The sequence below is a fragment of the Muntiacus reevesi genome, chromosome 2, assembly GCF_963930625.1.
Source record: "Muntiacus reevesi chromosome 2, mMunRee1.1, whole genome shotgun sequence".
Taxonomy (NCBI): Eukaryota; Metazoa; Chordata; class Mammalia; order Artiodactyla; family Cervidae; genus Muntiacus; species Muntiacus reevesi.
Window position 1 is genome coordinate 162,874,534 of NC_089250.1, and position 144,179 is coordinate 163,018,712.

The 144,179-nt window shown below is 47.1% G+C and overlaps 1 protein-coding gene across 4 annotated transcripts; it reads right to left on the reverse strand.

The window, feature by feature from the left end:
• Window positions 1-14,294: 14,294 nt before the first annotated feature.
• FGFR2 (fibroblast growth factor receptor 2) lies at window positions 14,295-119,828 on the reverse strand. Of its 4 annotated transcripts, none has more exons than XM_065923451.1 (18): window positions 119,367-119,826; window positions 115,283-115,569; window positions 91,272-91,538; window positions 90,307-90,384; window positions 80,361-80,530; window positions 68,494-68,617; window positions 50,986-51,176; window positions 48,151-48,295; window positions 45,919-46,115; window positions 36,252-36,403; window positions 33,289-33,410; window positions 31,132-31,242; window positions 29,645-29,835; window positions 22,956-23,078; window positions 22,324-22,394; window positions 20,902-21,039; window positions 19,135-19,240; window positions 14,295-15,979 (listed from the first exon to the last, which is right to left on the reverse strand). In XM_065923451.1, exons 2-18 carry the CDS (start codon window positions 115,446-115,448, stop codon window positions 15,815-15,817), a joined length of 2,517 nt encoding a protein of 838 aa, XP_065779523.1. In that variant the 5' UTR covers window positions 115,449-115,569; window positions 119,367-119,826; the 3' UTR covers window positions 14,295-15,814. The 4 variants fall into 4 exon arrangements, with proteins under 4 accessions (XP_065779523.1, XP_065779522.1, XP_065779525.1 ...); XM_065923450.1 differs by lacking the exon at window positions 48,151-48,295 and adding an exon at window positions 49,725-49,872; XM_065923452.1 differs by having other exon boundaries at window positions 15,939-16,071; window positions 119,367-119,828.
• Between the last annotated feature and the right edge of the window lie 24,351 nt (window positions 119,829-144,179).

Here is a 144,179-nt window from a genome sequence, read left to right on the forward strand (position 1 = left end):
GGGCTCATTTGTTAGGCACTATCTTGATGCTGGAGGCCAAGAGACTTGGATTCCTGTCCCAACTCTTTGACCAACTCCTCTGTATGTCGTTGGGCCAGCTTCCAGCACCCCTTCTCCAGGCCTCTGAGAGGAGGGACTGGGACAAGGTGAATTCCAAGCACTCAGCCACCTATAGCTTGGCATGCTGTGCCCTCAGCTGATGGAAACCATTTGGTGCCTAAGAGGTGTTTTCTGGGAATCAGAGGTGACCCTGAGTTAATGGTTCAGGAATTTAGGGGAGGGCAGTCCCTCTCAAATTGCAGGTGATTTCTCATGAGGAATCTCCCTAACCTCCAAAAGGAAACAGAACTGATAAACGGAAGGCTCAGTGAAACCCCTGTGATATGGTCACCTGTGTTCCCACTGCCTGTGTGTCCCGTAGGGGTTTGCCTCCTCACTGAGACCCTCAGCAAATCATCCTCCGCAGCCTCACAGTGAGCCTACAAGGCAGGTGCCTTTGTCCATCTCTTCATTTGCATTTTGAAGATGAGGCACCGGAGCCTCATAAGCGTTAAGCATCTTACCCAAGGTCACACAGCAAGGAAAAGGTCAAGAGAAGGTCACAGTAAACTGAGGCTGATCTATGTCAGGAATAGCTGGGCCATCTATTTCTAGGCAATAAAAATCCAAATACTGCAGGAATAGAAGGTGTCTCAAAAATGGGCCATTTTCAGCATCATTGCACACTCTGCTCTTTCTACAACTTCCTTGGCCACATAAAGACAGCTGTGAGCAACTCTGCCTTAGGCTTGATTTAACAAGGTCAACCCCATCCTGGACCATATTTCTGTCATTTTGAAAGACTTTCCTCAACCAAGTAGCCCACCCTCTTTCTACATAACTCAGTTGTTGCTGTGGTTTTGTGTGTGGTTTTTTTTTTTTTATCAAATTCATTCAGTTCAGTTCAGTCGCTCAGTCATGTCCAACTCTTTGCAACCCCATGAAGTGCAGCACACCAGGCCTCCCTGTCCATCACCAACTCCCAGAGTCCACCCAAACCCATGTCCATTGAGTCGGTGATGCCATCCAACCATCTCATCCTCTGTCACCCCCTTCTCCTCCTGCCCTCAATCTTTCCCAGCATCAGGGTCTTTTCAAATGAGTCAGCTCTTCATATCAGGTGGCCAAAGTATTGGAGTTTCAGCTTCAGCATCAGTCCTTCCAATGAACACCCAGGATTGATCTCCCCTAGGATGGACTGGTTGGACCTCCTCGCAGTTCAAGGGACTCTCAAGAGTCTCCTCCAACACCCCAGTTCAAAACCATCAATTCTTCAGTGCTTAGCTTTCTTTATAGTCCAACTCTCACATCCATACATGACCACTAGAAAAATGATAGCCTTGACTAGATGGACCTTTTTTGGCAAAGTAATGTCTCTGCTTCATTACCTGGGAAGAAAAATAGCTTTTTCTCTTTTCTTCTTAGTGGTATTTTCTTTCAGAACCCCAGATGTGGGAAAAGACAGGATACTGACTGTTTATCTGGCAAGTGCAGGGGCCAGGCATGCTGGGTCACCCTCATCCTGGAAGACATCCTGACATCAGAGGACGCGTAGCAAGTATGCCTTTCTCCCCAGAGAGAAACATTCCCCTATGCCCTGAGTGAGTGAACAAATCTCTCTTTCTCCAGAACCGCATGCCTCACGCAGCCAGAAAGAACTGGAGAATCTCAAACTTCTTTGTCCACAGCAGAGTCACCGTCCATAGGACCCGAACTCACTCCTTCGTGTGCAAAGCTCACCTGTGAACTTGGGAGTGGGCACAGACATCTTCTTCATGGCCCAGACCTCAAGCTTTCTTATTTATAGTCACATTCACCTGCTTTAAATGACCTTTAGACCTGTTCCTGTTTTGCCTCTTTCCAGGGTTTTCCCAAAGTTATTTGACAACAGTTGTATTGGGGCTGGGATGGGGGGCAGGGTTCACAACTGCCCCTATGATGTAGATGAGAAACCTGACCCTCCAGGAACCAAGGGCTTGCCCGGCGGGGCTATCCAGCTGGTGAGGACAGAGCTGGGTTTGAAGTCCAGCTTCTGGACTCCCCTGGGTTGGGCCACCTGCCTTGCTGTGCCCCCTGCTCACCCCCACTTGAAGGCTGTGGGGGCTCCCTGTGGTCTGAAACCAAGGGGGTCCCAGTAAGTGTGGGCAGGACATGCCAGTCCTGGCTTTGAAGCCCACGGCTACGCAAAAGCTACCCCCCTGGCTCAGAGAGACAAGGTGTCGTGCCTGCATCTCCTGGCTGTGGTCTGAGGAGCAACACAGCCTGTATCCCTGTGGGACAGTATCTGAGGGCTGGACATGAGGCCAGGAAGAAAAGGAGAGAGGAAAGAGAGGGAAAAGGACAACTGTGGATGGAGCTGTGTCCCTCCCAACTCACATGGAAGTGGTTCTGACTGCTTCCCTCACGTGACTGCATTTGGAGACAGAGACTTTAGGGAAGTCATTAAAGGGGAGTGATGTCATAGACAGCATATTAAAAAGCAGAGACGTCACTTTGCCAACAAAGGTCCATCTGGTCAAGGCTATGGTTTTTCCAGTGGTCATGTATGGATGTGAGAGTTAGACTGTAGAGAAAGCTGAGAGCTGAAAAATTGGTGCTTTTGAACTGTGGTGTTGGAGAAGACTCTTGAGAGTCCCTTGGACTGCAAGGAGATCCAACCAGTGCATCCTAAAGGAGATCAGTCCTGGGTGTTCATTGGAAGGACTGATGCTGAAGCTGAAACTCCAGTACTTTGGTCACCTCATGAGAAGAGTTGACTCATTGGAAAAGACCCTGATGCTGGGAGGGGTTGGGGGCAGGAGGAGAAGGGGACGACAGAGGATGAGATGGCTGGATGGCATCACTGGCTCGATGGGCATGAGTTTGCGTAAACTCCGGGAGTTTGTGTAAACTCCGGGAGTTTGTGATGGACAGGGAGGCCTGGTGTGCTGCGATTCATGGGGTCGCAAAGAGTCGGACACGACTGAGCGACTGAACTGAACTGAACTGATGTCATAAGGGTGAGACCCTAATCCAACAGGATTGGTGGCCTTAAACCAAGAGGAAGAATGCCCTTTCTGCCTCCCTGTCCTCTCTCCCCACAGGCATTGAGGAGAGGCTCTGTGAGGACTCAGTAGGAAGGTGGCTACCTGCAAGCCAAGGAGAAAAGTAAGTGTTGGTCGCTCCGTAGTGTCCGATTCTTTGTTACCCGTGGTCTGTAGCCTGCTGGGCTTCTCTGTTCTTGGGATTCTCCAGGCAAGAATACTGGAGTGGGTAGCTATTCCCTTCTCCAGGGGTTCTTCCTGACCCAGGGATCAAACCCGGGTCTCCCGCATTGCAGACAGATTCTTTACCATCTGAGCAAGCCACAGAGACCTCTTCCCAAAATCAAATCACTTGAAACCATATACCAGATGTCAAGTCTCCAGAGTTGTGAGAAGTGAATGTCTGCTGTTCACTTAACAGCTTGTAGTAATTTTTTATGGCCTCCCAAGCTAAGACCAGCAGGAACTGAAAGAAGAGGGAGAAAGCACAGCCTCACTATGGCCAGCCACCACCAGGGTGCATCATACCACCCTCACCTCTCTGTTTCCACACCTGACACCTCTCCCCACCCCAGAATCTCTTCCATCTTCAGGAGGCCTACTCCATAGAGACCTGGACTGAGACCCACCCCAGTCAGCCCAGGCAACCATTTTACCTTAAACACGTCCCTTGACGTGGGCAGATTTCTCCCTCTTTGCTCCGTTGTCCACCAGAGAATGACCCTCGTGCCTTCTTTGACCTGGGTCATGTGCCTTCCTCTTCAGTTTGGTCTATCCTCCAAGAAGGTTGAGTATAGGTCACCCTCTCACTGGAAGCTGACCCATCGGGTAAGGACTAACTGCTGGGCGGTTGCCAGGAGTATGGGTATTGCAGACAGACTCTCATATCTGGGAACAAGCCAGCTCAGGTTTAGACCCCAGGCTCCCAAGTGGCAACTGGGGAACTCTGACTACACGGCCTCATCTCTTCCTCATCTGTCTCGGGAGAGTGGTGCGGACCTGAAAGGAGGTGCTGGGAAGACGTACCCCCGTTCAGGCCCCTTCTCACCAGGGCAGGAAGGGTCTGGGGCTTAATGTCTCTGTCCGGACACCAGAAGGCCCTCAGATAGAATGGGAGCCCCAAGCTCCACCAACCTGACTGTAAAATTATTTGAGAAACTGCCAAGTCTCAAATATGCCACCCTCCTCCTCTCACGGGTTGAATAATAAACCACCCACCCACAAATGGCTTCCTTGGTGGCTTAGATGGTAAAGAACCCATCTGCAATGCAGAAGACCTAGGTCCAATCCCTGGGTTGAAAAGATCCTCTGGAGAAGGGAATTTCAACCCACTCCAGTATTCTTGTCTGGAGAATCACATCGACAGAGGTGCCTGGCAGGCTTACAGTCCATGGGGTCACAAAGAATCAGACCTGACTGAGCGACTAACACTTTCACCTTCACCCCCAAATAGTTTCATATTCTAATGCCTGGAACCTCTGAATGGGAGTTTCCTTTTAGGGAAACAAGGCCTTTGCAGATATCTTTAAACTCAAGAATTTCAAGATGCAATCAGTCTGGATTGTGGAGGTGGTCTCTAGATTCATTGATACACAGAGGAGAAGAGGTAAAGACACATGAAGACAAAAACAGAGGTGGCAGTGATGCAGCCACAAGTCAAGGGATGCCTGGAGTTACCAGAAGCTGGAAGGAGCAGACAGATTCTCCCCTGAAGCCTTCAGAAAGAGCTCAGCTCTGCTGAAATCTGATTTGGGTCTCAAATGGTGACGGAATAAATTCTGCTTGTGGTAAGCCAGCAAGTTTGTGGTAATTTCTTACAGCAGCAAAGGAAACTCTGGGACTCTATCAATGATCAATAATATATGGAGGCTAATACACCCTCCATCCCTGGGCCCACAGTGCTGGGCCCACAGTACGTGGCTCACGACTGGCTGGCTTGGTGAAAAGTGCTAAAAATGAGCCTCAATGTCATCCCAGAGGTTGTCCGTTGAAAAAGCAATGTCACAAACATGCTTTGGGGCAGTCTTGAAGGGCCACATCTGTCTGCATGTCCCATCCTCTTTTCTCCTCACCCATTGTCAACTCTACCCAAATATCTGTTCGTCCCAGGGAAATGGCGCATGGCCTCACTTTTCTAGAATGCACTGTAACCCTTGGTTCTGGCTCGTGGGAGCTAAGTTAAACACTCCAGGGGAGCCTCCCTTTGCACAAACTCTGTTAGCGTATCAGTTGTGCAGGACAGACGCTGCCCACAGCCATCGCATGGAGTGAGACCCTGCACCAGCTTGACTAGGACATCCTTTGTTGTCCCATGTCCCTCGCTACCTGCAAGGGTGGGAAGTAGGAGGTCAGGAGTGTTTAGAAACTTGGTCTGGTGGACTTCTGGGGAGAAAGACTTAGAAGTGAAACTGCTCAGGCTAATTAGACCTCTTGGAAGTGGTGGGTGTTGGGGAGAGGAGGGGTGGGGACCTTTCGATAGTTTTTGTCCCATCTCCAACCCCTGCAATGTAACAACATCAATGACCAAACCATTTGATTTCTTTCTAGCAAGGTGCTTGTAATGTAAACCCAGTTCTAGATCAACCCCTGGATTCCCCCCCAACCCCTTCCATGCCAATTTCAGACCCTCCCCACACTTTGTGAAGAAATTCTGGAGCCATCCATGCCCTCTCACCTCTTTCTTTCTTAACAGACTGTGTGCTCCTCTGTGGGTTTGAGACTGATCTGAACTCTCCTTCTAAGATGCGCTTGGATCACGTGTGATCTTAAATAACCAGGAGGCCCTAGTCCTGGGACCACCAGAGGAATTCAGAATGTTTTTATTTTTCTGAAAAGCTGTGAAAAGCTCATCGACAATGGTGCATATGCACACACACAGGCAACCACAAATCCCGCGCCCCCCTCCCCGGGGGGGCTTCTGTCCAGGGGCCCCTTCTCGGGTTCTCTTTGGGTCCACAGGTGCCAGGTAAGTCAGGTCAGGCCCATACTGTGTACCTTTCAAGGGATCCCACTTACATCCCGGCCTTGTCCCTCGCAGCTGCCCCGGTCTAGCTTTTCACCCTGGGAAGCTGCCAAGGTTCAGCTTCCCTAGAGCAGGTCCACATGCCCAGGCTTCCTTGCCCAGGGGTCCCCTTCATGTCACATCTCCTGCACTTGACTAAACTCACCTGCTTTCAGGTCAGAAACCATAAGGGCTTAGTGTTTGATTGGCTTTAAACCTCATTTAGAAGACAAGGGGAAAGCTGAAACCAGATCCAAGCATTTTTATTACCAGTCTCCATTACCTATAGACATTTATTGCATATGTAGTTTTCGCTTCTTTTTTTTTTTTTTCCTGGATCTGTGAGAGAATTGCTTGCCGCTTTACAGAGCAAGTGGCTCTGTCATTTCAAGCCTTCAACAATCTGACTTTGAGAGATAAACTCCAGCTTTAGGGAAGCAAATAGAAGTCACACTCTGTTATGGGTCCCGGGAAACTCAGGCAGCTCCAGCTGTCCTGAGATGGCCCTCGTGTTCAGGGAGGAGTTTGGACCAGAATGTGTGCCTACCATTTCATCCATGAAAATCTTAATGCATGCAAGAACACCAAGGGTGATGGAAAAATAAAGTCCGGCCAACAAGACTGTAAAGAAGGTCCGAAGGTGCACCTTCACAGGGAGAGATCAGATTAACTTCCTGCTAAACAAGCATCACTCAAATCCGAACGTCAACCTCTCACCCTCCCTCCTTCTGGAAGAACCACATTATTTATTTAGCCTTTGGTTTGAGGATCTCTGTGGCAACCTTGTTTGGAAGAGTCCTGGGCAGGCTGGTACACGGGGCTCCAGGGGAGAAACGGCGCCAGGAAGGCTTGTCTCGACACATCACATTGGCCGCTAACTGTCTCCAAAGGATCTGAAAGCATCCCGTTTGGCCTAAGGGTATTTTTCATGACTTTCATCCCCGTCTGCCAGGCCTTTCAAACGGGACCCCAGTCCTGAAAATGTGTTAGTCGCTCAGTCGTGCCTGACTCTTGTGACCCCATGGATGATAGCCCACCAGGTTCCTCTGTCCATGGAATTCTCCAGGCAAGTATATGGAGTGGGTAGCCATTTCCTTCTCCAGGGGATCTTCCCAACCCAGTGATTGAACCTGGGTCTCCAGCACTGCAGTCGAATTCTTTCCCGTCTGAGCCACCAGGGAAGCCCCCTCCAATCCTGAAAGCACCCCCCAATTTCAGAACCTTGTCATTTGCTGCTATCCTTCACCATAAGCCACCTGCCTGAGCCTGGCATCCACCTAGTACCTTACCATCTAAACCAGGGGTGGGCCAACTTTTTAGTAAAGTGTGTGTGTGTTCTCAGTCGATCAGCTGTGTTTTACTCTTTGCAACCCCATGATCTGTAGACCACAAGGCTCCTCTGTCCATGGGAATTTTCAGGCAAGAACACTGGAGTGGGTTGCCATTTCCTACTCCAGGGGATCTTCCCAACCCAGGGATCAAACCCACGTCTCTCGCATCTCCTGCATTAGCAGACTGATTCTTTACCACTGAGCCACCTGGGAAGCCCCTTTGTAAAGGGTAACAGACAGTAAATATTCTTACTTGCAAGCCATTTGGTCTCTGTCGAAAATACTCAACTCTCCCATGTAGCACTGAAGTGGCCATACACAATAGAGAAATGAATAAACATGGCTGTGTTCCAATAAAGCTTTTTTTTATGGGCACTGAAATTTGAGAGTTATGTAATTTTCATGTCACAAGATAGATCTGTGTTTTCTTCCAACCATTCAAAATGGGTAGCTTGCAAACGGTACAAAATAGCAGGGGGTGCCAGATTCAGTCTAGGGACCATAGTTTGTCCATGTCTGTTCTGCTCGTGAGCAGGACAAGCCCCTCCACTGACCACGCCCCCAGCAACATCATTTCCATGTTGTGGTTTAGCGTTTCACCTTTGCCTTATTCGTTCCTAACTCTGGCTGCTACTGGGTGATGGCCAACAGTGAACCAGAAACTTAGGTATTTTGGTTAAATCTAAATCCACAATGCAGCAACCCAAGGGGTAGTCTCATGGGGGATCAAGACCAGGCCAGGAAGGAACCTAGGTTTCTGATTTCCTCTCCTGCTGTGTTAGTGTATGCAAAGATACAGTTAGACTTTTTCCAGAAGAGGCAGCAGGTCAAATCACAAAGCAATGTTAAAAAGGCATTTTTTACATAATACCTTTTGTAATGTCCATTCTGCATAAAGGCTCCAGGCATTTTCTCCCATTTAAAACTTGAATTGGCAGCAAGGAAAGACGCCTGGAGTCAACTGAAATCTCTAATAAACTTCCCCCACAGAATGGATAGAGCTTATTCCAACCCCTTCCCCTGTCTGGGAACTTACACTAATTTCACAACTCCCGAAGATTCACTTGGACCGCCTCTGAACAATTCACAGTTGAAATCCTTGGAGGGCACCGTTTCAGGCCTCCTCTAGTTTTTCCATGTGATATTTCCTTTTGTCACAAAACCCATTTTGATTTGCTTGTAACAACATCACATGCAGAGTCAGAAAAGAGTGTCTCTCACAAAAATCCTCCTGAGATTTACAGTTTTGGTTTGATCTGCTGTTTTTTTTCTTAACTGTGGTACTTAAACCCTTCCTCAGCATGACTGGTACAGCTCTGAAAGCATTGACTTGTCCCTTAAAGTTCATCCAGGGAATTGCCTGGCAGCATTTATAGAGCAAAGCTTGTTTTAAAACGGAACACAATTAACACTACCATGTAAATCAGCTACACTTCAATTATTTAAAAAATAAAAGGGGAACATAACAGATTGAATATTGTAAGCAATTTCATGATTTTAGAAAGTTTTGATCATTATTTTCAGTGATTTAAAACATAATTTTTTTTCATTTACAAAATTAGGGGAAACATGGTCCTAGTGAAATTCACAGCTAACTAGCAATTTCATAAATAAGTTTCTTCAGTAAAAATGACAATTATAAACACATACATATACTTTTTTTATATCTGCCTCTATATCTATGTCTATCTACATTTTGATCAATTGATAGATAAATAAAATAGCAGCTAATATTTGAATGCTAAGTAGCAGGCACTGTGTTTAGTAAAATCTCATTGAATTCAACTCTTATTTGAGAAGGGCGTCATTTGCCCCTCTGAAACTAGTCAGTTCTAAAGGCAACTCATCAATGTTCATTGATGCTGAAGCTGAAGCCCCAATACTTTGGCCACCTGATGCAAAGAGCCGACTCATTCAAAAAGACCCTGGTGCTGGGAAAGATTGAAGGCAGGAGGAGAAGGGGACAACAGAGGATGAGATGGTGGGATGGCATCACTGATTCAATGGACATGAGTTTGAGCAAACTCTGGGAGATAGTGAAGGGCAGGGAAGTCTGGCGTGCTGCAGTCCATGGGGTTGCAAACAGCCAGACATGACTGAGGAACTGAACAATTACAGACCAAGAAAACACTTCCTCCATTATTCTTAATTTATAAATCCATGAATCTGTCCCTTTCCAAGTACATTATGCTGAGGATTTTGACTTCTAATGTATGCAGGCAAGATTCAGTTAAGTGTCGTCAACCAAAGAATGAGAGGGGAGAGAAACGTGGACATAGAGAATGGACATGTGGACTCGGGGCAGGGTAGGGTGAGATGAATTGGGAGAGTAACACTGATACATATGCACTCAGCTCAGTTCAGTTGAGTCGCTCAGTCGTGTCCGAATATATATACGCTACCATGAGTAAAATAAATGGTTAGCGGGAACCTGCTGTCCAACGCAGGGAGCTCAGCTCAGGGCTGCGATGGTCTAGATGGGTGGCTTGGGTGTTGGGTGGGACCGGGAGTTGGGTGGGAGGCTCAAAAGAGAGGAGATATATATATGTGTGTATGCTCAGTTGCTTCAGCCATGTATGACTCTTTGCGAACCTTTGGACTGAAGCCCACCAGGCTCCTCTCTCCATGGGATTCTCCAGGCAAGAACACCAGAGTGGGTTGCCATAACCTCCTTCAGGAGATCGTCTCAGCCCAGGGATTGAACCCACCTCTCCGGTGTCTCCTGCATTGCAGGAGGATTCTTTACCCACTGAGCCACCTGGAAAGCCAGATACATGTACACATATAGCTGATTCACTTTGTTGTACACCAGGAACAAACATGACATTGTAAAGCAGCTATACTCCGATCAAAGGGGAAAATAAAAGAATTTGGGGGGAGAAACACGCTCAAAAGAATCAACTCGAAAAGAAGGCAGTGTTCTGAGTCACAGGAAGAAAGACCCATCACTTACCTGCAAACATATTTCAAGCCTAATTCTGTCATTGAACTACATACCCTAGAATTCAACTTTGCAAATGAAAGGAATCCACTGCCTTTTATTTCAAAGGTCTTGGGAGGATGGCCAGGGCTGCTGGAGTCTCCAGATAGTTGGCACTGACTGTGCTCACATCTACCGTCTTCTGTAACCCCTCATGTGACCTCTGAGACAGGACTTGGAGGCAATTTTGGAGCATTCTTCAAAACCACCTGGAAACCCTGAGGAAAAGAGGACACAGAAAGGCCCCATTCCAAAATGTCACTTAAGACGTGGAAGGCTTCTGTAGTCCCTGCCCAGCTGAGTCATTTCAAGGCTTCCAAGGAATGAAATGTGAGAGAAGATAAACTTTGCTTTCATCTTCAAAAACATCAAAAAATAAATAACATCAAAATGCAGGCTGGATAAGGAAGGCTCCAACGTGCATACATTAGTAATGGGGCATTAATCGGTCCCAGGGGATTCTCAAGCTCACTAGACTTTATTTGCTATAAAACTGGGGACCTGGGGAAAGATGCACTCAAGGATTTCAGCCAGAAGAGTCTCTATCCCTCTGCACCTGCGAGTGCTTCCTTCCTTTCTCGGTCAAGAGGAAAGAGATGGAATTGATCAGTTTCTCAGGTTCTCCACTCCAGGAAGCTCCACTGATGCTCCTTTGCTATTTGGCCATTTTATAGATGTCAAAGCCAGCCAGTTTTGTATTTATGTATTATGTATCTTTGATCTATGATCTAAGTAGCATTTCCTCAACTTTTAAAATCTTGGAGAAGACACTTTACACCCACTAGCTATAATAAAATGTATGAACAATAACAAGTGTTGGCAAGAATATGAAAAAATTGGAAACTTCATACACTGTTAGTGGGAATCTAAAGTACTGCAGCTGCTTTGGGAAACAGTCTGGCAGTTCCTCAAAGGCTAAACACAGAATTACCTATGACCCAGAAATTCCACTGCTAGGTATACTACCAAGAAAAATAAAAACATGCGACTACACAAAAACTTTTACACGAATGTTCATAGCAACGCTTTTCCTAATAGCCAAAAAGAGGAAATAACCCAATATCCACCAATTGATGAGTGGATAAATATGTGTATATCCACACAATAAAAAATGAGTGAAGTGCAGATACATGCTACGGCACGAATGAACTTAGAAACCATTATGGTGAGTGAAAGAAGATAGACACAAAGACACAATATATGATTCCATTTACATGAAATAGCTAGAATAGGAAAACAGCACATTGGTGTTTTCCAGAGCTGTGAAGAGGAAGTAGGGAGTGACTGCTAACTGGTATAGGGGCTTCTTTTTGCAGTGAGGAAAATGTTATAGATGGTGGTAATGGTTGCACCATCTTGTGACTATCTACCAAAAACAAAAAATCACAAATATACAAATTCTCAGGAAGAGAAAACTGTTTATTAATAGAGTACCAATTGCCAGGGCTGAGCTAAGCTCCTACAGGCAGCCCTTATGTTAAGACCACGAGGCTGGTGATAATCAGTTTTACAGTTGAGGAAATGAAGGTCCAGATAGAATCCATGACTTGCCCAACATCACCCCGCTCTAAGAAATAAGCCAAACCAGTTCCCTCCCAATCCACTATCCATCATCTTTCTTCTGGACTGCAGAAGGTTCCCAGGAGCCTCAGGTAGAGCCTCAAATTCCTAATCTGTAATGGGGTGGTCTCTATACCTGGACCCACTGGTCTATTATACAGTATAAACCAGCAGAGCATCATCTGTTTTCCAGGATGGGGGCTGGTCGTCAATCCTTAGCTGTTCAAATCTGCCATATGTTTTACTGCAATTGCACGTTTCAGTTTTCTATGCGTGGGATCAAAGAACCTCCCAGAGCACCTGGTGGAGGGAAGCTACCTGAGGTCACCAGGGATGGAGAAACTGGGAGTGGAGCAGAGCACCCAGTCCTCAGGCAATCCACTGAAGGAGCAACTTCTCCTCCCCACTCTTTACCTGCCCACCCTGTCCGAGGCCACCACCAGCTGGACTTTGAGGCAACCTCTTGAATCCACCCCCTTCCAGGCTGGAGACGGCAGGGCCAGGTACGCCTCCTTCCTCACCAACATGCCTGACTTTTGTTCATGTCTTGATGACAATCACACTGTGGTTCAACTAATTCCCAATGTTTCCTTTGGTCCTAGGGTGAGAGGGCAAAAGGGGAAGCCATAAGCTTTAGGATTCTTATCAAGTCCTACTTATGTGTTTATTGGGAGCAGGTCTCAAAAAAAAATTATGTCTAAAAAGTATCTCAAAAAAAGTATCTCTCATCCTTCCCATGGACCACATTACCTTCCTTCCATTCCCTTCCCGTGTCTAATTCTTTTCGATCCCATAAGACTGGAGCCTTCAGGCTCTTCTGTGCATGGAATTCTCCAGGCAACAATACTAGAGTGGGACACCATTGCCTTCTCCAGGGGATTTTCCCGACCCAGGAATTGAACCCGAATTTCCTGCATTGCAGGCAGATTCTTTACCGTCTATGCCACCAGGGACGCCCCCTTGATGATGAATTTAATTCTAAAATGAAAATAGCTAATGGTTGGTATAGGACTACAACTTACTTCATCTAATAACAATATAATTTACATTGTAAAAGCCATAGACTGCTCCTAAACAGTCTCAAAAATATAGAAGATACATCATGAAATTGCATGAACATGGAGCATCAAGTCCTTCCTGAAGTCTGGCCAACCAAGGAGAGCCCGCTGGTGAAGACGGCCAGAGGGCTACAGAAGTCTTCCTTAAAAAGGCTGCTTTCACCTATTTTTACTTTTTTTTAATTGAAGTTTAACTGATTTACAATGTTATCTTTTTCTTTTTTGGCTGTGCCACGTGGCTTGCAGGTTAGTTCCCCAATTAGGGATTGAACCCAGGTCACAGGATTGAAAGCACTGAGTCCTAACCACTGGTCTGCCAGGGAATTCCCGTGTTATCCTATTTTTTATTTATTTTTATTTATTTATTTCCGTGTTATCCTATTTTTTAAATCTCATTCTTTTAGGTGGGATTATACCCCTGTCCTGATAATAAATAATGCAGATTGGCAAGTGCAGGACGAGGGCTGAGGTCACTCTTCAGTTGGCTGGTGAGACCCTCGCTTCACTAATAGCCTCAAACAGAACAAAGATGCCAAGGACAGCACCTTTGTCTTTTTTTTCAAGAGAAATATTTTATTCTAAACTGAAAAGTTGACTTCTGGCCAAACATGGCACTTTTTAAACCACCAACAGCCCTAGAGGGTTCTGAGAGCATGGCTGAAGTTCAGATGCCAGATTGTTTTTGTCTTCTTCTGCTGGTGTGAAGGCTGGCAAGCTGATCTAATGAAGCCTTAAAAGTCACAGACACATATTTGTCAACAGGCAAAATGCCGTTTCCCTCTTCAGATTCTTGGTGGTATGGAAACAGTACAATTATTTTAAAAATCTGCTCAAGTTGTCTTTTTGAAACTTTGAAGCAAAGTGTAGTTTCCATACATCATGAGGAAGGCAGCTTGAAAGGTTTCAAGGTGCCCAGTATCCAGAGCTTCTAAATGTCTCCCCTCTGATGACCTCCCATCCTTAGAACATCTGCCCAGCCACAAAGCTCTCTCCCATGCCCTTCATTTGTTCCTCCGGGAGCAGCTAGGGTCCAGAAAGGAACACAGACTTCCCTGGGGTCCCAGGAAGCAATGAAGCCAGGACTTGAATAACCTTTTCTGATTTTCCACTAGATCCACCTGTCCCAGGTACTGCTGGGTCCTGGCCAAGCCCTCTGAGAAGTCACCTGTTTGAAGCAACAACAGACCTCCCCAGCTCTGCCTTCCTTCCGGGAGATCACACCACGCGGCACCGAATCAATGCCTTCGAGCACGGGAAACCACTTGGTAAGACACGAGTGTTAAAAAAATAAGCCGCATGACATTTATTTTGTCTTGTTAACATTAATATCTGTAGAAACATTTTTATTGTCAGTATAAAAATTAACAGGTTTTATTAAATACTTTCTCCAATTTCATAACACATTAAAAATCAGTGTCATCCGCATTCATGTCGCATAGCCAGAGCAGAGTGAAAAGGTGTTTTGAAAGCAAAACACAACACGTTCATACAGAACGAACACCATGGCAGTAACATGACGCTGGCATCGGGCGGGATCTTTCAGTGAGGTCCTGCCAGAGGAGGCGGAAGCGATCCCTTAAAAAGATGGAAGGATCCCCCAAACTATCAGCAGAACAACAGTGTTACCATTTTCTCCGACGGGGCATGAAGATTCTAAGAGACTTCTCTGTTGCCAGTGAATCTGGAAGCCGTGATGAAGATTCGCCAAAGAGAATACAGGCTAATCTGATCAATGTGCAACTTGGCGAGGAGGGGGGCAGAAGGCCAGCATCTGGACAGAACATTCTATTAGCATCTCGATGAGAGTTCCTCCTTTGAGGAACGGATTAAGGCATCTTTTTAAGAGAACGCTGGCACCGTTTGTCTTGGGAAGCCCAGTGAAAGGTTTATGGGCCCAATGACCAAGCTGCACCAAAGCAACACACCTTCTCATTAATGGGCCCTTTTACGGGCAGTTAGGTGGTTAAAGGACAATCATCTGACAGCAGAGTTGAAATACAAATAAACCAAAACTTCACTTCCCCCAGATTAGTCATATTTTGTAAATATTTCTCCTTTCAAAGGATCTGGTAACTAGTTAAGTTCAAGCAAGAGATTAACTAGTCTGGTGCGCTGCCTGCATAGAAATGCCACTTAAATTACCAAAACAAGAAAAAGAAAAAAAAATAAACAATTGTTTTGTATATTACCAATTCATTAATAAATTAATGTCATATCATTTTTCCCTGAAAGCAAAAGTACTTTTCCACCTCCGCTCGGTGAAAATTAAGAAATTCTGTGTAAGAAACAGCATTTAGCAAATAGCTATTTTTAAAAAAAAGAGAGAGAGAGACCAATTTGCTAGGTGCGCTGGGACATCCATTTAAAATCAATACAAAAAATAATTCCTTGTAAATATATAATATATATTTATACATAATTTGAATATATTTACATACATCCAGCACCTATATACTGCAATTGTGCTCTGTAAGTGTGCGCTGACATATATTTTCTCCAATTATTACAAAATTCACAAGGCAGGCAGAACGTGTGTTTGCCTCGAGTCCGGCTGGTCCACAGCCGGTACCCACAGTGGGTCACGAGCATGTGGTGGCCGATGGCAGTCCATTGCCCCCACAACCTTCTTGTTCTCCTGGTGAAGGTTACAAGTCTCCAACTGGATAAATTCTTTACACGTGTGCCGATCATTTTTCCAAATATTTACTCCTCTGATCCATATATACAAGCCAAGCCAACAGGCTCCTGGAGGCAAGGCCCCCCTGATCAGTACAGCTAAGTTCCTGACGCCACCCTGTTTGGGGACAGGGGGCCAGGCCCATTCATGTTTTAACACTGCCGTTTCTATGTGGATACTGAGGAAGGCAGGGTTCGTAAGGCATGGGGTCCGGAGAGAAAACAGAATCATCTCCCGAAGAGCAAGAACTCCTTGTGTCAGGGTAACTAGGTGAATACTGTTCAAGAAGCTGACTGAGGTCCAAGTATTCCTGAAAGAAGGGAAGAGAGACGTTTTATTTCATCTCGGGTCAGGATAACAAGGTGAATACGGTTCGAGAGGCTGACTGAGGTCCAAGTATTCCTGAAAGAAGCGAAGAGAAGACTTTTATTTCAAACACAGGTTCTTGGGACGTTGATATGGGAGTAGGGACAGGATGGGGGCACCCCCAGCAGGGAGAGACCCACCCAACCCAGCTCCCGCAAAGACCACCTTGAGACCCCGACTTTATCTCCTCTAGGTTACCCTTTAATAGTTACAAACTATTGCCAAGTGGGGAACCCTAACACCCAGCCGAGCGGTCACCTCGATGGGCAGACCCCAGGACTCGTTGATAGACCACACAGTTCAAATCCACGCCCAGCAAAATGGGGAAGATGTAAGAAGCTGTGGAAGCCCAGGACATCTTTCCAGCACTGAGACCCTGAATATTTATGTCACAAATTACATTTTACTATTGTAGCTTCTAGGATAATTTAAGGGGAATATGTCTTCATTCAGCGGGTAATTTCACAGATGCAATTCATTACTCTCAGAAGCTCTCTGAGTTGAAAATGTAAACAGGTTCAAAAAAGGCTTGGATAGACTCATGTGTGTTATATCCATAGTAGACAGCAAAAGAACCGTTTAGGAAAACGCAGGTTACATTTCAAAGTTTTGCAGGTTTGAAATTCAAAAAGGGCTCTTCTGCTCCCTGAAGCACTTAGTGGTGTTGCTGCCGGGAAACCTACCCAACGGCCCCTAATATTTCTTTCGACTTAAAACAGGTGAAAATCCTCTACCTGCTCTTGTGTGGCCGGTGAGCTAAGAATGGCTTTTAACATTATGAAATGGTTGGGAAAAAGAAAAAAAAAAAAATCAAAAGAAGAATAACATCTCATGGTATTAAAGTATGTAAAATGTCCTAAAATTTAAATGTTAGGGTTCATCCAGTTTTATCTGAACATAGACACATTTATTTATTCATTTACACAATGTCTGTGCCTGTTGCTACAGAGATCCACAAAGAGGCCTATGAAGCTGAAAATATTGACTGTCTGGCCCTTGACATAAAAGGTTTGTGAACTATGAAAAGATTTCTAAACTGGGCCACTACTGGGTCTCACTGCCGCATCCAGGCTAGCATGCTGGGGTGCTTCTGCTCACACCCCCAAAAGCCAAGGAGTATACCATGACACGTGGTTCTGCTGAGAAGGGGACAAAAAGTGTAGACCACAGCACAACCAGCCTCGGTGTTATCAGAGAAGGGCCCACAGAATGTTGGTGACTATACATTTTAACAGACAGGAAAAAAAAAAAAAACCCAAACCACCCCTATAATTCATCACCAGGTTTGGCAAGAAAAAGAGTCCCCATCCAAGAAAGGGGGATGTGTCAGCTCCAACAACATCAGCATGAACCACACGACTGGAAACAAACACGCCCACCACATCAAAAGGAACTTTTCTGCTTACAATGATAAAAAATGAAATTTTGTCCTAAATGGAACCATTTTTCTCCAGCATGTGGTAATGATTTTCAGAAGGAAAGAACTTCGATTTTTATATCCGTTAGACAATATGGCATTCTGCTTTTTTTTTTTTTTTTTTTAAATTTTAGGATGCTAGATGTAAATTTCAGGGTGAAAACAGGCCCACTTTAAATGTAAATATATAAATAAATGGCATAGAGCATGGACACAGGATCATTAAAATGGAACTTTAGTGCTTTTTCAGTTTCTAACTGAAGCCATAAATGTTCAGATCTGATAGGGGGAAAAAAAAAACCTAGGGATATCAGTGGATTCCAAGTCTAGGGTTAAAGGAACTTATACTAGAAACAACAATTTTGGCAGGAGAAGAAAGTTGGTTGTTTTTTTTTTTCCCCCTTGAACTATTCCTTTCCTTTTAACTTCTGAAGGTCAGCTGTATTCATTTAAATGCAATCTTTCCCTTTATCAGCCACAGTCAGACGCACAGATAATATTGCTGGCTTAAGGCTTCAAATCACAACATTTAATTATTTTTAAAAAATCAATCTGAACTATTAAATAATTATTTTAAAATAAATATGTTCTTTTCCTTCTAAAATGTTTAGGCAGTTTTAACCTTTTCTGTTGTTATTAAGACAACTATGGGGATTTTCTCCCCTTGTCTGGAGGAACACTGTTCTATATCCTCATTAAATACTATTTCTCTCTATTGTGGGGTTTTTCTGGCCTTGATGGGTTTATCATCTTTCCTGCTCACATCACTTTCTTTCCACAACCAAAGATCACTCTGTCTGCATGGTGAAGTAGCCACGGACATGGCTGAGTGTGGACAGTGAGTGACAGAAGACGGTTTCTTTTGTTGTTATAGGTTATAACTATTTTATAGAAAATACATATTTTATCAAAAGTTTTCACTTATAAATCCTGTAAGTCACTCTTTAAAGGAGTGACTCTGTGCATGTTTACACTATGATCACACAGGGTCATGTAGGTCTATGTCCTGCATTATATAGAAGCTGGAATGGCACAACTTCACTTCATCCTGGCAAGTTCATTGGTAATGGACCATCAGCAGCCCTCAGAGTACTGACCGGGAGCCCTCAGAGTACTGACCGGGAGCCCTCAGAGTACTGATCGGGAGCCCTCAGAGTACTGACCGGGAGCCCTCAGAGTACTGACAAGGAGCCCTCAAGAGTACTGACCAGCAGCCCTCAGAGTAATGACCAGCAGCCCTCAGAGTACTGACCGGGAGCCCTCCGAGTACTGACAAGGAGCCCTCAGAGTAATGACCAGCAGCCCTCACACTAATGAGCAGAGCAAGGAATCCAACCAGCACAGAAACCCCACTCCTTCGCACTCAAATCCAAATGCTGCAGCTTTGGACATTTCTTTCCCCCTCCCCATCTTCCTACACACACACACTGTGGACCCACCACCCACAAGCCACAGTGAGGGGCGGCCTCAGGTGGGGCCCTCTGTTTCTGCTTTTGTGAGTCAGAACTCTCAAGATGGAGTTCCAAGAAAATTCAGGGTTTGGGAGGAACACAGTTTCACTCTGTCCAAGCCCTGGAACAATGATAAACTGTACCCCAGACTCCCACTGGGGAGGCTGCATTTCAAAAGCTGCACGGGGGCTCCCCAGCAAGGACCCTTGGCTTCTGGAAGGAGGCACTTACCTCGTTGGTTGTGAGTGTGAGAATTCGATCCAAATCTTCTACCAACTGCTTGAAGGTGGGTCTCTGTGAGGGCACCGCATGCCAGCAATCTCTCATCATCATATACCTGGAAGAGATGGATTTCCTTGGTGAGTTAATTCCCTGAGGACCAGGGGTGTGGCTATAAGCCACTCTTAACAATCAGTATGGAGAGATGTCCTCAATTATGAAAATGTATCAGAACTTCCCTAGCAACTGAATTAGGAGGTGGTGATCCACTCTGCCAGAAGAGGTACTACTTAGCTCCTCTGAAAGGCACTTTGATCTACAAAAACACCACTTTATCCAGAATGCTTTAGGACGGTATCTACACCATCTAAAAAGACACTTCTGGGAACTTTCTGGTGGTCCAGTGGTTAGGACTCAGCGCTTTCACCACCAAGGACTGAAGTTCAATCCTTAACCCGAGAACTAAGATCTCACAAGCCATGCAGTACAGCCAAAAACCCAAAAAAACACTTCTATGTGTTTTCCTGGTTGACTTCTGGTACCCCCGTAGCAGTGACTTACAACATGGCATCACATGTCCACACTTCTGGACATTGTGGGAAGAGCCAGGTAGGGGCGGGTGGAAATCCAGTCTTCCCTCCCCACACACCCTGCCAGGACCAAAGCTGCTCTACTGTTATCTGCCCGACACTCTGGACAAAGGTTCCTCAGTTTCGAAAAACTGAAGTTTGAAAAGCACAACATTAAGGCAAGGTTCTTATGAATTAACCTGTCGTCACTGGGCTATGCCTTCACTTCCGGATTAACTCTTGGACAGGCCTAGCTTCCCAGGCCTTATCTTGACGATGGGTTTCGACAGACCCTCTATAGTAGAAAAAGCGCCAGGAATGACAAGGAGCACAATAAATGCCTTTATATAATATACTATAAAATGTGACCATTCATCTGACGCCCACTACGCACCGCAAAGCACTCAAGGGATTACTGATATAAAATCCCCATGAAACAATACCCAAGAGACCGCAGTCTCTGGAAAAATCCCTCTTCTTAGTTGACAGTGGGAGCTGGGAGGAGAGACTCCTTTTCAAAGCACTGATTTTGCTGCACAAGACGCTTGTCAACAACACAAGTAATTCCACTTAAAGTACAGGGTAGGTTTTGCTCGAAACCAGTTTTATAGTCAGATCAGGATTAATACACTATATTAGCACCTGGACAAATTTTTAATCCTCTGCACTGAAATATGGGTAAAATATAAGTAAGCAGACACTAGTTCATTCACCCTAAGGGCTGTGGTTGAAATCCATCTATAATAGCAATGGTCACAAAGAGGCTGCAGAAGCACCCACTCTCTACTCACAGTGCAGAGGCCACACACCACTCATGAGAAATGGAGGCAGCCCCATGGATCTCAAGCTTGTATATGAGGGAAGGCTTGATGCATCTTCCTTTTGCTCTGAAGAACAGCAAGGACAGCACAGCGGCCCAGGAAGATAACTGTGGGGCTCACTGTGGAAAGCTGGGAGCCCTCGGCCAAGCACCCAACACATCCGTGGTGTAAAGCTCACTCCATACCACCTCAGAAGGATGCTCTTTCTTTTGGACAGTCAGGCCTGTCTGAACTATCTCAGTTCTGGGATTGAGCCCAGGAAGTCTCAGCAATTCTTTTTCTCAGGACATATTTAAAAACCTGGGGGCCTTAGGAAACCAAATCAGCCAGGAGAAGCATTAGTGGCATGGTGGGTCCCCTGGGACATCAGAAGAGACAACAGCCCTTACAGTTCGTTGGTGCAGTTTGCTGGCTTGTCCATCCTATGTCCCTCCTTAAGCAGCTTAAAAAGTTCCTCCACGGGAATCCCTGGGTAGGGCGAGCCCCCTAACGTGAAGATCTCCCACATTAACACCCCGAAGGACCAGCTGCAAAGAGGAGAGAAAACAGCATTAGTAACCCATCTGAATCATAGAAACCTAAACACACCCAGTTAAGAAAACAAACTCCCCCTCACTTCTTACGTTCAAAGACAAATGACCAGGGCCCTCCTATAGTCCATCCAACCTGCCTTCCTGCCCCCAGAAAGCATCCCCAGATGACAAAGAGGAGATATTCTGATGGGATTTTCCATCAGCAGGCAACAGATAAGTGATGGTAAACCATCACTCTCTGGGGAGGGTGGGGAGGGGAAACAGGGATGGACATTTGGTTCTTCCTTCCTCCTTCCACCACTTTCAAACAAAACTCTTCGTCTTCATGCAGTATTATTAACATGAGCTTCTAAGCTGGAAACACACCCTCACTGATTCTATTAGGGTAGGTTTCAGAAATGAAACTGCCTTCAGTTTTGTATACAGCAAGAGAAGCAGCTCACTGCAAAACTGGAAACCATAAGGCCCTCTTTCTAGGACTGCTGAAGAGAACCAGTGGCCACGGCACAGGCTCCATGCCTGCCCCAGAAACCCTCCCACCCACACAAGTAAGAACAGCTCAGCTGACTTTTAACTTTTGGAATAATTATAGATTCACAGGAACTTACAAAAATAGAACAGTGCAATCCTCTGTACCTCTCACCCAGTGACTCCCAGTGGTAACATCTTTCCACCAGATTTCCAAAGCTAGAATTCTAAAACACTGCTTAGAGCCTAGCTCTGATAGTATTTTTAGGATGTATCATAATTGAAATACTGTAGAGTTTTCACTTTATTGCTGTAATGTTATCAAGGCTGCAAAGACGAGGTTGGACATTTTTCAAAGGATAAACAGGGAGTAGGCTCTGTGGAGATCCCCTGAGTGGCTCTCGTCCCAACCAGCCTCCCCCTGTAAGGACAAACCCTAGGATGGGGAAAATACGACAAACCGCTCTCAAGAAGGAAAAGTTGAAGAGCACGAAGGACATGCCAACAGCTTGGCAAGTTAGATAACAGCTTTGTACTTGCACATCCGTGAGTAAGTTCAAGGGGGGAGCTTCCGCTCTGGCAGGAGCAGGTTAGCAGTTCCACCTCCCATGTGCTTTGAAGCCAGGCAGATTAGTAACAGAGCATTGGTTACCAGCCTAGCAGAAAATCTGTCCTTTCTAAGGCTGGCTCCTGCACCTTCTCTGCGTGTGTGAAATGCAGCAGGCATCAAAGAAGGAAGGAAGGCGAGGAACAGACAAGATTTCTGCAAGTCAACCCCAGGGAGAAGGCACCAACAAGGGAGTCACTCACACATCACTCTGATGGGTGTACACTCTGTCGAAAAGGGCTTCGGGAGCCATCCACTTGACCGGAAGTCGGCCCTGCAAGTGTGGAAGAAATGTAAAGCCCAGTATATTAAAACCGGTTTACTTTAGCAGCCCCAACCGGGCTGTGCCCTGTTTATTTTAAGAGCTGACACTCTAATGGTTTTTGGTGGAGAGTCATTAGCGAAAAAATACACTCCAAAGGGACTACGCAGCGTGTGGGAGATGCACAGATATGGACATGTTGATAAAGGGTTGTTTCCTCATGATCATACATCTTCCCCAGCACGTTGACACACCCTGGCCCATTTCTACGTGAAAATTAACCCAGAAACTCCCAAGGTCCAATCTTTGCTAGGGAATTTCCAGATGAGGAGCCTTATGAAGATCCTAGAGGCTGATTATTCAGTATATAAGACTGGTTCACATTTACTAAGAGTCTTAACTCTTAGCAAGAATTAAGCCTGAATTTGTTTATTGAGAAGTTTGTAAGGAGTAATGCAAACGAGCGGGAATAAAAAGACATTGGTCATTCTAGTTCTGAACATCATCTTTCACCTGGAACACTCCGTGCCACCCCTCCAACCCTCTCCCACCATAACATCACCGTAGACTCACATTTGTGGTCTTTTTGTAATAGTCTATATTGTTGATATCTCTGGCCAGTCCAAAGTCAGCTATTTTCATCACGTTGTTTTCTGTTACCAAAACATTTCTGGCAGCTAAATCTCGATGAATGCACTGAAATAAAAAAAAGAAAGAAAGAAACTTGTTTCAAAATGCCACAAGGATTAAAAAGGTAATATAGGCACTTCTTATAATGTAGACAGAAAACACAACTGAAGTCAAAAATTGGTTTTTCTTTTCTAATTAAAGACTAAGGCCCCAACTATTTCAATGAGTAGAGGTAGATAAGAAGCCACATGCCTTTTTAACTTCAGTTGACTGGCAGCCTTCACACTGTGAAGACTCAAATGCAATTTTTTTCCCTCTCTGCAGTTCAGGACACTGTTTTCTTGCTCATTTTTGAGGCTGTCCCCCTGCTGAGTTCCACCCCATCCCTTCTCTTGGCTCACTCTCCTCCTGTCTCCCCACCCCTTCAGATTCCTTGGCTTAACTCCTCTCTCCCTCAAAACAGAGGACCTGCCCCATTAATTTTATGTATTTCCATACATCCTCATGGCTCCCATTCTTAGACACACAGGAAAGATCTTCAAATTCTTATCTATATCCTGACCGCTCTCCTGGGATCCAGATTCTCACTTTTATCAGGCTACAGGGCATTGCCACATCCCTTTGGCACCTTAAGTTCAAGGTTTCTACTCTTATCTTCTTGGTCTTTTTCATACACACCTGTGACACACACACCAGAATTCTTTACAAACTCCTCCCGAGTTTTGATTTAAACTCCCAAATGCCTCTCCAATTTGTCCACCCAGCTCCACTCCCCCTGCCACCCGCTTAGCCCAGGGTCTCATCACTGCCCACCCCCATCCCCTACAGACGGCCACACTATCTGCACAACAGTGTCTGTGCTTCCAGACTCAGCCCTATTGCATCTTCTTTTCTGTTTCCCTCAAATTTTGTTTCCGAAGGAGTTGGTCACATCTGTTCTGGGCTTACATCAAAATCACTGCCTGTCTATCCAAATCCTCTGTCCAGTTCTCACCCAACACCTGGATCCCACAGAGGGCCCAACCTATGTCTGCCACATACACAGGGGCCCGGCACTGAGATGCTTTCTACAGGGCAGCCGATTCATGGTTCTAATGTGACCTCTTCAGCCTCAGAAAGCTCTAGTCCTTATAACTTCTATATTTCCTTTCTGCAAATGATATGCTTTTGTAAGCTGTTGAAAGCGTTTTAGTTGTACTTTATTACGCCAAAATTTCATCAGTATACATAGTAATTGAGGTCCCAAAAACCTCCTATTTTTGGAAATGGTAAGGTAGACAGAAGTAAACAAACATCCCTAACAAACCCTTTTACATAGGTTCTGGGCAAAGGCAAACTATTATATGAAGGAGAGACTCCTAGCAACCCCTCTGATATGGGTGAGATGGGGCTGGTTTTAGATAGACACTCTAAGAAACAGGCCATTAAAAAAAAAAGGAGCAAGCCAAACTCTCCCTGAAGAATGAATTAGGAACCATTCTTTCCTGCCCACCCTCCAACTATTCCCTGTTTTCATCCGCTTCGGTGGCCCCTGGAGGGGCTAAGGTCATTGAGGGGAAAGCAGGAGAGGCCCACAGGCTGCCCGTGCCTGGCCGGAATGGAAGCAGGAAACGCAAGAGCTCCCAGAAGCTGCCCGGGGACCTGGTCGGGGCGGGAGCCGGGTTCCTGGTTTTGGAGGCCTCTTCAAATGGAACTTCCAAGTCCTGGGCCAAACTCTCCCGGTGGTGTGCTCCCCGCCGACAAGACTGTGCGATTGGCAAGCCGTGCGGTCAGAAGATTCTGGCTCCCTGTGCATGGGGCTCCGACCACACATAAGGGCTCAACTCTGAGTCACCATGATGGCGACCTCCATTTTCACTGTGAAAGCCAGAATCCATCACCAGCCTCCTGCGTCCCAGGGGGCTGGGAAACACCAAAGCCCACCCTCTGGGCTGAACAAGAAGAGACTTGGAACCAACGCCCAAGAAAGAGAAAATAATCAACGTCAGGCCAAATTTCCATCATCTGCAGAAATCTGAGTTGTTCTCTAGCGCGGAGCTGGCCATTTTATATAACTAGAGCTCTTGGAATATTTGGTATTCCATTTTTTTTTTTTAAATAAACAAAGGTCAACGTGTCCCTAAGGAAGGAAGACCTCTATGACCCTGACAGTGTGCTGGATGCTGTGCACAGTTGATCACATTAAATTTCCAAGGCAACTTATGAGATGGGTGTTATCATAGCCATTTTAAAGATGAGGAAGCTAAGCTTAAAAAAAAAACCAAAACCAGCAAAAATAAAAACAGCTGTTCAAGTTAAACACCTTGGAGGTTTAACCGTGCTTAAGATTTTATTAAAAAAATTAGTGTACTTTGCACTAAAAATAGAAAGGCTTACACAACTGGATAAGGCTCAAATACCACATCACCCATTGTATAACTGTACACATCACAGCATCTTTTAACTTGTCCATCTTCAGCTTAAGCGCAGGACTGCAGGTTCATCTCTACACGCCCAGCAGAGAGCCTGACCCCGTCAATGTCCATTGAACTGAGTTTCTCATTACACTCCATCACCAATGAGCCAGATGTCACAGCCAACAGTTCCTCAGGCGGGTCTCTAACAAACGCACCACCCTCCACCGGGACAGAATACGTGTGGCAGAGCTAGGATCTGACCTGTCCCCTGCTTCTCCATTGTCCACTATCAGAAATAAGCCCTCCAGTTTTAGAAGCAGGTTCTACTCAGGGTACCATTCTTAAGATCCTCATCTAGAACCTGCTCAAACCTGTTCTGGGTCCTTAATTACAGGTGGCCTTTGGCAAAGAGCTTTGGAAACATGACTGCAAAGCCTTAGGAAACAGGACTCTGTCCCCTCTACTCCACCCTGGGTTGGCAAATGAAGCCCAGCACGGAGCATTTCTTCTCATCTTCTTGGTCTTTTTCATATACACCTGAGATATACACAGAGAATTCTTTACACACTCCTCCTGAGTTCTTTTTGATTTCAACTCCCAAATGCCTCTCCAATGGTCCTTTTCTTGGTCCAGAGAGGCAGGAGTACCTGAGAGAAAGATAGCTGAGTAGAAAACCAAAAGGCCAGGTCTGGGTCCAGGCTCTTTATTCTCTGAACTGACGAGTCCCCATCTCAGAAATGAGCACAGTGACACACACATGTGGGCTCAAAGGTTTCCTGCAGTTTCCTAACAGCCCCCAGCATCTTTACCCACAGGACAGGGATTATAAACACACCTGTTTCTGAGTTATTCTGGGGTTGCCGACAATACTGTATGTAAAATGTTCGCTCCGGGCCTGGAAGGACACTAAGCTCTCAAAAGTGGTAGTGATTAATAGTATGATTATTACAATACTACTAATAAGAGTACTTTCAGTTTTCCATTCTAAAATGTATTCTTTTCCCCATTTTGCAGAGTTTATCGGATCCTCAGTTCTCTCTTCACCACACCACAGAGCAAAGCAGGAAGGCTCTGATCCTCGGGGCCAGGGTATAATGTGGGTGGTGGGGCGGGGCAGGACCACCATCATTCCACGAGCCAGACTCAACCATCTTCTCTCCTCCTTCTGCCTTCCTGAGACACCTCTATGGACCTCTGTGAACCACATTCTGGGTTTCTTCCTCCTCCTTTGAGGCTGCCTCCTCCATCTTTTCCTGCGCTTTAAGTCAATCTCTGGATTTGAGAGGTTTCTCGGGGTTTGACTCCAAGCTTCTGTTTCTGCCTCTCGCCAACCTCCCCGCCCAAGGTGAACTCATCCATTCCCATGCCCTGAGCCTATAGCTTCTTCACCGGCTCCAGTGTCTCGCCCAGCCCCCCAGAGCTGAGCTGCAGCCTTCAGTTTCCTGGCGGACATCCGCCCTTGAATGACCCTCGGACATACCGGAAATGCACCTGGGGTTTCCCATGGGAATCAATTCCTGCCACCGCCCCTGCCCCTCCCATCTTCTTCATCCTGATGAGCTGTACCTCCATCACACCACCGTCCAGTTTCTCAAGGTGGAAATCCAACAGTCATCTTTGGTCCCTCTTTCTCTCCCTCCCATATCTACTCAACCCATTAACTGTCTCGATGGCAAAATATATCCCAAACCAATCTACCTCTCCAGGGTCTATCGGAGCCAATAAACCTTAGCCGAAACCATGGTCACAAGTAGTCAGCTTTATACTGCGAACCTGATCCAAATCACTGCCGCTTGGAGGGGAGAAGGAAATGGCAACCCACTCCGGTATTCTTGCCTAGAGAATCCCGTGGACAGAGGAGCCTGGTGGGCTGCTGTCCAAAGGGTCGCACAGAGGCAGACACGACTGAAGCGACTCAGCATGCAAGCATGCACTGGAGAAGGAAATGGCAACCCACTCCAGTGTTCTTGCCTGGAGAACCCCAGGGACGGGGGAGCCTGGTGGGCTGCTGTCTATGGGATCTCAGAGAGTCAGACACGACTGAAGGGACTTAGCAGCAGCAGCAGCCCCTTGGAGGTTTCCCCAGTGCCCAGAGCCAAGTCTTGCCTGGGGCTGTCACCTTCTGAATGAGCAGGGCCTGCCTCCACATAGCCTGTCCTTCTGCAGGAGGGCTCAGCCATCACCTTTGGTCCCCAACCCTCCCGAGTCCCCCCCTCCCCGTTCCTGCCCGCACGCCAGGGGCTTCCTCCACAGCACGATTCTCGGCCTCTCACATGCTTATGTTTATGCCCATGTTTATTGTTGATTTCACCTGCTGTCTCCCACAGTGCCTGCTCCAAGAGGCCAAGGACAGCGTCCATTCCGGTCACCTCACAGGGAGCCTGACCCAGCGCATCAGGCATCCGAATCAGGAACACTCAGGCATATTTGCTGAAGGACTAATAAAATGACCAAGCCAGCCTTCTACCACTTTGTATCAGGAGCAGTTCCCTGCTGAGACCCCAAAATCTACCCCCCTCCACACCAGAGCAGGAGGACAGAGCAACAAGGACCAGAGAGTGAGACCAGGCAGCCTGCAGGCAGGATGTCTTCCCAGGGTTTTACTTAGCAATTGTTCCAAGCTACAGAAGAGGTATAATAGAACAATGGATATCCATGTGTGCCAGATTCAATTCTTATGCTTCCTTGCTCTCCCTCTCTCTCTATCCCCAGACTCCCCACACACACTGTTTATGGCTGAACCATTTAAAAATGAGTTGCAGACTTCATTAGCAGGTATCTCCTACTGTAACACAAGACCTCTGTCACTGCCCCCAAATTTAACATTGAAACAGTCACATTATTTAATATGCAGTCCACATACATGTTTTAAATGTTCGTAAACGGTTTTTACAAAAGCTGTCCCCCTATCTCCCGCCCAGAACAGGGACCTAGTTCAGGATCGCACACGTACATTTACTTGTCATGACTCTTCAGCCTCTTTTCATCTGGAACTCTCTCGGCAGGATTTTTTTTTTTTTTTTTTCGGTCTTTTGTGACTCTGACATTTTGAAGCAATGTCTTGTCAAATGTCCCACATTCTGGATCTGATTGTCTGAGTCGTCAGCTGGCAACGTCTGCTGCACACATACACACACATACACACGCATACACACGCACACGACTCCATCCTGTCTTGGTTTCCCAAAATCTATACATTGGGAGATTTTACAGGAAAAAACAATTTTTTTAAAAAAAATCTTCAACTCTGGACTCTTGCTAAGAAGAAAAACCCAGAACACGTGGTAACTCTGGCTGTGTTCCCACCTGGCTACAGACAGCAGGGGCCGAGGTGCAGCGGGGCCCTTCCTGAATCACTAACGTGGTGTGACGTGACAGGGGCCGCCTTGTCCCATCAATGACCGTCATGGCCAAGATCCAGTGGGGGGACAGAGGGTCCACGCTCACCAGAGGCTCTTACTTCTTTGGGGACCTGAGGAATTACTGGTGTTTCATGACACTCCAGAGCAGATAAGAACAGGCCCACCGCTGCCCAAGGAAGAAGCTGTGGACCTTCCCCGAAGTGTGGGCCAGGGAAGGGTGCCTGGGGCCAATCCAAAGTGCCCCAGGGAACATCTGGGCACCCGTCTAACTGCTTTCAGAATAACTCACATGTTTCAAGTTCCAACTGCGTGCAGCATGCTCGGAATGCAAGTGATTCACCTCAGGGGACCCGGCCAACTTTTAACCGCAGAGGGTCACCTCGCGAAATGAGACAAAATAAATCCAGAGAATACCTGGCACTCGATGCTACCAAAACACCCCATCATTTGATCTCCATTCCTAGAATCTTTAACATCATTTCAAACTCAAAACCCCAGGGATGACACCCAAGGTCCACGTCCAGAGACTCAAGAACCACAAAACAAAGCCAAAAGATGGTCAGCATCAAAGGCAGCACCCCTAACCCCACTGCCGCCCACCTGGAAAGCTGGTTCCCCAAAGGGTGCTGGCCAGCCCCGTCTCTGAGAAGAGACGTCTTCTCTGCTCAACTCTGGTGCTGCTACAGGTCTATGACGCAACTCTGGCTGTTCAAGAGTTCATCAAACCCCAGTATGAATAATGCAAGACACATTTTCCAGGTTGTACAAGACAGGCCAGGGCTTGACTCGGCAAACGAGCACATCCAAACGGCCTGTTCTCTTCAGACATTTTTCACTGGAATCCAGCCAACCGAGGAGAAGGGGAAGGACTCACTTTCTGGGAAGCCAAGTACTCCATGCCCCGGGCCAGCTGGTAGGTGCACGACACCAGGTCCTTGAAGGCCATCTGCTCCTCGGGAACGCGGCTGATGTCATAGGAATACTCCATCCCGGGTGGCCTCCGGGCGCGGAGGTATTCCCGAAGGTTGCCTTTCGAGGCGTATTCGACGATGACATAGAGCGGCCCTGTGGATGGAAAATGCGAGCTGGAGAGGCAGCGGACCCCGGAGCTGCCCTGGGGCAGCTCTGCCAAGGAGTTCTTAGTTATTACAACCCAGTGCTTTATTATTGCCTTCTAATTGCCCCCCAAATGACAACCGACAGCTGGTCAAGGTGGACCCAACAGTCTTTCATAAAACAGAAATGCTTCAGTGAGCGCCCCTTTCTTGTCATGCTCCCTCTTGGAAAGCAGCGACTACCTTAAATTTGCTGCTCTCATTTAATTTTAACGATTTTACAAACACCTATGTATCAATAAACAATGTATTATTTTTAGCAACATCAATGAGTAATAAAGACACAGCTTTGCACCATGATCTTTCTGGAAGCCAGTCAGGCTGATAAAAAATAGATCCAGATCATTCCATTCAACACTTACATAGATTCTATCATATAAATATACCATGCTGTATTTATCCATTCCCCCGATGGGTTGCTTTCAGGTTTGGGCCATTGCAAATGTTGTGCAATGAACACTGCAAGCTAGTGCATGGCTCCTCACACACACATGCAATAATGTCCCTATGGCAGAGACCAGCCTGTTTTTGCGTGTAAATGTTACTGGCACACAGCGAGGCCAATTCATTTCTGTATTGTTTGTGGCAGCTTTCTCACTCCAGCAGTAGAGGTGGGTGGCTGCCACAAAGCTGAAAATATTTACAATAACCCTTTACAGTCTCCTGACTCCCGGTAGAGACCTCACAAGGAAACTGCCAAGGCAAAAAACAGGCATTCTAAGTTTATTAATTATCATTAAACTGGTTCCCAAAGTGACACAGATCATCTGTGAGAGAAGCCAGGGTTCTCACTCCCTGGAGAAAGATAACATGTCCTTCCTGTCTGTCTCCCCTCTTTAAGGCGACTCCTGGGGGCTCACTCATAGCAAGACATGGTTCCTCAATCCCATTTCAAGGGAAGAACTTGTCAACCAAAATGCAGGATCTTACATTGGTAACCCTCTCTTGGCACTCACTAAACAAAAACATAACAAGGTGGCCTTTTCCAAACACCCCCTAGGTTATGTCCCAAAAACAGTAGGACCCTATAGGCCTTCACATCCAGGGTCGCCCAACATCCACCTTTCCCCCTACACCCCAGACATGGTCATCAGGAACACCTTCCTGAGGGTGGTTTTAAAAAGAACTTTAAACACGTACTTAGGAGGCTCTAGGAGCAAGATCTAAACATCCATATGCTTCTAAAATGACATGGACTCTGAACCCTGGGTTACGTGAATGAATGAGTTTTTTTCCTCCTACTCACCATCCTGAGTACAGGCTCCAAGGAGATTTATGATATTTTTGTGTTTCCCAATCATCTTCATCATCTCCATCTCGGACACCAGATCAGAAAGGTCTTTCTCAGTGGCATCATCTAGAACATTAGGTAAATTACGGATCAGTTTTGCTACTATTAGTTGATGAACATTTGGTTGAAACAGCATGAAATTGAACTTCTGAACCAGAAAAGACTTTCCAAATCACCTCTCTCCTCTTACTGGTAAAGCAGGAAATGCCCAGAGAACTGCCTTCCTCCGTGTCAAACAGCTAATTTGGGGTCAATAGTGTCAAAAGTCAGGACAACTGCATACGCCTTGAACGCTAAGGCCAATTCTTTCCCAGCAAACCTCACGGATACAGGGACATTCTTCTCTACCATGAAATAATTCCATCCTCTGGCAGATCGCAGGTACCTCAGAAAACGACATCAAATTTCATGGGGCTTGAAAGCGACTGTGAGGATTCTGTGGAGGAGGAGGAAGGGGAGGAGATGGGGGCATTTCATACACTTCAGATTTTTTCTGGATCACAGGCTGCTAAGCTGAGCCCTCAAAGCCCACAGGGCATTCACAGATAGATGCAGGCAAGGACGAAAGTCCCCGTACCAAGGACAAAAGTGTGCGTGTGCGTGCGTGTGTGTGTGTGTGTATGTTTGCGCGCTCTCCTACAGCTTGAGGGGATGAAGGTTCTCGCCTTCCATGGGCTTCCCAAGGGCCTGGGATTCCCATCCTAAAATAATTAAAGTTTTAAAAACCTCTCTGCGCCATAATTTCAAACAAGAACAGGTTAGGTCCTGCATATCCTGGCTCGCAGTTAAGCTTCCAAAAACTGGCAAGATTCTTCCTCAGGTACCTGAATTGAACTAATTCAATATGGGAAAATCTGGGCTTACTCCCAAAATGAGGATAGGTCATGGATAGAAGCCATGCTGCATAAAGCTCTTTTGGCTTCACAAAAGGAAGAGCAACACAAGTGCCTGGAGTGTAAAACCCACGCGGACGCCCATGGAGGAGTGCACACGTGGCCCTCAGAGGGAGAGGCTCCACTGCGCAGACATGCGGGGTCCTCTCAAAGCTCCGAGATGCCCACTGGATATGAAAACAGCCACAGCTGATGTCTGTGGTTCTCCCAGGCATCACACACCAAGTGGGGAGCAGCTCAAAATGTCCTCGTTTTCCTGGGGAGCCATTCAGATCCACAGCTAAGGAAATACAACCAAAAAAAAACACCCAATACCTTTCCAACTATTTCTACCCTGCTCCCTCCTCTCAGGAAGAGATGCGATGACTCAAAATCCCACGAAAGAAAGAAAAAGCCTGACTCCTGGGTGTCCACAATGCATGACACTCCCCCCCCACACACACACACACATTCTGAGAACAGACCTCTCTGCCAGGACATGTGGGAAAAACTCTGCTTGGGGTGTCTTTTCTGAGATGCCTACAATGGGCTTTATAATGTAACCGTTCCCTATAACTCCTCTCATAAAAGAATACTGTGGGAAGATGAAGTTAATGGTTAAAAGGTCTTCAGGCTCCTTGGCTGTAGGCATGAGCAGGGTTGGAAGGTTAACACAGAAATGTTCAGGCTCCCACGAACGCCTCTCAACGTTTACATCTCTGGGTCATTGCTCACCCGTCCCTGAACGTGTGAGCAATTCTGTACCAGCATCAATGCCGTGAGCTCCCTTTTAGCTTCCTAAGCGACTCCCCCAGATCAGGGCCAATCCTGCTCTGTTCCTCTTGCAAAGAAGAAAGAGTGGCCTCCTCTCTCTGAGCCTTCTTGGTTCCCCCCAAAAAGGCCAACTTCCCTTTATTTGTAAGCTAAGGTTTGTATTCTGAATCCAAGTTACCAACACTCATCTAAATTAATCAATCCTATGTGAGTCAATGCTTTCTAAGCATTTCCAAATATAAAGGGAATGAGCCACCACTTTCTAACAGAACTGGCTTTTCTTTTTATTAAGCGCACACTGCTCAAGATAAATAGTCTGTCCGAGATGCTGATTTATACTGAAAACTTCTCAACCCCTAGGTCAACTATGTGCTCTTTGACCCCGTGCCATGATAGAGTTCACACAAAAGGAACATTCTTGATAAGGCGACCCCCCTCTCCTCCCTCCCCACACCACCCCCCTCACCTTTCAACATCTTCACGGCCACAGTGACTGCTTCCTTGGGCTTCTCCTTGTCAATTCCCACTGCTTCAGCCATGACCACTTGCCCAAAGCAACCTTCTCCCAGGGGTTTGCCCAGCGTGAGCCTGAATGTGTAAAGAGAGGATTAGTACACGGCATCTGGTACAGCGAGGGAAATTCCAGAACTCAATATAAAAATCTTTCAGCAGCTTACAAAAGCATGGAGCATTTATCATATGGAACTAATGAGACTTGGGGAACACACGCGCTTGAGTATTTTCTTAGTGACGTTTTAGGGAATGTCAGTGACTGCTGGAACAACTATTGAATGTCACATTTGTATTCTTGATTTATTTTCTTTAAGGAAAGTATCCTTGCGAGTCAGGTGGTCAGCTTTCCTAAGTGCTAATGAGGAGAAGCTTTGATCTTGAGCCCATCGAATATTTGTAATTTAGAATGTCTCAAAAAATACCGTTAAACTTTTTTTTTTTGTCTCTGTGAGGTGATGTCTTTAAAAATCACTATTATTTAAATACCAATGGACTTTATGGTCACATCCTGGGCCAAGTTACAAGATATGAATCTTAAACGCATTTCAAGGAATCTCTGTTTTTTCATTAAAGGAAAAAGAAAACTCTAGAGAGAGGGGGGATTTTTCTGACATATTAGTTTAGAAATCCTTAAGACTACCCAAAATTAATAATGAAGAAAATCCAAAGTGAACACAACAAACTAAATTTCTAAGGTCAGAAGTGCTACATGCATCATGCTAAAAGCTATACAGACTCCTTGGACATTCCAAAAACCAAAAGAATGGAAGAGACTTTGGAATACTTAAAAATGTGGTTTTTTCATTTAAGTATAACACAGCAAAGTACTGAGCTGCCACTAGTAAGCAGTATTTTTGGTAAGTACGCAATGGTTTGAAAAAGTTAAAGCAAAGACCCAGGGTAGCTGGTGCTATGCTGAGGTCATTCCCTTCCTACCCTGAGCTAAAATTAAATTTAATATCTTGGCAGAAAATAAACATTTGCATTGGAAAAATGGCTAATTTATGTCCTATTGCCCTGCTACTACAAACATAACAATCCTTTCTTTGTACAACGTCTGTCTCCAATCTAATAAACTGCTTCTAAATAGCCTTCATTCATTGGAAATCTGCTCCACCTATGGTTGTGCTAAACACTATTTTGAAACGCTTAGCACTCAGATTTTCCGCACTCAGGGTACTCCGGGTGGGAGCTGACAGACAGACTCCCACTGTTGCCGGTGGTGTCACAAGTGGCAAAAGCTATGGCTTGAACGTGGGAGCTGCAATTTCTTAAAATATGATCACAGCTCCCCGACTCAGTCCTATATCCATAGGAATGTGCACAAGAACCCACCAACTTGTTTAGTCAAGCCCTGGCTCATGAGAAACACCCCCTTCTCACACTCCACAGGTGAAGAAATCATTCTTTGCTTCTTTCTGGTGCCTCACTGGTAAGAATACAGTAAACAAGTCCTGAATGAATGAATGAACAGCACAAAAACAAACTGGAAGTCACTTTCGTTAACACTCTAACAAAATGACACCGGTACAATAATTTGGCTCTAATTTATGGCATATATTAATATCTCTAAATGAGCTGTTGGGAAACAAAGCCGGTTGGAGTTGTGTGAGTCAAGGTTCTAAGTGCCATGTAAGCTACCTCTCCTTCCAAAGCAAGGCTCCTCATCACATCCACTCTCTGAAAAAGCTTATCTTTGTATTTCCAAATCTGTCCATGAGTCCCTTCTCTAGTCATTAGACACTTCTCTGACATAACCTCAAGAAGACAGTGCAAATATCAAGACTAATAGGGTAGCTACACATAAGCAAGTCAAAAGCTTATTCCAGTTGATTCGATGCAGATGTAGAGTCAGCAATTTCTACCTTCCATTACTCTCAAGCTGGTTAGACTCTAATCACTACAAGAGAGACCCTAGAAATGAGCTGACAGCCCTTCAATGACCATCATATTCACTTCAGAAGGTAAACCTGGGGGCTGGCCCATGGCTGGAAGATGGAGGGCTGGTAGCCCAAGATTTGTCCACTGGCTGGATGCCCATCTTGCTGAGATTTGACGTTCAGATCTCACCAGTTATGAAGGGAAATTCACATGAGCCAAGAATTGTGCTCAGTTCTGGGAGGTCTGTACTATGACCTTCATTTTACAGAAATGAAGTTCAAAAAGAATCAGGTAACTCATACAAGGTTGCCCGGCCACTGGCTGGCATAGCCAGGATTCAAATCCAGCCCAAGAGAATCCAAAGTCCATAAACTTGAAGCCAGACCAAGAAATATACAGCTCTCAATAATGCCTTCACCAGAGCCCAGGTAGCCACACTTGGACTGATCTAATTGGAACACCTCTATATCACCCAATAAGGAAAATATTATGAACCATAAGAAATTCAATGGCAGGTACCATATTTGAAGATTTTCAGCCCAGTATTATATCAATAACTATTAAAAACAGTACTATTGGGTGAAGATTCTTAAGGCAATTTATATTCCATATCTAATCTCTCTAAAGAAATGAACCATAGGACAGTCATGTTCTAGGAACCAGAAGTTAGAATGTCAATTCTGTTTTATAAATGGGATAATCCCACTTATATTCCACTTGACTGGATCTAAATTATCTAGAAAGTAAAAAAAAAAAAAAAAAAGGAAAGAAATACTAACAAGGTACCATTTTGTTTGGGGACCAGCCATGGCTCAGTAGCTCTGCTTTAAAAGAACTATTAAAAAAGAGTCCATGAAAGAATCAGTTCTTTGTTTTTCCTGGAGTTGGTTATTTAGAAATACAATCTTACCCATTCCAGTTGATGTCATCACAACAAGACTTTGGCAGTTAAGGGTCATAAACAGAAAACGTCAACCCCATGTCCCCATTTATACTTAAGTCTTCATTGGGAGATATGTCCCCACTCATACTCACTTATCTCTCGGAAACTCCCATTTGGGATCTTCTGGCAGCTCGTACTCGGAGACCCCCGCCAGCATGGGGGTGTCTGCAGTTGAAGAGAGGCGAGTTGTAATCCTCACCAGTGGGGTGTTGGAGTTCATGGAGGAGCTGGACTCAGCAGAAACCTGGATACAAAATGCAAAGACACAGATGTAATCCTGGCTCCACCTGAGAAGACTGGGAGCTGGCCAGAACCCAGCCAGTGGTCAGCTCTTAGAAAGCAAGGAGAGGCTGGGTTGGCCAAAGTCATGAATTTAGGACCAAACATTTAGGAGCTGGATTCCAACTCCTCGGTCTTCCTATCCAGGCAGTATGTGCTAGACTTCATCCAACTTGTATGTTCCTAAAACCAGACTTCCAAACAACATTTTTTAAACATGGCTTGATTTGGAAAAAAAAAAAAAAAAAAGTCTTCTTTCTGCCCTAAACCCTCAGTGTATCATCTGAGGACACAGAGCTAGACCCCCACAGGCTTCATTCTTGTCTTTTTGCCTGGGCTTGTAGCAGAGCCCCAGATTAGCAATCTCCTCCTGGCATACCAGCTCAGATGGTGAATCAATGTTACGATTATGAAATTCCACAAAAACTGGAAACTCGGCTCTTCAATCAGCTCTATCTTTTAAAATGTAAAGGAGAATACATCAAGGATCTAGCTCTAGGATTTGAATGTGAAAAGCATTCTGGCAGCAACAAGTGCCTTTATTCAAGGGTAACCAGAGACCCAGGCATTGGGGACCACTGTCTACTTCTTCCCCATTCCTTCTGAGAACCAGTTGATGATCAGGTCAACTTTGGTTTCAGAAACTAGTAAATGAAGAGTCAAGGGAAGAAAAATACCTCTTTATTCACAATCTTGTGGGAAAGCTCCCCTCCCCATTCCACACCCCCAGCAGACTGCAGGCTTTTACTGAGTTTTCTCAGTTTACGCTCATTCATTATAGTCTACATTTGAAAAAATGGTTACTTCTTAAATATATTATCTTCCCTGTGCTGGTTTCTGTAAAGGAAAATACCACTACGGGCTGCCTGACCATCACTTTATTCTAAACCATGAACAAGACCAGCCCAAGAGAACTGGAATCGGGTTTGACGTGATCCCTCAAACGTGGTTCTGCCCCCTACATGACTCTCACATCAACCCTTCTCCCCAGCAGTGCTCACAAACATTTTTAAAATCAAAGTGGCAAGGACCAAGATGAACAAATTTAATGAGGATGAACTTTCAAGGTAGAGCCTGGACCATTCCCACAGGGAACCAGAAGACTTCCCAGGGAACGTCCTACTTAAAAAACCTTGACTCTCTGCTTCTTAAACCCAGACTGCCCTTAAAAAGCAGGCAGGAAACCTGAGAGGATTTCCAAAAATGGATTAGGGGGTGAGGATCATTTCAGGAATAGGAAATTGATATTAGTATTACTTATAATAGCAAGACGAAGGCAATTTTTAACACAGAATTTCTATTATCTTTTCTAATGTACATGAAAACATTTCTGAGCCTTCTGAGCAGTCTTTTGTCAAAGTGAATCATGCTTACATTTTATTATGTAGACTCTATGATCAAGGTTTACTCACAATGAGCATAGTAAACATATATATATGTGTGTGTGTGTGTATTTAATGATATATATATATACATATTTTAAAGGAACTGAGCGGTCATTAGTTTTGGAGCTGAGAGGGGCCTCATGGACAGATAAAGCTCTAAGAGGCTTCACACCTAAGTGTCTGGGCCACAGAGGCAAACAGCAGAAGCAAAAAGACGAAAAGGTTAAAAAAAACAAAAAAAGACAAAGGTAAACATGAAAAGCCTGCAGAATCTACCTCCGCAGCATGCTGACCTCAGCTGCAGGGCCCACCAGTAACACCATCTCCGCAGCCTCCACTGACCCACATATGTCTTGAGCTCCATCTGCAGAGAAGGGCTCAGAGAGATTTCAAGGAACAGGTTTGGGTAAAAACACTTCCCCAAATCCTAACGCCCCGAATCAGGTCATGAGCTATGAATGCCAAAGGAGATGGGTGTTCACAGACAAAAAGTTCTCCCACGTGAAGAAGCACAAATCACCACGCATCACGGTCGGAACCGGGCTTGAAGAGCACAGCCAGAAGCCTGGGAAGAGCAGTCAGAGTTAGTCCGGCCCCAGCTGGACGAGGTCTGGCAGAGTCCACAGCCAGAACTCTCTCTCCAAGGCCAGCAGTGAAGCCCTGCTCACTGGACCGCAGGGTTCCTAGAAACCCTGTGCAGAGTGTGCAGGGAACCTGGAGATGGAAAAACCCCTGGGGCGGTGATGGGGGGAGCAGCTCTGGGTGAGGAGGCCCGGTCCGCCTCCTCTGGCTTCGGTGAGGTTTCAGGACACCGTGAGCGGGGGCCGCCTTCCCACACGAGGTCAGAGGACACAGGCACGGAAAACAAGTCTCAGAAAGGATCTGTGACAGCCTGAGCCCTGGTCACCTTCGGGGAGATGGGTTAGAAGTTGAGGAGGCAGGGGGTGGAATATGTCTTATTTCAGAACCTTCTAAAGCATTTGAATTTGATTACCATGCATATGTAGCTCTTTTACATTCTAGAAAAACAAAGAACTTTCCCTTAATGACAAAAATATTTTTGAGAATGAGAAGGATCTGGGCTGAGGCATGTCATGGGCAGGAGTGGGGGGCGGGGGGGCATGGAACATATTCTTGAAATATACTGACGTCTAAAATGAGTCAAAAACGACGAGATCTTGGCTCTCATCTCTTCCCTGGGCTATAGGCTGGGTGTTGGGGCATCTCTGCATCCTTCCAGGTGGGTCCCCAGTGACTCCCCCAGCCTAGCTGGTGCCACCAATCCTAGCTGGGACCCTTCCCCTGCGAACTGTTTACAATGTGGGACCCCGAGTGGGGACAGGGGTGGTCCCATCTGAACCAAGCGCACCACTGCGAGCTGTAGCGTCCCTATTCCAATACTGTGAGAGCTTCAGCTAGCCACTTGACCTTCCTAAACTCGAGTCTCCTCATCTGTTAAAAGGAGGCCAGTCCAAAGAGATCCAACCAGATCCAAGGACTGGTTGGATCCAAGGAGATCCAACCAGTTCATCCTAAAGGAAATCAGTCCTGAATATTCATTGGAAGAACTGATGCTGAAGCTGAAACCAATACTTTGGCCACCTGATGTGAAGAACTGACTCATTGGAAAAGACTCTGATGCTGGGCAAGATTGAAGGTGGGAGGAGAAGGGGATGACAGAGGATGAGATGGTTGGATGGCATCACCGATTCAAAGGACATGAGTTTGAGCAAGTTCCAGGAGTTGGTGAAGGACAGGGAAGCCTGGCGTGCTGCAGTCCATGGGGTCACAAAGAGTTGGACACGACTGAGTGAGTGAACTGAACTGAGAACAGTTCCCATGTCACTGAATTACTGTGAGGGTAAAATGAGGTCATACCCATAAATCGTTTAGCCTGGCACCTGCTAAGAGTTCAGTTTTGCTACCAACACCACAATGGCTTCTCTTAGCATCTTCTGTATTTTTGGCTGCACCCAGTGGTACACGGGAACTTAGTCACCTGACCAGGGACCAGAGCCGTGCCCCCTGCATTGGAAGGCGGTGTCTTAACCACTGGACCACCAGGGAGGTCCCTTGCATCTTTTTAGAGTCGTTTGCTGCTCAGATTCATGGGAGTTTATGATGACCCCTCCCTCTGGGGAAGCCTGCAGACTTGGAGCCTAGCACTGTTCTGTGTGAGATGCTGTCTGTCAGACGGAGTGCAGCAGGGGAGAAAGCGATTCCACCGGCATTAAGGGTGGGATTTGCCTTAATGGTTTGAAAGATGAGACCCTCTGCTCACAGCCAGGGTGGGTGGGTAAGGGCTGGAGGGGTCGGGTGGGCAGAAGAGCAAGCCTCAGAAATTAAGGAGTCAGGGGACAGTCGCAGGGCAGGAGGAGAGCTGGAGAGTTAAGAAAGCCCTCATGACAAATAGGGCTTAGTGGCTGCCTCAGAAAGAAAAACGAAGCATTCAGTCAGAAGTTAACTGCTCCGCGGCTAACCTGTGACCCCAGAGGAATCTTTGCCCACAAACCCGTGACAAGAGTTCACACCCATACACATCTTCCCCCACAGACAGAGTGTCTCTCACAAGGTTTTAATGCAAAAGCTTTGAAAATGGAAAACCTTCCCCAACTTTGTTGCTGTCACTAGAATGAAGGTTATGGAAACTTTGTTCAGATTAAGGGCAGAGGTTTAGATTCCGTGGACAGATCTGGAAGATACTTCTGTTAAAACAAAACAAAACAAACAAACAAAATACACAAAGAGAAAAAAAGAGAAGAAAATGTCCCGAGTGGAACAATCGACAGAATTCAATCCCTCTGTCTACAGAAGGTATATCATAATTTTACCTCCATGCACTTTACTATGCTTTTAAAATCCCCTCTGGGACTGTAAAACATGACTGGCTTTCTCTTCACTCCGTCTTACTCCAAGCGCTAACGTGTTTGCAGGGCTGGCCCAATCACTTGCAGGCAATTCCTCTGAGGAACACCGTGTTTCTGGAGCTTCTCTCTTCTGGACCACATTCTTTAAGGAATTCCACTGAATTTCACTCCTGAATCCTGCTTCTGCAACATAGGTAATCACTCTCTCTTTTTGGGAGAGGGCACAAAATCAAAATCTGCCCTCTCAGATATGCTCCTTCAATTCCAGGCTTCCTTTTCCTCTAATTTTGAAATATCCCATTGATAGTGATCACTGAGTTACTTAAAACAATAAACACTAACACTCTAAAATAAGCTGTTTCCACTCCCAAATCCTGGCAGGCCCTTTTCCATCATGTTTTGCCACAGTCTCCACTCAGCTTCCTCACTCTCCAGAATCTCTTTACCATAAATTCCTCATGCCATAAATCAAGCTTTTAACTAAATGTGCTTTTTCTCCTATTTCCACAGCACATAAAGGAGATTAGGTAAGGAAGTGGGGTTTTTTTTCCTTTTCATTTTAAAGGGCCACCAAGAGATTGTGTTGTCCTTTAATACTAGATTCGATTCATCAACGAGAGGGGGGCCCGCAGAGAACAGGGCAGACAGAGGTATAAATGCCACGAGAAGGAGGACTCACACATGGACCACAGCCAGCCAGAGAAGCCCTCTGATGCTCAGTCCACAGATCCACATTCTCAAACCAGAGCACAAGACCCCAGAGCTAACAGGTGATGTTATAAACACCACCTATCACTCCCCAATAGCAAACAAAGTGCCTTCACCACCTAGAGCTGGTGGTTGAAATAAAAGTTCAAGGGATGGGGGAGGGGAGATTTTTTTTCTTCCATGACAAATTTTAGGTAAACAGGCAGGGGAACTGATTTGACACTTACTTTCCTCCTTCAGTCTCTGCATCCCCAAACCTCCCCCGAGAGAAAACCTATCAAACCCCGACTGGTCTCATCAGCCCAAACCCAGGACTGATCTTAGCCGAACTTCGTGTCTTCTGGAAGCTGAGAGGAGAGAATGGCCAAGTGGGGGCTGGGAGGGCCAGGCGCCCACACGCAAGGGCAAATTCCAGTTAAGCCATCCATGACCATCCAATTACCCGCATGCTTTCTGGAACCAGCCACGTTCCATTAGACCACTTGAATGACCAAAATACAGAGAATGTTCCGAGATCACGCTGTTTAGCTGATCAGCAGCAAGTGAGCTTCTAGATGTGGGCCTGCCCTTCATAAAATGCAGTAGGTTTTGTAACACCGCCCCCAGAACTGGCTCCTGAACCACACAGGTCATTTTTGTCCCATTCACGATGTCCCTGGGAATGTGTCCTTTGCCTCAAAGATACTGTTATAAAACATCACCTTGACTGACCTTGATTTTTCTCTGGTTTTCAATCTATCTGTACCAGTAACCAAGAGGGCGAAATTAAAGTCTGGGGAAAGAAAAAAACAAAAACCAAAAAACCAACCCTGCCGCCCCGTCCTGAGATGCTGGTGGTGAGATAGCATGAGGTACATGCATGTGTAGGGTTATCTGCTGATGCAAGTGTATCTCCATCCCACCCAGTGGAAGAGTCTGGCTCTAGAAAAAGATCTGGATGTGCTCACTGAGAAACCAATTCAACAAATCCAGTAATGCTGCCTACCTCCTGAACAAACAACTCACTTCCTTTCACACCTCTTCCAGCCCCCACAGAACTAATGTGTGCAACACACAGAAAGTACAGCCCACCCGGCAACTCATGGGTGTGTCAGGAAGACTTCCCAATGGCCACGCCGTCCACTAGCAGCCCTGGATACCTGTACAAGAGCCAACAGGCTGGGGCATACACCCCTCTCTGGGCTGGCTCTTGCTGGTCCCCTTGTTTGTCTGAGCCCTAGCTCAGAACATGGAAGGATCCTTGTCAAAGAAAACAGGGAAACAGCCTACACCACCCACCTCCCTACCGAAAAGTTATTTCTCTTTCCCCAAACATCAGAATGATAAAGAGCCTCAACAAACTCATGGTTACCAGGAAATGATCGCAAGGAATTTCTTCTTTGGTACCAGAGAAAAATATTTTTGTGTTAAAAACTAATAACAAGCTCGTATGTTGGTCTTACACTGGTAAGTCAGTACATATTAGCAAATGTCAACAAAACAATTCACAATAGGATAAAACAATTTTTTTTTAAACCTTTTATTCTAAAAAGGGAGCAATGATGGATCTAGTGAGATGTGGTCTGTGCATGTCTGGGGAGGGGAAAGGATCAGGGCCAAGAATATGAAATTCCAGGCACATGCAGGACAGCAAGTGCCTAGGAAATACCGAGGAACAGGCCATCCCCAAGACATCTAATTACAGCTCACCTGTCGCCAGGTAAAGGCATCCCTGGCATCCCTGTGGTATGCTCTCTGTCATCAACATATCTGCAGGCCTTTCTGGGGCTTTTCATTCCAGCCACAGTCCAATAACCCTCTTTTATCCAGGTATCTGATAAGCATTCTTCCACCAAAGGGGCCATGCTTATTATGAACGAATGGCTCTTTGTGAAGAATCAGCAGGTCCCACATGTGCAGCTGAGATGTGTCAACATCCCCCCAAATAAACGCCCAGAGATTTGTTTTTCCAGGGGACTGGACCTGCCTACTTTCGACTGCTTCTCTTACACTATTTGACCCTACTGAAACACAAGGCCATTGCATCCCAAATGAAGGCCCCCAAATAACTTTGGAGCCATTGGCAAAGGCCACAGGCCATGTCTTTCATGAAACCTGTGTTAGACTAAGCACTCAGAAAATTAAGAAGGAGGGGCTGGAGGGATAAACAAGGAGGAAGAACTGGAATGCTGCCTTCAGTTACACACAGGGAAGGCCAGGAAAAGGACCAACTTAGACTGAGACGCACAAAGAAGAAACACCAGTCAGCCAGAGAGAAATACAGCACAAAGACCAGAGTTGAGTCAAGGGGATTTTAAAGGCATCTGCTTCTTCTATATTAAATAAAAAGAAGAGTACTGTAACAGCTGCAGGAAAAAAAAAAAGCACGATGAAATAATTACAGGACAATGGTCTAGCTACACCAAATTAAAAGTTTCCTCCAAAAGGTAGCATTTTTTCCTATTAGAAAAAAATAATAGAGGTGGGACTACCACTCCCTCTTTCAAGTCCCTAGAGTCAGGCTCTCAAGATGGTAGCTGTAAAAATGGTCCAAATGGCTGTAAAAATGGTCCTGCGGGTCAGGCTGGAGTGGCCACACCACCCGAAGGTCACTGAAGGTACCATGTTCTAAGAGTCATCTTAAGACTGGACTCTCCCAGAGTCAGGCAAGTGGCCTCATCATCAATTCCCTGTCCCCAAGAAAGATATGCTCAGTCACTTCGGTTGTGTCCAACTCTTTGCGACCCCATGGACTGTAGCCCACCAGGCTCCTCTGTCCATGGAATTCTCCAGGCAAGAATATTGGAATGGATTGCCATGCCCTCCTCCAGGGGATCGTCTCGACCCAGGGATCAAACCTGCATCTCCTGCATTGCAGGCGGATTCTTTACCAATGAGTCACCAGGGAAGCCCCGAGAAAAACAGTGTACCAGTGTACCACTTTAATAAAACAGCATTCTTGGAGGCAGGGGGAACCGACATCTTTCTCCCCTGCCTCACCCTGCTGCTACTCTTAACACCATGTGGGCACTGTTCTACACTTGACACACACTCCAAATGCTACCTCAGCCTCCCCTTTTATTTAAGCCTCCATCTAGAAAGACCTGCTTGAAACATAGATTCAAAGAAGTCAACAAGGACCCATTCAGCCCAGAGTTTGGAGCTGGGCTGAGAACAGCCATATCTGTGCCAAAACCACTGCTGACCAACTGGTTCCTAATGTTTCCTAACGCCTTGTCCAGAAAATATCATTGCCACTTGCAGTCCCAGGAGGGGTAAGGCTGGGATTAATCCAGAATTTCTCAGAGTGCATTTCAGAACCATCTGAGGACTTACTTAAAATGTAGATTCCTGGTCCTCTTCAAAACCTACTCAACCAGAATCTCTGGGGCTGCCACTAAGGAATCTACAATTTTAACAAGCATCCTGTACACACTGAGTTAGAGCCTGTGAGTTAGACATTTTCCTTACTGTTTCAAAAATCATGTCTTTATTGGAACCAAGTACTAAATACTTTTGGAAACACTGCCTTCACACCTGCCTTCCCCTTCCATTTTCGTGAGCACTTCCAGCCCCACCAGCTTTGCCAGGCTTTGGTTTAAGGCAGAGGTGTTGGCTCCAACTTGTCCCATCTGCCCAAAGCAAAAGTAAAGCCACCATGAGGCATAGACGAGCAAAAAGGAACCAACAAGACTGAGGTTAACAAGCTCAAGGTTAACAACAACTAGTTGCCCGTTCAATATAAAAATCATTCTGCCACCAAATCCACAGTCATGTTCATGTGAACACCTAATCATAACATATTATAGGCATATGTGTGGATGCATGCTCAGTCATGCAACCCCATGGACTGCAGCCTGCCAGGTTCCTCTGTCCGTGGGATTTTCCTGGCAAGAATATTGGAGTGGGTTGCCATTTCCTCCTCCAGGGGATCTTCCTGACTCAGGCATGGAACCTGCATCTCCTGCATTGCAGAAGGATTCTTTACCACTGAGCCACTGGGGGAACTATAGGATTCTATTTTAAGAATCAGAGGTGGAAGCCAAATCCAGTTAAGACAGATTTCATGGGGTAGTAGTTCAGACACCTCCAGGCAAAGGTTTCTGACCTTGACTTCAAAAAAAGTAAGTGCAAGAAAACCAGAATCCTTTCCTTCCCAACAGGCATCAGTCTATCGCCAAAAAAAGCATTCCATCACAGGGACAAAGAGGGCTTATGCCACTGCACTTGAGTCCCACCTAAAGGCACTAGGGTGCTGCCTCTTGGGTTATTTCCAGTCCTGCAGATGAGCTCACAGTCTCGCACCACTGGGCTTTCTCATCCTCAGAACTAGACTCAGCTGACCCCACCAATGCACCAGGACTTGACCTTCCAAGCTCCAGACACTGATCGGATGGGTGCCCACTAAGAGGCCGGTCAGAACCACTGGCTCAGGGATGCTCCCAAAAGTAGAAGCACAGAAGCAGAGGAAGAGACCCAAGAGCTGGCTGGGCGTGGGGAAGCGGTAAAGTTCTTCAAACTCTTTATCTACTTTCTGTTACCTGTCTCCGCAGGGGGATGCGCTTGGTCAGCTTGTGCACAGCCGGCTGGCTGCTGAAGTCCGGCTTCTTGGTCGTGTTCCTCATCCGGCACAGGATGACGGTCACCACCATGCAGGCGATGAAGAACACCCCTATGCAGTAAATGGCTATTTCCAGGTAGTCTGGGGAAGGTGTCATCTCCTTTTCTCTTACAGGAGCTGGATTGCAGATCACAGGGGTGAACAGAGAAGCAGGCCATAGAGTTAGGACACCGCACTGATGCTTCCTGGCAAAACTACAGGAAATCTAAAGGCGACAGTCATTCCCAAGGCAAGATGGGCCTCCCAACAGCTCAGCGCTGCAGGAGGCATGGGCTCTGGGCCTGCCGTGCACGTCTTCTAAACTCTGGGCTCCTTGATTTACCACTGGGGCCCAGGTGGTCTCTTATCACTATCCTCAACGGACCTCCGGAATCCTGAGATCGTGATGGATTGGCTGACACCAAGGTACGAGGGTCAGGTTACAAGGTCACATTCTGTTAAGACATTTGGGTAAGGTAGGACGGTCACCCACACCCATGACAAAAGGGCTGCCTTCTTCCTTGATGGTCTCTGATGCAAACCACTTAAAAATTCTTAAATATGAACGATGCCCACTTCTATCTCTAAAGGAACAGTGCCTCTGTCTTATTTGGGTAAGCTCTTCCAAAGGAAGATGTGACCAAGTCGTTTACCCAGATGAACAGTTTCAAAGGAAACAAAAAAAAATATTCATCTACTGGGCTGGTCGGAAAAGGTTCAGGTTTCTAAATATAGTCAAGTAGATTATTTAACGAAACAAACAAATGCATTTAACATAAAGACTGAATTGGTTATACTATAGAATCATTATGCCCATATGATAAAAAGTATGTAACATTCTTTAATCAACAACCATTTAAGCTTTTGTGTATCTTGTTATACTCATGTCACAACTTTTAAAGAAAAAATAGAGATGATGTCACATATGAGGACATATAAAACTGCTTAAGTTAGAAACGTTTACACTAACTTCCAATAATCTGCTCCTCCTTAGTCCTCAATGATCAATCGACAAGCAGTGTATTTCCAAACAGTACTTTTCTCAAACTGCATTCTTAGTTAATGTGCTTGCACTGTCAGGCAAATCGGTTAAGAAGTGCCAGTCGGGCACTTGCAAAATGCAGTACTGCAAGTAAAAGCAAGCTCAATACAAGAGGAGTCACACTGTCTCAAAGCAAATACTCAGAGCAGATTCACAACAAAAGGAAAAAATGAATGCAATGGCATTATTTAAAGCTTATACATTTGAGTCAGAGAACTATTTGCAAGATAGTCAAAACTCTCAGCAGCAGAGCACAAAATGAAATGATCAATTTATTTTTGCTAGACATAAAATGAGCATGCAGGTAGGCACCAAACTCTAAATATAAGGAATTAATAACTGGAGTGGAACATTATGAGCTGGCAAACCATAGTCTATGCAGTTTCACAAAGGAATTGACAAAGAGACGGATGTATTAAAGAAGATAGCAGTTAAGACTTGACTAGGGTAGAGATGTCAGTTAAAAGATTTAGACAGCGGCAGTGTTTAGGCAAGAGGGCCTCAGTGATGTTGATTTCTCTGTAGGATGGAAATAACATCAAGCCCAAGATGGCAAGAGCATGCTTTGCAGTAAAAGACTAAGAGTTTGTTCCATTACATCATGCAGCAAGCCACCGATCCCCAAGTAGATAACACACTGCTTCTGAACACCCTACACACAGAGGTGTTTCTGCCCAGGAGCCTCGACATACACCCATCTATTTCCATCTCATTAAAAAGAGAAAAGTGGAACAAAAAAAAATTTTTTTAAGTACATATGGGATTTTAACAAAATGGAATTTGAAATGAGAAAAATTACTTTGAATTTTACAGAGTGATTTCAACTTCTTCCTTAAAAGAAACGGGGATGGGTGAATTTATACATTGACTCAATAACTCACTAAAAACATAAGATCTCTTAGGGTTTGAAGGGTAAAATTTCACTTGATCATAAATAAATGTGAGGGTGGGATCTCATTGCAAGTGAATTTCCAAGGCAACTTTCTTATCCCAGGGGGATAATTTTAAACATTTTAAAAAATCTTTATGTGAGGGGAAAAGGGGTCATTCCTGAGAACAGAAGCTGTGTTAATTCCATAGCAATCAACCAAGAAGAGGGAAAAAACCATGGAGAGAAAGAGCAGTATATACCTGGCAGAACTGTCAACCATGCAGAGTGAAAGGATATCCCAATAGAATTACCCGCCAAGCACGTATATTCCCCAGCATCCTCAAAAGTTACATTCCGAATATAGAGAACCTCAATTTCTTTGTCCGTGGTATTAACACCGGCGGCCTAGAAAACAAGGAAAGCAAGAGAAAAGGCTAGACGACACAGGAATGATTGTGGAGGGGGCCATGGAACCACGAGGCATTGCACCGGGACCTCCAGCGGGTACCGGCCACCGGAAGATTCCAATCGCAGCCCATCCACAAAGCCCGCAACCAAGAGACGCTGAGCGACATGGACAGCTCACCTCCACAGGCCCGTCACCACACCGGCGTCACCACCTAGACAGACATGCATGCGATCAAAGGCATGGAAAAATCAACCCACAGAACGCCATCCTCGGGGTCTCTGCTTGCTTGCTTTGGATGGAGGAGTAATTTTCCAAAAGTAGGGCACCCAGAAGTCCAAGCTGGGTTCTGGTCCTGTTGGCTGCAGACTCCCACCTTGAAAAAAGGATGGCTCTGTCTAAACTGTTGTATTGCAAGACAGCACACCACAGGAAGTCCAAGTGGATACTTGGCATATCCTTCCAGGCCTGTGAGAACCACCAAGGTGGGGTTCTGTGTTAGTTACCAGCTTCTGGTAACTTTTATTCCTTCACATACACTGCATTAAAAGAAAAAGGGAGAAAGCATGGTATCGATAGCAAAGAAACCAGGCTTTTTTTTTTTTTGGCAACAAAAACATCTGCATGTGAATCATGACAAATTGGTGGCTGAGACAATAAAGAATCTGCCTGCAATGTAGGAGACCAGGGTTCGATCCCTGGGTTAGGAAGATCCCCTGGAGAAGGGAATGGCTACCCACTCCAGTATTCTTGCCTGGAGAATTCCACAGAGGAGCCTGGTGGACTACAGTCCATGGTGTCTCGAAGAGTCAGACATGACTGACTCATATCACTTTCATATGAAAACCTGAGAAAGGCAAACTGCTGTCTTCAGTAGCCAGTCAGCAGTATTATTCACTGAGACGGAATATCCTTGAACTTGGGATAAGAAGGTCAAGGACAGTATTCTATAAGTATCAATTAGGTAACAGAGAAAACGGTGCTCTGTTGAACCAATGATATTGTGCCAATATTTCTCTAAAAATCTGGGGCTGAGGAGGCATCAAATTCTGCTGTTATGCAAATGCCACAAATGCAACAGGCACACCGGTGTGTGTCTGCAACAGTGCTGGTATGCAATAATGATGGGAGATGTGCAGCCTGAACAAGATAAACCAGAAGGAACAACTTCAAAACTGGGTGGGGGGCAAAGGGCAATCTTCAAAAGAAATTAGAGCAAGCGCTTTGAACATGTGTGGGTATTTTTCCATGGCTGCTGGCATCCGACCAGCTGCATCACGGAAGAAAGATTATGATGAATATACCAAGACCACAGAATCACCCTATAAGCTGCTTGCAATCTCCCAAAGCACCAGGTCTTTTCAGCTTCTATATCCAGCCTTCTTTTAAAAAAAAAAAAAAAAAAAAATCAAACAAAAACGTTGTTACCTTGCTGTTTTGGCAGGACAGTGAGCCAGGCAGACTGGTTGGCCTGCCCTATATAATTGGAGACCTTACAAATATACTCCCCAGCATCCGCCTCAGTCACATTGAACAGAGCCAGCACTTCTGCATTGGAACTATTTATCCCCGAGTGCTGGAATAGACACAGGAGAACAATATAACGGCCAACCCGGAAGGACTTCACAAGGTCCCACCACCAACACACCACCAAAAAACCACCTCCATCTCATCTAAACAGCAGCATCAAAGGGCTGTGGGTTTAGAAGGAAGAAAAACAAGTCAACTGGTGGACAGTGGAAGTGACCCAGTGGAGAAGGGAGGGAGGGTGTGATCAATTCCCTTGAAGAAAGGGCCCGCAGTTCCCCAAACTGATCATCTCTTTCCAGCTTTTTGCCTCCTGGGGGTTTGCAGTTGGAGAGCACACTTTAGCGGTTTAATGTTCTAAGCTGAGCTACCTATGGTTCTGGAAGACTGTTCTTCTTAAGGACATTCTCTATGAGTAACTCAATGTGGGAGACATGTCAGGCAGCATGGTCAGAAGTATTTGTGCAAACTCAGCTACCTGTTGCTATCACCATCCTGAAGAGCAAGACAGATCTAAAAAATAAAGAGGCTGGTGCTATTAAAACTGGGTCTTGCAAGGAACCAAAGAAGAACTACATGGGGAAAGAAGGTTTCCTTGTTCTACATTTCACACATGCAGAAATACCTTCTCAAATTTTCATCTAAACCACGTGTGAAAGAATTTCAAAGGTTAAGGGATTTCTTTTAAGAAGAAAATCTAAATTGTTTCTAAAAGGTGGCTACTAAAATCTGATCCTAACATCATATTAAGAGAAAACAACATCAGTGGAACAATAAACGTTGCTACAACACCTAAAGTTTACAACGCTCCTTCCAGCTACTCCAATCCATTGATCTGCAAAACGCCCTGTAGGGGAGATATTATCACGATTCCCACTTTTATAGATGTGCAGCTAAGCCTAAACATTTCATCTAAGATCTCTGGGCTGATAAACAGCTCAACTATTCTGACTCCAACTTTAGTGGTCCTCCCACTGCCCCACGGCTCCCTTCTGAGATTTTATTAGCAAGCCTAATGATCTGCTAATTCTCAAACACACTCTGTACTGAACACATACGAGAGTCATCTTCTCTCAAATTCAAAAGGAAATCACAGAACTTGTGGCCAAACTCATAAGGGGAAACCCAATCGTGGGTATCTTTGGATTCAGAACTTGCTCACCTTCAGAACCTTGAGATAGGGCAGGCCGTCGGGCCCGTATTTACTGCCATTCTTTTCCACGTGTTTGATCCACTGGATATGGGGCTGAGCATCGCTGTACACTTTGCAGACAAACTCCACATCGCCTCCAACCACGGTGGAGGCATTTGCCGGCAGCCCGGCTTGAAGGATGGGCCGGTGTGGTGATCGCTCTGGTGGAGACACAGAAGGAAGGGGGAGAGGGGACGGGACACGGAGAGATGAACAAATAAGTGGTGTTGTCCAGAAGGCTGCTGGTGAACTCAAGCCAAAAAGGCCTTGAGTCTGCTGGCTGACTCTTTTGAAATAACACCACGGCCCGATGCATAACAAAAACGACTTCAAAGGAGATGGCTGGAGCACGACCCTTGTAAAAAGAGTTCTTATTTAGAGAGCTGAGAAAAGAGCTTACTACATTCTCAAGTCATTGCTGTCCATGGCCACCTAATGAACAGGAGTAAGATTTTATTTTGAGGATCTAAAAGACAAATGGTGAGGGAAAGAGTGCCTCTTCTCTTATTCCATTTGGGACCATTTCAGAAACTCACCTTGATCATCAGCTTAACATCTCAGGGACTAACTCTGAGGTCACCCTGAATTCCAAAATGGCACCCATAGGCAGTGTCTCCCTGCACCTTTCTAAGATGCTCTGGGGAGGATTTACAGCCCTTGTTTTGAAAAGAAAATAAACTAAAATCTAAAGCCCAAAGTAACGAACAACTGGTTTCATCCCTTTGCTGTGGAGTTCACTCCATTTGGTCATTCTTTGTTGCCCACCCCGTTCACCTCCCTGCCAAGTACTACGGATCACTGTGTGTCCCAGGCTAGATGCACAGGCAGACGCTCCTTGGCTTACTCAGATGTGGCACCAAAAGAAACATAAAGCAACGCTGGTTCACGAGCCCCGGCGCCGTCTCAGACCGTCTTAAAGGAGGCCCCACAGTGGGTCAGCCAGCAATTACTTTCCACCCTCACTTGTCTGTGTCTCTCTAGGGAAACTTTCCAGTTCAGGGGTGGTCTTTGCAGAAACCTTGCAGAGGCAACCGCATCAAGATGCAGGATCAACTACATAAGGTTCCTCAAGAATCGAGTAACAGACCAGCCTGCTGCGTGATCTTGTCCACAGACAGTCCACATAATCACAAGTGGACCAGAGCCTCCCTACATAGCAGCTCGGTCAAGAGTCACACACAAAAAGAGAGTCCATGCACAAATATCACTCCATGCCCACCGACCTGCACATACCTGCTCCCTGTCTCCCTCCCCACACTGTGGGTACCGCTGCCTTTAACCTCCAGCCTAAAACATCACCAAGGGAAATGAGGACATCCCAATCAGCCTGATAAACCGAAGATGTCTCCACACCACACCTGAGCATCCCCAAGCATTGCACTGGAAACAGCAAATTAGAACAACAGCTATCTAAACCTTTCTATATTGGGGCTTTCAGATTAAAATGTCATTTAGTGGAATTTGTTGGACAGAAGCCAGACCATGTGCAAATTGATTTTACTGCGTAAGCCTGTGGCTGGCTTTTAAAAACTTAAAAAAAGGAAAGAAAAGAAAAAGTGCTAGCAGTTACTCTTTAGCACATTTCATTCTAGAGTCTTCCATCATTTCACAAACACCTTTATTTTTACATTAAAAAGATAGGATTGCAGAGCCCAAAGAAGGCATTCATTTGCCATGGTATCACCCACATGGGCTAAGCAAACAGCTCAGAAGTCAAGGCTCCCAGTCCTGGGGGTAGAAAATCTCAAAGCTGGAATCTTTTCAAGCGTCACTAGAAACACTCACTGCTTGGCTAAGACACCACCCCAGTGATGGGTCACTGCGAGCTCCTGGTCAGGCCTGGTGGCCAGGTGGATGCAGCAGGGACCTGCCAGAGGCCAGCAGGGACAGAGCTATGGTTCAACCCTAGCTTACCCCATTCACGTGAAAAGAACAGAGTTAACTAGGCCTCCTCCTAAGAGACTTAACAGCCCAAGGGGCGCTGGTCCTGCGGGCTGGACACTGCCAGCCAAGCTCACAAAACAGGCTCCTTTGCACCTATCAAATACGGAGGCACTTTACTCCTTCCCACAGAGAAGTGAATGTTAGGTATCAGTTCCTTCCCTGGCTCAGTTTTCCAGTTTTGCATGCGTGTATTTGCGTGTTCAAAAGATAAATATTTACAGTGGACCTAAATATTTATTCTTAGAAACAAAGGTACTATAAAATCTTAAATGTCATAAGCCAGATCAACTGAATTTCAAACCAAGTCCCCTTTCTTCAACATGCTTGTTTCTCATAAATCGTTTCACAAGCAAACATTGTGCATGTAATACCAAATAATGATGCCGTGAACAATGAGGGCTTTCATACGGCACCGCAGCCCTGGTCTGCGCCAGCCTTCAGCAGAGAACTTCATCACTGGGGTAACACTGGCAGGGCCCACAATGGAGCTGCACTCTTGTTTTACTTGTGGTCAACGTGCTGCTCTGCTCCAGTTATTAAGTTATTCCATTGCTATCCGGACTATGTTCACCCAAAAAAAGAAAAAAGAAAAAAAAAAAAAAAGCACCATCTTCGCAATGGTTTCATGTTATTGCATTTGCAAATTACAGCATACCAACTGTTACCACTTACAGTGGTGAATTCATCCTTTCAAATTTTCTCACCTTATACAAAATAACCTCTGAGCCACCCCCTCTCCCCCTCGGCCCTTTCTCACTTTGGGTACAAAAACTGCAAGCTGGATCACTCTGTAATCGAAACCTTACACCGCCTTCCAAAACTTATTACAGCTGCCTCCAGTATAAAATGAAACCTTAGAGAATGTTATTTAAAATGTTTTTAAAAAGTCAGTAGGCCTCATGTTTCGTTTCTCCACATCAGGCTTTGATTTCCTTTGCAACCTTATTCTCTGCCCTTAAACAAGTCGGAGAACGAGGCCTGAAGCATCTTGGAAGAGATCCCAGGATGCCAGGCTCTGCCAAGAACGGCATTCCCCTTTCTCAGATCCTTCAGCAACCACTCTTCCCTTGTGTCCATCAGACCCCCAAGAACGGGGATCACTAGTGAGAGGATGACAGTGCCTGGACTCCCGTTCTAACTTCTGAAAAACTGGGGTGAACGCAGGGTGCAGATGGCAGGTAGGAGAGCAGGCTGGGGGGCAGCCCCCAGGAAGCGGGCAGTCCCTCCCAGGCCCAGGCCAGCAGGCATTGGGAAAGCGGGACAGGGCCAGGGCCAGGGCCAGGACGGTGGGCACAAAGCCCCTCCAAGAGCGAACGTGCTCTCCTCGGCCCTGGGGGTACACCAATGCCCTTGGGTCTGCAACATTTTGGGGGCAGCAAACTAATATAGAAAGAATTTGGTGTTGTTCGGTTGTTAAATCGTGTCCAACTCTTTGCAACTCCATGGACTGTGTGGCCCGCCAGGCTCCTCTGTCCATGGGATTGCCCAGGCAAGAACAGTGGAGTGGGTTGCCATTTCCTCCTCCCGGGGATCTGCCTGGACCAGGGATCGAACCCACGTCTCTGCATTGGCAGACGGAATTCTTTACCACTGAGCCACCAGGGAAGCCCATAAAGAGAATCAGTCAATGAATCATCTCTGGATGAGAGAATAAAACCCAGAGCTGGCCCATCTCCTGTCCTTCTGTAATCACAGAAGTCATATCTCCTCTACCAGGAAGGATTTCCTTTGAGGCAAGGGGTCTCTCACAGCATGTTTAACTCTCAGATATTATAGAAACCAGATTTTGCTCTTTATGAGGGGAGCAATATACACATACAGAAAAGCCAACAGGCATCTCATCTCTGTGTTTTTACTGAAATGTTTAAAAATACATATTATGGTTCAGCAGGTTGCCGAGGTACAGTGCACGGGCCGGAAAGAAGATGAGCACCCTTACAGTAGAGATTCTGAGGTCCCTGCGTAAGCTCCAAATTTAGACGGAATGGAAGGCAGTCCAAAGGGTGCGGCTGCGGCCGATGGGACAGTTGGCTGCCTTGCTGGAATGAGGTTCCACCAAATAAACGTGTAGTAAGCACAGCCTGGAGTGCTTTAAAAAACACATTCTCTCCCCCGCATTCTCCCTCTCACTCCCTTTGTCAAGGACTCCAAACCAGTCGACTTTACCAAAGCAGAAGGCCCAGCTGCTAAGAGTCTAAATTTTGAGACAGGCTCTCTCAAATCCTACTCTGGAGCTGGGACCAAGGCTGCAGGAAGAAAACAGCCTGCTTCATTCCAAGGGGTAATTATTGAGAAGGAGAGAGAGCAGATGCCTGCGCGACAAAGAATAAATCTTTGTTAATTGACCATTTGAAACTTTATAACATGCCCGTCCCTCCTCTGGACATAATAATATGTTTGCTCGTAAGAGATCTATAACTTTTGCTCTAACACAGCAAAGGCCATAAAAAACGTCCACTGGGCAGAGAGGCCTCCTGTCCATGGGCTCCATAAGTACACATCCCGGGGATCAGGAGGAGAACCAGCTTCTTAAATTACACCTATAAATTAATCAAGTCCGGAGTCGCCAAGTTCCCAGCACACACTGGTCTTCTAAGTATTTCTCCACAAAGTTCAGCAGCGCTTGCCACAAAGAACCATTTCAAAGCCACACTCTCTGGCAGCAAAACACGGAGAGACTCCAATCACGATGCATGCCCAGGACCGATCTGGAAACAGCGAGCCTCCTCCTTCTCGGGCACCCATTCATTTCAGGGACATGAAGAACCCTGCCTGCCCTGTCTTTAAATTAAAATCAAAATTGAATTACCCCTCCTCCGAAATGGCAGTTTCTTAGCAACTCCAAGGGGCTGAATAGGGAAAGAACATTCTGCGATTTGGAGGACACATGAAAACAACTGAGAAGTCTTGCTCCTAAAGCCCAGCCTCGCTTTTTTTCTCAAGAGTAGGCGGTGGTGGCTTTTGTTGCATTAAAAAAAAAAAAAAAAATGCACTAAACCAGTTAGCATGAGGCCTGGTTATTAGGAGAGCCGATCAAAAGCCTCTGATGTTTGAGGAGCCCAAGAACCCGCGAAAGACCTCACACTAATTACAATTAGTAGAATGAGTTCATTGCCTTGTCAAGACTCTGCCGAATATGCCCTCAAACCAGCCAGGCTACATCTAACTGGGTTCTGAGTTTTCTTTTCCCTAAGCTTCCTCCGGCGTCTAGAGACAGGCATGAAAGGAGGTCAGAACCAAAAAGTAAGCTGGAGGAAAAGGGACAGCTAGGACATAGCATGAGAAGGAGTGCTGCTCTCTCAGAAATAGTCAGCGCATCCGTAGCCAGGATTTTGTTTGTCATTTTCCAGAAAGGACTAGGGGATGCTGGGTACCAGAAATTACTTTAAAAAAAAAAAAAAAGGAAAAGTTCACTTTGGTAGAAGGTGACTAGTTTGCTGCTCTCTTTCCATCCTACATGTAGACTCATCTTCCTCCTGCTTGGATGTCTGATTCTAGGGGTTCTACAGGAAGTGGCCTAGGGGGTCAACTTCCTCCAAAACATACGTGTGTCTCTGCAGAGAGAGCAAAGTCTGGGGGAGCAAGCTGGTTTGGGGAAAGCCGAAATGTCCTCCCCAGCACTGAGGTGCCTCAGTGACTGAGGGAGGCTGCGCTGTGTGAAATGCTAGAAGCAAAACACCACTAATTCCTTTGTGCTTGCTCGATGAGGTGGAGACGCAGGGTGAAGCGCTGGCTGAGGCTGGATGCACGGGGAAGCCCAAAGCAGGCAGAGGCATGGTGCCTTCCCTAATTAATGTCATAGACGGTATTATTTGGCTGGGAGTTGAATGGCTTCTACCAGCTGGGTGTCAATTTAGGTCTTCTTGGGCAAATTACGGGAGCGGGGCCGTGCGTTATTTACACCCCAAATGTTTATGATACCCTGATCTTTGTGTCTTCAAAAAGTTAAACTGGATGTGAAAATGCTTTGGCGGCCACAAAGGTACGCCAACTTTAGGTTCAAATGTGCCCTTTCTTTTGTGAAAAGGCTTTGGGATGATGAAAAAGTTCTGAGATGGACAGTGGTACAGTAACAACTGTACTTAATGCCGCTGTACTGCATCCTCAGAAACGGTTAAACAGTTCACTTTATGTTATGTATATTTTACCTTAATTTTTTTTTTTAAAGAAACATGGCAAAGGTGGCAATCTCAGGGGGAGATCTAGTCCCAGGGATACTGGAAAAGCCGCCTTCTCAATTAGTTAAGCATGTTTATCTTGTCCGGTTGACTAAATGAAGGCTCTCCTCTCACCAGGCACAAGGTCCCCGCCTGTATTGTGCTTGGTTTTCAGGCTGATGCAAAACTCAGACGTCAGTCTCCCTCCTGAGGAGCTGGGATAAACACAGCTGAGTACAGTCATGCTGGGGAGCTCCATCACCGAGCCTCAGCACCCCGCCACTTGCTTCAGCCCATGCAACATCTTTCAGGAATGCAAGGTTATCAGCTGGTGTCTGCAGAGCTGCCTTTCCTTCATGGGAAGAGGCTGTTGGAAATGTTAAAAAAGAAAAACAAAAAACTCCAGGATCGAAATATACCCTCTTGTTACGCAGGTGGAACTCTGATTTAGATTTTTCCCCCCCAAATAATTTTCAAAACAGCTTAAAAAAAAACCAAACCATGGGGGAGTCCCCAAAGACAGCAGTGCTCAGAATGAAGCTGTTTAGGATGAAGATGTTGGTACCCGAAAAGATCCAGTGAATCTACGTCTAGAAATAGGTCCCAGAAAAATATTAACCCAGGTGGCCAACAAACAGGTGTGAGCAAAGTCTGTCAATGGAGCCTCTCTTGTAACTGGAAAACAAAAGATGAACATAAGCTAAATACTCAGCCAAAGGGGACAATTAGATAAATTATGTCCACAACAGACAGTACACAGACCACTGGAAAGACTAAAGCAAAAAGCTATGCACAGACATGGAAAGATGTCCACAGCAATCATGATGATTTTATCAACATTCACCATTAAAAAACCTGACTTCAAGAGGAAATCCAGAAAAACCCATCATGCTCATCTCTCTGATGCCTGACTCCTGGGGCTGTTCAAGTAGAAGCAAAAGCTTTCAGCCCATCTGAGCAAACAAGAAATGCCTCCCTTTGGTAACGAACCACAGGAGAAGTTGGACATTAAAACCCCATTTGTTTTCTTACAGGCATCAGGCCCTCAAAATAAAAGTGACTCTAGAGAATAGTTCCTTGATCATAAGCAGCAGCATATAAAGGGAAGCTTCAAAATAGTCACCCAGATCACAAAAGGCTCCAATCTGAATTCTTTCTTCACCATCCAAGCCAGATGAGAGACCCCGGGCCAGCCCTGCCCACTACCCACCGATCACTCAGGGATGGTTCACACTCAAGGTGGTTTTGTTTTGTTTGGCCAAAATGTAAAAATTTAAAGGACTAAATCCTTCATCTTTCAGTTTCAGTCCAGAATGTATACTGAACCGAACAAAATGAGGGATTCCTTTTCTAAGTAAAGCACAACTTCCAAAATGATTCCTCCAAAACAATATTCAATGCTTATCTTTAAAAAGAGCATTTCACACGGAGACAATAGAGAATATGTCTGGGGCACCTTCTGACCTGTGATTTGCACACCGATTTGGGATGGACAGAATTCCGGTAGGCTTTGTTTGAGAGAATTCTCTAAGTGGGAGGCTCTGGGAGAAAGAAAAAAAGTTCTATCAAGATCCAGGAAGCTCCATTTCTATTTTATCACCTCACTGCGGCCGTCTGGGGGGATTGCACTGTGACCTGGCGTGTCCAAGAGGCCAAAGCACGTGTTCCATTCAACCGACCATCCCAAACACCCTGCAGGCCAAGCACTAGATGCCCTACAGATAGAGGATTAATCATTACAATACAATCAATAGACATGACCCCTGTGGAGTGATCTTTCCCTCCAGACCAAGGCAATGAAGTTCTTACCTCCACATTGCTCTCTTCTCAGGAGGAGGAACAGAAAAACTTCCCCAGAGAAACACTAACCCTCTCCCTTCAGCCTTTTCTTCCCCACTTCCCCACCTGTATCTGATCTCCTAATGGTGAAAGACAGTGTCAGTAACTCAAGATGCCACCTTTCCAATTCAAACCTGCTCTTGAAGTTGGGAGCACATTCTTATTATGATAGGTCATTTCTCCCCTAGCTTCCTCTGACTATGACAAGAAACCAAACACAAGACCCCATTGCAATAGCGGGGTATTCTAAGGGTGGGGGAGTTCATAAATGCATTCTGGTGGAACTACTGTTTCAGAGGGGAAGGATTTGTTGGTGTTTCTACATTCATCTTAATGAGAATAGGCATAATACAACCCAACAGAGGTCTTTTGTTTAAAAAGGTGATCAGTAATTGAAGCTGTGTGAGGTTAGGGAGAAACTAGGAAGACTCCTTACATTAGAATTTGCAGTCCACTATTCTTGCCTTGGAAGGAGAGTTATGACCAAACTAGATAGCATATTGAAAAGCAGAGGCATTACTTTGCCAACAAAGGTCCATCTAGTCAATGCTACGGTTTTTCCAGTGGTCACATATGGATGTGAGAGTTGGACTGGGAAGAAAGCTGAGCACCGAAGAATTGCTGCTTTTGAACCGTGGTATTGGAGAAAGCTCTTGAGAGTCCCTTGGACTGCAAGGAGATCCAGTCAGTCCATCCTAGGGGAGATCAGTCCTGGGTGTTCATTGGAAGGACTGATGCTGAAGCTGAAACTCTAATACTTTGGCCACTTCATGCAAAGAGCTGACCCACTGGAAAAGACCCTGATGCTGGGAGGGATTGGGGGCAGAAGGAGAAGGGGACGACAGAAGATGAGATGGCTGGATGGCATCACCGACTCGATGGACATGAGTTTGAGTAAACTCCAGGAGTTGGTTATGGACAGGGAGGCCTGGCGTGCTGCAATTCATGGGGTCACAAAGAGTCGGACATGACTGAGAGACTGAACTGAACTGAACTGATTCTTGCCGGGCGGAGAAGGCAATGGCAGCCCCCTTCAGTACTCTTGCCTGGAAAATCTCATGGACGGAGGAGCCTGGTAGGCTGCAGTCCATGGGGTTGCGAAGAGTTGGACACGACTGAGTGACTTCACTTTCACTTTTCACTTTCATACATTGGAGAAGGAAATGGCAACCCACTCCAGTGCTCTTGCCTGGAGAATCCCAGGGACGGGGGAGCCTGGTGGGCTGCCATCTATGGGGTTGCACAGAGTCAGACACGACTGAAGCAACTTAGCAGCAGCAGCATTCTTGCGGGGACAATTCCATGGACACAGGAGCCTGGTGGGCTATAGTCCACAGGGTTGCAAAGAACTGGACACAACTGAGTATGCACACATTCAATGTTAAGAACCACAAGCCCCCAAATATAAGTTACTCCAAGTGTTTCTTATTATTTCAATTCAGCACACACTGATCAAAATCTTGCTAAGTTCTAATTCAATTACTAGGCACCCTGACTGCCACTGATAAATTTACATCTTCATGCCATGCTAACTTGCCCACACTCTGATAGCAGCAAGCTTTCTCTCTGCCCTCTGCTCCCACCTGAATCATTTCCAGCTACGGTGAAGAGACCCTCTTACAAAATGCTGTAAGTCATACACTTATCTTTAACACGTCTACATCCTCTTTGCCCACATCATAGACTCAATGCCAAAGACCAGACAGGAGATCAAATATTAGCCCTCTCCCCAGGCACCTCTCAGCCAGGCCCCCTGCCAGAATAAAAAACAATCAATAAAGCTTCCTTCCTCAACTCTGGGGCAGAGGGCAACTGATGGACTGCAGAGAACATGGCATATACGCTGATGTGGCAAAGTTCTAACACGTCCCATCCAGACCAGCATGTGCCTGCTCCAACCCCAGGAGCTGGCAGCCACGGGTACCACCTGCTCTCAATGCCTGGAAGGAGTCACCTCGAGTTGGTGTTAGTCCTGCAGGAAGCACTTTCTGCTGGTCAGTAGATCTGGGGCCAGTGTAACCACCCACTGACCAGTTTTTGCCCCTCGAATACCTGTTATGAAACAGGTATGAAAACCCGCTCTGGAGCAACTAAGAAGCTCGTTAAACAGTAGCTACTGAAGGAAGTTTTGAAATCTCTGTCCTGAAGGGAAGGAGGGGACCAACCACTCCTTTAGCCAGGGCTGGGCTGAATGTGCATGTCTCAGCTTAGAGCTGTGAAAGAAGGTGGGGACCCCCTAATGGCAAGACTGGCAATCACATGGGCCCCATTATTTAAAAGCACCCCACCTACTGCACCTTTCCAATGGTGCTACAGGAAAAGCATGTCATCACCCCCATTTTACAGATGAGAAAACTGAGGCTCAGAAGTTCCATGACTTTCAAGGCCACAGAAATAGCAGAGGAGGCAAACAGAATTTGAATCACTCACTCATGTAATTCCCACAAGAACTTCCAGAAGTGCTACCCGGCAAGGAGTGGAGACCCCTGCGGGTTAATGTGACAGCAAGGTTAGGAAGAGGGGAAAGAATTGGCTGCTGAAGACACAAAAGCAGTGAGACTTTGCTTCCTACTCAATCCCCACTGGAGCTCCAAGATTCCATGTCAGTGTTAATAGGCTCACTTAGGAATGCACCACTGTGACCTATTCCCTGGCATGGCACCTTCATCCATCATCAATGGAGGGGCCTTCTGCCCCCCTCCAGCCAGATTCCACAACGTTGAGCTGGCACACAAAACCAGTATCAGGAGAAACACCAAGTCTTAAACTTAGAACAAGAAATGGAAAAGAATTCATTGGCAGCAAAATCATGAATATGGAAAATCAAATGAGGTCTGGCCAGGAAGCGTCTAGGTCAAGATGCTTCAAGTTAAGAACCCCAAGGGGCTCTGTGGAGCCGAGGGCTGGCGAGTGCCAGGGAAATGCACAAGAGCTATAAGTTGGAAGGCGAGAGTCAGGTCTTGGATGCATTTAAATCTCCAGATACACAGTGTTGCACTGTTTCACGCTACCTGCACCGTGGCTGCCCTCATCACACAGAAACACAAAAGCAGCATCCAGGAACCACCATGTGATGGAAGCCATGACACAGAAGGGTCTTCCATAAGAAGCAAGTGGCTGGAAATGATCCTAATTTTGAGAGCCTCAGTAATAAGCGAAAAAATGAAAGTCGCTCAGTCGTGTCTGACTCTTTGCAACCCCATGGACTGTATAAACCATGGAATTCTCCGGGCCAGAATACTGGAGTGGGTAGCCTATCCCTTCTCCAGCCAATCATCCCAACCCAGGATTTAAACTGGGGTCTCCTGCATTGCAGGCGGATTCTTTACCAACTGGACTATCAGGGAAGCCTGATCCAGCCAGTTAATTAACAAACTACAACACCATTTCTTCTTTTTTGTTAAAGCCTACTTTGTTCCAATATCCCCCTCTCCCCGCCAAAACAAAGGTCCACTGCCCGGCAGAAGCGTGGTTTCAGGGGCTCTGACTTGTCCCAGTCTCCTTCCTATGGCCCAGGGATCACACAGGGTCCTTTGTCTTCCTAGGACGGGGCTGCCCCAAGCAATAAACAACTGACAGGACTTCTCCCACGAGGACGGGCTGCCAAGCGCTCCACGCCAGGTGTCGGCCTCTCAGTCAGGCCCATCAGTCAGCGTTCACAGAAACGACTTCACTCCTTCCCAACACACACCTGAGGGACAGGCAGCACTGCGATGGATTCCCTCCTGCTTTCAGGCTGAGTCCCATCCTGTCTGGAGTCAGGTTATAGCAGATTGATGTCAAGGGCCAGTGGACAGCACCGTCGTCCGCTGAGCACATCGGGACTGGTGAAGGGGACTGAGTGATTCCCTCACAGCCAGAATGGACACCTGGCCCCTGAATGGCTCCCAAACACCCACCGAGACACTGTCTGCTGCTTACTGCCCCGGGAGGACGAATCTCTGGGAAGCCGATTCACAGGAGGCACAGCTGGCCTCCGCAAATCCAGAGGACTTGCTCCTCTGGACTCAGCTGCCTGTGGGCTTTCTCTGGTGGCTCAGACAGCAAAGAATCTGCCTGCAGTGCAGGAGACCTGGGTTCGATCCCTGGGCCAGGAAGATCCCCTGGAGAAGGGAACAGCAACCCACTCCAGTATTCTTGCCCAGAAATTCCATGGACAGAGGAGCCTGGGAGACTACAGTCCATGGGTTGCAAAGAGTCAAACATGCCAGAGAGACTAACAGGGATACCCGTTACCAACCCCCCTGCCAAATACCCAAGGCCAGGTGCAGAGCTCCCAAGTTACCCGCTGGCCCCTGGGAACGCAAAGCTAGACAGCAAAAGGACACAAAGCTCCTAAATCAAAGCCAAAGAAAGGGTCTTTATGAGTAAGAAGGAGCAACTGGTCTTCTGGATACTTCCCTTGCTCCCCCTCTCTCTCACTTTTTGGGGGTTTTGGCAACAAAGAGCTGAACATGGGGTTCACCTTTCTCGAGCCTGGCTGCAGCAGCTGCTGGTCTACACCACAGTAATCCTGAAACAGAGACATCAGTGAGGGTGCCGGCAGCATTAATCTAGGATTTGAAAAGACCCAGCTCTGGAGTTCCTCTGAGATCTTGGCAAAATGACGTACCCACCTGGAACTCGGATTTTCCCGACTGTAAAATGGGGTGAGAGGTAGAAGTGGAAGTAACGAGACCAATTCAATGAACTCAAAGCTCTCAAAACGCTACAACCTTCTTCTGCAAGCTCAAGCAACTATCTTACTCCTGGGGCAGCCTCAACAACACCTTTAGCCAAAGGTGGACACCTCACCAGGATAAGTGACCGCCAGCCATTGGCCAGTTCCACCATGCCATTCAGTTTGTTCAATAAGACTTCTGACTGACTCAATAAAAGCCATTTAGGATGTCTTCTGATTCTCAAAGGAGTTTCCGGTTTGGCAAAAAAGAAAGCAGCATTTGTTGCTAGCCACCTAGGTACCCACTGGGTGTTTTCATCTTTTAGACCAACAAATTTCTCAAACCACCAAACTGGGTTGAACTGTGGCCCCAGAAAAGATAAGCCCACACCTTAACTCCAGGAACCTGTGAATGTGATGTTATTTGGAAATAAGGTCTTTGTGATTAAGTTAAGGATCTCAAGAGGAGATCACCATGGATTGAAGACGAGCCCCAAATGCATTGACTGGTGTCCTTAAGAGAGAAAATGCATAAGGAGATTTGAGAAAACACAGAGAGGAAGCCCACGGGAAGACAGAGCCGGAAATGGAGTGGTGTGTCCACAAGCCAAGGACTGCCACTGCCACCAGAAGCTGGGACAGAGGCATGAGCGAACTCACCCTCGGAGTCTCCAGAAGGAACCAACCCTGCGGACAGAGAATAAACTCCTATTGTTTTAAGCCATCTGGGGGCTTCCCAGGTAGCTCAGTGGTAAAGAATCCACCTGCCAATGCAGGAGACACAGGTTCGATCCCTGTGTTGGGAAGATCCCTGGGGGAAGGCATGGTGACCCCCTCCAGTGTTCTTGCCTGGAGAATCCCACGGACAGAGGAGCCTGGCGGGCTACAGTCGATGGGGTCACACAGAGTCAGACATGACTGAGTGACTGATCACGCACACAGGCTTGTTCTAACCACCAAAGAGTCTCTGAAAATATAATGGATGCAGTTCCAATTATTTATTAAGCTTTTTTTTTTATTCTTTCAAAGTATTCATTGAATTTGTTACAACATCGCTTCTGTTGTTTTATGTTTTGGTTTTTTAGCTGCAAGGCATGTGAGATCTTAGTTCCCCAACCAGGGACCACATGTTCATGCGTTGCATTGGAAGGTGAAGTCTTAACCACTGGATCGCCAGGGAAGTCCCTCAGTGATTTATTTAAACACAACTTAAGTATCAGAGCTTGATCTCTGGGTGAGGAAGATCCCCTGGAGGAGGAAATGGCAACCCATGCCAGTATTCTTGCCTGGAAAATCCCACGGACAGAGGAGCCTGGCGGGCTACAGTCCATGGGGTCACAAAGAGTCTGACTGGACAGGACAGATCATGCACGCATGTACCTTATATACATAAGCCATCCAGGCTATGATGTGTTAGAGCGGCCCCCAGAAAACTGATAACCCAACACAGGGATGAGGCAGGCATCACCTCTGAGCTCAGAGCAGCTAAATCACTTGTCCCAGGTCGCTCGGTCCCCAGTGTGTGGGTAGACAGACCTGCTATGCTCACACCACCAGACTGCGTTTATCTAAGGTCAGTGGGTCTCAGCACCTTCATTCTCAGACACGAGGAGAGTGAGACCAAAAGTTAAATGACTTTTCCCAGGTTGCAGCTTCTTTCTTGGTGGCAGGGCCCCAGGCAGGACCCAGCATTTCAGCCTCGTTCGCAATGAACGGTGGCAAACACTTGCCACCTCCCGGAGCCAGGTCTTTTAAAGAGAGCCCGTTTTATTATCAGCACAATTACCGAGATGTGGAGCTTCACACTAATTTTCTCTTGCAAGTAAATGGTTGAAAAGTAATGGTGTCAATTTTAATGAGGATCAAGCGAGGTTCTTAAAAGGGCTCCCATAAACCAAAGTATCTCCCTCACACACAACAATGGCTTGCTGTTTAATTCCAGAACACAAGAATGTCACTTAAATTACACGGCTTCTACATGAAAGTGCTTATGGGAATGCCTTTCCAAGGGAGAATTTCAATAAAAAGATCTCACCCGGTTAGATGCATCATCATATCTAAACTGCAAGCCTATGTCTCATAGCAACAAAAATAAAACCTTGGAGAACGTGCACTAGGACAGGAGTTCACTTTCTCTGGGAAAGAGTCTCTGAACTTCTGTGAAACAGAGATGTAACTGAGAGGCTGCTACGAAGCGGCGGTATATTAATCTTGAACCTGCGGGCCACCAGAAATTCAGTGTTTGTACCTGAATCCTTTTTGTTTCCACTTGCCGAGATGTTCAGAACGATTGTCTGCCAGCCCTGTAAGTCTGCCTGAGACCCTTCAGCTGACTCAATTCTTTATTACCACTTCTCAGAGCAATTACTAGGGTTTTTGAGCAAAAATGAGAGTATTTCACACCTCCATCTTTCCTGAAAATGTCTTAGACTCCACTGACTTTTGGCTTCTATTTATAAAGAAGGTTCAAGGCTTGGAAAATTATTGGGGTTGAGCTTTCATGGATATTCCCAACCAGCATTGTGTCATTATTGGCCCACGTTTAGCTGGGCGAGCTCCCAAATTTGTGACATAATCAGGCCTTTCTCTGCATTACTCCATACACTCTACGCTCTCTCCACATTACACCACTGAATCATACGCTCTTTTCAACAAGACTGATTGCCAGGGGATTAACATTAGACAGCACAATTCCATTATTCAGCAGCCCAATTCAAATCCAACCCTAAATGCTAAGAGAGATTTCAGGGCTTCACAGAGATGAGCTGCCAGAAAGCTGAAAGGAGAGGTGGGGTGAGGGGCTTTTGAATGTTTTACATAACAACTCAACCTAAAACCTACTATATAAGCAAGAGCCCCGTGGCTGAAGTGGCCGAGATATGACTCCTAATTCCTGGAATGGCCCCAACCAATCTTAATGAACAATTTGTAGACCTCTGCAAAGCCAGGATCCCCAAAGACTGCTATAGCATGATGATTTTATTCCCATAATAAATTACTTATTTTCAAAATTAAGTATTTAGAACTTTTAGCCCCAAACCTTTCTTTCCTGAAATAGAAACACTCACATGTCAAACTCAGGATGCATCAGACCCAAAGTGAAATACAAATGGTATGTTCTTTGATCAACAGACTCATGGTACATCAATGCCAAGATAAATGCTAACTACTTTCTTCTCATATTTGAGTGTTACTTCTCTTTGTGTTTCTTTCGTAAAATATCTGTACACGGTAATCCCCACTAAGAAACATTCCACAAATATCTTTGTAAGAAAAGAGAGTATAAAACTCAGGCTTTTATGAATATCTATAGAATTCACATTATACAAAATCCTTTCAAATTTCACATTAAGGATCCTGACTAATAAAACGTTACTTTTTTCCTACTGAATACTCCCAAATGGAAATTTTAAAAAGACTGTATCCTACTTTCTAAAGCAGAGCTTCTTAAGAATTTAATTTAACCTGCTAGAAAATTAAAATGGTTTTCTATTTAATTTTCAATTAACCTAAAACTTCAAGTAACCAAATCTATGTAATTTGGTTAATCAAACTTTTGCAAAGTTTCTTAATGGCTCTTTGGGCAATTCAAATATCTACAGGTGGTCGGGGGAGGGAATTTCGCTGGTGGTCCCTTGGTTAAGAATCCACACTGCCAAAGCAGGGGGTGTGGGTTCGATCCCTGGTCAGGGAACCAAGATCCTGCATGCCATACATAAAGTGTGGCCAAAATATTTAAAAATACATATATTTATCTGTGGGGTCTCGCTCCTTAAGGAGTTTATGTTTTATTGAAGGAGAAGAAATGAAAGCCCACATGGAAAATAAAACTAGTGTCTCATGCCCAGGAAATGATGGAGGAAGGGCTTTGTTTATGGATACACAGTGGGTGGGCATGAGTTTGTGGGGTTACAAAGGGTCACATCAAGGCAAACTGAAGCAAGGTGAGCTTTGAGCTGAGACCTTAGCAGGAGCAACCTGGCATATGGAGATGTGCAAACCAATTAGGTAACCCACAGCAAGGACTCAAGGACAGGTGGCCGGCCACTTTGGGAGTCAGGGTAGATGGCAACGAGAAAAGATGGCTTCTACAAAGAAAAGACCTCGACCCACCATCGCAAAACAAGAAGACACGTCCTTGGGGTGAGTTTATCAATCCTCTAACAACACAGCAAAACACCGTTTCTTCATCAGTTACAACAAAACCCATCATAATAGACCAGACTTGAGAAGAAATTTGAGTTTCTAGGACAACAAGCTATGTGGTCTTAAGCTATTTCATGAAAATAGCTTATTTCTCCAAGCATTTCAAGTATTCATCAGTCCATTAAAACAGTTCTCTTTTCACAGAAGAAATAGGTTCTAGGAATGGATGTTGAATTTGTGGTGTCTAATGACTCTCTTCTGATGGAACCGAATGGCTCCTTGATATTAACCTTCCTCCAACCAGCTATAAGCTCAGTCATTATAGTACGTTTTCCTTTACTCTTCAGCCAACATTATATAGTTGACCTTCTTTCAAAAACAATGTTCCCCCAAGGCCTAACTAGACCCATTCTGTACACACGCTAGTGCTTTTTTCAGAGAAATCTCAGCTTCCAGAACATCAGCACATTTCATATCACATCCACATCACACAAGAGGATGCTTGGGAGCCAAGGGGACCATGATAAACACATGGAACTCAGCTAATCAGAAACAGAACACTGTCAAATGACAGAAGCATCCTTCTCAAATGACAGCCTGTATTCAGAAAGAGTGAAAACAAACCAACTCTCCTGAAAGCAGAGGGAGAAATAAGGCTCACTTTCACAACTTCAAATGAGTCAAGCTGCAGCAGGATGGCACCGGCTGGCACTCGGGGAGAGGCAGACTCACCAACAACGTCGAGGTGGTACGTGTGATTGATGGACCCGTAGTCGTTCTCCACCACGCAGGTGTAGTTTCCTTTGTCAGATGGGACCACGCTTTCCATGATAAGGCTCCAGTGCTGGTTTCGTACCTGCAAAGGGGAAAGGCGGTTACCGGACGCGGTTAGCACAGAACACCAGGTGCTGTGCTCTTGTGATTTGAGAAGAAGTTGAGAGAGACAAGGAAGGTAAAGAAGAATCATCTGAAGTTCCCTCCTAATAAGGACTCAGACTGGTGACAGAGGAAATCCACAGGTATCGTCACAGTGAATGTCTGGCAAGCCGGCATTGACATGTTCAGACACAAGAGCGTGTGGAGGAGGTCGGTCACGTCGTGGGCTTGAGGGCTCCTTCAGCAGCTGCGAGGTGGCCAGGGGGCACATCACTCGCCCCCAGGGGTCAGTGTTCCCGGGCAGGTAAGCCTCAGACTGGTCACCCACTGGGAACCCTGAGACTCTATGGCACCAAGGACCCACACACAGCCAATGCCAGGGGTGTGGGCACACACTGGCCACCACGCATCAGGCTGGCCAAAACGTTCACTCCGAAAGATGTCACAGGAAAACCCGAACGAACTTTATGGTAACCCAATATTTCCCTGAGCACTCCTTTCAACCTCAGCAAGTTTAACCTTAACTCCTCCAAGGAACCCATGAGGTAGCTACTGTTTCTGTTCCTGGAGCCTTCTGGTTTGAAGGCCTCCCAGCACTTTCCATGTGGCCCTTAGATGCTGTTGGGACATCAAAAGTTTCAGCTGGATACTTAGATCTGCGCGCTGCCCCATCACTGGATAAGATGCTACATGTCCCTGAGATATATACTCAGAATTCCAAATATGGGAGCAATGAATCCTTAGGCAACTTAAGGTGTGTATCCATCTGTTTACAAAATCCTTGAGACTTTTCAAAGATAAGCAGCAAGTGAGAAAATAAGTTACTATGATTCTTACCCTAGTTCTGTCAACATGCAAACAGGCTAGATTCTAACGTCCCCACTTCGCTTTTAAAACATTTCAATAGACTCAGGTTTTCAAGCAACTATGATTTTTCCCCCATATTTAGAACAAAATGCAGAGTGCATTGTTCAGGCTCACAGCTTTAACAGTTCTCTCCAAATCCATATTCTTCTTTAAAGGCATTTTGGACAAGACATTCCGGAGAAGTAGAAAGAAAAAATAAAAAGCCGGGGCCTACTCATGTTAACTATCGTTTCAGGAATTCCAACTGACCTTCTGAATGATTCCCTGAGCGCGGCAAGTGTTTTCTGCCTTAATCACATAAAAACCGATAATACCAGCAGAGCCTCTGCAAGCACATGAGTGATTCAAGGAACTAAATTAGAGAAGAAAGAAAATCATCTCGTGAACGCTCCATTATACAAAACAGGAGGGCAGAGCAGCTGTCCACTTCGAAAAGCAGAGCCAACAGAGGTAAGAGATTAGACGAACACGCTGGAGTACAACTCTTCATGTCAGCCTGTCAGTTCGGCACAAATCACCACTGCAGAGTGCAGTGACCGATGCTGAGCCCAAAAACAGGATGGCTGGTCATCACTAACAGTCTTAGGAAGCATCATGGGGTGAACGCTGGACTCTACTTCTTAACAGACTACAAGCCCTGCATCAAGACTGAGTTCTGAGCAGTCACTTTGTTTCAGCTACTGCCTGAAGATGACTCCCCCTGTACAACCATGGAGGTCTAAGGTCCTAGAGCTGGTGAGGGGGCGCTGGTCTCACTGTCACAGGCAAGAAGTCTGGCAGTAAATGAACTTGCAGGCATCAGAGCCACAATAGAAACAGGAGACAGTCCATTCTTTGTGTTGGGAGAAGATACATCTGCCCTTGGCTGGACCACAGGCTTTTGGGAGACCCAGAACAAGAGGCTATGTCTCCTCTTAGGAGGAATAAGCACCTTCTTTGAAGCATGTATTAAAGGGATGCTCTGAAAGAGGACAAGATGTGGATGCTAAAATTTCCAGTGCGAGAAGAATGCTCTACCGAAATCCTGGGCCTCAGGGACTCCCATGCGGCTGCAGGCTCCGCGCATGGAAAGTGCTTGATTTAACTTAGGCCAGATGAGCCCACAGTGAGGCCCTCCCTCTCCTCCAACTCTCAGGAATATCAGGAATGGGACTCGCCTGGCCTCTGAGGAACCGGTCACGTGGAGGGTAACTCAGGCCCTGGCGTCACCAAGCCACGTAATCCAGCGTTTAGCCCTGCTGTAAATATTCAGTTCTTTGAGCCCCTGCTCAAATGTCATGGGCCTAAGCCCTTAATCATGGCTAGTGCCTGTCTCTGGACGCCATCCAAACTGTCAATGTCTTTCTTGTGCCTGGACCCAGATTTGGCACAGAGAGGATTCCAAATGGAGCTGAACCTGGACTGTGCAGAGGGCATGGTCTGCCTCAGCCCAGACGTTAAATCTTGGCATATGCAGCCCGGCAGGCCACCGCCTTTTTCTTTTTTTTTTTAAACCCCTGGGCATATGGTCAGCCGCAATCTTTCGTTGGGGCTATGGCAGTACATGTAAGATCCCTCTACAAGCGCATGTTCTCCCGTGGATATTTACTTCCTAAAGATGCATGACAATAACGTTAATAAGTTAACATTTATAAAATGCTTTCACAATGAGAAACACATTTACCAAACAAGGTGTTTCTGCCCTTTCAGAGACCTTGGTACTCAATCAATATTACCCCATACGACGCTGCTAATATTTATTTTCTTACACCATGGCTCCAATATTTGATTCCTTGACTTGCCACCAATCCCAAATTTTATGAGCTGTGGCATTTTCCAAATGGATGCCCTTGGAAACCACCAACATGGAGACAGACAATTTGACACTTTTGTAGAGGACGTCTTACCATTAACTGCTTAATGACAAGCCAAGAGACTATAAACAGTAACTCTACAAAAATAGGGAAGAGGCGGAAAGGTTTCTGTGTTTTTTAAACAATATCCTCAGTCACTTAGTCATGTCCGACTCTCTGAGACCCCAGGGACAGTAACCCACCAGGCTTCTCTGTCCAGGGAATTTTTCAGGCAAGAACACTGGAGCAGGCTACCATTTCCTCCTCCAGGGGATCTTCTCAACCCAGAGATCAAACCTGCATCTCCCATATTGCAGGCAGATTCTTTACCACTGAGCCACCAGGGAAGCCACCGTATTAAACTTGATCTCAGCTAAAACGCCATGAAACACACCATTTCCATACCAAGAATCTGGGTAAACCTAAAGAAACTACAAAAATGTATAAGATGTTATCTTCAACATGTTGTTTTTCTCAATTCCCCAGGTTTTGAATGCTCCAGCGTTTCTGCCAATTAGGTCAAATGCACATAAACCATCTTTGCATTCCCAGAAGAGGAATGTGAACATCTAATAAACATATGAAAAGATGTTAACCTCATCAAGGAGCAGGGAAATGCAAATTAAAACAATGATGAAACACAGTTACTCACCAGTTGATTAACAAAAATTAGAAAGATCAGTGTCATTGAATATTTGGTGAGGGTGGAGGGAAACAGACTCATAACAGGAATGGAAGTTGAGAAAAACATTTCTGTAAAATAATTTACTCATACCTATTAAAACAGACATTTGGGGGGGGGGGGGCTTACTTAATTCCACTTCTAGAAATCTTGTCTACACAAAAAAGAGCAGAATTACTCCAAAGCACATGAAAAAGATCATTGCTTCAAGCACAGCTTGTAACAACAACAAAAAACTTGGAACCCATGAGGAGCAGGCTCATTCATAATGAGTAGTTTATTCCAGAAGACTAGCATACAGTCACTAAAAAATATGAAGCATTCTTTTGTCCAGTGCTGGTAAAATATCATTAATAGTTATTGATGAATGAAAACAAGTAGCCTGAATGCAAATGTCTATTTATGATTCCCTTTTGTAAAAAATACAGACACACACGCATACCACACACACCCTTCTAGGTGCACATAGGCCTGAATCTGTAAGCATGACTTATATGCAAGGTAAAATCAGAAAGAAAATATACTAAATTGTTAGCAATATATAATATATATATATAATATAATTAAAGTAACGGAATTAAAAGTGTTTACACTTTTCTCATTCTCACTTTTAAAATTTAAACATAAATCCCCCATGCAGACAACAGAAAATGTGAACGAAAACTCTAGGTGAGGAGTTGCTCTGCAGCAGATTCACTGCATGTGTAGCTCTCTTGCAGACCGACCTCAAGAGCCCAGGAGAATCGAAATCCTGCATCAACCAGCACATGCACAATTCCTTCTTTTCATTCCTGCCTGTGGCTAAATCTTTGTGGAATTCATCAGTATTTTTCATCCGCCAAGGAACAAAAGGAGAGAGCGTGGGGTTTCAAAGCTAATGTTCACTAAAGACTTTTAAAAATAACATTGCAATACTGGAACCAAGTCGACTAAGCTAACAGCCTACACTCTCTGACTTGCCATCCAAAAACTAGACCCACAAACATTCCATACCCTGTCATCGAAAAGAAAAAAGGTGGCCCAGACAGGTTTGTTTGTTTTTTCCCCTGAAATTCCTCGGTTACCTAAAGCCTCCGAGTTGCCTGTTAAACCCCTAGCCTGCAGCTGACAACCAGGAATGTCCATTGAGTTGGTCAGAGACCAAAAACCTGGGTGAAAGGTCAAAGATCCAGTTGTCACCTGGATGTTTGCCTTCACATTGCAAAAAACCTCTGGACATTTCTAAATACCCAGGTGTTCAATAACAAGCAGAATAAACACCCAGAAGCTGGATGGAAAGTTGAACTCTGTGCCAAGTCAAGGAATGTAGTGTCCATATGACGGTAAATATTCTCACAGCTTCCTTCCACCAGTATCAGGGTTCAAATGGGCTCAAATTATGAGAAGGACAGCCCTCCCTTTTAACTCTGGCCGTCATACGGTGGCCCACGAACTGTAATCCAACAGAGGCCAGCTGTCATCAGGATGCACAAAATTCTACTATCCCCTGCCAGACTCCCATTTTCAGCTGGTTCCTGGGGTATTTCAAATCATCTCTCTGGGATGTGTATATACGAACTGAGCTTACCTGTGCCTGTGCCGAGGGCTGGGACACGTACTGCTGCCTGTCACTGGGCAGACGTGGAAGCAAACACCTGTTTAATGCTTAAACACCAAGTTTGCTTTTCAGGTGGTGTCCAGAGAACAGGGCTGGGCGAGCGCTGATCTTCTAGGACCTGTGGCAGAAACTCTTCCCTCTACTCAGCAAGCAATGGATCTCTTCGGAGGAGACAGGAAGGGAATATAAAATGCAAGCCTGTTCTCTTAAATGTCTATTCCCTAAAATGCCCAGAAAGGTGCTCTGGGGCCAGACTGCCAATGGGGTATCCACTTGCCTTTTGAACTTAACACTTTAAAAATTTCAAGGCCCTCCTTAAAAAGCTAAACACAGAATCACCATACGACCCAGCCATTCCATTCCCAGGTATACACCCAAAGGAATCCAAAGCAAGGGCTCAGACAGACTGATGTTCACAGCAGCAGCATCAACAGTAGCCAAAAGGTGGAAATAACCCAAGTGCCCATTAACAGATGAATGAATAAACAAAACGTGGTCTTATCCATATAATGGAATATTATCCAGCCATCCTTGTAAAAGAATGAAGTTATGATTCATGCTACAACATGGAAGAACCCTGAACACATGAAGTGAAATATACCAGACACAAAAGGACAAATTTCCTATGATTCCACTTATATGGGATACCTAGACAGGCGAATTCAGAAATAGAAAATAGATGAGAAGTTACCAGGGCCTGGGGAAAGGAGGAACAGGGAATTAATACTTAATGGATACAGAGTTTCTATTCTAAGGGATGAAAAAGTTTTGGAAAAGAAATGACAAGTTTTACCACACGCACCAAAAAAAAAAAAAAAAAAAAAATCTCCCAGGTCATGGAAACTGGAAGAACAGCATCATATCATCCCCCAAGCACCCCCGACCCACAGCTTTGCTCTCAACAGTATGCCTTGATTCATCTGGTATTTATGTGCTCCAGGGAAGTTATTACCATCTCTGTTTTTCATTTATCGTAACAGTGGTTTTTATTTTTTATTTTATTTTTTTTAACAAAACATGGAACCATGTTTGAAAAAAGCAGTTTAATAAGAGCATGAACTTTGGAGCAAAAATTGCCTGGATCGAAATGGCAGCTCTGCCATCTAGGAGCCATGTGACAAGCCTCATCTGTAAAAGGGGCAGAACAGCTCACCTCTTTGGGCCAGAGTACGACGCATACAAGAGGCACCCAGAACAGTCAAGACACAAGTGAACAGAGCACACATGCCAGCAGATACCAACTACACCTGCTTCTCATCACAGACGGCCTGATCTGAGATGAAAGCAGAAACGTCTTATTTGAAAAAAAGCTCAACAAAGTATATAAATATATTACAAAGTCACATTAGTCGTGACTTTTCCAAATAAACATACGTTGGGGTTAAGCATAACATTTAATAACCTAGAAAATGTAAATCTAATCTACCCATCGAAACAACCAGCTCAGTTATGATTCTAAGAAAATGATTTTTTTTTCTAGTTGTCTTTTCTTGGACCTGAAATATACTTGGAAACTAATAGTCTATGCTGTACAATGCTTCTCTCTGCCAAATGGTTCTGTGGAAATTCTAACCTCTTGGATGCCATGGACTCTTGTGCCAATTCCATGGTCATGTTGAGGGAGAGATTTACCCCCATGGTCTCTCCGTGGGTCTTATGCAGTTGGTGGCTCGAGAGATGGTTTTCGAGAATGTTTTTCTCCTCTATGCCTAAATCATTGCCTAGGAATGAATTAGGAATGGAGATGGCCTATTAATCTCAGCCATCTTCTCGTTTTTCTACATTTAATTGTGAAAACTGTCCAGAGCCCTGCTAAATATCTAGCCTTAAAGGCAATCTCCTGGGACTTCCCTGGTGGTCCAGGGGCTAAGACTCCACGCTCCCAAGGCAGGGGGGTCCAGGTATTCAATATCTGGTCAGGGAACTACATCTCACATGCCGCAACAAAGATCCCATGTGCCACAATGAAGACCCAGCTCAGCCAAATTAATTAATCACATATTTTTTAAAAAGCAATCTCATTTTTAAAAAATTTGTGCAGTTATTTAACATGAAAAATGCCTGATGCTACATCATGGCTATGCTACTAAATCACAAGTTTTAGGGCTGGAAAGGATCAAACATGGGAGATTTTCTATCCCAATTTCCCATCTTAAGGACAGGTGAAGTACAGAGCCTAGCCAACTTTTTAACTGATGTTGAAAAAGCCCAGGCATCAGCACAATTAGGGAGATATGGTTTTGTTGCAAGTCATGCTTGGTCATTATAAATAAATTAATAACACCCAACCAGCCTTTGCCCACATACTAAGAAAAACAATAATCTGACTCTTAATCACCTAAGAATGGCTCAGCATGAGTTCTTTGATAAATAAGACTGAAGCACAGAATACCAAGGAGTTTCACTATTTTAATTAAAATGAGCTTTCTGTCCTGTTTCATAATTTTCTTTGACTTTGCTTTGGTTTTTTGTGTTCCTTTTCCCTTCAGTGGCCACATAGGCATAGCACAGTCGCCCAGGGCCAAAGCACCCGACCCATCAATAGCTGGAAAGAGCGAGACAGACAGTTGAGCCACAGCCATGGTTTATGGAATGAGATTTGTGAAGGAGGGGGGAAAAAAAAAAATCACAGAAGTAACACAATTTCGTTTGCAGAAAACTTCAAGTCGCTTTCTAGAAAAAGATATCTTGGAAAAGTTGACACTTCGCTTCTTCATTAAATAAAAGAACTAATGGATGGGAATGAGAGGAGCGGTCATTTAGATGAGGTATGTGGGATCTTAGTTCCCCAACCAGCATTCAAACCCACACCCTCTGCACTGGAAGGCAAAGTCTTAGCCAATGGACTGCCAGAGAAATTCCAGAGGTGCAATTCTTTAGAAGTGCATGTAGGTAACAAAAAGAACATCAGAGGGAAAGACCACCATCATGACCCTGCTCCCCACTCTGCCCTGTTCAGCCCCATGAGCCTGGAGCTCAGACCAGTGGCAGCAGTCCTCAGGGGAAGGTCAGCCTCTGTGACCTTTAGTGACTTCATAACCTGGGGACCACAGACCTGGGGTGGGTCTGACATATCATTAGCAAGGCTTAGGCTTTAGGGAACTACATTTTCCCAGGAGATGAGAAAGCTCTGTCTTTTCAAGTCCCAGAAGCCCATGAAGCTTGATGTAATTTCTAAGAGTGCCCAGTATTTTCTAGAACTCATGACCAATGCCACAACTGTTGTGAAAACCCCTTAGTGAATCCAGGCTGACTACCCTTGCAATGATGGGGCAATCTCCGAGGCCAAAGTCTACTGTCCCAGGCCCTTTCTCCAAGGAGAAAACCCATCTGGGCAAGAGATACACCCTCAACAGAGCCAGCCAGCACCCCACGTTCCAAAGATGGTGGTGTAGTCGTTGTTTTAGTCGCTAAGTCTTGTCTGATTCTTTTGTGACCCCAATAACTGTTGCCCTGTTGCCAGGCTCCTCTGTCCATGAGATTTCCCAGGCAAGAATACTGGAGCCGGTTGCAATTTCCTTCTCCAGGGAATCTTCCCGACCCAAGGATCAAACCTGGATCGCCTGCATTGGCTGATGGATTCTTTACCACTGAGCCACCTGGGAAACCCAAAGGTGTGGTGCTCTCTCGCTTTTGCCCTTTTTGTAGAAAAGCAAAACAGACTTTAGACTTTCGTCCCCATACACTCAAATTCCACTCCTCTTTCACTCCAGAAATGACTCCAACATCAAACAGCCAAAATACTTGGGTCACCTCTGCCTCTACGAGAAGAGGCTAAAGGTTGCTCATTTTGCTTTTAGAGCATAGCTGCTCTTCATTTAGTGGGATGTTGTCATCAATAATCAAAACTGAACTGCACCCGGTGAAAATCAAGCAGCGCTTCCTCATCAGGCACCCTGTCTTCCAGCATGTTTATAATCACTAATTCAGACTTGCTAAAAACTCCTCAGGCAGAATAATGATGTTGGTCCTGTTTATTTTGAGAGCAGGAATTTCTAGAGGCTCATCGACCCTTTGTACTCATATCTCCCAGGAAGGAAATGAGCTAACCACCAGGATTTTGACTACCTTTCTGATACTTAAGCTATATTTAAATAAATCATTGAGGACCACCATTCCCTGGTGGTCCAGTGGTTAAGACTTCGCCTTCCAATGCAGGGGATGAAGGTTCGTATTCCTGGTTGAGGAGCTATGATCCCACATGATATGCAGCCAAAAAACCAGAACATAAAACAGAAGTGACATGGTAACAAATCTAATAAATGCTTTGAAAGAAAAAAAAAATTTTTAATAATAATTGGAACTGCATCCATTATATTTCCAGAGAACGTCTAGAGGTAAGAACAAGCCTGTGTGTGTCTATGGTCAGTCGCTAAGTCATGTCCAATGCCTTGTGACCCCATGGACTGTAGCCCACCAGGTTACAAAGCCCATCCTTTGTCCATGGAATACTCCAAGCAAGAATACTGGACTGGGCCCTCCTCCGGGAGATCTTCCCGACCCAGGGATTGAACCTGAGTCTCCTGCAATGCAGATGAAGTCTTTACCACTAGTGTCAGCTGGGAAGCCCAAGAACAAGCCCAGGGGCCCAAGTGTAGTGGTTTAACCCTTTCTTTACAACCAGCACTGCCTAATGAAATCTGTGTCTGTTCATTCCTTTAAAAAAAAAAAAAAAGCCAACTCCAACCTCACTGTGCCCGTCTAAGGACAGAACAAGGAGACAAACCGCCCTTCTGCTACTGCCTCCCCCAAAGAGCAAGTTGTGGAGGACAAATGGAGTGTGTCCACTCCACAGCTTCAAAGGCATCCACCTTCCAGTTGATGCACTTCACACATAAACTGCCCACACACACACTTAGAAATGCACTCGTAGGCTTTCCCAATTATCCTCTGGGCTTTTGGCTTCTAGAAAGTCATCTCTCAGTGTTAAAAGCCATAAACTCTCAGAGATGAAAACACTAACCCCCTTTCGAGATGAGTCACTGGGCATGGTACTCCAGGAAAGGGCTCCGGGGCTCTTCGGGTGGAGAGAAGCCCTACCTGACCACAGAAGCGGTGACACGGGGACTCGGGCATCATCCAGAGTGATGCTGGTGTGTTAACACGGGTGAGGGGTGCACCAGGGAGAGTCCTCCTAGGTACCACCTGCTGCCACCAAGAAATCCTCTCCCACGTGATTCTTAAGGACCTGGCTGTGCACACTCTATATTACCCACTGCACAGGTTTCTCCAATGGTCCCGTGATGCTCATGTCTCCTGATATTCATGCCCTCAGTCATCACCTCCCTTGGTGACCTGCTTAACGCAGAAAACAGCCATCAGTGCTAGAGCGGCTCGTCCACGATTAGGTTACGAAGGCTGTGACCTCGGTCTTCCTCACGCTCTCCTCCGTCTTGTCTATTCTCCCTCCGGAGGCCAGCTGCCCCGCTGTGAGCTGCCCTACAGAGAGGCCCACGTGGCAAAGATCTAAGGGTGGCCTCCAGCCCATGGCCAGTGAGGAACTGAGGCCTTAGTCCAACAACCTGCAAGGAACTAAACCCTGACAACAACCACATGAGTGACTCTGGAAGCAGATTCTTCCCTGTTGATCCTTCAGATAAGATCCCAGCCCTAACTGAAACCGTAATTACAGTCCCATGAGAAGCCTTGAGACAGAAGGCCAGCAAAGCCACACCTGGATTCCTGGCCCATGGAAGCTGTGAATGGATGAATGTCGTTGTTAAAGCTACCAGGTCTCGGGGTAATTTGTTACGTAGCAATGGGTAACTGATGCACCCACTCATGCTCCAAATGGACCGAAGAATTTCACAGTAAAGTTTCTGAAGTCTTCCTCACATACTAAACTCACAAAGCTCTCCCTTTCCAGGCTAAATGATCTGGAGATTCTGTATCACTCTTTCTGAGACAATCTTCCTTCTAGCTTGGTCCAGAATCCTTTCCTGATCGCCTTTACCTGAATGTCTCAAGGAGCCATCACCACTGAACATCCACAGGACAATACACTCCTCTAATTTCACCCATATCAGTGTCCTGATGGCCAGATATTTATCTGCCTTCCTGCTGGACCAGGAACCCCGATGAGCTAAAGGCTGTGTTTTGCCCAGAGCCTCGGACGGTGCCTGCCACAAAGGGCGCTGGATCAACGTCTGACGAATGGATGAACAAAGGCCTGAAGGAGCATCTGCGGGGAAACATTGTCCATTTCAACCTCTCCAGTGAGTGATGAGACTGCATTTCACCACCTCCTGTAATGGGCTCTTCAGAACCCTTGAGGATGGAGGACAGGGAGATTGCCTCTGTCATCTTGGAAAAGCATTCTCTCTTAATAAGTAATATTTCATACCCCAGTCTCTCATCCAAGTCCATCCACTATTCACACAATCCTGCTCAAACAGGGCAACTGTACTTCTCAAATTCTGCTCCAATTTTAGTTTTACAGACCATAAAACATATAGAAAACAGACTCTCAACTTTCGACCCTTCTTTTATTAAACTCTCTTCATATAAAGAACAACACAAATGGGGATTATGCTTTAAAATCACATGCAAGTCTGGGGTAACTTTTTTAAAATATCAAACATGGTAATGATCAATTATGATAATTACTGATTTTTTTAAAAAAGAGAATATTCATTCTATCATTTCCTGCTAACTTTTGACTACTTAAAAAAATGAAGAAATAAAAATTTAAGTATTGGTATTAAGTATTTTTAAAAATGTAAGTATTTTACAAGCTTCATTCTACCTTATAGCCTCCAATGCGATGCTCCTGCTTAAATTCCTTCCCGTTTTTCAGCCACCTCATGGTTGGTGTTGGATTCCCCCCAGCTGGACAGCGGAACTTGACAGTGTTGGCTGCTGGGACCGCATGTAGCCGTTTTTCCATCTTTTCTGTGTTGGTCCAGTATGGTGCTCCTGTTTTGGAAAACGACATTATAATGTACATAGATGGACAACTGCATCTCCATTAATAAACCCCTAACAGGTTCGTATGTGAACGATCCAACACTTCCAAAACTTCGGATAATATTTATCTATAGAAACATTTTCTGAAGTCTGATCCAGCTGGCCTCCCAGAAGGTCCCTGGAGATGGACTGCTTAGAGTTTATTAACAGGGAACTTTTCTTTCCCTTGTACTTACTGCCAGAATATAAATTCATGAATGTTTTTAAAATGCTACTTTGGACACAAAGCGGCAGACAATACATATAGTAAGAACAGTTGAGTTCTCCCCATCCCAAAAAATATATTATTTTAGATCGCCGCACCTGTGAAACGATCACACATACACATAAACAAATTGTGTTCAAAAGCCACATCAACTTATCCACTGGTGCTTTAAAGGGTGATCAATAGCATAGCTTATCATCTCAACTTGTGCATGTTCAGTCGCTCAGTCATGTCTGATTCTTTGTGACCCCATGGACTGTAGCCCACCAGGCTCCTCTGTCCATGGGATTTTCCAGGCAAGAATACTGGAGTGGGTTTCCATTTCCTTCTCCAGGGGATCGTCCCAGCCAAGGAATCAAACCTGAGTTTCCTGTGTTTCCTGCATTGGCAGGCAGATTCTTTACCACTGAGCCATCTAGGTAGCCCTTTTACTTGCAGACATGGCCCCAAAAGCTCTCACACATTTAATTCATTAATCCTGGCAACAATTTAATTATAATCCCTGTTTACAGATGGGAAAACTGAGTCATGGAGTAGTAACCTACCCGAAGCCACAGAGCTAGGAAGAGGTGCAACCAGGATTTGAGTCAAGGCAGTTTGATTCTAGAGCCTACTGTCTGTCTCCCCAAACTACTCTCAAAGCACTGGAATCCATACCTTTAACCTCTCTGACATGCGGGATTAGATCCAAGACAGACAGCCTCAACTGGAGGCATGCTGCCTCCTTTTATCACTGCTCAGGATTTCCACTGACAATATCTTGTATGTTGATTTAACTCTTCACATGCATGTTTCTGTCCCAGCAAATATGTAATCAAAATCCCTGTATCCCCCTGCCTAAAGCATCCATCAACAGGGCCTGGAACATCCAAGAACATTCTAGAACACTGAAATTCTAGAAGACTGACCCATAACCACTTACAAGGGTTAGACTGAGCAACAGTTCACACCCCCCACAAACCAGAGGCAGTGTGGGGGGAAAGGGGCTTTGTCTCCAGAATGACTTAGAAGTTTCCTCTCCTGTTCTGTGGATGGCACGGCACATCCCTGGCAGGGTACTGATGCCCTTCACGTAACAGCCAGGTTGTCGTGGTAGAAAGAGGAAGTGGAACAACTGCATTCAGAACACCCACCCCTCTTTGCCTCGCCCTTGCTCTTGAAACCTGTTATAAAAAGTGGAGTGAAGATTTCTTAACAGGAACATGCTGTGTCTTCTTCATACATCTGCTTATCTAAGTGTCAAGGTGGAGGGTGCCGGGGTGGGGAGGTATGGCTGGTATGGACATGATGCTAAGGCAAAGCCAAGTGAGGCAGAACTTGTCGGTCTGTGTACCAGAGAGAGAAGGGCCAGTGGAGGGTGGGAGGGGAGCCAGGGCAGAAGGACCAGAGCCGCGTTCTCGCCTCTGAATCCAGTTGCATCTGTAATGAGCAGGCAACTTGGTAGCCACTTGACTTGGGGCGTCAAACGCCCATAAACACATCTATTCTTTGGAGGGGGTCCCCAGGGAGTACTCAATTTCTATTTATCACAGGTCTCCCAGGGCCTGGCATATCCCGAAACAATTTCAATCATCTTTCATTTGAAAAGCTTCTATTTGGCAAAGGCCATCCACAGCCACTGAAAAAGAAAGCGTTAAGAGCACAAAATAAATAATGAGCTTTGTCGCTACACAAAGACTTTTACAAAGCTGACCTAAATGAAAGGCATACCTCACGCCGTCAGGTGCCTGCATTCATGTCATCGGTTTAAGTAAACACAATAGCCTATTCATATGAATTAGCTAAATATTAATGGAGTCACTCTTTCAGATACCATCAATTACAGCTGCCCTGATCCTATGGAATGTCTTTTCTTTCTTTCTTTTTTTTTTTTTTTTATATAAAAGAAATCAACAGATACATGCTGTGTACCATTAGGCACGGTTTCCGTGTTCCCTGGGTTGAAAAACAGACTGGGCTTTAGGCACTAGGAAAATTGCTCTGTTCCTCTCTCGTAGGGCTCAGCTGTGGGTGAGCCTGCAACCTGCCCAGGTATCACCCACACCACATGGGCACCTATGGTTGTAGCCTATGGCAACAGCACGCTGGCAACAAGCACCTTTTACTTGGCGCCGGAGTAATGATTTAAGGACAAGAGGGAAAGAATTTTGCTGGAATTTCTGGCAAGTAGCCACTTTCCTGGGGTGAAATTTCAATCATCAACACTGCACCTATAAAACCTGCTTCTGCAAAACAGACACGGCCGTGTTTCTCTTCTAAAGGCTCAGAGATCACAGGTGAGTGGGGCACCATGAAATCTAATCAACAAAGTAGAAGCCAATCGCCTACACGACCATCACTGGAAACCTGAATTCATGACATCTGCTCTCCCTGAGGAACTGTAAAGCTTGACTCAACAGAAAGGGTCAAGGTTTCGAGGTTCCCTGAGTAGCAGCGATGGTCAACCCCCATCCAACCCCACTGTCGGTGATAACATCACACAGGCATGATGTGCTTTTGTGACGAGGCTTTCCTTCAAGGTGTCCAGCTCACAGATTTTATTACAGGTGTGATGCTGGAGGGGAGGGGCTATTTTAAGCTTTTACAATGGCTCTTTCTGAAATAAACTAGCTTTGCAAAACTTGAAGAATCTGGAAGGTCTAGAAAAATAATCACACTGCAGGAACAGCTCCGCTGTGTTCCCAACATCAGTGTCCTCTGCAAACTCTCCCTGTCTTCAGTGTTTCCCACTGTGTGTGCAGTGTGGACACGTGGAAATGCCAGGGCCCCCACTCCATAAACTACGGTGCAGCTGGACAGAAACAGGGACCAGGCCCATGAGAAAGCTCCTCTACCGAAGGAGGCCCTCTTCCATCCCAAGGCTGTGAAAGCATGAACAACTTCCATTTGCAGGAGGAACTCACTTAACAAATTAACGACCTACAAAGGGAGAGCACTCAGTAGGTACTCAATATCGATGGCCAAGGCCACATCATGTTGCTGAAAGAAGTGTACGGCATCCACTTTGTAAACCTTCCCTGGTATGATCTTAGCGATCTATTTAATAGAGAGGGAACTGTGGTACAAACCCCTGATGACACAAACATAGATCATACTTAAATCAGAAGTAAATAAGTTGACCTAGACATAGGTATGGCCCTTTCTGCTCTGACATGCTCAAATCTTCTGATGTAGATTGTAGCAAAAGCATGACATTCTCTTAGTCATTAAAAACTAATAATGACCAAGTTAAAGGGACAGTCAGACCCAGCCGAAATAAATAAGTACGATTGCATCCTCAAGGCTTACCTACTCATTATCATCTTCTACACTGAAACAGATATTGTATGTTAGTAACGATGCCGAGGAAGTACAATTTTAATACAGCAGAAGCCTCTTAACACGTGTCTGGTGAAGCAGATTTATAACCCCACCAAAACATCCCTCAAAGTTCCCTCCACACAGCCTTTCTTAATCCCCTTCATCCCACCAATAAAGATCCCCTACTCCTTTGCTGGGCCACCATTTTCTCGGTTATGTGTATATCTCCATGCCCAGGGCCCTTCTATATTGAAATAAATTCCTTTCAATGTCTGATGACCAGTAAGAGGGGATCACCTGGAGGGATACAGCTTAAGTCATCCTCAGACGATGGAGCAGACACCCAAGTGTTTACTGAATGAATGGATGGATAAATGGACGGATGGATAAATGGATGGATGGACAGACCAGACAGACAATCGTTAAAAGCCTGAACTATAAAATGAGGGCGTTGAACTGAAAGTTCTGATAAGGCCCTTCCCAGTTCTAACATTCTTTTCAGGTATCTGTCTATATCCTACACAGATACTGATTCTGCCAGTAAATGGTGGGATCAGAGGCTTTGTTTTGACCCTGTGACTTAAACCTAAGGAGAAAACATGGACTGCTGAGCCTGTTCCCACAAAAACTCTCATGCATCTCAACTCTAACATCTAAGGGTTATGGTGTTCTCTCTTTCTCTAACCAAATAGAGAGAAGACAGGCTGGGGGTTTAAAGGAAAAATGGGAACTCTTATTACCACTGTACCAAAAGAGACCTCACTGACCATCTGGCCCAACGGCTGGTATGATCAATGTCATTCAGAAAGGTTAAGTGATTTGATCAAGGTCACACGGCCAGAGGCTGGGCCAAGGCTAGATCCAAGTCTCCAACTCCCTAGGCAGTGCTCTTTCAACCACTCCATGCTGCCCTTTGAACTCTCCCATGGTAATTAAGTCAAAAGTTCAAGATTTATGTGAGCTGTGGCCACTGATGACTGCCAACTGTATTTTTATTGATGTAAAAATAATAAAAAAAAAAAAACACAGTCTGTTTCAGCTCCTAGATTAAGCCTCACAAACTCTCTAAAGCCCCACTAAGGCCTCTGTCTTAAGTCTATAATTAGGGCCTTTAAAAATATCACTAATCAGGACATTTCAATGCTTTGACCCTTGATGAGGGAAAGGGTATGTGTCTGAGAGCTCTCCCCCATCCTCACCACAGACTGCACTTCATCTGACTTCAGTTTTGCATAGAGAAAGAGAAAACAAACCTGACAAAAATATGAAGATGTCAGTGAAGGTGTGACTGTAGGGGGCAGGAGGGTTTTATTTGCGAAGTTTCATTAAAAGGACAACTTGCTGATCAGTGAGGCATTCAGTAAGATACACTTTAGAACAAACCAGGCAAATGACCCCCCACTGGGAGGCCAGTTGCCCGCAGAAGTCCCCAGGCTCTGCCTTCAGCCTGAGACAACCGCTGTTGGACCAGCGGAAGGCTGAGAGAGAAAAATATTCAACCTGGCTGAGTAGATGGAATATCACCACTGCTTCTGTGATAAAACACCCAAACCAGTTTGTGATGAGGTTTCACTGAAAAGGCATTTCAAAAACTTTAGGCAGCTTACGTATTTTTTTCAAAAATGCATTTTCTTCAACTCCTGGAAACTTCAACACAACTAAGAAACCAGCATTACCAACTGAGAGACAACCTTTACCAAGGAACAATCCCAATTAGAGCAAATATGACCGTGATCTCCTACCATCAGTAGGTCTGTCGATGCAAGTTCAGAATCTCAGGCCAAGAACCTTCATTTTCCCGTTACTTCAAAGAAAAAAAAAAAAAAAACAAAAAACCCTTTCTCCCTAGCATGGAAGATGGGCAGCTGCAGGTCTCAAGGAGAATAAAACCAAAATAGAAAATTATCTTTTCTCTCTTCACTTAATAGTAAGAACCACACTCCACTTGATACAGCTGTCTTACTATCAACTCCCTCTAGTTAAGCAGCCAACCTGAAACTTCTGTCAATCATGTTCAAGCTCTTCGGAGACAAAAATCACTTAAACACAAGCTGGAGGTAATAAAAGTACCTTGAAAAAATGGACAGACATGTATACTTATTTGCTGCCAGATAACCCATTAAGATACCGAGTACCTAGGGAAGGCAAGGACTAGTTAAGTTATGCTTTTCTAAGCTAAAAGATAAAGCTTGAACCTTTCAAAATCCTCAACCTGGATGCATTTCAAAAATTAGCATTTGAAATTACAACTTTCTGTCCAGAGAAAGTCTCTTTCACCAAAGGGCATATGTAACAGCATTATTTCCTGGCAGCCAGGCTTGTAATGACATCACAAGATTGTTCCGTTCAAGGAACCGTCTAGCACTGGTACAGCGTGACGTCATCAGCAAGTCAGCTGCTAAAATATGACCGGAGGATGCCCTTCACATCTGTGATGGAAGGACCTGACTTAAAATCGGGGGGTGGGGGGTGGGGGGTTAGATCAATCACATCAGCTCACTGGAGGGATTTTCAAAGCACGTGCAGCAGGATGTTAATAGATGCTATATTTTTTAAAAGGGTCTTATGGTCAATCAGTTTGGAAAACCCTGGGAATGGACAAAAAGAAACAGATGTTTTACTACAGAACTTCTCAGAGCTTATATTAGGCTGATAGACACCATAAGTCTTTGAGAAAGGGTTACAGTATGAGATATTCTCCAAATTCATTTTAAAATACAACTGACTTTTGGCAGAGGATTATTTGGAACCAGGGTTCCCAAGGATACTCTTTGAGAAACACCGACTTGTTCTCTTCATGTACAGACCAAACCTGAGCACTGCTCTGTTTTTAATGGGATCCGTAAAAGAGATTATGGGAAGACGGTGATACCACAAAATATTCATTCAACATCTGGGCTAGTCATTGCCCTTCAGAAGCAATCTAAGGGGAAAGGCAGGTCTGAGATTCTACCTAATACTGAATGTGATACCATACGTTGCACAATGTACAGTAACATGCAAACACTCAAAGCCACTCAATCGGCCAGTACAAACAAGTAAATCTAGAGAGGAGCCCACTTTTGAGTTAGGTCTTGTAGGAAGAAGTAGAAGTTCAGATATACCTGAACACTGCAGAACATTCCCATAAAAATCAAATCAGACCTGGAGGTTAATGGATAGCAGTTTCATGGCCAAAACGCAACAAACCTGCCTTAATTTTTGGCTGTTATTTTTACCATTATATTTGGCTTCCATGCTTTCTGTACTCCGTACAGAATCTAAAAAGAACTCTACCAGGCAGATAAGCTTGCCTTCTTAGAGTGCACTGCCAGAATTAGATAAACAAGAATATCAGCAACCGGAGTAACCTGCCATCTATTTTTCAAGTCAGAAGATGGACAACTAACGTGGACCAACCCCCAAAAAACTCTTCTTGGAGAAGCTCAAAAATATCACTGTCAGCACAGGGTCAACTGAAGCATCGTTTGTTAACTTCACTAAAGGGGAACTTTCAAACACACCCCAGGGGCACTTCCAGACAATCAGAAGGCACCGAAGGAATCCATTTGGACACATGAGTGGTTTCCAGGTGGCTGAAAATGCAAAGAATTCGGTGCTTCTACAATTTTCCCTATTAATCAGGTCAGGCATTTGACACTCGAGGTGGCAAAAAATTGTTTTAATGGCAACATCCCCTTCCCCGCTTTGCCAATTACCCTGGCCGTGGCATTCCTCTGTCCACGCCGGCCACAGCTGCTTAATCTCAGCTGCCCCAGGCCGCACCTGTGAATCACACCAGCCTAATCACAGTAACAGATGGCAGAGGCCACGCAGCCAGCTAAGAACTGCTATCACTTTAAATCGCGTCTAATGTTTCACGGGCCCCAAAGAGAGGCCGTTCCCGACAGCAGAATCTCCCTGGTACAGCTAACACCAGTCCTTAATCACCCCAGAGCACCCACTTCAGGGCAAAGCTGGTGTCATTCGAGAGCTAATTACAAAGAACCCTGGTTGCAAGGTGAAGGCACGGTGATTCACTCAACATAGGCTGGCATTCATTAAATGGAACAACCCACTACCTGGGTACTGGGCAGTCAGCACTAGTGTTCAGGATGCAAGGAGACTCATCAGAGAGGGAGACCAGACAGAGAGTAGTTCATTCAGCCTACCTGTTACATCACCTATACCTTCTGCTACATTTGATTACTTCCTGAGTGTTCTGGGTAACATGCTGTCGGGCAGGGGGCTGATCACTAGGACAAGTCCTCTGGCACGGCAACAGAACCTCGCCAAGTCTGATGCCCCAGTCAAGAGCAATGGCTACCACACGTGGGTACCACATTAGAGCTGCCCACAACTCTGCGAGCATCCTCCTCCCACCTGCATCATCACCCTGGGAATGGGCAGAGGGGCATGGCGATTAGACAGGCAACAAGCCTAGGTCTGAATTGCAGCTCTGCTTTGTGTTCACTGAATCACAGATTCTCAATCAATAAAACACAAACAACTCCTCTCTTCACCTTAAGAGGTTGCTGGGGGCACTGACTGAACCAGCAGTCAGAGCAGAGCTTGCACTGAGCAGACTCTTTTCATAACCGTCAGGCTCACGGCCTCTTGTGCCAGAGCCAATAAGTGAGTGACGTGTTCTAATCTACCAGTGTTTTATTACTAAGTCATGATAATAAGAACAACAACCTCGTTAAAAGGCTGTTTCAAATCACAGTGGAAGACACTTTCACTCACCCTGTCACCCTCTGTTTTACCAACAAGCCTTCTAACAGTAAACTCCTATTGGAGGCAGACCTCTGTGTGTGTGAATACAAAAGCCAGTGGTTCTCACACTTACTGTGCATCAGAGTGACTTCCAAAGTTTCTAATTCAGCAGGTGGTCTGGGGTGGGCCCTGAGAATCTTCCTTTTTAGTAAGTTCTTAAGTAATGATGATGATAGTGGTCCAGACTGCAAGCTTTCTCTTGTCAGAGAGTGAAAACTAACATAAGCCAAAATATTTCCCTTTTTGACTATGCTGCTAGGAGACTAAGAGACAAATCCAGTTCCCCACTGAAGCAAAACATTATCCCAGGTGCTGAACAACATTGAATATCTCTTCTTCCTTGAAAATGTCCTGGGTCTATTTTAATAACTAATTGTCCCATTATTTAGGTCTTGTTTAAATTTACTAAACTGACTAATATCCTTTTGAGAAAATGAAGACTATAACATCTTAAGCCAAGAATGCCAATGACCAACATAAGATCACTTTGGAAATATTCCAGCCATGTTATTGGAAAATACAACTTGTATTTAATCTTCTTTATTGAATAAACTCACAAATATTTTTCTGAGCAGTGTACAAATATGCACTCACTAATCTTCATAACAGCCCCCAAAGATTGTTATCATTCCCATTTTACAGATGAAGAAACTGAGGTATGGAAGTTAAATTACTTGCCCAATTTAGCAGTGTTGGAGCAAGATTTGAACCGAGGCTGCCCAGCTCTGAGAGGCCCACATTCTCACTCACCAAGTAAAGGCCTCCTAGTGTCAGTTAAGGTAGTGCTCCGACTATCCTTAAACATGCAAACAGCATTTGGTATCTCCCTTTTCTACTAGCAATATAAGGCATGCTTCCCTTATTTCTGCTCAGTCAGCAATAATATCTTAGAAGGACAAGATTTCGCAAGCTCTGCACTATCAACATTCTGGAGAAGAAATTCTTTGTTATGGGGCTGTCTTGTGTATTGAAAAGATGTTTATGAGCAGCATCCCTGGCCTCTTTGATGCCACTAGCATCACCCCATTCCTTTGGTGAGACAACCAAACATTGCCCCGTGTCCCCCAAGGGAGGAGGAAGGAGGAGAATTCTCCCAAGTGGAGAACCACTGGGTCAGGCCAAGCAACATCGACAGGAAGAAGATAGGATGTCATATGATTCTGCTGGCTTTACATCTCCAGATAGCGAGGAACCAGAGAGGAAAAGCAAACCAAGGAAAGAAAAGTCATGAGTGCTTTCAAAAGAAAGTGGCTACTGACACAATAAGAATGGACAAACAGTACAGAAGGGTGTACAGTAACACTGCTTTATTCTCAGATTTGAAAGTCAGGAAGAGAAGGCACAGTGGGGAGGTGGGGACTGCAGTCAACAGCATCCAGAGGAGTCGCCAGGGAGACAGCTACGAGTCAGGACTTCCCACCGAGCTCTCCTCTCTCGGGGACGTTCGGAGACGGTAATTACTTACTCTTGCTGTTACTGTTCTCACTGACAAAATCCTCCGAGCCATCTGCGTCGTCCTCGTCATCTCCGGATGAGATGGCATCTGTATTCAAAAGAACACAGCCGTGGTTGTGTTTTTGCAAAGCAAAAGGTTGCAATCATCTATAGCTCAGTCCTTCTGGAAAGGGAATTCAACAACCCAGGAACCCAGGCAAAAAAAAAAAGTCTGAGATTGTGTTTAGTTAAGATGGTTTTAATGGCTTAAATTTTTTCTCCGTGATGACAGTTGGTCTATATTATGATTCTTCACGTGTTCTGCTTTCATATTATTTAAACATGCTATAAAATGGGATACACTGAAACAGGATTTTAAGCTTCAAATGGTATTCAAGTCCCCAACAAATCTACTGATTGTGTAATAGCTGAAGATTCTTTCCAACGCAATCTTTCAGCACTCAGGGTCTCCTTCAAGAAAGGAATTAGTCCCTAGAAAAACTTAATCCTGTGGTCTTCTGACTGTTTACTAATAATCTGAAAGCAGAATTTTAAACTCAGCCACGAAAGGGGACCTGGGCAGCGCCCCCTTGCCACGTGGGAAAAGTCAAGGAGAGAAACTCGAATTTTAACAAAAGGAAGCAGAAATCTTTGGCATCCAAATTTCAATCCTGTGTTCTAAACGCCAAGGATGCCGGTGGTATAGGAGTTTAAAAAAAAAAAAAAAAAAAAGATGTGTTTTTTACTTATAGGAAAGTGTGTGGTCTTAAAAATGTAACGTTGCATATGAGAACCCTGTCATTTTTAACGACCAGCCTCCTCTCATATACCAGGTCCGTAGAAGAACTTCAAAAACAGATCAACCATCAACTGTGAAGCTCTGTGCCCAGCATCCAATTAGCAGACCCCACCGTGGATTTCACTGGTCTGACAAGACTTTACCCAGAAAAACGACTACGGGGGAAGAGAAAGCGGAGGGCTGGCAGGCCAACTCACCTGTGACATTGACCATGAAGTAGACAGTCTCACTGTCTACGTTCCTAGCGGCAGTACAAGCATAGAGGCCGGAGTCTCTAGGCGTGGCGCCTTTTATCTGCAAGTACTCCCCAATAAGCACTGTCCTATTGTTGGGCCCCAAGTGTACCCCATCCTTAGTCCAACTGATCATGGCGGCATCTCGCAACAGGCAGCGCAACTCTAGCGACTCCCGGGGCGCAGCCACGTAAACTTCTGGTTGGGAGATTTGGTATTTGGTTGGTGGCTCTGCAGAAAGGCGGGAGAGAGAAGATGGAGACAGATGGGAAAAGAGGAAAAGGAGAGAACGTCCAACAAAGGTCAGTGGAGGCCCCTTGACTCCCAGGAGAGGCAGTTCACAGGTTGTTTTCTCTTTTCGCAAATGGCCCCAGGGGTGTCTGTCTCCCTCTCCTTGTACCCCAGGAAGCTGCCCTCACCAAGGAGCAGAGGAGTGCCTGAAACCAACCGGAGGAAGCACCCAGCGAAAGCTGCCCCAGTGAGTCTGCAACAAACCATAGAGCGTTCAACACAAACCCAAAACCCAACCGGCAAGGACACGGTACAACTCTGAAGTCGATTGTTAATCCAACGCCTGCTTACCCACGCGGCACCTGGGAAAGTCTAGCGTTGAGGCATTTTTAATTTATAAACATGTGCGTTTCACAAATGGTTTCATTCCACGTGACTGCGTTGACTGTGTACACACACACACCCCTTTCCCTATTTGTGTGTGCTGACTTCCTGTTATCACACATCTGAGCTTCTTAAAAAGAAATGCCTCAGTTTCTCAGGCTCAGAACACTGCTGGTCTGGGAGACTTACTTCTGTGCTGGCCCAGCTGGGACACACTGTTTTTTCCTTAAAATGATAAAAACCTGGAGGCCTTCACGTCAAAACCCAAAAGACAAAACATGCCCCAGGGAGCTGAGGGACGGCCCCCATCGCACTTGTGTGTGTTAGTCGCTCAGTCGTGTCCAGCTCTTTGTGATCCCACAGACTGTAGCCCGCCAGGCTTCTCTGTCCATGGGATTTTCCAGGCAAGAGTACTGGAGTGGGCTGCCATTCCCTTCTCCAGGGGATCTTCCCAACCCAGGGATCGAACCCAGGTCTCCCGCATTGTGGGCAGACTCTTCACTGTTTGAGCCAGCAGGGAAGCCCACTTAAATGGATCTTAAATCGTACTTAAATGGATCCAAAGAAGGTGCGGAGGCTGCAGGCCTGGTGCTCCATCTGGAGAGCTGGACCCCTCGCTGCTCCCCAGCCCGCACCACACAGCCCGGGTTCCAGTCTCCTCGGCCTTCTTCTGCCTTGTCTCCTTTAGAGCTTTTCCCTTCTCCCTTGCCTCCCCACTGAACCCCGCCCATCCTTCACACCCAGATCATGCAGGCTCTCCTGGATGAGAGCCCGCCACCAGTCACCCTGGCCCAGAACAAAGTGGGTCTCCCCTCTCCACAAGCTCCTGGGGACAGGCCCCATTCCTGATGGACTTGTCCCATCCCCCGAGGAGATGCCCAAGATCCCAGAGGAAGGGCTGAGGTCTCTGGCTCTTAGCGAGCCCCTCCCCTGCCCCAGGCAGGCACATGGAAGGTGATTGTTACAAATCGGATAACGGTCTCAGTGACTCAAGAGGTAAAGAATCCACCTGCAGTGCTGGAGACACACAGGAGACGTGCGTCTGGGTTGGGAAGATGCCCTGGAGGAGGGCACGGCAACCCACTCCAGTATTCTTGCCTGGAGAATCCCATGGACAGAGAAGCCTGCGGGGCTACAGTCCATGGGGCCACAAAGAGCTGGACATGACTAAGCATGCACACGATCCACAAACATGCAGGGCGAATCAGGCCCGGGAGGACCGAGCCTCTGCAAACAGAGTGAGGAGGAGCCATGCGTCTTTAAGGAGAAGAGCCAGAGCCACCAGCTGGGACCCACGAGAGTCCATGAATTGGCTTTCATCCTTCACAGAGAGCACTATGAATGGTACCCAGAGTCCCAGGCCCAGAAAGCACAAAGCTTCCCAGCTCTGGGATGGCTCCGAATCTGGGCAGCATCACAAGGAAATTGTTTTCTCCTTAAGTGTGGTCTGGACAAGGGTCCCACATAAGACTGAAATACAGTTACTTCCTGTTTCAGTGCCAGGGTCCAAGAACAAGCGAGGCCACACACATCAGGTTCTAGAAATCCGTCCCCACCCCCACCCCTGACCCCCACCCACTGTGGAGGGCCAGGGCTCCCCAGGGGGCACCCCCCAAGCCTCCACACCAGGAAGAGCCCAGACACTGAACGGGATGGGAACATAAAGGGGTAATCACAGCACAGGGAAGAAAACAGAAGTCATATTCAACCTGGAAAAACTTACACCCGCAAACAAGGGCAGAAAGCCCCAACTGGCAAGCAGGTTACATTTCAAATGTTTGTTTTTTTGGCAGTCAACAATTATTTTACTGAACACCTACTATGGGCCACATGCCTTTATCCTGGATGCACCAGAAGCAAACAGAAACAAAAATACTCCCTGTACTTGTGGGTGATTAATTACAGTGGGGTGACAGATGACAAATATGAAATCTACAAAACTATAAAGTCTGTGGCGGGATCCCGAGTGTTAGGAGGAAGAAATACAGCATGTTAGGGGCACATCCAGAGAGGCAGGCTCTGGACTCCAGAACAGGAGCTGGCAAACCACACAGTCGCCAACGGTGTTGGTCCCCAGGGCCACACCCAGCCCAGAGCCTGTTTTTGTAAACAAAGTTGTACAGGTGCACAGCCATGCTCATCGCTTACATAATGTCCGGGGCTGCTGTGATATGACAGTTGACAGACCTGTGGTTGAAACAGAGACCTGATGACCTGCAGAACCTAAAATATTAACAGTCTTGCCCTTTACGAAAATTCGCCAGCTTCTGTTGTGTAGGATCACCAGGGAAGGCTTCTCTAGAGAGAAGGGAAGGGCAAAATAATGCTTCAAAGATACTGCTGCGAACTTAGTTGGAAGGTCCTCAGATGAGAACTCCTAAGGCTGTTTAAGTCATAATGCTGCTAAATTCAATGACTAATAACTCTGAATCCTGAGCAGAAAAGGTATGGGAAGAGAAATGTAGGGAAGAGGGGAAGAGGAGGAGAACAAAGAAGTCGGCTTGGCCCCAAATCTCAGACCATCTCTCACTTCCTGCATCCTAGAGTCAGGGCCACACAACGTTGCAACTGACAAGCCTCTCAAGGCCACGTGGCCCACCCCTTTTACAGCTGGTCAAAGCCAGGATCAATCGTCATTTGAGTCCTGGGTCTCCCACAACTGATTACAGAAACAGCACCCACAATGTTAGAATGAATTGACACTGCCTCAGCCCGAGTTATAAAATAATCGCTATTTACTAGGACCAACACTGCACGATCAGCATGTCACCAAGAATGTTGCGGAATTTGCTTTCCTCTGAGCCAGAAATGGTCATCAAGAGATGACTGAGCAAGGAAACAGCTGGACAGAGCAGCAACACTTCCCTCCCTTAAAGGAGAGCCTGGGACCCACGTGGCTCAACCTACTCTGATCTGTCCCCTTGGCCCTCAGATGAGGGAGAGCCATATAACTACTTCATGGAGGCACAGAAGACTCTAAGACAGTTTTTTGGTTTTGTTTTTAAGAAAAAAAAGGCAAGATACTTGCGGTTATGATGCAGAAAAATCTCTCTCCCAGACAAAAGGGAGAATTATGATTTCTCAAAGAAAAGCATTTTCACTAAGAATCCTCTCCTTCATCTGAAACAGGCAAACCACAAAGTCTTGCTGAAACCTGGGGTATCTAAGATGCTGGACCAGTATCACCAAAAAGTCATCACTACCTGCTGCTGCAGGAGGAGGACCACATCCTATTCAGGCTGGATACACAGGAGATGCTAGTGGAACGGGTGCTAGTGGAGGCCAGAGGAGTCTGGTGTGCTACAGGCCATGGGGCTGCAAAGAGCGGACATGACTTAGAGACTGAACAACAACCTGCATGAGAAAAAGATGACACCCTGAGTTCCAAGTCCACTCTGCTCCTGCTTAAGCTCACGAAGGCCCCCAAATAGAATATTATTTTGAGACTCCAGCGAGCCATCCAATATGAACCTGATCTTCCAACTATAACTTATGGGGCCAGTCACCATCACTGTCACTCTTCAAGACTGACGATACTACCAAGACTGCAAGCACCAGTCTTTTCAGAGGCTAGTCAAGAGACTACCTGGATTTATGAAAGTGAAAGTTGCTCAGTCATGTCCGACTCTTTGCGACCCCATGGACTGTAGTCCATGGGATTCTCCAGGCCAGAATACTGGAATGGGTAGCCTTTCCCTTCTCCAGGGGATCTTCCCAACCGAGGGAACAAACCCAGGTCTCCCACATTGCAGGTGGATTCTTTACCAGTTGAGCCACAAGGGAAGCCCAAGAATTCTGAAGTGAGTAGCCTATCCCTTCTCCAGCAGATCTTCCCGACCTAGGAATTGAACTGAGGTCTCCTGCATTGCAGGCGGAATCTTTACCAACTGAGCTATATCCTATGCATATAAAATGATGTTGCTAACGATGGGCTCCCAGCTCAAAAGGACTGATAAGGTGATGAGCTATTAAGAGTGATTTTAATTTTCCAAGAAAACCAGGTGAAAACTATCACCCATCTTTCCAATGAGATGATCAGCTTCAAGGATAGTAAAATAATTCCCCAAAATACATCAATAAGGTGAGGATGTTCAATTATAAAACAAAGCCATCCACCTTCAAGGTCTGAAACCATTAACTACTCCCATGGGAAATTCAGAAAGTGTGTGTTCCTCCCTCCCTAGCTGATTATTTCACAACAGGCTCATCTGAGGGTCCAGGGCATCTTTGGAGAACCCCAGCAGAATCCTGTGATACTCCCGCGTAATCTAGGAGGACATCAAACACATCTTAGGGAGGATGGGTGGATGACCAGAAAGAGGGGAAGAGGGAAGAAGGGGTTAAAGAGTCAGGGAGGATGGGCAAGTGGGGCCTATGGTGGGAAGGGGCAGAACGACACACCCAGCCCCTCCTAGGCCACCCAACAGCTCCTGTGGCCCAGCTTGCACGGTCCTGCATCAAAGCCATCCCAGGCCAAGATGCCAAGAACACAGACACCTAGCAGGGACCCAGACTGGCTCAGTGGAGGCAGTTCTCTCCCTTCCCCTCCCACGTGGCCCCTGGGGCTTGGCTTCCCTTCTGGGGCTGCCATCTCCAGGTGACTCCCCGCCAGGTGCTCCCGAGGGCTCCGCAGACACCGCCACAGTGGTACTGCCCTCCTCTTGCTCAGAGGGGACAATGGACCAGATGCCCCCAGAGCAGCAATGCTGCATCTGTGGGACCCTACCCACCCCTCTACCTTTGATGCAACCACCTTCCAATGACACATCACCAAGTTGCACCGCCTGCTCTATAAAATAGGACGGTTGACATGGGCAGAGTACTCCGTGGGAGATTTAAACCATACCTTTTACAGCGGTATTGCCAGTTTCGGCATTTGTTTTTTTCTGGTGAAGTAGCATACTTTTTACTCTTTTACACAGAGAAGGGGAGAAATCACAGGGAGCACAGCCCAACACTTCCCTCCTCTGTTCTGACCAAAACACAACGGGAGAAGGTTCCAGAAGCCACTTTGCTACACCAAAAGTGCTCTTTCAGAAGCTTCCACAGGCAGAAAATGTCTCTTCACATCTTTCGTAACATAAACGACAATCCACAACGAAGCAAGAAGGCTAGGACACTCACACAGTGCTGGAGTTCTTCCCGCAGCCAAGAGCGCCCAACAAACAAGGCGCAAGTCTACCTTCTGGGAGGACGAAGAGGCCCGTGTTCCTACTTGCTGAGCGCACAGCCAGCGGGGACAGCTCGCTGGTGCACCTTGGGTTGCATCACCTGAACTTTCTCCCCATGAGTTTCAAACACTTGAGAAGCGCCAGCGGCATCTTATCACGCAGCTGCTTTCCAATAAAGGACTAATCTGATATGAAAAAATGAGAGAGACAGGCAGCCTGGCAAAAAGTGAACAGGGTGAATAACAGCTGCCTCAGCTTATGGTCAGCGGGTGATTCCTGCTGGAGCACCATCTCCTTCCCACACCTAAGAAACTCCAGAGCCCTGAACCCCGGGAACTACTGGAATTTAGAACTGAGGGGCCGCTGACTGCAAAGGGAAGAGATGTGACGTCAAACAGGGCAGAGGTGTGACATCACGCTGACATCACCCACTCTACCTCTCAGGAAATCCACATGGGGACAGGAGTCCTGGCTGGAGGCGACCAGAGTCCAGGGAGGAGGGGGAAGTCTTGCAAAAGGCAGAACAGGCTGTGGTTTCTGGGACTTCGCTGCTGAATTCTTCGCCCGGCTGAATTCTTCCCCGGTGTCATCAGGAGGCCGTCTTGAGACAATTGAAGCAGCGAGCGCGCTTGGAACGGGGAGCTATTTCAGGTAACACTTGACGCTGCCAAACCAGCCATAGCAGCACTTCAGACTGTCACTTTTTATAATGTTTGCCTATAAACTTTTCCCGTGTGGTTTTTGAAATGGCGCCCAAATGCAAACAGGGAACAGATGGGAAACCTGCGTCTTGCCCTGTCCAATCGCTTCATGCAGAACGGATGACAGGTTTAAACTCTTAAGGAAGAAAAAAGCAGCGTATGCCACAGGGACAACAAACTACATCACATTGCACAAATGCACCCTTTTCTGGGGTTTCCTTGGGACCGCTGTCTTTTCAAAGGTCAGGATGATCACAGCTAGGAAGGGAAACTCCAGCTTCAAGGATGTGGGGCGGGCGGAGGGGTCCCCCAAGAGGTCTCTCCATCTCAGAAAGTCAGAGGCATCCAAACCCTTAACACACTCCTCCAGAAAAAGTGGATGACAGGGAGAAAGAAACAGAAAGAAAAGCCTGAACAGATCCCTCTGCGAGACAAGGAGGGAAGGAGAGAGAGCAAGGGATGTCCTACAAGGGGATGTGGGCGGCGGGGGCTCCCCTGGGAATTACAACACCCGCATTTGGGGCGAGAATGGAAACACAGTCTTGGTTCCCTGATGCCCTCTGGACAGTCTGACACCTTGCAGGAGAGGAACAAACATCAGCGCGGTGGGGCTGCCGCCGTCTTGCCAGAGAGACCCCTGGAATGCAGCTGCAAATGTGGCAGCCCACGGGGCACACAGCAGGCATGCATCTGATCCAGACTCGCCCTCCGGTCTTCACGATGGCCCGCCGCGGCCACACCCCGGTCCTGGCAAGAAGCGTGAACTGGCCGATACCCTGCGTTCTGTCCATAGGCGCGGGATACAGAACCGCCTCACATACACAGCACTGCCAAAGTGCTTCTCACCAGCTGGACGCGGTCCAGACAGACAGACACCCGGCATCACTTTTCAGTGACCTGTGGTGTCTTAGAGCACAGGGACTTTGGAAGAGCGTAGCCCCCACTTTTCTACGGCACAGTTTCCATCGAGGTGGCATCCAAGCCTAGCTTCAGAAAGATCTAAAGGTCCCGGGATCCCCCTCACGGAGTCAGAAATGACCACCCTCGTGTTCCCCAGCACGGGGGCCCTGCAGACGGCCAGAGAGCAGCAGCAGAGCTGGCTGTTTTCAGCTCAGACAGCCTCGAAGCTTCGCCTTTACAAGAATGGGCTTGCAGAAGACAAAATCCGGACATCAAACGGAGGCCTTATAAGGCCTGGGTACTACTTGTTCCTTCGGGGTGGGAAGGGAGACACAAATACTCTGCACAATATAAAGATGAGAGTTCTCTACCTCAAGAAATACTGCCAACATAAAAACGGGGGCCCCAAGGAATTCAAAGCCCTGGAACATGGGAGAAGTAAACAGGCTGCAGTCTCCTCTTTCCAGCCCATGGTCGGGGTGTCTTCTAGACTCACGTCAGGACTTAACACTCTCCCTGTGGGTATCATGGGGGCCAGGACGACCACTAATAAATAGCTGCCTCTGCCACAGAAGCTTGACTGTTCCAGAAACTCTAGCCTGGCTCGCATTCCCCCTGATCAGACGGGATGATGGCTAATGCTTCCAATATGGTAACCATTAAAAATTATATATTTAGGCACACCCCTCCTATAATTTAGGTCTGTCTTTGAGAAACAGGGCAAACAGCTCTCTGATTCTGAAAGGAAAGGATATTTGTTGCTGCCTATGAGAAAATAAATGCATAAATAAGCCAAGTGCCTTAAAAAAGCACCATTTAAGAGTCACCATTATCGCCTAATATTTGGACTCAAAATGTAGAAATATCCACTCCCTAATTTGTCAGCATCCCTTGATCCAGTGTTTTACACTATTCATTATAGTGCTCTCCGATATGGAGAAAGAGCGACACAAAAAGATTTTTTTTCTCCCAGTCACAATATGTGCATCAAACATTGGAGCAAAAAACCATACAGGAGGTCCCCACTGGACCACCAGGAAGAGAGTACCAATACAGAACCACCTGCAGAAGGTCCCCAGATACTGGCAGCTTTGGTTGAGCAAGAACTTCAAACCTGAGCCCTCTCTTCAAAAACCATTTCCCAGAGAGATAAGCCATTAGATGATCTGCTGCCCAGGAAGCCGAAACGGGCACTATTCATGTCGGAGGCACTCCCCCGGCCCAGGTCAGACCGACAGGGAGTCTATGTGCTTGGCCACCTGGCCGTCCAGGGCCCAAGCCTCCTGCCTTCTGGAGACACGCCTGCCAGACACAGAGGAGGAGGCTGGCCCTTCTCAAAACCTGGGCTTCCTCAAGCATGCTGTTCCAGGGAAAACCACATCATCAAAAAGCTGGCCCTGCCGACTGACCGAGACCACTGGAAAATCTCCCTCTTTCTCTCAGTGGAAGGTTTTGTACTTGTATCACCGCAAGCAGGAAGGGGGACGGGGGGAGCAGGAGGGGGGCCTGATGAGGAGGTATAGGGATGAAGGAATGACGGGGCTTGGCCTGAGCCTTGTCGGCTCCCTCTTTTAAGGTCAAGGGTGGCCTTGCCAAGGCTTCATCTGTAAAATGTACACACATCATCTCCGGTCCTGAAAACCTAACTCTCTGCCCACCCCCACCCCCAAAACACGTTCCTTCGCAAGTCCTGGTGACAGCCCTTGGTCCCAGGCAGCCCTCTTCCTTGTACAAAATGGGGGGCGACCTTCCTCATCCGATGCGCCTCCGGCTCCTGGAGCTGCTCCCTGAGCCCGAGCATTAGGTCTCACTTCTGTCCCCTCCCTGATGACTCTTCAGAAAAGGCGAGGACGGGCTGGGATGTTAAAAAGACCAGACTTAGAACAGGCCTGAATCTCAGCTCTGCCACTTAGAAAATCGTGTGACCTGGGACAGGGCCCTCAGGTTTCTCATCAGTTCATTGTCCTGCCCCTGCAGGCCAGGAACGACCATGAGCCAGCGCGTGGAAAGCTCCACGCACAATGGCCAGCGCTTAGCGAGAACTCACAGGTACCAGCTGTGGGGAAGACCTTACGGTTGAAATCCCTATTCCTCAGCTGCAGTTGGCTAATCCTGAAAGGAGGAAACATCCCCTAAACCAGATCGTCCCAACTTGGAAGCGTGGGGATGATAGAAGAGAGCCCCTAACACACAGTTTAGTGCACATTTATCTATAGTGGCATTTTGTTTCTATTGGCCTGTGTGTGTCTCTGCGTGCACACACACGTTCTCAAGAACAGGAACATGCACTGAGGTCTTCCTGTCCTTCTGGAAGCCCCTTCTCTACCCCCATAGCTGTGGGTAGTTCTGATTTCCATCCCTGGCTCCTCTGGTCCTTTTACCTACTTTCTGATCACCATCTCTGCAGCTTTTCCCACTCCCACACGTCAGTGCCCCTCAAGTCCCTGCTTGCAGGTTCATATTTCCACCTGCCTCAGGGAACACATTACCTGGATGCCAACCGAGGTCCTCTCCAAAACAAGCAGGTAACCTTCCACCTCGTCCTCCCCCGCTGGCCTCTTGCTGAATGGCATCTCCACGTGACATCAACTCAAGCTCCACGTCTGCCCTAAAGCCCCTATGCTCCCTCTCACCTCTCATCCCCAAAGCTCTTCCCCCTATTCACTCTGCCTCTGCAGAGCTGTGCCCCTACTCACAACTCTAGGAAGAAAGCAAGGGCGGATATCACTCCCACAGCCCACTGCTGCAGACCTCTGCCGTCTCTCTGAAAGATCTCTGCAGTGGCCCCCAACCCGTTACCTGTGGGCAGCCCCATGTTCATCATGAGCCACTAGAGTAATCTTTTGAAAAGCAAATCTTACCTCTACTATAAAAAAAAAAAGAAAAAAAGCAGGGGGCACAGACCACTCCACACTTTGACAAGATAAAACCCAAAGAACATCGCCCAGGCTAAGGCCTTGGTTGCTCCTGGCCCTCAATGTCTCTCCAACCACCCCCTCACAGCTTAGGCTTGTCTGTTCACATGGGCCCTGTTCCCGTACAACCCTGGTCCCAATACCCTGCATAGCAAACTTCTATTCAGCCTTCAAAGCCCAGCTCAAATATCTCATCTGTGAAAACTCCTCTGATTCCCATTAAGACAGACTGCATGGCTCCCATCTTTTTGTTTCATCAGGTCTTTGTTTCTCCATCTAGTATATTCCTACAGAATACAGTCTGTCTCCACCCACCCACCCATTCCAAGGGAGAGCTTGGGGCGGGCACTCTGCATAAAGACTGTGCATAAACACCACCCAGACAAAGCTTCCAGGGCCCCACTGCCAAAGTTCCTAGGCCAGGAGACCTGAGGTAGGGTCTGAGATTCTGGATTTCCTGCAAGTTCCCTGATGCTCCTGGTCCAAGGCCCATCTCATGAGAAGCCCAGCTCCAGGATCCCAGGACAAGCTGGAGACCTGCTGTAGCAGTGATGAACCCGGTCCACTTGGGCAGCCCCTTCACATCTCTGAGCCTCAGAGTCCTGGTTAGTAGAACTGGCTACCTCTGGGCTGGGTCAAGGTCATCATGGGGACAAAACCAGAGAGTGCCTGGGAAGGCCTTTGGTAAGTGGGGGTACATCCGAGAGAAGTCTCCCACCCCAGCAAGGGGTGCCCTGCCCACCCCTCAGCACTGGCCAGGCTCCTGCTTGTGGGCTACAGCTTGATATGACTGATCATCAGATTTTATTAATATTTTTCCAATCATGTGAGATTGAAGGCAGGAGAAGGAGACAACAGAAGACGAGATGATAGGATGTCAACGGACATGAGTTGAGCAAACTCCAGAAGATGGTGAAGGACAAGGAAGCCTGGCGTGCTTCAGTCCACGGGGTTGCAAAGAGTCAGACATGACTGAGCAACTGAACAACAGAAACCACGTGGGAACCTCAATTTGCATTTGCCTGACTTTAAAACAGAGTTTTCTTCCAAAAGAACAAATCTACCACATCATATGTATGTAAGTTACTGAAGCAGGGATTTCTGGAATGTTCCTGAACATTCAAGGATCTTGTAAGAGTCACCGTTATCAACAGCGGTGTACAACACCTGTTTGATTCCTTTCGTAAAGGAAGAGGCCTGTGGCTTATGAAAATACCATTTACTATTCATTCATCCAACAAATCTGAGATACTTGTATGGGGGGGCACAGTAACCCCCACAGAACTCCCTAAGAAAGAGGATCCCAGCTCCACTCAAGGCTGACTAATGGCAACGCCATGGCGGGCCACAAAAAAACGCTGAATGCCTGAGGCCCTGGGTTCCAGCGAGTAGGGTAATTGGCCAGCATTCCAGACAGCAAGCTCCAAAGCCAGCAATCTGACTACATTCCAGAAACAAGTTTTCAGGGGCGGTTGGTCAGCTTTCCACCTTACATTACCTGTGGCTCACAGGGCCCGTTACTAACATAAAGTGGATAACCAGTGCCAATTTAACTGGATACATTTGCCCTCTAAGTCCCTTAAAATGTAAGTGTTAGTCGCTTCAGTCATGTCTGACTCTTTGCGACCCGATGGACTATAGCCCGCCAGGCTCTTCTGTCCATGGGATTTCCCAGGCAAGAACACTGGAGTGGGTTGCCATTCCCTTCTCCAGGGGATCTTCCCAACCCAGGGGTCGAACTCCAGTCTCCTGCATTGCGGGCAGATTCTTTACCGCCTGAGCCACCAGGAAGCCCCTTGAAAGTCAGATCACTGTCCAAATGTGACATTTTCCCCAGCCCCTCCCTCAGTGAGTACATTCAGAATACATGAATACTCTGAAAGTGATCCCCGTGACAAATGGGGGTGGGGGCGGGGAGGCAAGGGGGAAGAGAAGGTGAAGAGTTCTTCCCCGAGGGCAAGACTGCCTCTGAGTCTGTAACTCGGGACCTTTTGGGGGTATTGCTCTGCAAGTTTACTTAAAGGGCTCGGCCTCTCTTCTCTCAGCAGGACCCCAGTTCCAACACCGGTTCGGAGCCTGCAGATGTGTCCCCAGACACATTCCCTCCCCTAGCAGCATCCCAGCCATTTGCAAATGAAGGGACAGCAGCTGGATACTGGGAAACAGATGGGCCTCCTCATTTGCATGGGTTTGATCTGGAGGCCCTGGCCCCGCAAGTTCAGGCCCGGCCAGAGGAGCAACTGCGTTTGGGCAAAGGCACAGATTCACAACCCGCAGGGTCTCCAGCGAGCAGCTGGATCAGGACTCCTGGGAGAGGTCCCGCTAAAGTCAGAGGGGACGGGGAGCCTCTGCGGTGGGCGGGGCTCATCCCCAGCTGGCTGGGCCCCCGCAGGACCCAAGGATGCTGGACAAGTGACAGGGATCACTTTTCTCCGGTGATTTGCGGAGAAAAGTCTCTCTAGGGGGATCCTGGGCTGGAGGACTGAAACCACATTCATTCAGGAAATGCCAAATTAAGATAGGCGCCACCGTAGTTAACCTTTCTCCCCAACACTGAGCCGCCTATTTGCATGGAGGTGAAGGCTTCAAGAAAACAAACAAACTTTGAAGAGTCGCTACCTCCCCACCGTGAGCAAGAGCTCAGTCGCTCAGTCCTGTCCAACTCTCTGGGACCCCACAGACTGTAGCCCACAAGGCTGCTCTGTCCATGGGACTTCCCGACAAGAATACTGTAAGTGGGCTGCCATTTCCTCCTCCAGGGGAATGCTCCCAACCCAGGGACTGAACCCGAGTCTCCAACGTCCCCTACACTGCAGGCAGATTCTTGACGACCGCTGAGCCACTGGGGAAACCCACCTCCCAACAGAGCCCCTTTCAAAACCCTCAAGAGCATCTGATCTGGGAAGGGCTGTGCAAGACTCCCCAGTATCTTAGCTTCCCGAGATGTGGGCAAGGGCATACCAAGTCCTTTCTTAAGTGGAGACTATTCACCCCTCTCCAGGGCACGAAGAGGAAGCCTTATTCGAACCTCTGAGTCCCCAGGCAAGGCCCCCAGGATGGGAGAAGAATCATCTTCATTACCCAGTCCAGGCCCCCTGGCTTCCTGGGCCATCTCCCTGCTTCCACGTGGGTCAAACAACAAACTGCAGCTCCAGATAGACAAGGGGAAAGAAGAAACGACCTACGCGAGTGCCAACTGCGGGCTGGCCCTAACCTCCTCACTCACCATAACTTTAACTGTGGGCACAGGTGGCTCAGTGGTAAAGAATCCTCCTGCCAATGCAGGAGATGCAAGTTTGATCCCTGGGTCAGGAAAATCCCCTGGAGGAGAAAATGGCAACCCACTCCAGTATTCTTGCCTGGGAAATCCCATGGACAGAGGAGCCTGGTGGGCTACAGTCTATCGGGTCACAAAGAGTTGGACAAAATTTAGCAACTAAATAGCAGCTACAACAGAATCTCTCACCTGATGGGCAGAGAGGCCAGGATGATAGCCAAACTGGGCACAGAGCAACCTGGCCAGCATGTCCGGCTGGGACTGACTAGGGGGCCAATGTGGTGGGTTTGCCAGTGAGTCAAGGGGTTACCCACTGCCTTCAAGACCAGCCTCAGGAGGCTGCACAGTTGGGGGGGACCAGAAAAATCCCTGACATGGCACGTAGGCTGCCTCTACCCCACCTGGCCTGGCCTACTTCTGCAGTCTTCTCTCCAGCACACTGGTCCCCTCGGGGCTCCCCCAAACCCCTTCGAGACATACCATGCTTTTACTTCTGAGGACCTTCACCTAAGAATGGTCGGAATGGCCCCCTCGTTCTTTTGCAATTATTTGACAAAGGCCCATCTCCCCATCCCCCAGTCCACAGGACTTGAGACTTTTTTGCTTGCCACTCTTATCCCCACTGAGCCTGGCACAGAGTAGGACGCAGTAGGGTCTCAACTTAATTGGGGGGCAAACTATGCACCCACAGCGATTTCGCTGCAACGTGAAAGCTGTGCCACAGTCATCCCACAGCACTCGGGTCTGGAAGCTGCGGCTGCATCAGGGCTTTGAGGTTCAGAGGGGACACACTGTGGGGCTGCCTCCCCGCCAGGCATCATACAACTTCTCCCCCACACAGAGCCCCCCTGCTGAATCCCGGCATCCTCTGCATCCGCTGAGCAGGTGATCTGTGCAAAGTATGGCTAACTGAACCAGCCCTGATTCACCCCCACGTCTAGCTGGAACCACTCAGAGAGCACTTTAAAAAAAAAAATCATCAAACTGAACTCTATTTGCTTTAAAAAAGGGCTCTGCTCCTCGGCCTCTTTTTTTCCCCTAGGACATCCTTCCTGGCCAAGGCCGCAGGAAGTGTAGGTGTTTGGAGCTTCTGCCCTTTCATTCTTGGAATTTTTCCCCCCTTTTATTTTTATTTTGTACTTTTTTTTTCTTTCCTCGTCTCTGACATTAGCAGCCCCAGCATGCATTATGTCCATGACCGCAGGTTGCAGGAGCCCTGGGAATACCAGCAGTCTCATAGGTAGGCCTTGACCCAATCTCAAATCAGAAAATGCTCAAGAAAAGCTTAACACAACGTCAAACAGAGAACCAAAACTGAACACCGAGCAGGTCCCGGGGTAGACCACCCAATGCACTCGGGACAAGGAGAACAGGATGGCCTGGAGCTGCTGCGTGGGGGTGAGTCCTTCCCATCCTGACTCCCTGCCACGTGACTCAGCCTGGGACACTAACTGGGACTCAGAGCAGCCACCCTCTAGTCTCCTGGGCAGCAGAAAGGGTTAGCTTCTTACCGATAAGCATACCACCAGAGGCCATTCCAAAAGAATCCCAAAGCAGTAATTACTGGAATGGTTTTACTGCCATGACTTTTCTTCAAATAGCTTTAGGGAAATAGATGTGGACAGACGAGAAGAAGCAGCACTAACCAGCAGTGTCCTTACATGTTAGAGAGTCAGATGACAGATTTAGGAATAGGCAGACCCCCAGAGGATCCCACAAAAGACCCTCCTGCTCAGGAACGGGGCATGCATTGGGGAATCTTTGCTGCACCAATAAATTGACTCCAAGGTCTGGGCCCGTGCTCATTAACTATGGAGTCTTGGAGGAATCATTTCATCTCCAAGAGTCTAGGTCAAGAGTCTCGTCCGTATAAATGGGAATGTGGATAGCTGGGGTCCACTGCATTATTAAGATTAGAGATGGTGCGGGGAGGAGGATCTACAGGAAAGTGGGTCAAAAGGTACAGATTTCCAGTTAAAAGAGAAAGAAGTCCCAGGAATATAACGTAAACATGATGACTGCAGTTAACACTGGCGTATGGCTGGTATACATAAATGTTACTGAGAGTAAATCCCGAGTGTTTTCATTACGAGGGAAAAAAACTTTTCTCTTTTTGTGTGTATGTGTCTATATGAGATGCTGGATGTTAGCTAAACTTACTGTGGTCATCATTTCACAATACATATAAGTCAAATCATAACACTGTACATCTTAAACAGTGCTATTATACCTCAATAAAACAAGGGAGAAAAGATTAGAGATGATATGTCAAGGTATCTCGCACAAGGTCCAACACACAGCAGGCACTTAATAGATGTGATGACAATAAGAATTATTGTTATCATCTGCCTTCTCATCCTCTCAAGGAAGGAATGAGCTAAAAAGACTATGACCCCACCCACACGGCCTACCCCTACTCACACCCTCATCCTTCATACCCCCGCCCCACCTGTCCTGTCAGGTAACCCCCACGGGGTGTAACATGCAAATAACCACTCAGCTCCCCTCCACCCCCAGTACCACGGGTACCATAACCAGCTCCCTGCCATGAAGACTGGAAGTCCAGACACCTGTGCACTTAGCAAGGCCCAGCAGGCTGCCTGGAGGAAGTCACCATAGACCAACCCGGCAAGCCCGTCTTAGCATGCTATGGACACCCTTCAAGGGCCAGGACCCAGGCAGAAAATGCAACACCCCTCCTTCCTGCCAACCAATCCCAAAACCCTCTCTCCATCCTTCTTTCTTTGTCTTTGGCCAAACCACACAGCAGGCAGGACCTTAGTTCCCCAACCAGGGATCGTGCCCCTTGCAGTGTAAGGATGAAGTCCTAGCCGCTGGACTGCCAGGGGGTCTCTCTCCATCCTTCTTCATAGGGCCTTTTGACAATCCTTCGTCTGGAAGCCCCCAAACACAGAACTCCCTGAGAAAATACATTGCTCTTTGCGAAGCGCACATCCCGCTGTTATTACATAGCTGCAAATGACTTCTTTCGATAGGGAAAAAAAAGTCAACCCCGAACTATCTGGACCTCAAGCAGCAAAAGGATCACATTTCTAAAGTCCAGACTTGTAAATACCCCAGATAATAAAAAGGGTTGGATAAAACCAGGGCCAAGAGCTCCCTTTCTATTTTAATTAATGTAAATACCTCTCATCAGAAGACTTGTCATCCTATATGGTAGGGTAAACATCCCTGAAATATCGACTAGACATCCTATCTCAGGTTTTTACATAAAGGAGGAAGCTGGGTGGGGCGGGGAGGAAACGAGCATTCACTGAGCACCTAGTATCTGCCAGGAACTACAGTAGTGGCTTTACATCCATTTGCATTTAATCCTTAAGGTCCCCCTTACAAGATGTTTATTATCAGATAGACTTTTAGATAAAGAAAGAGAGGCTCAGAGAGGTTATCTAACAAATCCAAGGTCACAGCACCAGTAGATCATAGAGAGTCAAACCTGCCTCATCTAGCTCTCAAGGCCAAGTTCCTTTGGAGAGTTTCTGTTCTCAGAAAGCACATCACACACCATTTAAAATGATTTTACTCATGTCTATGAAAAAAAAAAGCAAATGGAGAATTCAGGCTAATTATATAAAGGATTCCTGGTCTTTTACAGATGTGAGTGATTTTCAATTGAAAACCTTTATAATATTTAGGATCTATAGTTAATTGTGTGCCCACTTGGGTCCGCTAAGAAGGCAACATGTTTCGGTCAAGGTCAGAAGGCTTAGAGGGATGGGAGGGAGGTGGCTTCTTTGGAGGGTGAGGGACATGCAGGATCTTAGTTCTCTGACCAGGGATTGAACCTGGGCCGCTGGCAATGAAAGGGCTGTGTCCTAACCACTGAACTACCAGTGAGCTCCCAAGGGAAGGTGGTGCCTTGAAGGCAGTCACACTCCTTTGAGGCAATCTCATCATCTATTCACGATCCGAAGTTTAAGGATTTTCAAAGAGTTTAAACCCTCAACTCACCCCTGCAAAGATCTTCCTATTCACCTTACAGCACCTCCCCACCTCCCACTCCCCTCAACACACAACGCTGACCTTCTCAATGTCTTGATATCTTTAAAACATTACAACTGGTCACGTATGGAAAAACTTAAGAGTAAACTAGCCTTTAAAAAGAGGTCACACATAGTAACTCGTTCTCGTGTAGAAAATAATCATCACAGTTTATACAGAGTTTATTGTACTAATGTCAGAGCTCGGAACTGGGCTCTTTCTTTCAAGTAAAGTGCTGCATATAAATCACAAAATATATACGTCCCTTGTCCTCAATTCTGAATCTATCGGTATTTTCCTTATAAGCTATTTTTTTGACCTCCTCATAAAACATGTTCACCACGACTCGACATTCTATATACGTGCATTCCATTCAGACATGACTTGGAATTTACCATGCTTTAGTTGGACAGGGGTTAAAGGAAAGAGTAGGCCACACCTTAGCTCCCTGACTCAGTACAGTCAAGAAGCAGCTGAAATTTTTAATATCCACATGAAAATGGCAAAAGTCCAGAATGGGACGTAACTACTTATGGTATTCCAAAGTGGAATAAGTGACAACAGCTCACACCCAACATCTTAAAACTTCATCAGTGTCCAAAGTTCCTAAAACACAAATTACTGAAGCTCTAAAGCATGCCTATTTTGCTTGACCTGTACTCTTTAAGGATGACTGTGGTCTAAACTGATCATTATATATCCTTTTGCATGAATCTATAAATGGTAAAAGCTTGAAGTTATACAAACAGAGGCCAGTGAAAGCCTGCAACCACCACCTACCACGGATGTGGCTACCATCTTGGATTGCCTATCATGCCCTAAAATGGAGTGGTAACAATCAGAACGAGGGAGAAAAAAACACTCGGGAAGAGTGTGACCTCTCTTAATTTCAGAAAAAAACATCTCCAGGACATGGGGGACCATCACGGTGAAAAGGCCAGCAGTTTGTTCAACCAGACTTCTTTACAGAACTGGCCTTCCCTCCCTTCCCCACCTCCTCACATTCCCTGATCCAGGAAAACCAGAACTGAACCTAGTGGGGTAACTCCAGGTCTACCTGAGTGATCAGGAGGAAGTAGCCACTGTGTACAGATTCTCAGGCTGCCAGAAAGCCTTAAGGCTTCCCATGAAGATAAACACTGTCCCCAGAATGGAACATGAGCTGCGTAGAGCTTTATAAACTCAAGTTCAAGAGCCTCTAGCAAGTCAGAGCTGAATTCTTCAGGGTTTGTTCATCGTGGATTCAAAGATCGGAAACCCTTCTCCTCTTCGGCTTAAGGTCAAACATTCCACCCTTGCTTTAGGTTCATGATTTGGCACATACGGCCTTCAACACTGTCACGGTCAGTTAAAAGAAACCACTACCAAGACAGCAGAGTCAGAGAGAAGGACACACGGTGAGGTTATGATACAGTTAACCACACCAGGTCCTGCAATGCCAGGGAAGCTGGAAAAGGAGCCATTTCTAAATCTCACTTGGATACAGCAAAAGCATAAAAAGGAAGCAAAATCGAAGGCAAAAGTCATCTCTCCAGAAAAACGAAATAATAACAAAGACCGTGCGTCTTTTGCACAGCCTCATAAAATGCACTGGATCAGAAAACCACTTGTGGCACAGCCTGAAAAACTTCCAAACAATCACTTTTGAACTGCCTACCTAGGCAAGTCACCCTGCTACAAATCTTCACCAACACAGCAGAAAGTAACACACAAGTTGTATTTCCTATGGAGCCTAAAATCCCAAACTCCATTTCCCATGTTTTCCTTTAAAGGCTAAAATTGGACAGGATTTTTAATGGAAATGTACAATTAAGCCAAACTCTGATGGGGGGCGGGGGGCGGGGGGTGCCAGGGGGAGATAGCCTTTTAACAATTATCCTAAACACCCAAACAAGAGACTGCAAACGGGAAGGCTCCTGGACACATTTTATTGAGAATGTAAACATTAAACAAAACTCTTCCTGTTTAAACACTACCCCAGTTATTTCATAACCATGTAATTATTCATTAAGCTTGATATTGAAAACATCTCACAGGGATTGCTCTGGTTATGTGAATCCTCACCCTCAACTTAATGGGAAAGACTTGAAAGCAACAAGTCTTCAGTGATGGCCCAGTGGGAGCTAGTCATCTAGTAGGGGTGTGCCTGCTAAATCACTTCAGTCGTGTCTGACTCTTTGCGACCCCATGGACTGTAGCGCGCCAGGCTCCCCTGTCCATTGGATTCTCCAGGCAAGCATCCTGGAGTGGGTACCCACTCTTGGGGATCTTCCCAATCGAGGGATTGAACCAGAGTCTCATTATGTTTCCTGCATCGGAGGCGTGTTCTTTACCATAGCGCCTCGCAGTGCTTTAATTGGTTAAAATAAAAACAGCAACACACACACACGCTTCAAATCTGCATCACAGCAGACCAGTATAGAAAGTATACAAATACCAATTCTCTGGGCTTGCCAAATTTTTGCTCTAGAAGTAATATTAAACACAGCTTTTGTCTATGAATTGTGAAATACTTTATATACTAATAAAGAATGTGTACTTCATTGTGTATTTAACTGCACAAGCCTGCATTTGGTTTAATTTACTAAGAATAAGTCCTTGTTCCTGAGCTAACTATCAAGTTACAGTCAACTCTTAAATATTAACACTCATATTGAGGAACAAAGATGCAGATAATACAAAACAGAAGATTATTTTAAATCATTCATTCTTGGTATGCGGATATATTCTTTTTTTCTTCCCTTTTAACTTGCAATTAAATGCGTATGGCTGATATTATGGCATTTACAATACTTCTAACGGAAGACCTAACCCACCCTGGAAAAATCTGACAGTGGGGAGGTCTTCATGTAGACCCCCTGCTCCATCTCTCTGCTATTGAACTTTGGACCAATTCACATCAGTTCAGGACTGACTGCATGACCTCAGAAGGTTGCCCCAAAACTGACTGCAAAAAAAAAAAAAAAAAAGGAAGCTACTTTCTTCCCAGGCTGTTGCTTTTCAGCATCACACTTTCTGGAGGGTGGGAAAGTAATTAAAGGTTTTGGGTTGGAAAAGGCCTTTTATTTTAACTCCTACTGGGCTGGTGTAAACAAAGATGTCGTTAAAGTCAACAACGACTTAATTAACCAGAGTAGGTGACAATGTCAGGAAGAACTTGAAAGCAAGAGTCCTCTCTGCTACAGGGTAATCAAGCTTGACTATAAATAATCAGAACCTTAATCAACAGAACAGTACTTGGCATTGAGGACTGGCCGCCTTGAGTCAGTAACTGAGTTGAAACCCTGCACAGCTGGCCCCCGACAAGAATGACTGACCAACTGAAAATACTCATCTTTTGAGTCTGCAATATTAACAACCAAAATCTTCTAGAGATTATTTTCTTCTTAAGTCAGCTGAGTAGACCCAAACCCACAGCTACCACTTCAGAACGTGTCCAGAAGACAAACGATACATGACAGGTGACAGGATATATGATCATGATACATGGTAGATGAGATGATGTTGATACATGACATGATGATAGATGATGGATGGGATGGGATGATGATCAATGAGATGATACTGTACAAAGCTGGGACAATTGGAAAAGGATCCTCTAGAAGGAGGGCTCAGGCCCCTCCCTGGAACTTAGTCACATTTTTCTCTGGACATATGTATCTAAACTGAGCTTCCATATTAGCAAGTCAAAAAGTCTTCCAAGATCAGGCCTTGTACGATAGAAGGTTGAGGTTGAACTTACTTTATCTAAAGCTATAGTTAAAACACACCGTGGAGGACAGACAGCGATTGATGGACACACATGGATGGGGGACTCTGTCGGTCTCTCTCCAATTCGCCAGGACCACAGCCTAAACTGGAGCTGCCGGACTTAGTCTGCTTCCAGTTGCTAAAAATTCTTCTCTCTCGTCTATAATTAGATTACCTTCCTAATAGCCTCTGACACCAAAGCCAAACTCCTGCGCTGGAAGAACTCATCTTAGGGCTCAAATCAGTCAACAGGGGAAGTGCAGACCCTACAGAAAGCCAACACAGCTGCTCCTCCATCAGGGAGCAACTTTCTTCTCAACTATCTCCAAAAGCCTAGATGTTTCCTGATGTTGTGGCAACTGACACAGCCAGCCCATGGGACTGGGAAGATGGGCGTGTCCAACTCACCGGCAAACCACGACAACAACTTGTCCCAGGTGCTCATTAGACACCAGGACAGCATTTTACATCCAGACCCACTTAAATCTCCTAGCAACCCTTTTAAGGCAGGTCATCAGAAGGCTTCCAAGGATATTAATATTCATTTAACATTAATAAAGAGACCCTGAAGATTGTCTAATCCAGCCCTCGGATGACAGAAAGGGAAACTGAGGGCCAGGGGGTTGTGTGCTTTTTCCAAAGCCGCCTCTGTGTAGGGTTTTGCACAGCTTCCACTAAACCTTTGTTTGGAAAAAACCTCTCACAACTCTGAACGCAAACCTCATAGGAGCTGTGAACCCCAAAATACGACCTACCACTTCAGGGAATTCAGGCACCCCCCCTCAACCCCCAAGTGCATTCACAGATGCCAGGTTGGGAAGACGTCCTTCCAATACTCACATTGTTGGATGCACATTTTTACACAAAGAACTGTCAGGGGTACTGCATCCTTGTCTGTCTCCACTTCCCTCCCCATCTCTGCCTCACCTCTTCCTACCAGTATGTACACACACATTTTTAAACTCCATTCAATAATTAAAGACGATAAAAAGAGGTCCTCCAGGACCATTTTACACTTTATGTTGAAATAAACTCCAATCACACTGCCCTGAAAGTCGAAATGAAAAATGACATTTTCTTCCTAACCTGGGCCGCTCCTGGGCTCACACTGCAGGAAACCCCCCCACTCAGCAGCCTCGGTGAGTGTGCTGAGCCATGCACCCCGGGGAAAACAGCAATTAGAGAAACATCCATTTTAATTATTAGCAAAATTAAAGACGTACAGGCATGACTTTCACAAACCGGGAACCTTTTCCCTCACATTAAGCCCTTTAAACATGCATCCCCATTGCAAGTGACAGTGGTGCTCCTGTCACCAGGAGGCAGTTCCATAATCCCTGGAGCCGGAGCCTGTGAACACTGCAGACACAAACTCCTACCAGGCTCCCTACCGGAGACCTGGAAGCCACTGCAACATGACTACACCTGTTTATTGCAAACCTCTGGGTAAGAAAAAGGGCACGAGCCTCCACTTGTGACTGCTGAGCAGCTTTTGGTAAGAAGCGCCTCCGTTTTAGAAAAAAAAGATATGCCTTTATCCTTGCAGGACTTGGGGTCTCGGTGGGAGCCCCCCCTTGGACGGGGACACAGCCCTCCCCTCCGTCTGCTTCTGAACGGGCTTGCAGTCCTCTTCCGAGCAGGGTGTCTTTTCCAGAACGGCTGACGGACCACAGCCCACCAGGCCCCCCGAGCTCAGCGGGCACCAGGTGGGCTCTCAGCAAACAGGTTCATTAAGTGGCGATGAGTGCTAGGATCTGCCGTTTTATTCTCGGATTACCACTCGAAAAATAACTCAGCTACCAATATTCCCTACTGATGACAGATCTCGAGCGGCACCAAGTCGGGGCTGGGCTACCGACGTCGCGGAAGGACCCGGGAGAAGAGGTTCCAAGTCTGCCTGGCGGGAAAATTCAGCCCTGTTTTGTGCTCACAACTGGCCTCATGCCTTTCTGCATGTTCCAAAAATGCATAATGTGCTGCCTGCATGCAATTTCCACAGCTGAAACACCAGCGCACGCCCTGTTAGATCTGGAAGTTCTCAGAGATTCGGGAAAGGCCCAGGTACATTTCAAATTGACCTAAAATAGAATCTGCCGCTCTGTGACGTGTGGCTTAAGTATTATGAATTACAAGGGCTAAAAAGAATGTAGTGTCTCAACCCTCTCCACGCTGAAGTTCAGAAGCTCCCTCTCCTTAGACAATGAAAATAAAATGTCAGCATTTCAGAGGTTGGCAATTTCCCTGCGTGACTCCTTTTGCAGCAAATTGCTATCCTTTACATTGTGAGCAAGACTCTCTCGGCTAAGCAGGGAGTGGTAGATGGCATTCAACTCCGAGCTGCCTGCCACAGCTCTCCTGGCACTGGATGAACTGCCGGCCGCCTCCTTTACCCAGCACAGAGAAAAACGCACACGCCAAGAAACCACCGAACTACACCACCCTGCCCGCAGTGTGACAGCTGAGAACCTTCTCTTGTAATCCTTGGCTTGCAGGGGGCAGAGAGCCACAAGCTCCCGCTCTTGGAAGTCTCCTTCACAACACAAGGGGCAGCTGATTCTCAAACAGGCCTTGACCTCAGGGCCACTTCCCCCAGACTAATCCCCAAACAAACTTGGTACCCCGAGAGCAAAATGAGATAACTTACCTTCCGGCTCAACCGTGGTATCGTCAACTAAATTGAAGGAGGGCCGGGCCAGGGACAAGGTTGCCATGGTGACCACAACCAGGCAGAGGAAGCGACCCCAGCTGACCATGGTTACGGTGCCGATCCCCTGTCCTCTTCCATATCTCCATGTGGACGTTAATCCCATCTGCACCCTTCCTCTACGAGCATGGACTGCCTGCAGCAATGCCTTCAGCCGGCGGTGGGCTCAGGAACCAAGGTGCTGCGGCAGCCGCTCACTGGCCTTGCCGCTGCTGCTGCTGCAGCCTCTAGAGGAGAGAGACACGGCGAGTCAGTGAAATCTTCCCCAACACCAATTCAGCTCAACCCAGTTCTCTTTCATCATCTGCAAATACCTTCCATCCGCACCTGAGTCCCAGGGGTTTCCACCAGACCGGTCCACAAAAACGTGTTAGGCTGATGGTTGAGAAAGCCTACTCTTAAGAAACAGAGATAAAAAGAGTAGCTACAGGACCCAGATACGTGCAGCCACTTCAGCTGGGCAAGTGGACTCTCTCCTCCTACCCACTGTCACCTCTCCCGCCCTCCAAAAGTCGAAGCTACGTGACCTTAGTTTCAAGGGCAACTACAAAAGCCAAGTTAACGATGCTCCTGGCATAGCCAGCCTCTCGTTAACTTCTCTCACGCCAACTGGGCTTCAGAGGCGTCTGCTTCTGGGGGCTGGAGCTAAGTGGCTTGCTCCACCCTCCCTGGAGACCTCAGGAGGAAAGGAGACCAGCAAAATAAAAAGAATCCCAGGAAGGCGACCAAAAATTCCCACCAGTTTACACTTGTCAAGATTCATTTTCAAATGCAGAAATGTATTTCAATCTTTTCGCCAAGCAGCCACTTACAAAGAATGAACGGGACTGCAGTACATTCAAAGCAGCTGATCCCAAAAAGAGATTCAAAGCTTGAATCCCATTCCACTGTGACGAATGGCAGCCCAGGCCTAGTGGATGTCTTCAAACTAGACAGTACATTAAGAAACGGGGCAGATGCAAACTCCTTTGAATAACACGGGTGTTCATTAATGATGATAATGGTGACAATGATATGTAAATTATTCTTAGGGTAGGTGATTGGGCCAGTAACTTTCAATATGCTAACTTATTGGCTAAAATTTCAGAACAGAAGTTACCAGGGGGTGTTCAATGTACTAATCTGCTCACCCATTTAATCCAAAAGCAAAGAGAAATTTCCAAGCTTAAGATAATCCAAAACTTTACATTTGTTCGGTATCAATTACTAAGAATAAGAACCAAAATGCACAAGCTTCAGAGAATTTGATCCAATCACAGATTCTGTGAATTATATATGAAAGAACCACATTTTATAGGATTGAGAGTGGAGGTGAGACCTTTAATATACAAACTCGAAACTCCATGCTTTCTGCTTGCAGACTTCATGTTTCACATTATGACTTGGGATTTCAATACTGCCTGAACGTCCCCAAAGTTACATCAGAAAAAAACTTTCAGCCTTGACTAAGGATTAGAGTGGGTAAGGGGAAAAGAGGAGGAAAAAAGAAAACCTCTTCTTCAAAGAAAGCACACGTGAAACGGTGTGATTCACAGCAAAAGAAGAGTGCGTGCGCCCACCTGGGGCTTTCAGGTTGCTTGAAGGATTTCTTTGGCCAGTTTTTCTATTCCTCTTCGAGGTAAGAGCCTCAAAAGATAACTCCATATCTATTTCTACATACACGTGGGAGGAGAACACACATTCTCACTGATTTACAAAGCATTTCCAGAATGCATGGGAATTTTTTTGCCTCTAACAACTCCGGGAACAGTCTTAAATCCCAGCAAGACAGTGGGCCCCAGACTGCTTCCCAGCCCCCTCACCCACCTGTCCCAGCCTTAAGGGGCTTCCTTTGCAGGGAGAGGCGGACAGTGAGTGACCTCAGCCATCTCAAGCCATCCCTTCACGCCATCAGCTTGCACCAGCAACTGACTTATGTAGCCATTTCCAGATCCAGACTCCGCAGCTGCCCCCCTTCCTTCCCAAATCTCTGGAAAGTGGAGGCAGAGGGCGGCAGGACTGCCCAACTCCTCACCCGAGTGGACAAAGGTATGGAGGGACCTCCTGGGCGGGATAATAAGGTCCCCAGGCTCAGTGTTGGGAACACAGGCCCAGCGTGCCGCTGGCGGCCACAATCCCAGCTTCCTGCCTTCAATACCATAATCCTTCCTGGAGTCTGAGCCTCAGTGAAAGCCCCAGCGTGTTTATTTTTCCCCTTGAAAGGGAACTCTCTTCTCCGCTTGGGCCCGGGAGGAGTTGTCACCCTCCTAGTGATGGATGGCTCTTCCTGGCCACCCGTTCCCCAACTCCCCCCTTCCACGTCCATTTTCACCTCAGCACAAGGCTGCCCCCAAAGAAGCAAAGTGACAAGTGAGAGGGCTAGGCTGGGGAGTGGTCCCTATGCCAGATCTATGCAGTTTACAGAACATTCCCAAACCCTCCGCCCTTCAAGAAGACAAGTCAATACATCACCCGCCTTAACTAAGCCTCTACCCAAGCACTTGGGAGCTTTGTTCCCGGCAGTCTTCCCATCAGTCAAGAGTGCCAGGCAAGGTGGGGGGCTGCCCAGGCCCCCAGGGGGCAGACCCACCTTCCAGGCTCCAAGCCTTCCTAGGCCCCCCAGGGCTGAACAGAGCAGGGGGCTCCCAAGAGGTCAGATGTGGTGGGGGTGGGAATTCCTCAACACACTGAAATTTCAAGACAAAATATAGGCTGACCCGGGACCACCTTCTCTTCCCCGTTAACCCCCGACAAGCCAACGAGAACTTGCAGCAGCTCCGGGAGAACTCAACACCACCAACCCGGTTTCAATTGTAGTTCTTTGATTTGTGTGCTAGGAATATAGTGATTGTCTCCCCCTTCTCGGGGCGCTAAAGAGCTCAGAGAAATCTGCATTTTAATTGACATTCCAGGGCGAGAGAGAGGGGCGCCCGATTGCTTTTCTATTCAAACTAAACAGGCTTTTCAGATGAAAATGAGTCGAGGCCGGTGGAAGATTTACAGGGATTTGGGACCCAGGGGACAATGGGGTTTTAAATGTTGATAGCGTTTCACACCAAACACATAATGGGTGAAAGAAGGTTTGCCTTTAAGGGTGGTTTTATTGAACTGGGCGAGAGGGAGGAAGGTCCGGAGAAGAGTCTGCAAAGGAGCGGGAGGCGCGGGGAGCTGGTGAGGGTCCGAGGCGCCGGGCCGAATCCCTGCGCCTGGCCCTGTGGCCGCGAGGGTCGGAGCCAGCGCCTGGCCCGGCCCTCGGCTGACTCCCCGGCGCGGCCCCGGCGCTGAAAGAATGAGCGCGCAAGTTAGAACTCGCCTGCGCTTTCGACATCTCCGAGCTGCTGCCGGTAGAGCAGGCAGTGAACTAGAAAAAGTCGGTCCAGTTCGCCCCCTAGCCCCAGGCGTACCGCGCTCCCTCCAGCCGAGACGGCGGCTGCGGGCCAGGGAGGCCGAAGGGCACTGCAATCGGGGAACCGGAGCAGCCCCCTTACCAGTGCGCCAGCCCCGCCCCGAGCCCTCGCCTACCCTACAGAGGTGTTGCCAGCCCCACCTCAGCGCACCCCTCCCGGGGAAGGGTCCCCGGCCTGAGCCTAGATGAGACGGAGCGGGGGCTCCCCGGGCCCCGGAACGCGCGCGGCAACTTCGAAGATGCCCCCTCCGAGTCCGGGACCTACCGGGCTGTGCCATCAGCGAGCGAGGCTGCCCCGCCGCTCGCCCACCAGCTCCAGGGTCGGAGGATTGCGCCCGGCCAGCGGGAGTGCGCCGGCCGGAGTTTGACAGGGAGGCGGGCGCGGGGGGTGGGGTGTCATCGCCAGAAGCAGATGTCAGCATCTGGATGGGGGTGGTAGCGGCAGAACTTCCCAAACGCCTGCCGTCAGCAGGCACCCAGCTCCCCGATCACCTATGCAGCCAAAGAGGAAGGACAGGGAGCCGCCTCCACAGTGCCAGCCCCCCGTTTGGGGGGCCGTGCACCGGGCGTCTCGGGCTTCCACCGCGCCCACTCTCCCGCCCCGCGAAGCTCCCCCGAGGCGCCCGACTCGGCGATTACCTTGAATGGCAACGATCCCCGGTGATCGGGTCTGTTCCTGTGCCCAGCGTGGGTCGGGATGGAGCAAACGAAGAACTCCCCGCAAAAAAAAAAAAAGTGGTCCTGGAGTCCTCGCCGGCGCCAAAGTTCCGAGGCTTCACGCGCACCCCAGGCTGCGGAGGCGCGCGGGCATGACGCCCGCGGGCTGCGCTCGGATTTGGGGAGCGGGAGGAAGAAAGGAGTCGGGTTTGGCGTTTCCTCCACCAAACTTCGCTCGCAACTTGCGAACGCTCGGAGCGCGGAGGAAAGCCGCGGCCTCGGGGCGCCCGGGCCCCGCCAGCCTGGAAAGGAGTCGCCGCGCCGGGCCAGCTACGCCGCGCGCAGACCCCGCGGCGCCCGAGCTTTGTGGCGGCCGCGCTCGCTCCCTCGCTCGCCCGCCCGCTCGCTCGGCTCTCCGCGGCGTTCTCCGCTGCCGCCGCCGCCGCCGCCGCCCCCTCCCGGCGGGTCACGCCCCCGCTGAAACCCGAGCCGTTTCCTGGACGGCGGCGCCCGCTCTGCCAATCAGCGCCGCGCGCCCCGCCGCCCCGACTCGGCGCGGCTCCCGACGCCTGCGAGCGGCCCCGAGACCCCGGCGGGGAGGGCGAGGGGGCCCGGGCCGCACCGGGACGCGGAGGAGCAGCAGGCAGCATCCTCCGTGAGTGCGGCCGGGGCCCGCGCTCCCTTCCTTCCCCGGGCAGTTCGCCTGACCCACGCTTTGCCGGGTGGTTACGTTACGTTGTCTCATTTCAAGTCAAAACAAATGACAGAAAGCCTGCTCTCTACCCACCCCCACCCCCCGCCACGAGACTTTAAAATGCATCTGCGTGGTATTGGGGCGCGTGGGGGAGAAATATAATGAAACTGAAACTTTGAGACGAGAGAAAGTAACCTGGGGAATGCCTGCCTATTCATCAAAGCGATAGCGATGAGCAAAGAAACGAGTATTTACGGAGGTTCTGCTATAGGCAGAGCACACGAAATAGAGTCTTCTTTTTCAACCGCACAGCCACGCTGCGTAGTAATAGTCCCAGTTTTTGCTAAAGATACAGGGTGAGAGAGGTTATTTGCCCAGGGTTAACCAGCTGGTTAATGGCAGCAGCTGAGCCTGACTGAATATGGCTCTCTTGGGGAAAAGTTCAAAACTGGGCGGGGCGGAATAGTATTTGGTACTATATATTTGGATCAATAAATTCGGAAGATTCTAAGGACTCAAATCTGCTATAAATAGCTATATGACCTTGAGCAAATCAATTCCTCTCTCTGAATCTTAAGATTCTTCAACTAAATGCCAAGCTGTAACTGGTTAAAGTTCATATTTTCCATTTACCTTTTTCACTAGGCTGTGTCTACAGGATAATTTATTCTTTAACATACTTGCTCTCCTTCCCCACTCATCCAGCTCCCAAGCAGTGGTGCCTTAAGTCCAAGACAATATAGATAAAAACCTTAATTATTTTTCCTTAAAAAAGGTCATTAAACCCAGAAGTGCTTTGGAGTCCTAAAGATGGATGGAGCAGCAGTACCAAATTGACCTGGGAAATCGACTTTTCCTGAATTTAGAAAGGCAGTTGCTTATGGGTCATTGACACTGCACACTTCACAACATTTACAAAAATATTTTTTCAGGGTGCCACATCATTAGAAAATCATTCTTCTTCACAATACCTCTCAGAGAACTTTTATGTAAAATTACTGAAACGCCAGGAGTACAGGTCCATTGAAATGCTTCAGGCAAATGGCTCTGAAATTCTGTTTGGGAAATGTGACAGCAAAAGTAATAGTCTGAGTCTCAAGCAAAATAAAATAATCAGTTTCCATGCTTGGGGGCAGGCTATGATTTTTGGTCAAGTCTTTGAACCTGGATCAGTCCCAGAATCTTTTAATTCATGGAGACACCTTAGCCAGGTGACCTCAGCCACCTACCACACCCGAGTTGTAATGACCACATCAGTGCTTTTCAATGTCTCAGATCAGGCTGAGTGTCTGCCTGCTTGGAGGCTGGCACTTACAACTTTATATTCCCCACCAATGGGGATCTCAAGTCTCTCAGGACAGATTCCTTTCCCATCCTGCAAGGAATCCATCAGGCATTGAAAATGCTGTTAACACGTTCTCACATAAATTACTGGTGCAGGAAGCTGCCATCCCTACCCACTGTTCATCAGTGGCTCTGTGTACCCTGAATGAAAAGGAAGCCTTCCGCTGAAAATGACAAATAAGAACACCTACTTCAGTGTCCAGATGCAGTCTGCAGAATTTATTCTTTGTAGGAATAAAAAGACACCCATCTATCAAAAGCCCCTTATTCCCTTAAGAGTGTCCGTTTTTAAGTGAGCGAAGCCCACAAGCCCACAACAGCAAACTCTTTGGTTTAGAGAAAAGCAAAACCATGTTTGGAATTTTTTTAAAAACCCAATCCTGTCATCATATTTAGGCTTCAAGTGACCTCAGAGGGTCTAGGAAAGCGTTCACACCAGTGAGGCTTCTGAATGAGAAAATAATCTCTTTACAGTTTTTTTCTCTCCCCTCTTCAAGTGGCTGGAACCCCTTTTGTCAATGGCCTCCCTTGAATGGTGTAGCTAATAAGCTTATTAATGAGCTTCCACAGCCGAGTGTGAATAGGTAAATAAGCCCCAATCTGTTGAGGTTCAGGGCCGAGGGCAGAAAAGCCAGCAAGAACTAAAGGTGACAGTTTGAACTGAACCAAGAACGCCTGCACCGGGTTTCAGCTGAAAGAGCCTCCAGACAAGGGCACATTCACAGCCCCTTCACCCCCCACCGAGGTCCCTTTTCCTAGCAATTTTCCCCCCTTTACAAAATGTCTTGAGTAGTCACCCATTTTTTTTTCAAAAGCCCTCGAGACGTCCTTCTTTTTTCACTCTAGTAATGATACATCAATGGAAGGAAGGAAAATGAGGACACCAGAACTCTGATGCCCCAGAAGTTTCAAGGAACAAACTGCTGCTCACCCACTGGTTCTGGGAAGAAGACGGCAGCAGGGCTGGGGTGGGGGCCCTGGCTGCCATAGGCCTCTCTCCTTTAAAGATTTAGAATTTCTCTTTTAATAATTTGTTTTCTAATGGGTGGCTGGTCCTTCACCCGATGGAAAAGTTGGAGGAATAAAAAGGCTACTGACATTTAAGTGCTAATGAGCCCTTTTAATGTGATTCTGAGCACCTTGCAAAACTGAATTTCATTCTTTATGCTACATCTCAAGAATGTCCCTGGCATAAAAGAAGCTTTCGAAAGGAGAAATCTACAATAGTCCAAAGACTATGGTAAGAGTCGTTAATCCTGGGATGTACTGATCGGGATGGGTGGGGGGATCGGAGAGATAGGACCCGTCTTCAGGGAGCTTATGACATTTAAACAGAATCATGAGTCCCAGTACTAGTCACCATCAGTGATTCTAAACTTAGAACGGGGCCTGAATTTCCGAGTCAAGACTTCCCTGGAGAAAAACTTAAGTTATCTGAGTCTTTCAGGTTCTCAGCTATAAAATTTGGAAAACAGTGGTGTGTGTGTGTGTGTGTGTGTGTGTGTGTGTGTGTGTGAGATAAGTTGCTTCAGTCATGTCCAACTCTTTGCCACCCTAGGGACTGTAGCCCACTAGGCTCCTCTGTCCATGGGATTCTCCAGGCAAGAATACTGGAGTGGGTTGCCTTACCCTCCTCCAGGGGATCTTCCCGACCCAGGGATTGAACCCACGTCTCTTATGTCTCCTGCACTGGCAGCACTATCTTGTAGTTATTTAATAGAGTCATGCAAAGCATTCACTGAATTAAGGTGTGACAAGAATTTAGACCTTTTTATCCAGATGCCCTCTGGTTCTGGAGAAACTCTTGGCACATTTGAAATGCAGTGTGTTTGCAATGATTATCATTAGCTGTTAATTATTATTCCCACCTCCTGAGACTACTGGAAAAGTTAAGTGATTAAGTGAAGAGCTGAGGACTCACTAGCACTACATGGATATTGTTATGAAATAATAATATGAAAACCTGGTTTTCAAAGAGTCTGGAGCCACCATTGCTGGATTCCCCAACCCACCTCCACCCCACTGGAAGGACTGATGCTGAAGCTCCAATGTTTTTGCCACCTGATGCAAAGAGCCGACTCACTGGAAAAGATCCTGATGCTGAGAAAGAGTGAAGGCAGGAAGAGAAGGGGACGACAGAGGATGAGAGGGTTGGATGGCATCACTGACTTAATGGACATGAGTTTAACCAAGCTCCAGGAGATGGTGAAGGACAGGAAAGCCTGGTGTGCTGCAGTCCATGGGGTCGCAAAGAGTCAGGCACAACTGAGCCACTGAACAACAACCTCTGCCCCAGCTGAAAAGGCCTGGTGGTGTCTACCCAAGGCCCACCCCAAGATGAAATGGCTGAGTCAGACAAATGGCCATCGAACTGGAAAGCATCACAACACTCATTGGTACCCAATGCCCAGAAGCAGTCCCTCGGAGTGGCAGGGAGGTCGAGGGGATGGTGCTCAGCAGAAGATACTTTTAACACTGGAGAATGGCTTAAAAAAGAGCATCTTTGAAAATATGAGAAGTATCTGAATAAAAACTGGCACTGTGCCTTGCTCTGATGGTTTACTAGATTCCCAAATGGCTTGAGGGGCATGGATAGGTCTTTCTAGGGAGACAGTGTCCAAAGATAAGGCAGTGTGTATTAAATCCTGGCAGTCCAGTGGTTAAGACTCTGCCTTCCAACGCAGGGGGGCACGTGTTTGATTCCTGGTCAAAGAATTAGGATCCTGCATGCTGCCTGGTGCAGCCCAAAAGAAAATAAAAAAAAAAAAAATCACCATCATGCTGACTCCCTGATTTTACAGGAGAGGAAATCAGGATGCCAAAAGGGGAAGTGATGGACCCAGGGCCACCACACCAGCTGATGGCTGGGAAATCCAGAATCTGATCTCTCCATCAGGCTAGGATTCATTTCAGTGGCCACCAGAGCAAGACATGAGTTTTTACCCTGACATTGTCAAGGACTAACTGTGTGATTCTGGCGAAGTCATTGAATGTGCACCTTGCCCACCACCACTATCCGTGGCATCACCCACTTCTGCATATTTGAGGTTTCACCTTTCAACCTGAAAAGACAAATTTGTTTATGATCTCCACCCCCTCCCAGCTCTGAACAGTCCTTGCCTCTAGAGAAACAGAGGAATTGTCATTTACTCATCACTGAAGAGCAAACTGGTTACAGAAAGTCTACATCCACTCTGAGGTATTCTGAACCCTAGTCTAGGAACCCTGCTTTTCACCCCTAGCTACTAGTCATGCTATCTCCCAGAAAAGTCCTCTAAGCCCTGATCCATAGCTGCACATACCACAAACCATTGCTTGGCTGCATTTGACTCAGTCGGTAAAGAATCCGCCTGCAATGCAGAAGACACAGGTTGGATCTCTGGGTCAGGAAGATCCCCTGGAGAAGGAAATGGCAACCCACTCCAGTATTCTTGCCTGGGAAACCCCATGGACAGAGGAGCCTGGCGGGCTATAGCCCATGAGGTTGCATAGCGTCAGACATGACTTAGCTAGCTGCTAAACCACCACCACCATTGTTTGGCTACAAGACTCCGTCCTCTTCCTTCACTCCCGCCCCGCATTCAACCGCCACCTCCACCACACCAATGCCTCCCAGCGGACTGGAGAGAAAGCATACAGGTGGTTTTAGCTGGAGTAGAGCAAATGAGGATGAGATCAACCATGAGGTCCTCCTGCCTCTTTCAGACCCCTCCCCATCACTGCCTAGAGCTGTGCTGTCCACTATGGTAGCCCCTAGCCAATGTGATCATTTCAAGTTAAAACTGAATAAGACTTCAAGTTCAGCTCTTTGATAGCACCAGCCCCGTTTCAAGTACTCGATAGCCACATGTGGCTAGGGCCGTCACATCGGACAGTGGAGATTTTAGAGGAAATTGTCACCATGGCAGAATGCTGTACACAGTAGACTTCACTGGAGAGGCCCCCTGCCTTCCCCCTGCCTCCTCCAAGAAGATATCCTCAACCAGGGGTGTCCCCAGGGGCTGCTTTTGCCCGTCTCCCCCCAACTCCCACGTACATTCCATCGTCTTGTGTTGCCAGCAGGGTTTGGGGCAAGCTCCTCTTCAGAATGGGAAGAGTGTCAGAGATAGCCAGGATGGTCTCTGACGGACAGACACAATATTAACTGTTGGCTGAATGAAAAGGGCCTGCAGCATCACCTCCTCCTTCCGGGACCCACTTGAAGCAGTCCTGGTGCGGGTTTCTATAAGCCTTAAGTCCCTCCCTGTGAGGACTGAAGCTCCCTCAAACCCCCAGGAATTCACAGCTGATTCCCGAGAGTGTGTCTACTTTGTCCAAACGTGAAAAGTTCACTTTAATAAACCCAAGTGGAGGAAAGTGATGCGGCCAGGATCCTGGTGAATTAGGGAAGGAGACGGGCGGGGGAATCCAGAGCCGTGAACCAGAGGGAGAAAGGCCACCTGAACCAAGACGGCAGTGCCCCGAGGAGAGAGCCCTGCGGAGTTTGACCTTGGACAACAATGCAGGGATAGACAAGTTCCCTGGGGACTCCTGAATCACAACAGGGCCTCCCACGTGCCTCAGTGGTGAAGAATCTGCCGGCCAACGCAGGAGAGGAAGGAGACGGGTGTCTGAACCCTGAGTGGGGAAGATCCTCTGGAGGAGGAAATGGCAACCCCCTCCAGTATTTTTGGGAAATCCCATGGACAGAGGAGCCTTGCAGGCTACAGTCCATAGGGTCTCCAAGAGCTGGACACGACTGAGTGACTCAGTACGTGCACAACACACACACAAATCCTATCACCCAGAAGAACCCGGCCTGCCTCCCCCGTCTCATGGTCCAGGGCCTGGCACAATTGCTGGCTAGTCGTGGACAGCTCATGAGCCGTTTTGTGCCTCCAGGTCCTCAGTAGATACTAGGTAATTGATGGGGATCATGACAGCTCTGGGGGCTTTGGGGGCTTCCTAATTAGGGAGTCTGGGAACATTTACATAGAGTTTGCACCTAGTTCCTGAAGTAGATTTAGAAGTTATTGCGGTGAAAGTTACCTTTCCTGGCAAGACCTGATTTCCAAGGTGCCTTCCTCTTTGCCCTTGATTTCTGCCTTCCGCTTGTTACCCTGTTTCCCGAGGGTGTGTCTACTTTGTCCAAACGTGAAAAGTTCACTTTAATAAACCCAAGTGGAGAAAAGTGATGCGGCCAGGATCCTGGTGAACTAGGGAAGGAGACGGGCGGGGGAATCCAGAGCAGGACTCATCGTAAAACCACAAACCCAGTAACACTTTCAGCGTCCCAGCGCGCTCGTATTTTGTCCCCTGGCTGGGGAGAAAGTCCATCAAGGGGCGAGCGATTTCTTTAACAGGTTTCTAAGAGCGGCGCTGAGCAAAAATTAACTCCTTCGCGGGAGCCGGAGGCCGGCGCGGCGCGGGGCCCGCGGGCTTGGGGAGCAGGTGGGTCCAGGTGCGGGAGGCCGAGGTCCCCGGGGCTCCCTTTGTTCTCCGGTCTCTGCGCTGCCAGGCGCGCGGCAGCCGCCGGCGCCCCCGTGTGGCCACGGGCGTCCCTGGCGCGCACAGACAGGGTGGATGGGTGGGCGCGCAGCGCTGCGGGATGAACGAAGGGGTGCGGCCCGGCCGTGAGCATCGCTGTCCGGCCTGCGCCCGGCCTCACCCTGAAGTCCTTCGGCTGTGCAGGTGACGAGCGATTCGTGTCGAGGTGCGTCTGCAGCGGGAATCCCGCTGGGACGGAATGTCTTACCCTGACACCTGTGGGCCCGGCATCCTGCAAGGGCAGAGGGCGGCCTCCCCCCCGGGGTCTGGCCTGGCGTGTTCCCTCTATCCGACTTCCTCTGTCCCCAGCGGGGCCTGGCCCCACATTGCCAGCTTGTGGCCGCATCGCTTCACCTGGATCCAGCTTGAGAAGCACTTCTGCACCCTGATTCTGACAGCTCAGCTTCAACCTCCCGCTCCCTGTTTTGATTCCCAGCCACAGCGCCCACCTGGACTGCCACCCTAAAGCGTGGGAGTTTCCAGCTCCCCTCCCAACAAAGCCAGTCTGTCCCAGATCTGAGCTGTCTTTGGAAAACCTTACACCACACCCCCCTCCTTTTGGGTTTGTTTTTCTCCTGTATCAGGGCAGCTGCCCCAGCTCCCCAGTCCCTTCTGAAGGGATTCTGAAGCAGTTCAGCCTCTAGTCTGTCTTCTCCCTGGAGGTCGGGACCACCGCCCTGCTCTTTCATCACTCAGAGCCTTGGTGGATCCCCATTTGCAATAGCCATGACCCTGCTTCTTAGCACAGAGCGGATGCTTGGTGGCTGACATTTACTTGACACTTACTGTGTTCCAAGCAAATGTGATCATAGCCTTACAGGTTATCCCATTCAGGTCAGGTACCTCTCTGACCCTCATGTTACAAATCAGGCTGTGGAAACATGAAGAGCTTGCCAAGTCATACAGTCATGAGGGAGGGAGCCTGGCTTTGGAGAAAGTGCTTGTCCCTTATGCTGCCAGCACCCTGATCCAGGGGTCCCTGTGAGGTCCAGGGGAGGGGCAGCAGCTTTAGCTAGTGGATGGAAATGAAAGCCAGTGGGGCCAATTCTTCAGATCCTCCCAGAGAAGTTGGCCATCCCATTCAGATGATGAGAGTTCTTTCCGTTTTTGGACCGGCCCCTCTTTCAGTTAGCCAGTGAGCCTGCAGATTGTACCCTCTGCTGTCCTGGAGTGCTGGGGGCATGGGCCCTGGAGTCCAGCTCTGCCGGCCATGGGCTTATCATCTGCATCTTCTTTCCACATCCTCCTCTGTAGACAGAGACAATACTAACACCTGCTTAGAAGAGTTTTTGTACAGATTGAACGGGAGGCTTCAGGTAAAGTGCTTGTTTCATGGCAAATGATCAGTCCATGTTAGCTAGTATTATTATTTCCAGTCTGAATGAAGAGACATTAAGACCTCTCTCTTTGAAGCCCTAGCTCTGGCTTTGTTTCCTGCTGTTTCTCTTTGCTGTGAATTCGTTGGCAAGTTACTCCACCTCTCTGAGCCTCTTGTGTCCTTATTTTTAGGTACTGAACTTTGAATGTCACCAAGTTCAAGTTTCACCTCTAATAGTCTTGACTCCAACAGCAGCTCAAGCTGTCTAGGGCAGAGTATTGCTCACTTTCTTCTAAAGATCTTCTCAATATCACACAGAAATTCATTCCAGTGTGGGCTCATCATGACAACCAGCAGATTCTTCATTTTATGTGACGGAGGCACCGTTTTGTCCCACCCTCTCAGGACAAGGAAAAGACCCATTGTAAAATATCCTCTGTGTGCTTCAAAACAGGAATCAAGGCATTTGTTACTGCTGCTGCTGCTAAGTCGCTTCGGTCATGTCCGACTCTGTGCTACCCCATAGACGGCAGCCCACCAGGCTCCCCCATCCCTGGGATTCTCCAGGCAAGAGTACTGGAGTGGGGTGCCATTGCCTTCTCCAGACATTTGTTAGCCTCCTCCAAATCAGACATGGCATCACTTCAGAACACCACTGGGTTAGGGGTGCCAAATTTAGCTATTTAATAAATTACAAGACAGTTAAATTGGGATTTCAGATAAACAATGAATACTTCTTTGTATTCCCTAATATTGCATGAACAAGTATCGCATGGAATGTACTTACATGAAAAAAGTATTCATTGTTTATCTGAAATTCAGATTGAGGTGAATGGTTTATATTTTATATGGCAACCCTACACTGGGTAGAAGGTACTCCCACAAGTTGCCTGGTTGGGGCAAGTCCAAGAGAGATGGGCCTTCTCCCCAGAGGTCATTGGGAACTAACTGCCTTCTGCTTCTGATGGATGTGTGTATTGACAGTGCTATTTGAATGTTCAGTGTTAAAGATAATCTCAAAAACCCATGCTTCCAGGACTCCCTGGGTGGTTCGGTGACTGAGACTGCGAGCTCCCAATGCAGGAAGTCTGGGTTCGATCTTTGGTCAGGGAACTAGACCCTACATGCCACAACTTAGACCCAGAGTATCCAAATAAATATATGAACATTTTAAAAAACAAACATGCCTCCTCTTGAATGAAATAGTAACGATGGTATTGAGTGCACTATTGGAAAAGACATGATGCTTTGTCATCAAGCATGTATGTAAAACACGTGGCTGTGGTCCGTGCCAGGGGCAGAGGCTTGCCATGGCGGACGGGTCACAAAGCCTGTGATGACGGAACAGGCCTCTGAGCCCCTGTGCTTCCTCACCTCATCTGTGCCAGCCCACGGGGATTAGCTGATGGGCAAGATGCAATTCTGTCCAAGATGGAAGAGGACAGACCCTCCACCATGAATACGTCCCAACACACCTGGGCCATTTTTCTAGCTGCTGTTTAGTGCCAGCCCCTGCTACTTTACCTGGCTCTGTGTCTCAGAGCTGATTTTCCTGCTCAAGCCTGCTGAATTTCCAGTGATTTATTATGATCCCACCAGTGTCAGCCATCTGCTGTGGGTACCACTCCCACTCAAACACCGAGATCATGGGGTAAAGAATCCACCCGTGAAAGCAGGAGACACAGGAGCTGCAGGTTCAATCCCTGGGTCAGGAAGTTCCCCTGGATGAGGAAATAGCAACCCACTCCAGTGTTCTTGCCTGGAGAATCCCATGGACAGAGGAGCCTGGTGGGCTACGGTCCACAGGGTCAAAAAGAGTCAGACACGACCGAAGTGACTTAGCACACACTCACACATGGATGCTGCTATAGCAAATTACCACAAACTTAGTGGCTTGAAACAATTCAAATTTAGTATGCCACGGTTCTCTGGTTCAGGAGTGCAATGGGCTCAGCTGGACTCAAGGTGTTGGCAGAGTTTTGTTCTTTTCTGGAGACTCTGGGGGGAGAATCTGCTCCCAGGTTCATCTAGGTTGTTGGCCGATTCAGTTCCTCGTGGCTCCAGGTCCTGTTTCCCGGCTGGCCAATCACCAGGAGTCTCTCTCCTCATCCTTCTTCCATTGGCAAAGTCAGCAACAACACAGCAAGTCCCTCCCACCTTGGGAAAGCCTCTGACTTCTCCCTCTCCTGAGTCTCTTCTGCTCAAGCCAGAGAAAAATTCTCTGCTGTTAAGGGTTCCTGTAATTAGACCGGGTTTACCCAGGTCACCTTCTTATTTTTATGTCCAAAATTTTAATTCCATCCTCAAAGTCCTATTACCAGGTTCTGGGGATTAGAAAACAAGTGTCTTTGGGGCGGGGAAGAGGGAGGCATAGTCTGCCTCCCACACATGGGGTAGTGATGTTTTAGGGTAAAACAAAGCACATTAATTTCCTAGTTGTTGTTCAGTCGCTAAATTGTGTCAGACTCTGCGACCCCATGAACTGCAGCACACCAGCCTTCCCTGTCCTTCACTATCTCCTGGAGCTTGCTCAAATTCACGTCCATTGAGTCAGTGATGCCATCCAACCATTTTAGTGAGCCATGCTCCCTCTGAAACCTTAGGGGAGAATCCTTTCTCTCTTGTCCGAGCTTCCAGTGGTGACCGGCAATCCTCGGCTTCCTTGGGTTGCAGCTGCATCGCTCTAGTCTCTGCCTCTGTCATCACGTGGCCTCTCCCCGTGTGTCTGTGTCCAGATTTCCTTCTTCTGATAAGGACACTGGTCATCCTGAATGAGGGTCTTACCCAAATGACCTCAACTTAACCAAATTCCATCTGTAAAGGTCCTTATTTTGAAATTAGGTCCCACTCACAGATACTGGGGCTAGGATTTCCACAAGTATTTTGCAGGGGGCATAGTTCAATCTCAAACACAAGGTAATGCCAGAAAGGTACTAGGTACAGAGCTTGACCTCTGGTCTCTGCTTCATCAACAGTAACAGTTGGGGGACTTCCCTGGTGGTCCAGTGGTTAAGAATCTGTCTACCTGTGCAGGGGACACAGGTTTGATCCCTGGTCATCCCACAAGCCGTGGGACAAACTAAGCCCACACACCTCAACTAGAGACAAGTTCACATGCCACAAGGAAGATCCTGAGTGCCTCAACTAAGATCCAATGCAGCCAAAAATAAAATAAGTAAATAAAAATACACACCAAAGAAAGCAATAGGAATTGGCATGCACAAGTGATGTGTCAGACACTCTGGGTGACCGTGGCCACGGACGTGGCCGGCTGGTGTGTGTGCGGCAGGAGCCTGGAAACCGCACCTCCTTCCATCCTGCCTTCCTGACCATCCCCCCACCTCCATCCTGTGGTCAGCTTCACCCCCGCCCTCTATTCAGGCCGCCCCCTTGCCTGTGAGGTCCTCTCCCCTCTCCAAATCGGCATCCTGGTCGCTCTTCAAGCCCCACCTTTTCTGAAAGGCCATATCTCAGGTGGCTGCACCCATCCGAAGGCTGGGCCAATTAAAGACAGAAACTGGAAAGGCTAATTCCACCCTGGAAGTCCCACTGCTCAGCTGGCTGGAAAACAAGCCTTCCTATTAGGAGATGCAGGTGAAAAACTCAAGGGAGAAATGAAGATAAAGCAAGATGCTGATTCAGTGGCTGAAAAGGTTCAGAAGAAGAGTAATTTACAAGCAAGAAATTCACCCTCTCTCTATCCGGTCTGATAATAATCCATCTTGTAAACATGAACTGTTCTTCCTAGAAAGAAAAACAATAACATCCTTACACCCTGGCCAAGTTAGCCTTCAGGGGCTATAAGTCTTTGTGGGGGGGGGGGGGTTGTCTATAGTACACACAGAGTATTGTCTGATCACCCTCTCCTTGCACATTTGTAACTATCTCGTTGGCCCAACCTAAAATGCAGAGTAGGAGAGGACTGATACATTCCATCAGCAGTCCAGGAATCTCACACCATTTTTTTGTACCTCCACGTTTAATCAATTAGAACACGTGCACACCCAGAGCAGTCCCCAGACACAGCCGCGTCTGCGGAGAGAGCCGGCCTCAGCACTCAATCTCTAGGATGACTTCCAAACACTTGAGCGTCCTGACCTCGCCTCGTTTCCGGAAACGTCCTTAAGCTCGTTTCCCCCAGCACAGATGGGAACGGAGCTGGGCGGACGAGGGACAGCTGTCACTGCCGGAGAAACGGAAGAGATAGGCGGCCTCGCTTGGGACTAAAGGATGCCCCAGAGGGAAGGCACTGTCTCCCTCCAGACACGGTCCCTGGAGGCTCTCACCCACAGGGGAGGGGCTCCCGAGGGACGGGCAGAGGATCAGCTGGGTATCGCCAGGATCTAGCCCAGGGCCTGGGAGAGACCAGCATGGGTTGGCAGAAGGAACAAATGAATGAAGACCGTGGCCTCGAGGCAGCCCGACCAAGGCTGGTGGAAGCTGTCCCCGCGGGCAGTCAAGGTTGGGTCTCATCCCCACCTGAGTCCCAGGATTCAGGTCTCTGTCTCCCACGGGCATCACCTGGAAACGGGCCCAGGGCAGAACGCTCAAGAAATGCAGCCAGCTTTTAAGCGGCAGGCCCGCAGGTCAGAGCCGAGCGCCACGGCCGCGTGGGGCGGGGAAGCCACTTGCAGCTGTTTATGTGATGTGTATCGGGTGGATAAATAAACTTCATTTTCCAGGGCTGCCAATCTCTAAACATGCAGGAATATACATTCGCTCAGAAACCTAAAAAAAATAAACAGACGTGGTGATGTTTGAATCTAGCGTCAGGGCCCTGGGTCCCGAGCTACTCGCCTTTCAGCTGGTTAATAAACCCAGTTTATGGATCCCTCCGAGGGGCCTGTATGTAAAAGTTCCGCTCAAAGGAAATGCTCCCTGTTAGGATGTGGGGGAGGGAGACTGTGAGCAGCAGATCCTTCTAGTTATCTCTCCTGGTGGGTCCAGGCGGGCGGCACTAGCCAGGTGACTCTTCAGTGACCCAGGAGGTGGCCCCTGGCATCCGCTACCCCGAGCCTCAGCTCAGCCTAATGCAGGGAGGTCAGGTAAGCCAAGCGAGAAGCCACCCATGTCTTTTAAGCCAGGACCACGCCCCACCCACTCACCCCTGCTTTACTGTGACTCTGAGGCACCTTAGATGGCATCTGCCTATGTCCCCTGCCTCCAGCCCCTCGTGGGACATTTGCACAGGAGAAGGAGGGAGAAGATTCGACTGCGGGCTCCACCCCTCCTCTGTCCAAAAGGTACCTGGAGCTGTCGTCGCCTCCTCCCTCGATCTCAGCCATCACAAAGACAGTACACTTATCCTCACAGTGCCAGTTCACAAAGCCTGTTCCCATGGTGGTCCCCCAGAAGACCCACAAGGCAGCCGCTCATTCATTCATTCATTCACTCGTTGGTGGATCAGGAGATTGACAATCTGCTAGTCCTGGTCCTGATGCCAAGCGTGACAGCTGCCTTCAAGGGGCATAGAGTCCAGGGCGCACAGAGGCTAGGATTCAGGAACCAGAAACCCAGAGGTGTCTTGGGTGACTTGGTCAAGGTCTCACCTAGTGGCGACAGACAGAGACCCAGAGTCTGGGTCCAATTCCCAGATGGAGGCTCTTCCTACCATTCAGGGGAGCTGCATCCTAGCCCTATGATAACTTAGGGTTCAGGGTTTCTAGTTGGGAAACAGGGTAGGGGGAGCAGGGAGCAGGGTCAGAAAAGAGAAAGAAAAAGTGAGAAGAGGAGGAAGAAGGGAGGGGATACGGTTTCAGTGGCTCAGGCCACACTCCCCGCCATTTCAGGCCTGAGGTAACAGGCAGGTAACACCACTCCTTCCATCACCATCCTGAGCGAGCATCACGGTGTCAGCACCTCTTGGTCCTGAAGTGAACCCCCTTCTTCTCCTGGTAACGTGGCTCAGAAACACAAACTGACCACTCCCTCTGGTGCTCAAAGCAGTAGAGACCAGCTCCAGCCTCTGAGGACAGCCTGGTGGTGGAGGACTTAGAGAAGCAGGGCAGCCTCCAAATCCTGCTCCATGGGTCTCCAAGGGTTATTTTACCTGAATTGTCCCCTTCAGCACTAACCATAGGCCCTGCCTAAACCCTCCCACTCCACGCACCCAGGCATCAGAGGCCACCAGGGTCCTGCTCCCAGAAGGACATCTGGACCTGCTGCCTCCCCTGTCATTCACACCCACCCGGCTCCAAACTCAGGAGGGAGAAAAGACCCCCTGGGGTCTCTTTTATAAAGGCACTAATCTCATTCACAGGGACCCCACCCTCATGACCTGGTCACCTCCCAAAGGCTCCACCTCCTAACATCACCTGGGAATTAAGTTTCCGCATATGAATTTGAGGTGGAGGGGACCCAAACCCCCAGTCTGTATAGCGCTCATCCATGCTTCATATTTTTCTTTTGCTGAAAGCCAGGGCCGGCCCAGGAGGTGAAGGAAGAGCTGCCCCAGCTCAGCCACTGGCGGCTGAAGGCAGATCACGGCCCTTCTCTGGTTGCAGTTTTCTCATCTGCAGATTGGGTGGGGAAAGGACCGACTGGCTGACCATGTTCCCTCACTCAGCAGTTCTTTTCAGAAGCAACAAGGAGCAGCATCGGGCAGGGAAGGTTCCTCCTGGGGAGCAAGTGCTGGTCTCCCAGCCTCACTGCTGACCTCGGGACGCTTCTGCTGTTGCCTGTTTATTTATGCATTAGTCCCTCAGTTGCATCCAACTCTGTGCGACCCCATGGACTGTAGCCCACCAGGCTCCTCTGTCCATGGAATTCTTCCAGCAAAAATACTAGAGTGGGTTGCCATTCCCTCCTTCAGGGGGTCTTCCCAACCCAGGGATGGACCTCAGGTCTCCTGCATTTCAGGCAGATTCTTTTCCAACTGAGCCACCAGGGAAGCCCCAAGCTTACCCTCTGTGGCTGGGGCAGGCTCCTCTGCCTGTCTCACTCTGTGTCCCCCTCCATCAGGAAAGTGGGATTGGTTTTGGCACATCCCCGACCATGGAGCCCCATCATGAAAGGGGAGGGGTGGGACTTCTCTGAAAGTCTAGAGGCTAAGACTCCGCACTCCCAATGCAGGGGGCCTGAGTTCCATCCCTGGCCAGGAAACTAGATCCCACACGCCGCAACTAAGAGTTCGCACACTATAACTAAAGATCCCACATGTCGCAACTAAAAACGTCCCACAACGAAAAGAGAAGATCCCGAGGGCCACAGCTAAGACCCAGCGAAGTCAAATATTTTTAAAATATATTTTTAAAAGATGAAGGGAGGAGCAGGAGAACTTTGGGCTGTGTTCCAAAGAAGGCAAGGATCAGAACAAGGCTTGAGGCAAGGGTGTGTCCAGGCCAGCTCCCAGCAGAGCCTGAGAAGCAGGACCCTGCAACCGTGCAGGGCACCCGCTGGGGGGCCAGGTGGCCGCTGGGTGTGCCCACGTCCCCTGATCTGGAATCCCAGGGCACTGAACACCCAGTTACGTGGGTCATCAAGGTTGGGTTTCCACATCAGACTTCACTTACCAAGGGTTTCCCTGCTGAAACCAACGTGACAAGCACTCAGCGCTGGGTGATTGAAGGATCCCTCTGACAGGTCTACGACATTTACAATCAACCTGTTAATGTCACACGTTTCTACTCATGGAACTTTGCGACAAATAGTGATAAACAGTTCACAGGTGAGTGTAGTCAACGAGATGTACTTTAGGGAACATCAGCCAATCCACCTTCTCTTTCTTCTTTAGTCCTCACTCTCCATAATCATTCATTCAACCAACCAACTAGGCAACCAGCTAATAGTTTTTATGCATCTGCCCTGTGCAGGGCTCTCCCAAGGGCACTAGTTCAGTTCAGTTCAGTTGCTCAGTTGTGTCCAGCATTTTGCGACCCTATGGACTGCAGCACGCCAGGCTTCCCTGTCTATTGCCAACTCCCAGAGCTTGCTCAGACTCATGTCCATCAAATTGGTGATGCCATCCAACCATCTCATCCTCAGTCGTCCCCTTCTCCTCCCACCTTCAATCTTTCCCAGAATCAGGGTCTCTTCCAATGAGTCCAAGGGCACTAATGATCCAGCATTAAACAGGATAGTATCTTTGCTGCCCCATAAAATGTACATTCTGGAGGAGACCAAGCAATAAGCAAGTGAATAAATAAACACAACAATTACAGATCGGAACAAGGAGGGAAATAAAGTGATGAAAGTTAAGAGTACCTGAGAGGCCTTGTCCTTGTCATCCTCTGAGGCCCAATCGTCTAAGTGGGCAGCCACAGTCTGAGCAGGTCTCCACTTGCCCAGCAGAGCCTCTGAAACTTTGGTGTGCTCATGGAGTGCCTGCTTGTAAAAATGCAGAATCTGATTCAGCTGTTCTGGGGCCTGAGATGCTGCATTTCTGCCTGGCTTCCAAATGATGCCAGTACAGCTGGTCCAGGGACCACAGAACACAGAGCACTCCCTGCGACCCTAACCAAGTGACTTGTCCTTGTCCAGCGCAGGGGCTATAGGAGAGCTCAGAGGGGCCTCCATCAACTACCAAGACCACCTTGAAACTTAAGCAAATAAATTTACCTTTCCCTGAAAAATATTCTGTTCCAGCTAGGTGTGTGGTGTGGATGGACAGCTGAACCATGGAAGGAAGATATGTGATGGACTGGTTTGTGTGGACTGAAGCCATGAGACACATCTCTGCACCAGCCATTTTATTCTCCTTGGATCTGGCTCTTTTTATTCCCGAGACTGAGAGCTGTATTCAGTCCCTGGACCCCCCAGGCCGCTGTGTAAAGAGCACTAGTTTGGACTCCACGGCACTCAAGCCCTAGTTACATCACTGTCGAGCATCCAGCCTCTTGGCCCTGGTGGCCCAACTGTGCAGAAGCCAACATCACCTACTCTGCTTTCCCCGCAGAGGAAATGGACATCATTAACATAAGGAGCAGTCAGATCTAGAAGCCTGGATGGTTTACCCAGCCTGAAAATAGACCAGAACCCTTCACTGGGAATTTGAACAAAGGTGGCTGAGAGTCAGCCATGGCATATAGTTCTAGGAACTTAGTGCGGCAGAAATGAATCTGCAGCAGTTAGAAAGACAGCGATGGGGAGTCATAGAGAAGACTTGTATGAACATCGTGCAAAATTGATGTCTAGAATAGTGCCTGATACACAAGCTATGCGTGAGCATAGAACTAATCTCCCCACCTCTCATCTTCATCCTCCTACTGATCTTCAGGACCTCTTATTTTTTCCCTTTCTCTCAAAGTCCCCGTGTCCCTGGTTGAGCCATCCAGTTGTGCCTGAAAAGTGGTGCTGTTTCTTTAAGCCCCTGGTAGGTCTCCCTGATTTTCTTTGGCATCTGGGTTGGGCATCTCTGGGAATCTGACCCACATCTGGGTGCGATAAAGAACAATTATCAAGCTGGAACATGCCCCGCACCAAACACACCTACTTAATTGGTGCTTTGCTTAAGCTAACATTTCACATTATTTGGGCCTCCCCAAAGCATCAAGTTGAAAAGGCAAAGCTCGTTTACTGCAAGCTTCCCTGAGGTCTAGATGGGCCTCGTATGTACCACACATGCACAAAAGCTTCCAGTGCGTGCTGGGCACGGGCCTAATTAATGATGCTTTTACTTATTAGCAATAACCAACTTCACATGCACGGCTTTTTGAACTTGTTTCTGGAACTCTCTTCTGAACCACAAGACTAGAATAGAATAATGGGCACTTTGTAAATATTTGTTGAGTGACTAAACAACATGGGTGCAGTCAAGCATGCTGGCTAAGAAGGCTGGAGACACTGGCTTCAGGAAGATCTAGGATCTGGATCTGGGTCTCAGTTCTGTTTGTCATTTTTGATGCGACCTTAAGTTCTCTACGTTTGTGTCTTCGTCAGCTTAACTGAGTAAATGCCAGTAAAATGATTAAATTAAATCACATTTACATAACTCACTATTTGGTAAGTCATAGGTACTTGAAAAATGTTAGCTATTAAGAGGTGACCATATTGCCCAAACAGGGACATGTTTAGAAGTGAATATGGACCTATAATAATTACACCACAAGAGCAGGCGTCAACCAGGACTGTCCAGGCAAGCGAGGACATCTGGTCACCCTGGCTGTTCCTATCTAATATGTGAGGTCTTTACAGATCATCAAATCCAAATTACTTCTTTGACACATGAAGCTATTGAGCTAGGGAGCCCTGGGGAGGTTAAGAATGACCTGAAGTGACATGACCTCATAGCAGACCCCAGGTTCAGGGTCACACTGCAGGTGCTAATTCCTTGTCCTCAAGAACAGCAAGGCTGGGAGGTGCCGGTCTCTGTCATTGTGTTTCGGTAAGATCTCATTTTGCAAAGGACAACAGTGAACCTCAGAGAAGTTAAGAACCTTGCCCAAGTCCACACAGCAGTATGTTCAGATGCAGGGACTGCAGGCCTCTCCCAGACTCTCTTGCACTGAAGTGTAAGCTGCGTGGTCTGTGACAGCACGAGTGCTGGTTGGCATGCTGATGTCATTTGTGAAATCATCAACTTACATTTTTTAGTTCACCCATCTTCTTTTGGTGAGTTTCAGAGCTCAGTGATCATCCTGATTATTGATGCACGACACAGGCATTCTGGTGACAATTCACTACTCTTCCCCTTCGCTCCCACATCCATCTCTGTCGTCATATAATTACCTGTTCCTGTTTCTAAAAGACTGTGCTCTGTACAAAGGGATGTTGCCCACAACAGTATTACGTTGCCTCTCACACAGAAGTGTGCTGAAGGTCTTCATTCTCAGCATCCATCACATTGCTGACAATCCAACAGGAACCACCAGGGACCCATCTTTCCCAATTTTCAAGACATGAAAATTCTCAGGGACTTCCCTGATGGTCCAATGGCTAAGACTCTGTGCTCCCAATGCAGGGGACCGGGTTCGATCCTTGGTCAGAGAACCAGAGCCCATCTGCCACAATGAAGACCAAAAATCCTGAGCAACTGAGACCTGCCACAGCCAAATAAATAAATAATGTTTAAAAAAATTTTAAGAAAAAAAATTCTCAGAAAGGGCTCCACACATCCCTGCTGAAATGACCTTCCTTCAGCTCAAAGCAATAGGTGACATTTCCTCCTAAATAACTGAGCTTAGTTTACACCTAATTGGTTTCCTCCTCCCGGTCTTTCTTCCTTGTGCAGGCTTGCATTTCTCTCTTAAATCCTGGAGAATCACCATTTATCTCACACATGTGAGGGAGCCGGCTCCGCCTGGCTTACAGGAGTCAACTCTGTGTTCCTGTTGCCAAGGCCATGTCCAGGGAATTCACTTGGATGGCTTGAACTTGGCCTTGGCCATGGTGGGAATATTTGCACCACAGAAATCAGCAGACTATAAATCAGGGCTTCTTTTTTTTTTTTTCTTGGAGAACCAGTGGTTTAATGTTTATAGCTCACCACTGCATATATGGCACCAAACCCAAACCCTGCCTGACTGCTTATGTCACATGCTTTTTATCAACTCAGTCCTTCCAAATTTCTACCACTTTCCCCAGTTCCTCTGCTCTTGTCTGGTGACTGTGGGCAGTCAAAACACCACAGTTACAAAAGATACAAGTATCATCTAGAACAGAATCTTTTACAACCACGTTTTCTGACCACCCGCCCCCCCAGATGAGTCTGTTTAGTCCACTGCTTGTAAAACTGCGTTTATAGAATCTTTTTCAGATCCATGCCCGACACATGCCTTCACTTGCTAAAAAAATTATCCAGTTTTCCTCCACTTCCCCCTCCCAAGTCCCACACAAAGTGTGATCATCACATATTTTTGAATCTCCAGCACACCCTGGGTCTTGTCAGGGGTCCACATATGGACTGAGTTTCTTTTAAAGAGGCTAAAGTTTCCCAGCTCTCAATTCCATCTTTAAGGTTCTGACGAAGGCAAAAGGTGCACAACACTTCCAAGCCGGGCTGCGGAGAGACGGACGCTCAGAGACCCCCCCAGCTGAAAACCTCTCTTTCCACAGAACGCTGATTTACAGAATTAAGTTACAGCCTGACTATTTCAGTGGATGGTCCCAGACGGGGGCAAACCTCTGAGGCTAAAATCTGGGCTGCCGTTTTACATGTGCAGTGCAGTTTGTAGCGAGTCTATTCCATCGTCCACCCCACATCTCAGCGCTACCGTGCATTTTGGTCAGTTTCCACGCATGAGGGCTTCCGGGTAACAGTACGTCAAGGCTAGACTGCAACTGCCCTTCTCTATAAACATTTTTCTACAGCGGTTTTAAAAACCAGAGATAAAGCTGACTGGGATGAGAAATCTTACGAAACTCGACCGCCTCCCTGCTGTTCTGACTGTTAGAAATGACGGTTTGGAGCCCTGCACAGGTTTCCATAAGACAGTGCAAGCCTCTTCAAGCAGTGAACCAGTCACTCCTTATAACTTATCTGTAGCTCAGTTATTTTGGAAACAAAATGAAGAGACTGGGAAAGCTCACTAAAAATAGTAAGTCACTGCTTTGGAAGAGCTGGCTTTAAGACAATTAATTATGCAGCAGCAATGTTCTTAATCATCTCTAAAGGAAACTATTTGCTCATAGTACTAGAAGAAATCAAACAAGGATCTTGCTTTAGCTCTACATTCTAAGCTCATTATGCAGGGTCGTTTGGGCCTGACTGCTTCCTGAGTCTTTCAGAAGAAGACCTGGGTAGGACTATGGGAGGCAGAAGCTGTATTTGGGCCGCCTGGGTGTCGTCCAGTAAAAAGAATCCAAGCACATTCACCTATCTTCAGAACTTATTATCCCAAACAACACGCAACTATTTTTTAAATTCTAGATGTAGACACAGACATAGAGAATGGACATGTGGACACAGAGGGGGAGGGGAGGGTGGGTTAAACTGGGAGATTATGAAGGACGTATGTACACTGCTGCTGCTGCTAAGTTGCTTCAGTCGTGTCCGACTCTGTGCGACTCCGTAGACGGCAGCCCACCAGGCTCCCCCATCCCTGGGATTCTCCAGGCAAAAACACTGGAATGGGTTGCCATTTCCTCCTCCAATGCATGGAAATGAAAAGTGAAAGTGAAGTCACTCAGTCTTGTCTGACTCTTTGCGAGCCCATGGACTGCAGCCTACCAGGCTCCTCCGTCCATGGGATTTTCCAGGCAAGAGTACTGGAGTGGGGTGCCATTTCCTTCTCCACGCATATAGAGTACCATGTGTAAAATAGATAGCTAGTGGGAACCTGCTATGAAGCACAGGAAGCTCAGTTCGGTGCTCCGTGATGTCCTAGAGGGGTGGGGCGGGAGGGGGGAGGGGGACATAGAGGCACATCCAAGAGGGAGGGGATGTATGAATACATACAGCTGATTCACTTCATTGTAAAGCAATTACATGCCAATAAGAAATCAATGAATTCAAAAAAACCCTAGAGGTAGGTTACTATTATCCCCAATTACAGAAGGAAAACTGAGGCGCAGGGTAGTGCTGTAACTCAGTTCAGTTCAGTTCAGTCGCTCAGTTGTGTCCAACTCTTTGCGACCCCACGGACTGCAGCACGCCATGCATCCCTGTCCATCACCAACTCCCGGAGCTTGCTCAAACTCATGTCCGTTGAGTCGGTGATGCCATCCAACCATCTCATCCTCTGTCGTCCCTTTCTCCTCCTGCTTTCAATCTTTCCCAGCATCAGGATCTTTTCAAATGAGCCAGTTCTTCGCATAAGGTGGCCAAAGTATTGGAGTTTCAACTTCAGCATCAGTCCTTCCCATGAATATTCAGGTTGATCTCCTTTAGGATGGACTGGTTGGATCTCCTTGCAGTCCAAGGGACTCTCAAGAGTCTTCTCCAATGCCACAGTTCAAAAGCATCAATTCTTTGGTGCTCAGCTTTCTAGTTAGTTAGTGCCGTAAGCAATCCACTATAAAACAGCTCTGAAGTGGCTCTGACTAGGGACAAACCCTGGGTGCACATGCACACCCACCCTCTAAGTAGGCTGTGGTCCTGAGAAAAGAAGGACTTGTCCCAAGTCATCCAGACCATTCATGACAGAGTCAGGCCCGCAGTGTCACCATCTCTTTCTGTCTCAGCATTCTGCCTCCATGAATGACACTCTGAATTCAGAGACGTCTGAATAGGGGGAGATACAGCTTGTGAGTTAGTGTTCTGACACAGAGCTGTGCCCCCAACCCTTGATAAAAAGAAGCAGATTTTATGTCTCTAAACCAGGGCTTGGCAAAATTTTTCTGCAAAAGCCCAGGTAGAAATAATTTAGGTTTTGTGAGCCATATGATCTCTGCTGCCACTTTTCAACTGTTCAGTCATAGCAAAAAGAGCCATAAAAGATCCAGAAGTGACTGCATGTGGTTGTGTTCCAATAGAACTTGAATTTACGGACACTGAAATTTGAATTTTACATAACTGTTTTGTGGTGGTAAATAGACACAACATCAATTGACCATTTTCACCAGTTTTCCCTTTTTTCTTTTTCTTTTTTGTGGCCATGCTGCATGGTATGTGGGCTCTTAGTTTCCTGACCAGGGATCGAACCTGCATCCCCAGCCTTGGACGTACAGTCAACCACTGAACTGCCAGGGAAGTTCTTGTATTTACCATTTTTAAGTGCACAGTTCAGTGCATGGAGTACATTCCCACTGTTGTGCAACAATACCACCGTCCAGCTCCAGAACTTTTCCATCGTCCCAAACTGAAACTCCACCCAAACTCGACAGTAACTCACCACTCCCCTCCCCCAGCCCCTGGCAAGAGCCCTGCATCTCTCTGTCTCCGTAAGTCTGATGGCTTGAGGTGCCTCGTATAAGTGGAATCATATAACATTCATCCCTTTGTGTCTGGCTTATTTCACTGAGTGTAATATGAATTTCAGACCTTTGCACATCACAAAATATTATTCTTCTTTGGAGTTTTTTAAAAAATAACTTTATTGGTTGATTGATTTTTGGCTGTGTCGTGTCTTTGTTGCTCCTCAGGCTTTTCTTTCGTTGCAGTGAGGGGAGCAGGGGCTACTCTCTAGTTGCTGTGGGTGGGTTTCTCATAGTGGCTGCAGAGCATGGGCTCCAGGGCATGAAGGCTTCAGTAGTTGCAGCACGTGGGCTCAATAGTCGTGGCACATGGGCTTGGTTGCTCTGTGGCATGTGGGATCTTCCTAGATCAGGGATCGAACCTGTGAATTCTTTACCACTGAGCCACCCGGGAAGCCCTGGACTTTTTCAATGATTTAAAAATGTAAAATCTTTCTTACGTCACCTGCCACACCGAAGCTAGGTTTGACCTGTGGGCCATAGTTTGCCAACCCCTGATCTAAAGGAGGTTTTCACAAATGCAAGTCTGACCATCTGTTCTTTGCCAGTCCTTAAACTAAGGCACAGAGAGGCCTAGCAACCTGCCCATGGTAACACAGCAAGTGGCCTGACTTAAACCGGCAGCTGGGAATCCGCACCCCCACCCCCCCAGCTTGGCCACCAGAACAGAGAAGTAAAGTTCAGAACCCTGAGTTTTTCCCCCAAAGTGGTTCCATGGGGAGTGAGTCAGAAGTTACTTTGTTGCTGGAGAACACAGGGAGGAGGTCTCTCCCAGCTGCCCGTCCTGGAGACCATTGGCAACTCATTAGACGCTCGGGCTTGAGAAGAAATGTCAAGTACGCACTCGTCCTTCTGACTGTCGTTCAAGTCAAACACACCGGGCCAGACAGTGAATAGGCAGCTTTATTCACTCAAGCCTTCTTTTCATTGGAACATGCATTACTTTTATATACAATGACTTGCCAGATGCTTAAAAGACACGTTTAAAAGAATAACAAATGCTCTTCTGTTCCTTTCTGGTGGCCGAGGGGATCTCGGGTTTACAGCACTGGCTCCTCAGCAAACCCAGCCTTTCCCCTGTCTTTCTTCTCTCCAGAACTCGCACACGTGGGCTTTCCTTCGG

Excerpts from the sequence above, each read along its gene's own strand:
- FGFR2 (XM_065923450.1), bottom strand. The coding sequence starts at position 115,448 with ATGGGATTAACGTCCACATGGAGATATGGAAGAGGACAGGGGATCGGC. Across the intron at positions 90,385-91,271 it reads CTTCATGGTCAATGTCACAG|ATGCCATCTCATCCGGAGAT; the intron begins GTGAGTTGGCCT and ends TTTTGAATACAG. Across the intron at positions 46,116-49,724 it reads TGTCCTGCCAAAACAGCAAG|CTCCTGTAAGAGAAAAGGAG; the intron begins GTAACAACGTTT and ends TCTGCAATCCAG.